The sequence below is a fragment of the Ranitomeya variabilis genome, chromosome 1 (assembly GCF_051348905.1).
Source record: "Ranitomeya variabilis isolate aRanVar5 chromosome 1, aRanVar5.hap1, whole genome shotgun sequence".
Taxonomy (NCBI): domain Eukaryota; kingdom Metazoa; phylum Chordata; class Amphibia; order Anura; family Dendrobatidae; genus Ranitomeya; species Ranitomeya variabilis.
In genome coordinates, this window is record NC_135232.1 from 303,955,107 (window position 1) to 304,099,285 (window position 144,179).

Sequence of the window (144,179 nt, forward strand, 5' to 3'; positions counted from 1 at the left end):
AGATTGTGAGCCCTCGCGGGCAGGGTCCTCTCTCCTCCTGTACCAGTTGTGACTTGTATTGTTCAAGATTATTGTACCTGTTTTTATTATGTATACCCCTCCTCACATGTAAAGCGCCATGGAATGAATGGCGCTATAATAAAAAATAATATAAATAATCTATTTATAGTGAACTTTAAAGATTCTTGATCAATTCTCTTTTCTGGCTTAAGCCATTCTTTCTGAAGATTCTTTAGAATTGGATGGCCAGGGAAATTTTCTCCTTGTTTTTAGCAAAAAAAAAGACTCGTAATTTATTTGGCTTATTTTCAGAATGTTTATGAGACTCAGCCATACTTTTAACAATTTTTAAGAGGCTTAGAGCTCATTTATTATACAAAAGGTATAGATTGTGCATGGATAAAGAGTCAGAATCAATTGAAATGTCACCCTCAGTGATCAGAAATGCTGGAGCTGATCTCAGTTTGTGGTGAAATAACCTGGCGAGATTTTTCAATTTTACTGAAAGCCCCAGTAAAGAACTGAAAAGTATCTGGAACTTGTTATTTAAACCAATGGAAAGAAGAGGCTGCTTCAGACTAGAGAGAAGGAGAAGCTTCTGTGGCCAAGCAATTAGAACATGTGTTATGCACATAATCCTCAGATAATGACTGCTAACAGAAAGAACAGTTTATTTCTAGTCTTTATAGCCTCTTTCCTAGAACTGGACATCTGTAACATAGAAGAGACACATTAAGAAACCAGTCCTACTGCTTAAGTAAAGCACCGCCTCCTAAGGGGTACAAACTACCTTAAATAAGAGATGGTTCTTCTGAAAGAGTCAGATTTCTTTAAATAGACCTCCCAATTAACCCTGCGCATGTGCAAGGCAGATTGTAAGACGTGGAAGAGAGAGGAAGCAAGGAAAACATCTACTACCGGGTGTATCTACGTCCTGGATTCACTGGATGAAATGGGTAACTATTTTAATGCACACAATGTATACTTAGTACTAATGGCTAACAGAAGGGTTGATAAGAAAAAACAAACTGTTAGAGTGGAACTTTAAGGCTATGTTCACACTGTCAGTATTTCACATCAGTATTTGTAAACCAAAACCAGAAGAGGAACAATCAGAGGAAAAGTTAGAATAGAAACATGTCACCACTTCTGCATTTTTGGCTCACTCCTGGCTCTGGCTTACAAATACTGATAGGAGTGAATGTGGCCTAAAAGTATTGGTCACTTCAACAAATGTATTATTTTATTAAAAGTATCAGGGACATGATTTTGTGGCACATACCCTAATGTTATTATATTTGTATGTGCAGACTGAGTCTTTTTGCTGAGTTTTTTGATGAACTTAATGAGGAGCTTCTGCTAAAAAAACAGCAATTCATTAACAAAATAAATATGAAGATACCCTTAGGCTATGTCTCCACGTTAAGGCTACGCGGCGGTATCGCCGCAGCGGCGAAGCCGCTCGGCGCTAAGCCCCGCCCCCTTAATGGGACGCGATGGTGCCGGATGTGTACAGTACACATCCGGGATCATCGCACCCCTCGCCATAGGGCCCTGTGATATGCCTTGCGGGGACGCTGCGTCCCCGCAAGGTGTACGGACATGCTGCGTTCTGAAAAGACGCGCAGCATGTCCGGAGTCGCAGGGCCGCCGCGTGTGGGTTTCCACGCATAGTGGAGACGGGATTTCATAAAATCCCCTCCACTATGCTGGAACATCTGGACGCTGCTTGTTTGACGCTGCAGCGTCAAACAAGCAGCGTTTACTGACCGTGGAAACATACCCTTTGGGTATGTGCACACGTTGCAGATTTTGCCGCGGATCCGCAGCAGATTGGCCGCTGCAGATTCGCAGCAGTTTTCCATGCGTTTACAGTACCATGTAAACCTATGGAAAACAAAATCCGCAGTGCACATGCTACGGAAAAAAAGTGCGGAAACGCAGCGTTGTTTATTTCGCAGCATGTCAATTCTTTGTGCGGATTACACCGGCTCCATAATAGGAATCCGCAGGTGAAATCCACACAAAAACCGCCAAAAAAACTGCAGTAATTCCGCAGGAAATCCGCAGTGCGGATTTACCAAAATCAGTCAGGAAAAATCTGCAGAGTAATCCGCCGCATGTGCACGTAGCCTTACAGGTTCTCTTGCATTTGTTAGTGCACACTGCACAGAGCTTCTGTTTTCCAATCAGGCTGCTGTTGGATAAGCATGTGTTCAAGCCGTGTCCACAGTCTCCTCCAATTAAATAACGCTGCAAATGCGAAAGCTGTGTTTCAATTGGAAGAATCTGATGGACAGGTCTGGTCACTTGCTCCACCAGCAGCAGCTGTTTTGTGGACAGGAGAGCTGTTCAGTCTGAGACTGGCTGCAGTAGTACGACCAGGAGAATCTACATTACCTACAAACTAGTAAATGCCACAAAACTATGTTGCTAACCTATTTGTTAAAATAAAGAGAATAACCACTTAAAATTATTAGGTTCCCTTTAGACAGCCGTAACAAAGGTGTTTTGTTTTCACAAACACAATACCCAGATCTTATGCAATGACCTTATATGCAGTAATTATGCACCGTCTTTACTCATAATCTCAGTAATTTTCACAACTTTGTGCACTGGAATCGTAAGTTACTCACCCTTTCATCAGACTCAATTTTAGCACATGGTTTGCTCACCATTTCATTTAATTGTCCAAAGTGCGTACTGTGTTGCCATTCAGTACAATTCAAGCTGTCAGGCCATGTGCACACGCTGCGGATTCCATTGCGGAGTTTTCCGCAGCCGTTTTGATAAATCCGCAGTGCAAAACCGCTCTCATACATGGGGCAGAGACTGATGGTGTAGGCTGAGATTTTTCCAGACATAAAGTTAGTGCGAAAAATCCTTTATGCCATCATTGACTACTGTTGGTCTGTGAGCTATCAACCAAAACTGTGGTCGTCGGGTAATAAAGTATGTTATTGTATTTTATGCTACCTTGTATGATTGAACTTCCATCTCGCCAGTTAACCCCAGTCAAGAAAAGTCCACTTTTGACAAAAACAGATTTTATTTTAAAAATAAAACATCTTTGAAACTCCTGCATTGATTAGGGATGGCAACCATTTATAAATTTATGGACAGTCCACAAAAGCTGTGTTTTTTTTTTTTTGTTTTTTTTTATTCTTTCCTTTGAAGTGCAAAAACCTCTGACTGTTGGGACATATACGGTATGTCGAAAAATTATTCTAAAGGCCATGGACATCTTTTACATGAGAAAATATTTGTTTTTTACATATGCTACTGGTTACCCCTCGTCATCTCATAGATCAGCAAAACTTATGCACTTATTTCCTTTTCTTTTTTTTTTTCTTCATGCATTCCTGCTTTTCAATAGTCTATGTGCCTTTTTCTGGGACTGTTTTTACTTTAGATACTTTCTGCCCTACCTACGTTGTAGAGGTGTGTATGCAACCCTCTCTACTGCTATCTTAACAGAAAGTATTTTCGTTTTTGTTTTTTGCTCCCCTTCTTCCCAGAGCCATAACTTTTTATTTTATTTTTACTCAATATGGCTATGTGAGGGCTTGTTTTCTGCTGGACGAGTTGTACTTTTAAACAACACCATTGCTTTTAACATATAGTGTACTGGAAAAAGGGAAACAATTGCGCTATTTTCCGATACCCATAGTTTCCATTTTTCATGATCTCGGGTTGGGTGAGGGCTTATTTTTTGCGTGCCGAGCTGACGTTTTTCATGATACCATTTTGGTGCAGATACGATCTTTTGATCACCCATTATTGCATTTTAATGCAATATTGCAGTGACCAAAAACGTATTTCTGGCGTTTTTTGTTTTTTTTCCTCAGTACGCTATTTAGTGATCGGGTTAATTCTCTTTTTTTTTTTTTTTTATATTGATTGGGCGATTCTGAACGTGGCAATACCAAATATGTGTATGTTTGATTTTTCTTATTGTTTTATTTTGAATGGGGCAAAAGGGGGTGATTTGAACTTTAATATTTTTTTTTAATATTTTTAAAAACCTTCATTTTTTCATGGGAGACTAGAAGCTGCCTTAAACCGATCGGTTCTGTCACATACAGGCGATGATCAGATCGCCTGTATCTAGCAGAATTGCTCACTTGCTATTAGTGCCGACCACCGGGTAGCGCTCATAGCAATCCGGCAGTGACAACCAGAGACCTCTGGTTGTCATGCCAACCCATCAGCAACCCGTCATGGGACACGTGCACCGATGGTTGGGATTTCTGGCGTGCTTGCTGGAAGCACGTGTTAAATGCCGCTGACAGAGTTTATTCGGACTCCCATGACAGCACCACGAGAGAGGGGATCCGCCCCTTTAGGAACAGGAAACCCACAGATACAAAAGGGCGGCACCTCTCCCATGCATCAGTTGGTTTCCTGTTCCTAACGGGACGGGATCCTGCAGATTTCAAAAGGATCCCAGGCCGGCCGGCCGACTCAGGTAGCGAGGGGGTCTCCTACCTCGGCCGGTGCGGGGTTCCTGGTAGATGTTGCAATGGTCCTGGCAGGGCTGCATGTGGCGACATTCCAGCAGGGAGCAGCCACCGGTGGTGTCCTGTCTCCGGGCCAGCGCCGGGTGAGTATGTCCCCTGGGTCTCCTCCTTCTGTGGTGGCTGGGGTCTCAGGTATGCGGCGGTGCTCGGGGGCGCCATCCGGGAGTGATGCGGCTCTGTCCGGCGTCCTCGCCGCTCTGTGCGCCGATACTGAAGCGCTGGGAGCCCGGGTGACGCCGGGGGAGGAGTCGGCGGTCACTTCCGGGTTTCCGGGGTCCTGCGCATGCGCAGTGAATCCAAGATGGCGGCGCCCACCGGTAATAGCGTCGCCGGCGTTCTGAGCCCCAGGGCTTGCCGCCTGCACCAGGGGGAGGCCGAAAGAAGTAATCAGGGGAGCGCTAGGCACAGCTGCTGACCGGAGGAGGGGTTATAAAAGGAACTCCGGATCGTGATCCCTTGCTTCTGGCCTCATATGGTGAAGATGGAGGACGAGCACGTGCAGTTGCTGCAAGAGGTGTCCCAGAAGCCCAAAGGGAAGGATCGCGACAGGAGGAGTAGTGAGTCTGGCCACAAAAGCACCTCCAGACAGGGGTCTGGAGCATCAGCCAGTGGAAATCCCCCTCGTATTCCGGTATTTTTTCTTTGGGCAGCGCTGGTAAGTGATCTTCGTGAAAGTTCACCCAGTGACACGATTCCCCTCATATGTTCCATTATAGGGGAAGAAATGTGCCGGGAAGGCGAAACACAGGGAATGTGGCATCTGCGGGGTTCCCCTACTTGATTCGTGCCCTAAAAAATTATGTGGGCCCTGTATCCAGCAGACGGTGAGGTCTCAGGAAAGGGGTGAGGGGGAGAGCATTATATCTACAGGGATTAGATTGCTTTACTTACCCCCCTCAGGTAGCGGAGGAATCCCTTACTATGACCACCAGCTTGAAGGAAATGATCAGGATGGAGGTCAGACAATCCTTAAAGGATCTTTCTCAAGGAGGAAGCTCTAAGTCCAAAGCTCCGTTACTCTCCGATTCTTCAGTGGAAGAGGATAAGGAGGAAGTTTTTTCCGGTTCAGCTGCGTCATCCTCTTCCTCGGATGAGGACACCGCCCGCTTCTGTCTACCCCTTGAACGAGTGGATAAGCTGGTTAAGGCGGTCAGAGGAACGATGGGCATAACGGAACCGAGACCCCAACTTTCCAAGGAGGAAATTATGTTCAGTGGGTTGGAGCAGAAAAAACGGAGAGTCTTCCCGCTCAATGAGAAAATCCAGGATCTCATCAATAAAGAATGGAAAAAACCTGAAAGAAAGGGTTCCTTACCTCCAGCGCAGAAGCGCAGATATCCATTCGATGATCCTGCAGTCACCAACTGGGAAAAAGCCCCTAAGTTGGACGCGGCAATAGCCAAAGTGGCAAAACGGGCCTCTCTCCCTTTTGAGGACATGGGGACCCTTAAGGACCCCCTTGATAGAAAAGCGGACACCTTTCTAAAAAGTACCTGGGAGATGGCGGCCGGTTCTTTAAGGCCTGCGGTGGCTTCAACCTGTACAGCCAGATCAATGATGGTCTGGTTGGAACAGTTAGAGACTCAGTTAAAAGAAGGTGCATCAAGGGATTCTATTTTGACTGCCTTACCACTGATCCAAGAAGCGGCTGCTTTCTTATCAGATGCATCTATTGACTCCGTCAAAATGGCTGCTAGAGCAGCAGGTCTCTCGAATGCGGCCAGGAGGGCTCTTTGGCTGAAATGTTGGCCAGGCGATATACAATCAAGGTCAAAACTCTGCATCATTCCTTGTAAAGGGGAGTACCTATTCGGGCCCACCTTAGACGAACTCCTAGAGAAGGCGGGAGATGACAAAAAGAAGTTCCCCAATCTGCTGGGGTCCTACCGTCGTCCCTTTAATAAAAGAAGGTTCGGTCGCGGAGGGAAGCGTACCTTTTCACCTTCAAGGGATCGGTCTAGGTGGGATGACAGACGTAGACGAGGTACGGGATATATGTTCCGTCGTTCCTCAAAAGAAAGGAAGAAGGAGGACAAATGACTAGGAGCCCCGGTGGGGGGTAGACTTTTACATTTTGGTTCAGAATGGTCAGAGATCACGAATAGTATCTGGGTGCAAGATACTATTTCTCGGGGTCTTACTCTTGAGTTCTGCCATACCCCACGGGATAAGTTTATGTTGACTCCATTGCGTTCTAATCCCCTAGAGCAATCTGCTCTGGAAGAAGAGGTGTGGTCTCTCTGTTCAAAAAATGTCCTTACACAGGTTCCAGAGGCTGATAGAGGGAAAGGTTTCTATTCTCCCTTGTTTCTTATTCAGAAGCCCGACAACACGTATAGAACCATCATAAATCTCAGACATCTTAACAGTTATTTGATTAAACATACCTTTAAAATGGAGTCCATCAGCTCGACAATAAAGATACTGTTCAAAAACTGCTTTATGGTGGTAGTCGATTTAAAGGATGCCTATTACCACGTACCTATTCATGTGGATTTCCAGCAGTTTTTGAGGGTAGCAGTGTTAATGGGAGGAGTTGTTTATCATTTTCAGTACAGGGCTCTTCCTTTCGGTATAACATCAGCCCCTAGAGTATTCACAAAAATAGTGGCGGAAGTGATGGCTCACTTGCGAGAATCTAATGTCCTTATTGTCCCATACCTTGATGATTTCCTCATAGTAGGTAACTCTGTAGAACACTGTTTGTCCCAACTGGAGCTAACTAGAGTTAAGTTAGAACGCCTGGGCTGGATAATTAATTTTGAAAAATCTCGGTTACAGCCTCAAAAAATTCAGAAGTTTCTGGGCCTATTACTAGATTCAACTACACAACAGTGTTATCTTCCAGAAAATAAATTAACTCAGATTCAGCATCAAGTTCTAAAAGCAGTTAATACACCCTCTATGACCCTGCGGCAAGCTATGTCCCTGTTGGGGTCCCTCACATCGTGCATTCCAGCGGTAAGGTGGGCACACTTTCACACTAGATCCCTCCAAAAAGAGATTTTGGTTAAGGATAGGATCTTGAGGGGTGTATTAGAGGAAAAAATAACGCTTGAACCAGCGACTCTCAAATCCCTAAATTGGTGGCTGGATAGGGATAACTTGTCAGCAGGCGTTCCCTGGATGATAGATGTGTCCCGGGTTGTGACTACGGATGCCAGCTCCTCAGGTTGGGGGGCTCACATGAATGACATTGTAGTGCAAGGCCAATGGGAGCCATACTCAACGTCCTCTTCCAATCAGAGAGAATTATTAGCAATCGAGTTGTCGGTTAAAAACCTCCTCATGTATCTACAGGGCCACCACGTCAGGATCCTCTCAGACAACCGGGTGGCAGTCTCCTATATAAATCATCAAGGAGGGACACGCTCCGAGGCTCTGATGCAGATCACAGATCGTCTCCTCCGGGTGGCAGAAGAGAATTTACAATCTTTCACTGCTCTGCACATCACAGGAAAAGACAACATAAAAGCGGACTTTCTCAGCCGCAATGTCCTAAAGCAAGGAGAATGGTCTCTAAATGGAGACATCTTCAGACAGATTGTCCGGTTGTGGGGTCGACCGGTGGTGGACCTATTCGCCACAAGGGAGAACAAAAAAGTAAAAAACTTTTGTTCCTTAAATCCCAGGGAAAATCCACTGGCAGTGGACGCATTCCTCATAAAATGGGATTTTTCTCTGGCCTACGCCTTCCCGCCACTGAACCTGCTACCTCTAGTGGTGAGGAAAGTCAGAGAAGATCGGGCGAGACTCATTCTGATTGCTCCCTTTTGGCCCAGGAGAACCTGGTTTTCATGGCTCAGGATGATGTCAGTGGGCGATCCCTGGGTACTCCCAGACATCCCAAATTTGCTTTCCCAGGGGCCGATACTCCATCCACAAGTAAAGGGACTTCATTTGACGGCTTGGAGTTTGAGCGGTCATTGTTAGAAAATAAAGGCTTCTCTCCTAAATTAGTCGATACCCTTTTAAGAAGTAGAAAGCCGATAACAACAAGAATCTACTCCAGAACCTGGAGAAAGTTCTTAACTTCCTCAAAATTTAATATTAATGATGGTGTACCAATACGTCAAATATTGGAATTTTTGCAAAGAGGGTTAGAGTTAAAACTCTCCACAAGCACATTAAGGGTACAAGTTTCAGCACTTGGAGCCCTGTTCTCATGTAACATTGCGGGTAACTACTGGGTGTCGAGGTTCATTAAGGCGGTCGGCAGAATTAGACCACCGTATAGAAACAAAATGGTACCATGGGATTTAAATCTGGTCCTTTCTTCTTTGACAAAACCCCCTTTTGAGCCGTTGAATGAAGCCTCAGTCAGGATGTTATCTCTCAAAACAGCTTTCCTAGTAGCTATAACATCAGCTCGCAGGATAGGAGACATCCAGGCACTCTCTAGACTTCCCCCGTATACAGAATTTCTTCAGGATAGAGTTATCCTTAGACCGGACCCTGCCTACTTACCAAAAGTAGTATCCCAGTTTCACAGATCGCAGGAGATAGTTTTACCTTCGTTTATCCCTAATCCTTCTAACCCTAAAGAAAGTGAGCTCCATACCTTAGATGTCAGGAGATGCCTTCTTCAATATATCTCGGTCACTAATGATTGGAAGAAGGATAATGCACTATTCCTGTCCTACCAAGGTCCAAGGAAAGGGGCTAGAGCATCTAAATACATATTAGCGAAATGGATTAGGGAGGCTATCTCTCTCGCTTACACGACAGGTGGGGGTCCAGCTCCGCAGAATCTGAGGGCACATTCCACCCGAGCCATGGCGTCATCCTGGGCAGAGAGGTCTGGAGTGTCGGTCGACCAGATATGTAAGGCGGCCACATGGTCATCCCCTTCCACCTTTTTCAAACACTATAGATTGGACTTGGGGTTCTCCTCAGATCTCACCTTCGGGTTAAGGGTGCTGCAGGCTGTGGTCCCTCCCTAAAAATGGCTTACATCTCTGTAAATCTCTCGTGGTGCTGTCATGGGAGTCCGAATAAAGCATTAAGCTACTTACGGGTAGCGGCGTTTTTCGGAGGCCCATGACAGCACCCTTAGTTCCCTCCCTTTTCACGTGGGGTTGCACATCCTGGGTTTATAATCAACCAAATCACTGGCCAACAGTGAAAATGTTTCTGAAATGAAAATAGCTGGTTTGTAATAATTTTAGCATCCTAAAAACGAATATGTTACTTAAAAATCATTATTAGCTCTTGTTGCTGAGATACAGGTCATTTAAGATTATTATGCAGGAAAATAGGGAAATTTTGAATTTTCAACAAATGTGTATTGGTAAACCTGATTACAGACCTGTTGAACCAATGTCAGCCATTTTATTCATTGTGTCTGCATAGTTTGTACTAATTGAAGTCTCTTTCTCTTGTTGCAGTAATTTTGTGGAGAGAATTTACACTTTGAAAATGCCTCGTAAATGTGCAAATATTGTTAACAATTTTTGTTACGTGTGTGGTTATGTGACATTTGCCAACCAAAGAAGACCAATTACTCCACTTGTGAAGACTGCTTACCATCATTACTTTGCTTATACGTGGCACTTAAATACGTGGCACTTATACGTGGCACTTAAATACGTGGCACTTATATACGTTGCATTTTGAGACCTATAATTTTTCCACATTTTGGTCCACAGAGTCATGTGAGGTCTTGTTTTTTGCGGGACGAGTTGACGTTTTTATTGGTAACATTTTCGGACACGTGACCATTTTTTATCACTTTTTATTCCGATTTTTGTGAGGCAGAATAACCAAAAACCAGCTATTCATGAATTTCTTTATACCGTTCTGCGTTTGGTAAAATTGATAAAGCAGTTTTATTCGTCGGGTCAGTACGATTACAGCGATACCTCATTTATATCATTTTTTAATGTTTTGGCGCTTTTATACGATAAAAACTATTTTATAGAAAAAATAATTATTTTGGCATCGCTTTATTCTGAGGACTATAACTTTTTTATTTTTTTGCTGATGATGCTGTATGGCGGCTCGTTTTTTGCGGGACAAGATGACGTTTTCAGCGGTACCATGGTTATTTATATCCATCTTTTTGATCGCGTGTTATTCCACTTTTTGTTCGGCGGTATGGTAATAAAGCGTTGTTTTTTGCCTCGTTTTTTTGTTTTTTTTCTTACGGTGTTTACTGAAGGGGTTAACTAGTGGGACAGTTTTATAGGTTGGGTCGTTACGGACGCGGCGATACTAAATATGTGTACTGTACTGTGCAATTTATACTCTTGTAATGAATTCTTATCGCTACCTACAGCACATACTTCCATGGCGTGTATCTAAAAAACGAGAGCTAATTAAACAATTCTGTGGGTATATTTGAGTTTCTCGACCCAAAATTAGTAATATTTGCCTATTTTCATCAAAGAAACATAAAAAAAGTTGTTTTTTGTTGGCCTGTGAATTTAAAGAAGGAATGTTATCTTCTCACGTGTATTACTTTTATTAAAAGTCATTGTGTTTAATTGTATGCAATTTTGTGTTTGCTTGTCATTAACTGCGGTTAGTCCTCTCAGGCTCTGTAATCCAACTGATGCATGGGAGAGGTGCCGCCCTTTTGTATCTGTGGGTTTCCTGTTCCTAAAGGGGCGGATCCCCTCTCTCGTGGTGCTGTCATGGGCCTCCGAAAAACGCCGCTACCCGTAAGTAGCTTAATGCTTTGACAACGGCATTTAACTAGTTAACAGCCGCGGGTGGATCGCGATTCCATCCGCGGCTGTTAGTCACATGTCAGCTGTTCAAAATGGCTGACATGTGCTGGAAGAGATGTGGGCTCAGTGCTGGAGCTCACATCAAAGAGAGTGAGACCCACATTGGCGTACTATTAGGCCCAATGTCGGAAAGGGGTTAAAGTGCTCATTCAGACATAAGTGGAAAAAAATCACCAATTTTCATTAGTGATTGGTCAATGCTTCAGTTTTTCCAATAAGGGTATGTTTCCATGGTCAGTAAACGCTGCGGATTGGGCGCTGCGTACAGCCGCAGCGTCCAGATGTTACAGCATAGTGGATGGGATTTTATGAAATCCCATCTCCACTATACATGCATCGGCACCCGCCCTGTGTATACGCACATGCGGCGCGTCTTTCTAGACTGCAGCATGTCAATTTATCTTGTGGAGATGCTCCATCTCCGCAAGATGCATATCACAGTCCAATGTATAGGATGCGCTGATTCCGCATAGTTCAATGAACACATGCGGAATCACCGCTCGTACAAAAGCCGTCAGCGGACATGTGTTGCATCCAAAGCGCTGCCAATACTCACCATGGAAACATACCCTTAGAGTTTCAGCACTGTTTTCCACATAAACTTTTTTTTCTCATGTTTCTATCAAACAAACATGAAAATCAGACAGTACTAAAATGCAACTAGGATGTCCCAGACCCATGCACTTGCATTGGAGGTGTTTGATTTGTGAATAGGATCAAAAACGGACAAGTTTCCAATCAATCTGCAAAAATCTAGGTCAGGTGAACAGTCACACTGACAGGGTTAGTAAAAACCTGTTTCCCTTTAACTCCAGGACAGCTTCATTAATTTTGAGGTCTTGGTGATTCAAGGCCATTATGTTGGGGACGTAAACTTGGGACATGAAGGAGTAATCTCTATGAAGGGGACGGGTATTTGTCTGTAAAATATTTGGCTGTGTCTGTAATTTTTAGTGGTCCCCCCAAAAAAATGGTTAAAGAGGTAGCAACCTTGGTGCTGATAACAATCAATGTGAGGAAACAAAGTGACATGTGAATGATTATGCATTGGCTAATAACTTTATTTTGCCTTTCTGGAGGAAGGCAAACACAACAGAATATAAAGAGAGTCTGTAATCTATTTTTTTTTTTTTTTTTTTTAATGTAAAAGGGGCTGAACAGCACTTCTTATTTCCGTATAGGGGGTGTCCGATAGGCATTGTGAACATGTTCTATGTCTTAACATCTGTCCCACCTGCTATTCAGCATCTTCTCTCAATGCCATTGAGGAAATGAAAGGTGCTGCACAACTTTTTTAAGCATGGCTTAAGTTGGCACCATTAACTGTAGTTAGCATTCTGCAAGGATGGACATACTGCCAAAATTACTGATTTTGTTCAATACAGTGAACTGGAGTGTAAAAGGATCAGGTTTCAGGGATGCACCACACAAAATACCCTGTAATGTTTTGGAGGCATACTGGGTTTGAATGTATGACCAACAAAAACGTTTTTGAATAGAAATGAATAAGAAGATTCTTTAGATTGGTGGTTTCTGAGTGCTTTTTCAGGTGTTCCTCAAGGAAAACATGCTAAAAAAAAAACTCCTGAAAAAACATAATGTTAACTTTCCCCCCGGCACCAAAGCACAGCTTACAAGTAATAAACTGCTGTGGTAAAATGCTTTTGATAGTTATTTTGGAGCAGTTCCTCTTCACAAAAATAATTGAAAGACCCTTTCTATTTATTTCTAGTGTAAAACCACATTGCTGGTCACATGTTCGGACTTCTGAGTGTTTTTTTCTGCTTCACGTTTTGAAAACTTGTCAATAGTATCAGCGTTTTTTTTATGCCAGAAATATTATTCCAGTCCTTGACTGGAGTTGCATTTCTGCCAAGGCCTCTTAATGAATTTGGTATCCTACTCCAAAATGCCCCTCATTAAGGTCATGTACACACATCCAGTATTTGGTCAGTATTTTACATCATTATTTCTGAGCCAATACCAGGAGAGGAACAATCAGAGGAAAAGTATACGGCTATGTTCACTAGTTGCGTTTTTACTGCAGTTTTTTTTCTGCCAGCAAACCTGCTTTCTTGCAGTAAAGAAGCTGTGTTTTTATCAGATACATTTGTCTCTTGTGCCTGCTGATAAAGTTTGGTGCCCCCCCAAAAAACCATAAGGGTACGTGCCCATGATCAGGAATTGATGCGGGTTTCGCGCTGCGTATTTATGCAAAATCAAACCTGCAGCGGCCAGATGTTACAGCATAATGGATGGGATTTCTAGAAATACCATGTCCACTATTTTGTGTGTGTATGCACCTGCGGATCACCCGTGGAGACTGACATGTGGCGCGTCTTTCAGGACTTCAGCGTGTGAACTTCTCTTGAAGAAACGCTAGTCTCCGCAACAGAAATTGAATCAATAGAATTGTCCTGAATGCGGTAAATCTGCATGGTTCAGTGAACACACCTGCGTTCAATAGACGGCAGCACTTTGGGCACAGCAAACATACTGTCCAAAGCGCTGCTACTTCCAGATCGAAGGCACACAGCCTGATGGATCTTCCAGAGTTTTCTCCACCAAAAAATGTAGCCAAGCCTGACACCTGCGTTTTTGAACTTACTCGCTGATTTCTATGGGTTCAAACACACTGCAAAAACGCTGAAGTGACATGCTTCAGTTTTAAAAAATGCGCCAGTTTTCCAATTCAGTCAGGAAAAAAACAGTGTGTGTACATGCAAAAATGCAATGTGTGAACATAGCCTGATAGGAACACATCATGTCTGCATTTTTCATCCTCTCCTGGTTTTGGCGTACAAATGCTGACCAAATACTAAATGTGTGAACGTGGCCTAAGGCTGGCTGTGTACGTCATTCTCCACAAGGCCACGTTCACGCAAGTATTTAGTGAGTTTTTCACCTCAGTGTTTGTACCATTCCTGATATTGGCTTACCAGAGGAAAAGTATAATAGAAACACGTCACCTCTTCTGTATTCATCACCCACTCCTGGTTTTGGCTTACAAATACTGAGGTAAAAAACTGACCAAATACTGAATGTGTGAATGTGGCCTAATTTGGGGCCAATTAGTTTTTCCAGTGCAAGAACAGGCTCCAATTTGGAATATTTTGGAGGTTTTTCTTTTCCTGAAGCATTTTTTTTTTTTTTTTTACAATCTTTATATCTTCTGAAGCATTTTTTTTTGTACGGTTTTATTTTTATGAACAGCGAAAGTGGATTTAACATTGAAATGAATAGTTGCAGTGTTTGAAGCGATGTTTGAGGTGAATCCACTCCGACTCCTAGAAGACCCCATGAAGCCTGCCTTTTCAGGGCATCATAGCTGGCACTGTTTTGGCGCATTTTGGTGTAGATGTGACACAAGGTCTGTAAAGGTTAGGGCCAAGTATTTATATAGTTTACATTTGCAGGCTTCTTTCAAAGTCTTAAATGCGAGACACTAGAATTTGTCCAATGAAACCATTTGCTTTACATTTAGAAGAGGCAGTTGTGTAGGACCCTTGTTAGATTTTCCAATGCCAATTGCAGACATCGGCTCAACCAGCTATAGGGCTTGTTCACACGATCCTTTTTTTGCTGCGGATCCGCAGCCGTTTTCCATGCAGGGTACAGTACAATGTTACCCTATGGAAAACAAAATCCGCTGTGCCCACTATCCTTTTTTTCCCAGGCAAATCCGCGCGGATTTGCCTGCAGAAAAAAAGAAGTACCATGTCTATTCTTTCTGCGGATTCTGCTCCTGTTTTCAACATGCACCAATAGGAAAGTGCTGTTGAAAACCCGCAGAGGAATCCGCAGAAGAAACAGTCGGAAAATCAGCAGTGCTGTTTTGCACTGCGGATTTTCCAAATCAGGACCTGAAAAAAAAAAGGATCAAAAGAAGGATCGTGTGAACATAGCCATATAGTCATTGCTAGCTGTGATATAACGTAAATACGCCACCAGTAACCACACCGGCATAACAACCGGGGACTATATTGCGTTACCTCCCCAAAGGACGGTTCACCGCGCGGAGGATAACTGCAATATAGTGCCGGCTATGGTTGCGCCCGTCCGTGTGTTCCAGGCTTGTGATTGGCTGGTCGCACTGCCTGTTTGAAGCGGCGGGAGGGGGAGTTGTGCGAGCTGCGTTTCCGGCTACGGGGAGCACTCGGTGCGATAGAGAGGGAGGAGGAAGAATACGGGGAGAGCCGAGCCTGAGCCCTGAAGCCCCGCATCCACAGGCCGCCACCTTCCCATAGTACGGCACCGGAGTGCAGGCGGCGCCTCACCGGAGTGCTCCTAGGACGTCAGACTGCTAGGTGAGGCGCAAGGATGCTGCTGCATGTGCGGGGCTGCAGTGCTGTGTGCGCTCCCGGCTCAGCGGATCAATCAATGGGAACGACTTGTCCAATGATTGGAGTAATGACGCGGCGGGGAACCTGCAGCAATGCGGGAGCCAGAGGTCCAGCCGCACGGAGCCCATAGATCACAATGGGCGATCAGATTGTCAGCAGTGTCTATTTCTGTGCTCGCCACTTGCCCCTGGTGTCCTACTTGCATCCTAATGAATGGGGGGCTCTGATGTGTGACTATTATGTTGGCATTAATGAGCCCTTTCATCACTAGCTGCAGGGCATCTGGGCATCGCCATACAATGGTCTGTATGATGAGGATTTTCCATGTGTTCCAGCACGTACGTAGTGACTCCACACCGCTGCTTTTCTTGCCTCTGTGGGACTTTGATCCAGGTTGGCTAGTAATGGGTGTAGTCTTGGATGGGGCCAATATCTCCTCAGGATGGAGGTGTAGATGCACTGGGTGTGTTATATGGATCAGTGGTTAACCCTATTGCAGATTAGTAATTGTTCAAAGGGTGCGGGTGTCTGGGAGGGTGTGGGTGACACAGAAATGGGCTACAGGCAGTATCTCATGTTATGGGTTTATAAGGGAGAATAGCAGGCATGGAGGCTAGGGGTGTCAGATACCGCCCACCCAAAAGATGAGCCTGTGCTTGTACCGTATAACGCAGCAGTGACTGTGCCCATATCCGTGCCACTCGTGTGATCGTGGCCTTTGAGCAGTTCTGTACAGCTGTAAATACTTGCCCTTGTTTAGGATAAAATATATTTATTTACTTTCCATCTATTTATTGTAGTTGCGGTATATTTTACAACATAACAGTTCAGCACTCCAATAATAGTGGTTTATGGCCTCACTCTTCATTTATGTAGGTTACTGAAAGGGCTAGTCCATCTTTATGTGGGAATGACTGTTCATTTGGGGGATTGCCGCCTTCTGCGTATTATTCTGTTGTCTAGGTATACATTCTGTGATTGTTCTTGGTTCAAGACATGGCCATAAGTAGCCATACATATTGGATAAATGTGGCCAAAAAGCACCACTTTTCATTGTGCATGTCTCCCTACTCTTTCCCAGCATTTCATTATGCGCCTATTTTTGTCCTAAGGGGAGATCAGCTCCACAGAGGTGTCCAGCAGTGGTCTATTCCTTGCTGAGAACACATGCACGCTCAACTGTCTGTGTTGTGCGGCCACATTAACCCCTTCATGACAGCCCTTTTTCATTTTTGCGTTTTTGTTTTTCGCTCCCCTTCTTTCCAGAGCCATAACTTTTTTTTTTATTTTTCCGTTAATATGGCCAAGTGAGGCCTTGTTTTTTGCGGGACGAGTTGTACTTTTGAAAGACACCATTGGTTTTACCATGTCTTGTACTAGAAAACGGGAAAAAAATTCCAAATGTGGTGAAATTGCAAAAAAAATGCATTCCCACACTTGTTTTTTGTTTGGCTTTCTTGCAAGGTTCACTAAATGCTAAAACTGACCTGCCATTATGATTCTTCTGGGCATTATGAGTTCATAGACACCTAACATGTCTAGGTTATTTTTTATCTAAGTGGTGAAAAAAAAAATCCGAACTTTGCTTAAAAAAAAATATATATATTGCGCAATTTTCCGATACCTGTAGCGTCTCCATTTTTCAGGATCTGAGGTCAGGTGAGGGCTTATTTTTTGCGTGCCAAGCTGACGTTTTTAATGATACCATTTTAGTGCAGATACTTTCTTTTGATCGCCCGTTATTGCATTTTAATGCAATGTCGCAGCAACCAAAAAGCGTAATTCTGCCGTTTTGAATTTTTTTCTCACTACGCCGTTTAGCGAACAGGTTAATCCTTTTTTTTATTGATAGATCGGGCGATTCTGAATGCGGCGATACCGTATATACTCGAGTATAAGCCGACCCCCCCTAATTTTGCCACAAAAAACTGGGAAAACTTATTGACTCGAGTATAAGCCTAGGGTGGAAAATGCAGCAGCTACCGGTGAATTTCAAAAATAAAAATAGATGCTCCATACCGTTCATTATTGCCCCATAGCTGTACCATAGAAAGCTGTGCCATATAGTGCTGTGCACCGTTCATTATTGCCCCATAGCTGTACCATAGAAAGCTGTGCCATATAGTGCTCTGCACCGTTCATTATTGCCCCATAGCTGTACCATATAGTGCTCTGCACCGTTCATTATTGCCCCATAGCTGTGCCATATAGTGCTCTGCACCGTTCATTATTGCCCCATAGCTGTGCCATATAGTGCTCTGCACCGTTCATTATTGCCCCATAGCTGTGCCATATAGTGCTCTGCACCGTTCATTATTGCCCCATAGCTGTGCCATATAGTGCTCTGCACCGTTCATTATTGCCCCATAGCTGTGCCATATAGTGCTCTGCACCGTTCATTATTGCCCCATAGCTGTGCCATATAGTGCTTTGCACCGTTCATTATTGTCCCATAGCTGTGCCATATAGTGCTCTGCACCGTTCATTATTGCCCCATAGCTGTGCCATATAGTGCTCTGCACCGTTCATTATTGCCCCATAGATGTACCATAGAAAGCTGTGCCATTGCTGCTGCTGCAATAAAAAAAAAGACATACTCCCCTCTCTTGCTTGCAGCTCCTCAGCGTCCCGTCCCGGCGTCTCTCTGCACTGACTGATCAGGAGCAGGCGGCGCGCACACTATATGCGTCATCGCGCCCGTTGACCTGCACAGTCAGTGCGGAGAGACGCCGGGAAGATGGAGCGGCGCTCGGCGTGTGGAACGCGGACAGGTGAATATGTAATACTTACCTGCTCCCGGCGTCCCGCTCCTTCCCCCGGACAGCTGGTCTTCGGTGCCGCAGCCTCTTCCTCTATCAGCGGTCACCGTTACCGCTCATTAGAGAAATGAATATGCGGCTCCACCCCTATGGGAGTGGAGTCCATATTCACTTCTCTAATGAGCGGTCCCACGTGACCGCTGAACAGGGGACGAGCTGCGGCACCTGGAGACCGTGGGACAGCGCCAGGAGCCCCGGAAGCAGGTGAGTATGCCTCAGCGCCCTCTCCCCCTCACCCGCCGACCCTGCCGCCGACCGTGACTCGAGTATAAGCCGAGAGGGGCACTTTCAGCCCAAAAATTTGGGCTGAAAATCTCGGCTTATACTCGAGTATATACGGTATGTGTATATTTGATTTATTTATTTTTTTAATTGTTTTATTTTGAATGTGGCGAAAGGGGGGTTATAAAATATATATATATATATATATATATATAAATATATATATATATATATATATATATATATATATATATATATATATATATATATATATATATATATATATATATATATTTATATATTTTTCATATTTTTTAAAACACTTTTTTTTACTTTTGCCATGCTTCAATAGTCTCCATGGGAGGCTAGAAGCTGGCACAACTCAATCGGCTCAGCTACATAGAGGAGATGCTCAGATCACTCCTATGTAGCTGAATTAATGCACTGCTATGAGCGCCGACCATAGGGTGGCGCTCACAGCAATCCGGCATAAACAACCGTAGAGGTCTCAAGGAGACCTCTGGTTGTCATGCTGACACATTGCTGACCCCCGATCACTTGACGGGGGTCAGTGATGCGCGCATTTCCAGCCTGATGGCCGGAAGTGCTAGTTAAATGCCGCTGTCAGCGTTTAACTGGTTAATAGCGGCGGGTGGATCGCTATTCCACTCGCCGCTATTGCGCACACACATGTCAGCTGTACAAAACAGCTGACATGTCACAGCTTTGATGTGGGCTCCGCGCCGGAGCCCACATCAAAGGGGGGGACACGACATGCTCTGTACTAGTACGGCGCATGTCGTGAAGGGGTTAAGATATATACTTGTGCCCATATGGGCACATGTCTGCTGTGTGTCAGACATTTCTCCAAATAGCATGCAAGTTTTGAATGGTTGTCAGCACCCTTCCCCCACACACAGCTCTGACCGACAACAAAGAGATCCTGTGCTTGACAGAAGACTTCCTCAGCTCTATATAGTTATTTAGCGGAATGAACGAAGCCCACCCATAAAGGCTTTCCCATTCAGAATGTATCAATGCTTTTTCATTTCTAGTGAATTCAGTTTTTTACTTCTGTGCATGCTCTTCTTTCCTGCTTCCTCTCTGAGGGATGTGTTTTCCTGAGATCTGTTAGAATATGCAGAGAATACCTAAAATCGTTCCTCGCCATTGGAGATAGTCACACGAGCTGCTAAAATCCTCAATAGACTGGTACTGCATACTATAGAAAGAACACATTTCTTCCAATTTTACAAGGAAGTTCTTATTTCTGTAGAGCAAATTCTAAGTTGATTTGACATGACCCAGATAATGTAATTTCCAAAGCTATCTGTAGATGCTACTTAACTCTCAATTGATCCTTCCAGTAATGTAATTTCTATGGGGAAACTTGGGTCAAACTTGCCAGAGCCTATTGTTTCCATGGTATCTGGCATCCATTCCTTCCAGCTGCTCTTAGGGGAGTATGACCTGATATGTGCATCCTGAGTCTCCGACCATTGGGCAGTGTGCGCACTAAGCGGACCAGATATAGCATCCAGAAATGATGCACAGGAAAGCAGACTGCATACACGTATTCACTGAGCCTGAAATGTGTGCAGGGCATTTGTTACCCTGAGCCAGTTCTTCTGCTCCCTTTATTCTGACTCCTTGTTCGAAGCATTTTCTGTAAGTCCACCTAGTACTCTTCCGGCAAAAAAAACAAAACTACAGTGTCTGATTCCGCTCTCTTATTTTATGGAGAGCTATTCAGTTGTACTGCTGAAAATCTATCTATCTCTAGCTCTCTATCTCATGCTTGGTAACGCATTGGTTTTATCTCCAGTGTTGGTGTTGGTTTTTCTCCCTTTTTTCACAGTAAGTATGACTACATGTACTTAATGACCATAACATTTCTGAGGTCTCATTTAGACAATTAAAATGTAGATTTATTTTAGCATCTTTATTATGGCTGCAAGTCTTCCAACCTGAAAAAACAGGGTTATGGATCCATATGATGCTGTTAGCTGGGGCAATAAAAACACAATCCACACCACTTGTGCCTGTAGCAGTTGAGTTGCTAAATTGTGGAGCTCGTCCGATAGTAAGGGATTTGGTTTGGAAAAACTGATCTTGGAAATGGGGATGAAGTGTACTCTCTATTGGTGATAGTAAACCACTTTTGCATACTCACTCCATTGAAGGCCTTATCCCCAATCTTCCCATGTCTGTGTTTTGTCTGCACACATAAAGGCAGGTTTTCATTATTTGTGTCCTACGTATCTGTTTTTTTTTTTTTTTAAACACCTCGGCCAACTATACACATGAGCTGGATATAGCACACATGTTCATTTGGCAGCGATCACTTCTGACTTCTCCATAAATGTGAGCACACCGAGAGGTCGAGAGGAGAAAGCTGCTGCCACACAACCCTTGCATTGAAATTCCTACTGTTTGATCTTTTCTTTCCCCAACAACATTAAATCTGACTGGTTCTGCCAACTTTCACCTAATGAGTGTGGAGTCTTCTAGTCCAATTCCTGAGTGCCATATTTCATGGTCCATCTATGGATGGCAATGCCCAGACTGGCCGAAGGTATCCTGGCTGCAACCTGCAGCTAGTCAGTCCACTTATTGCAGTCTGTGAAATGTCACCTGCTGTATTCACACTTGTGGGGTTATTGTGAAAACCGTGATTTCACAGATTGACTGGGGATCTCCTGATCTGAACATTGAAGCCTCATGTATACCTATGAGGCTGTCATGTTCAGGTCAGGAGACTTGCAGTCAGTCTAAAGGTACCTTCACATTAAGCGACTTCGCAACGAGAACGACAGCGATCCGTGACGTTGCAGCGTCCTGGATAGCGATATCATTGTGTTTGACACGCAGCAGCGATCTGGATCCTGCTGTGATATCGCTGGTCGTTGCTGAAAGTTCAGAACTTTATTTGGTCGTCAGATCGGCGTGTATCGTCGTGTTTGACACCAAAAGCAACGATGCCAGCAATGTTTTACAATGGTAACCAGGGTAAATATAGGGTTACTAAGCGCAGGGCCGCGCTTAGTAACCCGATATTTACCCTGGTTACCATTGTAAAAGTAAAAAAACAAACAGTACATACTCACCTTCTGCTGTCTGTCACACATCCCCCGCCGTCCGCTTCCCCCACTGACTGAGCGCCGGCCGTAAAGTAAAAGCAGAACACAGCGGTGACATCACCGCTGTGCTGTGCCTTATGGCCGGCAATCAGTCAGTGCAGGAAGCAGACGGCGGGGGGATGTGTGACAGACAGCAGAAGGTGAGTATGTACTGTTTGTTTTTTTACAATTACGATGGTAACCAGGGTAAACATCGGGTTACTAAGCGCGGCCCTGCGCTTAGTAACCCGATGTTTACCCTGGTTACCCGGGGACCTCGGCATCGTTGGTCGCTGGAGAGCGGTCTGTGTGACAGCTCCCCAGCGATCAAACAGCGACGCTGCAGCGATCGGCATCGTCGATACCGCTGCAGCGTCGCTTAGTGTGAAGGTACCTTAAATCGTGGTTTGAGCTTGGAGCATGACACACGGATGTGTGAATACTGATTTAGTGAGAGATAATACTGTATGCTTGAGATTCGAGGAAGTTGTTGTTGTCAAGACTTCACAGATCAGTACAATAACTATAGTTCCCCCCCACCCCCCCCCACACACACAAAAGACTTAGGGTACTGTCACACTCTGCAACTTTTCAACGATCACGACCAGCGATATGACCTGGCCGTGATCGTTGGAAAGTCGTTGTGTGGTCGCTGGAGAGCTGTCACACAGACCGCTCTCCAGCGACCAACGATGCCGAGGTCCCGGGTAACCAGGGTAAACATCGGGTTACTAAGCGCAGGGCCACGCTTAGTAACCCGATGTTTACCGTGGTTACCAGCGTAAAAGTAAAAAAAAAAAAAAAAACGTACATACTCACATTCCGGTGTCCTTCAGGTCCCTTGCCGTCTGCTTCCCGCACTGACTGAGTGCCGCCGTAAAGTGAAAGCAGATCACAGCGGTGACGTCGCTGCTGTGATCTGCTCTCACTTTCCGGCCGGCAGTCAGTCAGCGGGAAGCAGACGGCAAGGGACCTGAAGGACACCGGAATGTGAGTATGTAGGGTTTTTTTTTTGTTTGTTTTTTTTTTACTTTTACGCTGGTAACCACGGTAAACATCGGGTTACTAAGCGCGGCCCTGCGCTTAGTAACCCGATGTTTACCCTGGTTACAAGCGAACGCATCGCTGGATCGCTGTCACACACAACGATCCAGCGATGACAGCGGGAGATCCAGCGACGACAGCGGGAGATCCAGCGACGAAATAAAGTTTCAAACGATCTGCTACGACGTACGATTCTCAGCAGGGTCCCTGATCGCAGTAGCGTGTCAGACACTGCGATATCGTATGGATATCACTGGAACGTCACGGATCGTACCGTCGAAGCGACCAAAGTGCCACTGTGTGACAGTACCCTAAGGGTATGTGCACACGTTTCGGATTTGACGCTGCGGATCTGCAGCAGTTTTCCTTGCGTTGTACAGTATCATGTAAACCTATGGAAAACCAAATTCACAGTGCACATGCTGCAGAAAATACTGCACTGAAACACTGCGGTTTATTTTCCGTAGCATGTCAATTTTTTGTTTTTGTGCGGATTCTGCAGTGTTTTACACCTCCTCCATAATTGGAATCCGCAGGTGTAAAAATGCATGTGAAAACCGCACAAAAACCACGGTTAAAACGCAGGGCGTTTTTTACCTGCGGATTTTTCTGAATCTGCGCTGAGAAATCTGCACACGCACAACGTGTGCACATACCCTAAAACACTGTCAGCTGAACCCACTGATATTAACGGGTCCGGCTGAAGGTTTAATGAGGGGTGTCATTCAGGGTGGATTGATTTAAATCACGCCGATTTAAATCATGATTTAAATCACGATTTAAATCAAAAGATTTTTTTCTATTTAAATCGGATCGATTTAAATCATGATTTTAATCATGATTTAAATCACTGATTTAAATCAAAAGGTTTTTTTAATATAAATCACGATTAAAATGAGAAGTGAGAGCAGTGCGCATGTGCGCCCATAGTTACACGGACGAAACTAGGGGCAACGATCTAACGCCAGGGTGAGGGGGGGACCCCAAAGTAAGTAAAAATCTTTTTTGTTTTACTATATGGCAATAGGTAGGTGTTTAAAAGCAGCATGTCTTAATTGTATAAACTATTAATAGCCTCCACATTTTGTTCATACTGCCCCTTTAATTCCACACTTCTAGCTTGGTTTCACTTTTGGTTTAGTTTCTTTTTCCATTCAGTTGACATGCCCAAACTTGTTAGATAGTCAGCATCCTACAGAAACCTCTGGAAGAGCATGGCATTGTGAATGTTACACATATACAGCCTTTATTCTACTGAGTTAAACAACTCAGCTTTATCTCATGATGGAAGAACCTTTGGATGGTAAAATATTTTCCTCAAAAAGCAGTTTATTGAAAAAAATCCGATTTAAATCAAAAAAATCCGATTTAAATCAAAAAAATCCGATTTAAATCAAAAAAATCCGATTTTTTTTTTTTTGATTTTTTTTAAAAAAACATTGATTTTTATCCACCCTGGTGTCATTAGTGAATGTCCGACATTGTACTGTCAATTGCATTGTCCTCCCAGAGATGAGCTGCTGGCTGATCTCAGCTTTACCTTTCTCATAAAGCACACAGGAGAGTGTTGCTGATTGAGTGCTACTGTGTATGGGGCCATCACAGTAGCCATGAGATGGCTGTTGGCTGAATGGGGCTCAAAGGGACCGGGACTCTGTCGGCATCGAACGACTGTTCAAATCAAGTACAGGCGTTTGGCTCCTCTGTGCATCACCAATAATTTACAATACATTTTCCCACCTACTTGTTACCCTTTCTTTCCACACTCCCTCTTTGATAGCTCTGGCTTCATAGAGGCAGAGATAGAAGTAAACCAAGGATGTGGGAAGGTGTATTTAAATGATTGGCCCCACTGTGAAGAACAGAGTGCTTGTGCTTGGTTTGAACAGTCATTCTGTGCTGACAGACCCATTAATATAAGCAGTTGGGCTAGTAATGTGTTCCTTTTATGGCTTATTTTTCAGGATCAGATGTGACCATTCAAGTCTGAGTTAGAAAAAAATCAACTTATGGAAGCCACCCAATTGTGGTCTGCTTTTCAGATATCTATCTTTTTTTTTTTTTTTAAATTGTGCCACACCGTAAATCACTGATGGCACACTGACACCGGTACTGGTTTTTGCCCTACCGGTATAATAGAGACTTGTAAAGGGGGCTTAAAACTGTTGGATAATTCGGGTATGTTCCGATGTCGTGTTTTCAGAACTTTCTACCACAGAAAATACTCTTAACATGCAAAATAAAGCCATGTTCACGTGTAAGTTCACACTAGGTGTGTTTTTTTAATTTATTTTTTTTGTTTCTGCAGCAAAACCTGATCCCTTGGCAGGAAGAAAGCTGCAGAAAAAAGCTTTTTTGCTGCGGTTTTGGCTTGCTAGATTTCTTATGCATGCTGATAAAGTTTAGTATTGGAAAAAAAAGTGCTATTCTATAGAATCAGGTTTTGGCACAAAAAAATGCAGCAAATCCTGATGCCTGCGTTTTTGGTGCGTTTTTTTTTTTTCTTCACCACCCATTCTTTGCAATGGGTGAAGAAAAACACTGAAAGTGCAAAAAAACATGCAAAGCCCAAAATCCTCATGGCAAAAAAAAAAACCAAGCTGTATACATGAAATTTCTGTAATCAGACTTTGGTAGTGTAAAACACAGCTGAAAATCTGCATATAAAAAAGCTGCAAAAACGCAATGTGTGAACTTAGCCGACTACATTTTTTTTACAAGCTCTATTCAGTTGTGGGAGCCATTGCAGAGATCTGTCTAAGGCCGGTTTCACACGTCAGTGATTCCGGTACGTGAGGTGACAGTTTCCTCACGTACCGGAGACACTGACACACGTAGACCCATAAAAATCAATGCATCTGTGCAGATGTCATTGATTTTTTGCGGACCGTGCCTCCGTGTGCCAAACACGGAGACATGTCAGTGTTCGTGGGAGCGCACGTTTTACACGGACCCAATAGAGTCAATGGGTCTGCGTAAAACACAGACCTCACACGGACATTCTCCGTCTGGGGTCCGTGTGCGTGCAGGAGACAGCGCTACAGTAAGCGCTGTCCCCCCCACATGGTGCTGAAGCCGGTATTCATATCTTCCCTGTAGCAGCGTTTGCTGTAGAGAAAATATGAAGAATAGTGTTAAAAATAAAGATCCATGTGTCCGCCGCCCCCCCACCCCCTGTGCGCCCCCCCCCCCGCTGGTCAGAAAATACTTACCCGCCTCCCTCGCTCCTTCCTGGTCTGGCCGCGGCTTCTCCTGCATGCGGTCACGTGGGGCCGATCATTTACAATCATGAATAGTCGGCTCCGCCCCTATGGGAGGTGGAGCCACATATTCATGACTGTAAATGATCGGCCCCACGTGACCGCCTGCAGGAGAAGCCGCGGCCAGACCAGGAAGCAGCGAGGGAGCGGGTAAGTATTTTCTGACCAGCGGGGGGGCGCACAGGGGGTGGGGGGGCGGCGGACACCTAAATCTTTATTTTTAACACTATTCTTCATATTTTCTCTGCAGCAAACGCTACTGCAGAGAGGATATGAATCGCAGCTTCAGCACCATGCAGAGTGGGTACCACACGCTCCGTGTGGTACCCACTCGCCATACGGGCGGCACACGTGTGCCGCACGTATGGCCTCCGTGAGTTCCCAGGCACACGGACACGGATAACTCCGGTACCGATTTATTCCGGTACCGGAATTATCTGGACGTGTGGGACAGCCCTCATAGATCGGTTTACCTGTCTGCTGAGATTTATCCAGCTTTCCCGTAAGACTATTTAGTTCCTGTAACAAGACTGTGTGCTATTTGCTGACACCACACATAGTCCACTTGTAAAGACCTGTGTTGCTCCGTGCCGGCATGGCACTGCATCCCTGGTTCTCCTCATTATCAGTCACATTGCTTTTTTTGTACAGTCCCTTAAGTGAGTCATTATTCTGGTTTTTATTATTTTTGTCTTATTTCATAGCAATGACATGCTGTAATCTTGAAGGCTTTGGGAGACATAGAACTTTTGCATAGTAAAGTCAGCCTTGCCCTTTTACTCAAATTAGAGCTGAATGCATGCATCCAGAGACCTTGATGATCGCTACGCGGGATTTACTGTAGTGTAAACATGATTCGTGCTGGAACAATTATAACGACTGGTGGAATTTTAGCCATGGAAAATACTGGTATTCTGACAGTCATCTGCTTCCAATCCTGTCATTTGCTGGCTGAGTGAACCCAAGGTGGGTGGGATTCTTAAGACCGCACCAGAGCCAAGAGTCTCACATGTCTAATATGTGGATGTTTTGATGTGGAAGGGTGTCGCACCTGCCTCTTGTCGTCTGAGCAAAAGCATTTACAATGACGTCTGCCCCACCTAAACTACTTCTTGAGGAAGACTATATTTAAACACATTTTTAATTATTTCTTTTTAATGCTTTAAATGGGTTCAGTCACCAAATTTCACAATACAAACTATAAACATTTTTTTAATAATCACTTGGGCCTAGTTCACATTTGTACAGCGCTTTACGCTGAGCACTTATCCAGATTTAACTAGAAACCTTAATTTAAAAAATGTGATCTCAAGGAGTCTGTATGATGGGGCAGACAGTCACCTTTCTCTCGTTTTGGCTTCTGTTCTGGGGTTGGTCTTTTCCTTGCTGCTGAGATCTGACACTGCTCAGTACAAGCTGCCACGTTCAGACTGGGTGAAGATTGAATACACTTGGATTCATGGGATATTTCATTCTATAGCTGGATGCATAAAATGCTCATCTTAACCTTTAATTAGTTTTGTGGTGTCCATTTTACCCCAAGTGAGTTTTTTGTTGTCCTATTTCTGTACATATGGAAGGTAGGTAACGGGAAACACTGCCTCCTCTCTGATTTCTGTATTTACTGTGTAGAGAAAAAGCAGAGCTGAGTTGTGTCATTAGAAAGACTTCCAGATCTCCTCTCACAGCAGTCAGTGTGGGGGGAGGATCAAGGCTGACAGCACTGAGATTTGAGATCTGGAAGTGTTTGTAGTGATGCATAACTCAGCTCTGCTGTATTTCTGCATAGTACCTGCAGAGGTCAGTGAGGAGAAGAGGGAAGAAAATAACACACCCTTCATGAGGTCTGCTTAGGATTGTTCAACCTCATTCTATTCTATGGAATAAGTATATGCTCCTAGAGACAAATCTCTGGTAACGACCAGTTGAACGTTAACATTACTCATTACCTAGACATTACAGGCTAACCTCTCAACAGAGAGGAGAAATGAAACAATAAAAACTGTTTTGCTCATTAATGCAGCCTGTATTCAAACTGATGAAAGATCCTCTGATGACATTTTTTTTATATATATAGTGTCTTTAATTGAATTTTTTTATCCTGTTCCATTTTTTTTTTTTACCAATTTCTTCAGGAACAGCATAATTGTTTCAAACATTACAGAGAGAATCTGCTTCAGCACCTACATAACAGTGCTGATGTTTATCACTGTTCTTGTGTGAATCTTAGGGTGCGTGTCCACTGTCCAGATTACATCCGGATTAGCTGTGGATTGAACGCTGCGTACAACCGCAGCGTCCAGATGTTACAGCATAGTGGAGGGTATTTTATGAAATCCCGTCTCCACTATGCGTGCTAACACGCACCTGGCGGCCCTTTGTTTCCGGACATGCGGCGCGTCTTCTTAGAATCACAGGGCCCTATGATTGGGGTGTGGATATTCCGGATGTGCGGAATCACCGCGCGTTCAGAAGGGGGCGGCGCTTTGGGCGGAGCGAGTTTTCCGCTCTGTCCAAAGCGCCGGCAATCCGGAATGTGGAACCTTTACCCTTTCAGTTTTTACTTGGTGGAATTGGTAGAATAAAACTCATTGGCCAGATGCTATTCTTCTTGTTGTGTGCATATGCCAAGGTCATCGGGAAGTGAGAAGCAGGGTTAGTGGTGACATAACACAGAATCCACCATTCATATGTGATCAGCTGGGTATATAGGTAACACACCTGTCATCCTGTCTATGGTGATAATGAACCAATTGATAACTTCCTGAAAGGACAGGAAGCTGGTATATAAGAAAATAGCCCAGCGGCCAGTGTAAATATTGCAAGACTTTTTTTTTTTTTTTTTTTTTTCTTTTCTGTAACGATATTGATATGAGAAAACATTGCCAAAGCCTTAGATTTGACATGAACAACCTGATTTCAACAATGGGTCATTTCGTTATGCTTTCCCTTTTAAAGACATCATGTATTCAAGCATCTCTATTGTGGCACACAGCGACGTGCGGTTCAGCACTATGGAGTTGCCATATTTGAGATATTCTCTCATAGAAGAAATCAGAGATTACTGCATACAGAAATGATCGGCATAAGCAGTGTCGGGTTTCATCTTTCGTTGTGGTTTGGTTGATGTCTTGAAGTCAATACTGATTTCTTTGTTGCAGATTTTGATGCATGTGGTTAATTGTACATTTTTTTTTTTTTTTTTAATAAGCAAATATGTATGTATGTCTTTATTTTGTCATGAATCCTTATACCAATATTAGAGGAGATGAATGGGCTGATGCTTTCTTTTGTGTGGAGCCGGTTTACTGGTTGCCCTGGGTTTTAACTCTTTAGTGACGAGGCCAAACTTTTGAATTCTGACCAGTGTCCCTTTATGTGGTAATAACTCTGGACTGCTTCAACAAATCCCAATGATTTTGAGTTTTTTTTTCGTGGCACATTGTAATTTATGATGTTATATTTAGGTCGATATGTTTTGTGTTTATTTATGAAAAATATCAGAAATTTGACAGAAATGTGAGAAAATTTTCAAACTTTGAATGATTATCCCTTTAATCCAGATAGTCACACCACAGAAAAACATTAATATATAACATTTCCCACAGGCGTGCTTTTACATCAGCACTATTTGTAAAATGTTGTTATATTTTGTTAGCATTTTAGGAGGTTTAAAATTGTAGCAGTAATTTTTTCATTTTTTTTTTTTTTCAAGGACATTTACAAAATTAATATTTTTGAAGGACCTATTCGGGTTTGAAGTGACTTTTGGGGGTCCTATATATTGGAAACCCCCCAAAAGTGATACTATTTTAAAAGCGGCACCACCCTAACATATTGAAAACCTCTGTCAGGTTGTTTATTAACCCTTCAGGTGCTGTTCAGGAATGAATGCAAGGTGACATGACAGAAATGAAAAAGTGTATTTTTACCATCTAAATGCCTCTAACTTCTGAACAAGCCGCTGTAGCCGTCAGACTCTGAGGTCCTTTTTTGGCCATGAATTGCCATGGCTAACATCAGGGCCACACAATCATGATCTCAGGGTGCCAATGGGGTTAAAGAAGAAGCCCCCACGCTCTTTTAACCATTTATATGATGTAGTCACTATTGACAGCAGCATCTAAGGGGTTAAACAGATTTACACGTTGCAAACACTGATCGTGGCTGATGCAGCAAATTATCAGCTATAGTGTACAGCCGACAGCTGCTGGATTGTCACCTGTATGGGGATGCTAATCTCTCTCAGGTCAGTACAAAGACGTATTGGTAGTCATTAAGGGGTTAAGTAAATATCTTTAAATTTAACACTGAGATACTTTTCAGAAGATTTACCCTTTGCCCTCTACAGGTATGTCTGAAACATTCTTGTACCCTGTTGACATAGCAAGTGTAACATCATAGTGTTCTGTATAAGCATACTTGGCTTGTACTGTCCTGACTTGTCCAAGTATGCTGTCTGGATGCATGTGAAATACACTTTTGGAATTGAAAAATAGGAATATCCAGCTTGTCAAAAAAAAATAAAAAAGGCAATGACATTTGAAGGTAACTTTTTACAGTAAAGTTAAATCGTATCGGAAGTTTCTTAACCCTTTAACGACTGCCGATACGCCTTTTAACGGTGGCAGTTAAGGCTACTTATTCCTCGGCGACGCTTTTTGCCGAGGAGACACGTCACCCACATGAAGCAAGCAGGAGGACGCGTATCGTAAGAAGATAGGAGGCGCCGGACCGAAGACCAGCGACGTCCATTGGACCGCCCCGCAGGTGAGTATAATAGTTATTTTTCTTTTACAGCTCAAATCGGGGGGCTTATATACACCATTATAGAGTGTTGTATATAAGCCCTGAAAGGTGATGGCCGTATCTTTTTGGCCAAACCTGGTGACAGGTTCACCTTAAAGAACAACCATGAGATGGATTTCATCAACCAAGGTATAATTTTAATCAGTATAAAGGCGCCGACCTGATGCTGTGTGTAGCTTACTGTGCACGATCCTGCTGACAGGTTCCCTTTTAGGCTATGTACACACTTGCGGATTTTGTTGCGGATCCACAGCATTTTTTCCTTGCAGATTTGCACCAAATCCGCAAAGGGTAGCTCAAGCAATGTTAATCAATGGGAATCCAGAATTAGTGTGCACATGCTGTGGAAAATTCCACACTGATTCTCCACGTTTTTATTTCCGCAGCATGTCAATTCTTTTTGCGGATCTGCAGCGTTTCTGCACCCATTGACTTACATTGAGTCAGTTAAATCCACAGCTAAACTGCAGGTGTAAAAAGGTCTGTGGATTTGTGTGCCAAAAATGCTGCGGGAATGAGGAAGAGTGTGTGGGCAGGGACTGTGTGAGCGGATAATATGTGCGGGTCTGTCTGTGTGTGTGTGTGTGTGTGTAGCCAGGCATCGTCTGATGGGACTACTACCCAATCCGGCTATGTCTGCTGTCACATATAACAGTGACCGCTTGAGCCGATGATGGGATAGTAGTCTCATCATCTGGCGACTGTGTTCAATTGTAAAACAAAAAAAACACATTCATATTCAACATTCATTCAAACACCTAATCTCCAACGCCCGTATCTCCTGCAACAAAAATAAAATAATAAACCAATATATACTCCCTGTCCGCCGTAGTCCATTTAATAACGAGTGTCCCACGATCTCACGTGTAGAACAGTCACATCGGGAGATGTGACCGCTCTACACGGCTCCGGTGATACAGGAGGTGATATCTCCCGTAGTGTATCACTGGACCACCGTGAGTTCACCGGAGTTGGTGCTATCGCTTGCGGCACCGCTGCTTGAGAAAATTCTCACACAGCGGTGGTGTGAGATCACGAACTCCGGTGAACTCTGTGATGCACTGCAGGAGCGATTACCTCTGGTCAGTGTATCGCCGGAGGCCGGGTAGAGCAGTCAAATCTCCCGATGTGACTGTTCTACACGTGAGATCGTCGTGGGACACTCAGTAAATGGACTATGGCAGACAGGGAGTATTTGTGTGGTTCATTTATATTTCAGGAGATTGAGGGAGTCGGGCATTTGGCGATGCAGTAAGTATGGTAAATTAAGATCAATAAAGAAGTCTGTGTGATTATTTCAAATAAAGGACTTAATTCTTGCTGTGTCTTTATTTACCATATAATTATAGGATTCGTAATGGATAGGGCTCTTATTGATGCTTCTCCAATACTAATCTGTGGGCTTGATGTCACCTGACAATACAAAGTTGATATCAGCCCCACAGATATTACCTGACTTGCCACCGCTACAGGGCAAGTAGGAAGAGCGAGGCTAAGTGCCAGAATTGGTGCATCTATAAGATGCACCATTTCTGGGGTGGCTAATCGCTGATGGTTTTTAGTCTTGGGGGGTGCCAATATACATGGCCCCTTCCCAGGCTATTAATATCAGCCCACAGCTGTCTGCCTAGCCTTTGCTGGTTCGTTTTTATAGGGGTACCCCATGTCAGTTGTTTTTTTCTGGGGGTTCCCCTGTAAACTAGCCAGTAAAGGCTAAGCAAACATATGTGAGCTGATAATAGCTTGGGAACCTTTATGGCTATTGGCTCTTTGCCAGAATATTAACATCAGCCCTCAGCCGTTGTTTTCCCTATGCTGGATATGAAAATTACGCGGGAGTCCACGCAATTTAATTTTAAAAAAAAAATTAAATTAAAGATTGCATTTCACGCAAATTTTGTCTTTTATTTAACTCTTTATGTACTGTTTTATTAATGAGGGTATATATTTTATTTTATTTGAACATGGTATGTAATGATATTATGGTCTTCAATGGAGAATGTAAAGAGAGGTTGGACAAGGAATTGACATAACAAATCTTTTTTTTTTTTTTTTTTTAAATATATCTTTATTTAGCTTGCAAATCCGCAGACAAATCTGCATGAAAATCCACATCAAATCCGCAACAAATAACGCACAGAATTTCAACTGCGTTTTCTGCCAAGAGAGGCAGAATGCATGCAGAATTTTACAAAAGCAAATCTGCAACGTGCGCACATACCCTTAAGGCTTGGAAACAAGTCTCAGCCTTGTGGAAAGTTAAGCTATGTGCAAATTTGAAGATAAATCGATATTTATTGTAGATGCTGAGCAATAGTGAAATACTCAGCAATGATATGTGGGCAGCATGGTAAGGATGCCATGGTTCTGTATGAATCTATAACCCCAATGCACTTTTTGCTTTTCATCTCCCAACCTATCCTTCAATGCACTGACAGCTGGTGGCTATTGTTCTAACTTGATATTTTTCCACTGAATTTGAAGGAAATGTCAAAACATGAAAATTGCTCAAAGCAGTTTTTACAGCAACTGCTTAATATATAATGTTCAAGCTCAGAAGATTTCTCCAGAAGTGATCTTTCCACCATGCTGTCCTCGCCAGAGCAAACTACAAGCATGTTCATCTTTGACTGGTTTTCAGAGTCTTGATCTTTGATCAGTGTTGTGAAGGCCATCTGCCAGAAAGGGAAGAAGACTGCAGGTTCAACCATTAGCAGCTCCATATATTGCAAAGTGCTAAAGCAAAGGAAGCATGGCATGAAATGCTAATTTTCCCCTTGTAATGCCCCCATCTTTACAAAATATTTAGTCACTTCCCTATCTTAAATCCACATCCTCTGCTGTTCCCGAAAGGAAATGTATCGTGAAGTTCGTATCACTCCAATATAATTACCAAACACAATCCAACTTCTGTGTTATATCATACGACATTGCCTCTTTTTCCACAAATATACATATGCTTAAAATCCAGTGGAATTCTTTAGAGGATCAAACATGGCCAGCCTTGATTTCAAGACCTCACAAATAAGCCTTCAGTTGATATGTCACAATGTAAAGATAAAGGAAGTTTTTGACAGGGTTTAAAGGGGATCAAAATTATGCAAAGTATTCATCATACAAAGGGAAATATATTTGAACATGGAATCTCAATACCTGTGCAGTAATTTAAATAGAATAAAAAAGGAAATATACATTTTTGCATACAGAAACAAATATTTGCACCAGACACTACCAGATACCTGTAATGCCCTATTGAAATGCCCAATACTGATACTACCTGAGGAGGTTGGTACCCTAAGGAGGCGAGATATAGCGCCCCCTCTCGACTGTGGCTCTCACTAACTTGCACAAATGTTGCCCCCTCATTATACCTGATTTATACAGGCAAGCAGTGAAATAAGGGAACAAATAGACATTGATAGTTCCTACTATTGAAAGATTATATGTAATCAAACTCCTACAGATATCGTCATACCCCTAAGGCCTCTTTCACACTTCTGTATTTCAGCTCCCGTCGAGATACGTCGATTTTTGAGAATGCAGGACCCTGCATTTTCTCATAGACTTGTATTAGCGACTGATTGTGACGGTACCTTTAGGTTCAAGATCCTTATCTCTATTCCGCTTGCATTGTGTGTACATGTATTATAACCCACCAATGAGCTACGATATGAGGGAAAAAGCTGTAATGGATTAGGGACAAATTAAAAATGTCACATCCCATAAACTTAACAGGGAGCAATGCACAATACTATGTAAGAGACTTGGTTTTGAACCCACAAACCCATTTAACTGTTTCAACTAGGTCAAAGATCTTAATATTTTGGGACACATTCTTAAATGGAGGCTTTTTTTTTTTTTTTTCCTTTCAGTACCATAATTGGGAAATGTCATCGACTGGGACTATTGAACGACGACCTTGAATTATCAGGCACTTCTTGAAAAAGGGAGGGGTCAAGGGTCTATTTACTGGTCTCAAGAGGTGGAGCACTTGACCAGATCTTCCTCTACTAGTTTTATAAACCGCAATCCTCAATGTATTTCCAACCTACCTGTGGAAGAGTCTTTGGTGCTGACTGATTGATTGATTGATTGATTGACTTTGACTTGTTTTTTTTTTTTTGTTTTTTTTTCTTCATTCAAGTGGGAGGGCAATCTTGTCCTGTTAGACCACTCAAAATATCTGATGTCGCTATTTCCTAGATGACCCCCAACATGTATAAGAACCTTCTTCCGACTGACCCAACATCTGTGTGTACTAGGAACCTTGTGGATATTTTGGACACGGCCAAAGAGAAACAGCTAATTTCTAATATAAATTCACCAAAAACACCAACTATTCCCACTATCTTTCTTTATCATAGATCTGCAAGGGCCTCACGAAACAAAATATTGCATCCCTTTGTCACCTCACTCTCATCGTATGTCCTAGATGCATCACATCTGCTTACGTTATTGGAGGGAGTTACTATAGAGGAGAGTACAGTTTTGGCATCCATTGATGTGGAGGCCCTCTATAGTAGTATCCCACACAAACCAGAACTTTTGGTGGTTTAACACTTCTTGAAAACCAGTGCAGTGGGATGTTTTGAACATAATACATTTTTCGGTAAACTCCTCCTCTATAGTCTGACACATTGCTTCTTTTTCGGTGGGACGTAATTCCACTAGCTCATGCGTACAGCAATTGGGAATACCTGTTCGAAGACATACACAAATTTATTCCTGGGCTGGTGGATGAAACTGTGGTCTTTGGGGAGGAGGGTATGTTGTGACATCTGTTTGTCAGCCTCTGGGCCACATACATGGACGATATCCTGTTATCTGGCCCAGAGTCTGGCTTTTTCCCTCAACATCAATGCATTGGGTCTGAGATTCACTTTTGAATGTCATAGACAGAGTATTACATTTTTAGACCTAGCCATTATGAGGGAGAAGGATGGTAATATTGGAAATCCATAGAATAGCCTTTTAAAATGGGATAGTCACCACTCGCTGCCCCTCAAAAAGGGAAAACCCAAAGGCCAGTTTCTCCACCTCAGAAAGAACTGCTCAAAAAGTGTTCAAAATGCAAGCTGATGACCTCTATTGGAGATTGAGACGGGCTATCCACACCAGGTCCTTGATGCATCCTATTCCTTTGCTCTGAATAAAGGACTGTCCTTTCCAACCAAAAAGAAAAATGGGATACTAACATCACTAGAATGATCTGGACATATGACAATCAAGCAGATGGGGTGGAATCGCCTTTCTCTCACTGTGCTAAATTTGCTCCAGACTGCAGTTTAGCAGGTGTGAATTGGGGCATGGTCGCATATACCATACATTTATCTTACCAGCAGATGTGCCGTTTCCACTCAATAGTATTTTCTGAAGTATTTTGACCTCATGTGAATCAAAACCACATGGTATTTAGTGCTTATTGTTTTGTTTTTTTCTTTTGCTTTTTCCATGGTTTTACCCAGTTTGCCACTTCAATGAGGGAAAACCACAGCATTAAAAAGCATGTGAAAACTTTCATATGAAATGATGACATGCATTTTTTTTCTGGTCCGCCACTACATTAGAGTATATACTCTTGGCTTTTTCTACAGATTGAATGTATACTTGTGGACGTCTCCAAAGCAGTGGGCACAATCCTAGCATTAGTAAAGTTAAATGTAATGCACTGATTATTTTGATTTAGAACACATTCTAGAATAGTTTAGCATTAATGAAAATAAATATAGCAATGTGTATGATTCTCAGATAAAAGGTTTTCCTTTTATTGTAACAAGTCCCAGAGCCACTGACGACTAAAAGGCTTCTCTTGTAAAATATTAAGATTTGTGAGTCCTCAGTGGTTGATTCCTTTTTAATGGTTAACTGTAAAGATGGTAACAAATTGCAATCTTCGAGACCACTCTCTTCTTGTGTTCACCCTAGAGAAAGCAGCGTCATGCTATAAACTGAACCTGGACATAAAAGGGGAATGATTTCCCGGAGTGGATTACTGATTTTGTGTGGGTACTGAGTGGCTGTTACCGAAGATGGTAATCTTTCAAAGAACAGTGTGTGGCTGAAACCTATTTTTGGGTTTAGAAATGTGTTTGAATGTTAATCATCTTGTACATATAACAAACTGCTGTGTTCCTTTGGCATTTTATAGTATCCTATGGTGCTGGAGAATAATGTAGCTGAAAACTGCTTTTCAGGAGATGCAGCAGTGTGGTATCCCTTTCTCAAGCATGTAAATATGTTGCAAATATCCCAAGCCAGGAATGCTCACCAGACCGAACAGTGCTTTAGTTATGTGGCTATCTGGACAGCATGGACTCTTGAGGAATAATTTTTCATAATCCTCTGCTGTCCTGCTTTTTTTTTTTTTTGTCTTCCTTCCATTGTCTTTACTAATTAGAATAGTATCTCCATAATGGCTGACACAATTGATCAATTATCTGATGTGATAACGAATGATAAACATAAGCGTTTGTTTCTTTCTGGCAGTGTAGAGGTTACTCTTTGCTTGCATCTATGCGGTTGAACTGTTGCCAGCCCTAATTGGCTGTGTACCAGTGGCAGACGCTTCCTTTATTCTTTTCTTGAAGTCTCTGCAGATCTGATGTCACTACTGCTCGGTCATAGAAAGAACAGTGTCTAGAAATGCTAGATGTTTGCAATACATTTACGTTTGGTTTCCTATAAAATATTGCACCCTAGCTTAAGACGGCTCTATGGAAATATAATACACCTAGAACTCTCTGCCTACGCTCCTGATTTGTGGCGATTTCTGATTTTTCTTCTCTTGCTTGGATAAAATTCCCTTTGTGTACTAGGAATTAAGGTTACACTGTTTCCCAATCTGCGGTTATGCTATGATTTAGAGCAAATCCTACTGTAGTGTGTATGGCTACAAAGACACTAGAAGACATGGCCTAGATTCACCAAAGATTTTACACCCCCAAAAAAGTGGCATAAAAGCTTTGAAAAGTAGCAAAATTTTGTCACAATTTGAAGTCGTGCCAACATTTTGTACCTTTTAATATTTTCCCAACTCAGATGAAATGGTCAGAGCTGGCAAGGGGGCATGACGGGGGAAGTGGATCCATGGCAAGTTGTGGAGAGCCCTACCTCAGAAATCTCACTGCAGTCCCTGACTGGAATAAGACTTATTGGATGTTGCACGGTGCATGCCACTTGTGAGACACCCCAGATTCATGAAGGGGCATGCAGAGCTTCATGAATCAGGAGCGCCTGACACCACCCCACGCTCTCTCATCAAGATTGGTGAGAAAACTGCAGATTTTTGATGAATTGGGGCTAAAGGCTTGACACATCAAGACCTGTGGTGTTCTCCCCAGCCTTGATGAGGAGATGGTATAAAGTCATACTCTCCTGATCCATGAAGAGGGGTATGGCTCCTCATGATCTCGGAGAGCTGGACGAGTGACGTACACCTTTGCATGTGCCTCATCACAAATCCTACTCCAGCCCCCACATGAGTAAGATTTGTGATGTAGTGAACGCTGTAGCTTGATGAATTTGAAGAGCCGTGGTCACCACAACTCTGCTCACTGTCTGAGTTGGCGCCAAAACGTTGCATAATCTTAGTGCAGTGGCCCATTACGCCAGTATTATGCAATGTTTTTAAAACCAGATCAGCAAGGGACCCATATAAAAACCAAAGTAATGGGCCCAACTCACATATCATATATTTTTTTTTTTTGAAGATGTAATCCATCAAAGCTACTCAACACTGCAGTCGTATCCTTGACATAGGAAGGCAGCATCGTCACCAGTGGTTTTAGAAAAAAAATCTATAATCTGACAAGCGGTTTCACATATTTACTCATTCCCTGACATGAAAGGCCTACCCGGGGATCAATGGGGTCTTTGTGCACTTTTGGAATCAAATAAAACGTTGGTAAACGTGGCTTTGCCTGGAGTATTGTATCCATACTTTTTTGGGGGATAATGTTTTCTTCATATGCTTTGACTATTATGTCCACAAGCTCCTGCTGGAAGGCTGTTACAGGGTTGAAAGTGAGTTCTTTAATGCCCTATCCTTCTGTTTATTGACAGGGAATTTTGGGTTACAAGGTGAGACCTACCCACAGGCCGCCCCAAAGCACAAACCTGTTCCTCATCATAAAGCCTGTCTATGCTTCAAGGCGGCCTGTGGACATGTCTTTCCTTGGTTTCTCTAGCTTTAAAGCAGGAAGATAAGACTCTACCTACAGTCCCACCCCGAACCACGAGCATTTCATTAACGGAAAACGTCTAACACTGATTACACAAGAATCACAAGTTGGATTTCTTTATCCCAAATATCATTTTCATCAGTGTAACCGCACCAACCTGACAGTGTCTGTAGTGTCCTTAGCGAAATCCTGCTGACAAGTTCGCTTTAAAGAAGGTTTTAGTTAATCAGCGCATCTCATGTTTGCAGCTGTTATTCGGCTTCACGTGAAATAAGCTGTTTGGGGCACCTTAAAGGGGTTGTCCCATAGACATCATATATTGCCAATCCACAGGATGGATGAAAATGTCTGATAGGTCTTTGACCCCTGCCAATATAAAGAGTGGAGGTCCCAAAATCCTCTGTTATGTTCACTGTATGCAGGAATGGTGGTGACAATTGCCCACTGCTTCTCCATTCATACAGCGGACTTTGGACCACTATTTTTTGGGATAAATGGAGGATTGTTAGCAGTTGAATTCCCAGCAGTCGTAAACGTATGATGATCGATGTTTCTAGGACAAACCTGTTGGCGATTAGGAGCTTTCTTGATCTTTGAACCCGTTTTTTTCCCCTTAATCTTTAGTTTTGGAATTGCTTTAATCCTGCCTTTTCACTTCCTAAATCCATACTTGGAAAAGTAATATTTTTCCTTTTCATATACTCTGAATTTTAAAGGTACAGGCTTACTGGCCCATGTATGTGTACAGGTTTAGCGACACATATATGTATCTACAGTAATGAGTAATATTTTATTTTACCTGATTAGCAGAGCATCCAGAATTATAAAAAATACAATAGGTGGATAAAAAAAAAAAAAAAATCGAGTGAATTTCTCGCCCAGAAAAGTCCACAAATGCTCACTGTTCACATGACTGTAATTTAGAGTTCTGCTAACTTGCTGTCAACGAGAAGGGTGGCAGCAGCTGACAGGAGACATTGACTGGAAATTTTTAATTTGAGTAATCGCCTACTTTAATGATGGAGCTGTTACTGCTTCAACCTCACCCAAAGGTTACTCAAATTTAGCTTTGTAACTCTTTGCCTTGCAGGTAAGCTTTCATAGAACACCGTGCTTACTTTAATGAGCCATGTTAGAATTGGTAGTACAGTGTACAAGATGACAGATAAACAATTTGTACTCCAAAAACACCGGCCAATCCCCAAGTTGTGTATGCATTGTATATATACTGACATCATTATTTCCCTTTTTTGTCCGTTTACAGAAGCGATGAGGCGTGTGGTTCGACAAAGTAAATTCCGGCATGTCTTTGGGCAGGCTGTGAAGAACGATCAGTGCTACGATGACATCAGAGTTTCCCGTGTTACCTGGGATAGCTCCTTCTGTGCTGTTAACCCCAAATTCGTTGCCATAATAATAGAAGCCAGCGGTGGTGGAGCTTTCCTGGTGCTGCCATTACAAAAGGTAATTTAAAGGAACTTTTTGCGTTTCCAATTTGTAGCTGTGTTTTTTCACCCTAGGATGCATGCTTGTTGCTTCCAATTTGAGTTATATGCTTACAGTAAGTGATATCAGAACTTATTTTAGGCCAAATTGTCTTAACAGAAAATCTAGTAACAAAAACAAATAGGTGATTAATATTACATCACCGCTTGTCTGTTGTGCCGCCACCAATTCCAAAATACGATCAGAGGACTATTGAACATTAAAAGTTTTTGTGACTATAATGGCACTTTTGAACTAGTGATGGCACATGAGTTCTGATGTGTACGTGGAAGCAGGTCTAACAATCATACCAGTCTTTTTTACTTGTATTTAAATTAAGACCTGCATGCTCTTTAGATGGATGTCGGCTGAATAATCGTTTGAGTGACCTCTATCTGTTCCGACTCCTCCATGCACAGGAATCCTTGGTCCCCCCATATACACTAGGGTCTCAAACTGCATTCCTCTAGGGCCGCAAACCATGCGTGTTTTCAAGATTTCCTTCTCATTGCACAAGGTGCTGTAATCATTATGTGTGCAGGTGGTAAAATGATCACCTGTGCAATACCAGGAAATCCGGAAAACATGACCTGTTTGTGGCCCTTGAGGAATGCAGTTTGAGACCTCTGCACTAGACTATCGCCAGATTCTGGCGGGTTTGGTGGCCTTCAGTCTGTGTATGATCTTTACAGTTGCAGCATTCGGGCTACTAGCCCATGTGGTCATCTGTGGAGAAGATGCATTTAGTTGTTTTTCTTGGTTTATACAGTTTCTTTTTATATGAACAGAAGAACCTTCATACGCCTTAACGAGAAATCTTTTATTTTGGCTGGATTGGCTTAATAGTGCGCTTGTCTTAAACTCCTGCACATAAACTTTGAAGACCTCACCTTTTGTGTGCTTTGATGTGTGTAACCTTGTCTGACAATGAGCTTCTTTGTTTGGCAGGATGGGTTTATTTCCCCTTACCAAAATGTCAGCATTCTTGCACTTATTTCTATTGTAAAATGACTTGTTTATACGTACAGTGTTTTTTGAGCCTTTTTAAATGACTGTTCAAACAAAGCATATATGCTCTGTGGACCTTTTTTACCTGGCCAAGCATTTCAGTACACCTTTCCGCCTACTTGTTTTCCATTTATCTCTGCCTACTCCCTCTTCCTTGATTGACTTCCATGGCTTTACAAGAGTCGGATAAGGCTATGTGCCCACGTTGCAGAATGTATGCAGAATTTTCCTCATCAATACCAGACTCCCCTGTCAGGAAATCCGCTTGTGTTTTTCAAGCATTGTTTTTTTTTTTTTGTTTGTTTGTTTTTTTTCATACGTCCAAATACAATTCTATAGCAGCAAAATTGTAGCTTTTCCGCAAAATTAATGAGCATGTTGCGTTTCCGCAGCGGGAAAAAACGCAGCATGGGCACAACAATTGCGGACTGCCATAAAATGGGATGCTTTATGTAAGCGTCTTTTAAGCGTTTCCGCAGCGGAAAAACATGGAATAAACTATTTAAAAGTGCAACGTCGGAAGGTAAGAAAAAAAAAAAATATATATATAATATATATATCTATATCTATCATGTGTTGTGTAAGCGTACTGATTTTTGGGAGACCTTCACAGTGCATGGGCAGAAGGTTATGCCTTGACAGCCTCTTCCTGTCTGGGTGCACATGAACTGGAACTAACAGTGTCCAAAAGTGATGCATGTTCGCTGTGCCCGAAGCGCTGCTGTCTATTGGACACAGGTAACTCCGCGTGTGTTCACTGAACTGTGCGTAGACTAGTGTTTCTGCAAGAGAACTTGGCATGCTGCAGTCTTGAAAGATGCACTGCATGTCAGTCTCTGCTGGTGATCCGCAGGCGATAGTGGACACATCGTGGACATGGGATTTCTAGAAATTGCATCCACTATGCTGCCACAGATGAGCACTGCAGTTTGGACGCTGCATAAATACGCAATGCCAAACCCGCAGCAATTACTGATCGAGGGCTCATACCCTTAAACCTCCATTAAAGCTGTCATTGACTTGCCTATTTCTGGAACACATGGGATTTCATGCACCCATAGAATTTAGGTTGTCGTAGTTATGGAATACACTTATGCCAAGGTTTAGATGGGGAGAGAGAGAGAGAGGAGTGATAAGATGAGCCAACCTAGTTTCTAATATTACCCCCCCCCCCTCCCCCCCTTCCCAAATCACACATGTAATCCATAAAACTAAAGAAGTTAGATGATGGCCTTCTGGAGTTGGATCACAAATCAATAATGTGCAGGACGAGCTTTTAGCTCTTTTCCCAGGAGTCCTTTCGATATGGCGTGTAGCACAGGCACATAGCACAGTTGTGCCTCCTGGGCTTGTTGATTCAGCCCTGCCCTGATATTACCACAGCACTGGGAATGTTATCCTCCCTGCTTCCTAGTTGGTGACTTAAAGGTACACCATCACTAAAGTCTGATTCTTAGAAAAGCGGAGTGTGTTGGTATAGTGGCTAATATCGCATATGGCCATACCTGTAAGGGGACGTAGAATAGTGCAGACATTCTGTGCCGTGTCAAAATGATTAGTTACATCTATTTTACATCAATTGCGTGATTATCATCTCCTATAAATTAACATTATTTGCATGTAATCAACTAATGAAAATGTGTTTCATCATTTGTAAAGGGTGAAAAATGGTTACATGCACATACAATTGGTAGCCAATTTGTAGTCCGATTATGTAATTGCAATATAGGTGTTTCCACTTTTTTTTTTTTTTTTTTTCCCCCAATACAGAATGTATTTTCACTAAATGCTCAATCTAAAAATTGCCTACATAAATGAGGGAAATATAAATTCCCTTTTGACTATCAAAGCCGCTGGGTCTCCACAGCCCTTTTTATTGATCCTTGTCCCCTTGCCATCTGCATGTTGCCCCTAGATTTCCTGGAAGGTTATATACGGTAATTGAGTTCTTGCTGTATTGTGTTGGGGTAAAACATTTCCTGCCTCATCTTTATATAGAAAACAGGATATGTGCACGGAAAGGAAAATATAGAAGTGGAATTGCTGGCACAGCAAACTGCCATTGCTATGGCATGTAAGTATAGCTTTGCAGATTCATTGAAAGGAGAACTGCTGATATTCTATCACACACTTTTGTTTTTATTAAATTCTAACTTGGATGTTACAATTTTTGTCATCCTAGCAAAATATTCTGGCACAATAAATCCCTGCTATTCTCAGCAAGAAATACCCTTTCATGTCTTCACATTGCTATAGTACAGATTCTTATAATACTGAGCACATAACCTGTTATTGTATATTGATGTACGCCAGTGAGCCTCTGCTGTTCACAACCGCGCCACAAGTGTCGGACAAAACCGCTGCATAGAGGTTAATTTGGTCTGTAACTTGCGTATTGGCTTGGTCATATAGTGGATCCACCACAGTGCTATGGTTTGGTTTCTATTCTACACTGCTCATAAAGGGAACACTTAAACAACGGAATATAACTCCAAGTAAATCAAACTTTTGTGAAATCAAACTGTCCACTTAGGAAGCAACACTGTTTGACAATCTATTCCGTTTACACAACAGCATGTGAAATTGACAACAGATGGAAATTATTGGCAATTATCAAGACACACTCAATAAAGGAGTGATTCTGCAGGTGGGTACCACAGACCACATCTCAATACCAATGCTTTCTGGTTGATGTTTTGGTCACTTTTGAATGTTGGTTGTGCTTTCACACTCGTGGTAGCAAGAGACGGCCTCTACAACCCACACAAGTGGCTCAGGTAGTGCAGCTCATCCAGGATGGCACATCAATGCGAGCTGTGGCAAGAAGGTTTGCTGTGTCTGTCAGCGTAGTGTCCAGAGGCGCTACCAGGAAACAGGCCAGTACACTAGGACAGAGGTCCCCAACCTTTTTTGCACCAGGGACCGGCTTGAAGCAAGACCAGTTTTCCATGGCCCGGTGGGGGTGGGGCAGGGGCGGGGCTTTGGTCATATGGGGGTGGGGTTATGGAGGGATGGAGCTTAGTGCATACTTATCATATAATTATGACATTTATAATGAGAATGTGATTCAACTTACCATAGGTTCAGAATGAGTGGGAGCACCATGCTTGTTTCCCTGGTGCTCTGCACCATTATTGCCCCATAGCTGTGCCATATAGTGCTCTGCACCATTATTGCCCCATAGCTGTGCCATACAGTGCTCTGCACCGTTTATTATTGCCCCATAGCTGTGCCATACAGTGCTCTGCACCGTTTATTATTGCCCCATAGCTGTGCCATACAGTGCTCTGCACCGTTCATAATTGCCCCATAGCTGTGCCATATAGTGCTCTGCACCGTTCATAATTGCCCCATAGCTGTGCCATATAGTGCTCTGCACCATTATTGCCCCATAGCTGTGCCATACAGTGCTCTGCACCATTATTGCCCCATAGCTGTGCCGTATAGTGCTCTGCACCATTATTGCCCCATAGCTGTGCTATACAGTGCTCTGCACCGTTCATTATTGCCCCATAGCTGTGCCATGTAGTGCTCTGCACCATTCATTATTGCCCCATAGCTGTGCCGTATAGTGCTCTGCACCATTATTGCCCCATAGCTGTGCCATACAGTGCTCTGCACCATTATTGCCCCATAGCTGTGCCATACAGTGCTCTGCACCATTATTGCCCCATAGCTGTGCCATATAGTGCTCTGCACCATTATTGCCCCATAGCTGTGCCATACAGTGCTCTGCACCATTATTGCCCCATAGCTGTGCCATACAGTGCTCTGCACCATTATTGCCCCATAGCTGTGCCATATAGTGCTCTGCACCATTATTGCCCCATAGCTGTGCCATATAGTGCTCTTCACCATTATTGCCCCATAGCTGTGCCATATAGTGCTCTTCACCATTATTGCCCCATAGCTGTGCCATATAGTGCTCTGCACCATTATTGCCCCATAGCTGTGCCATATAGTGCTCTGCACCATTACTGCCCCATAGCTGTGCCATATAGTGCTCTGCACCGTCCATTATTGCCCCATAGCTGTGCTGCTGCTGCAATAAAAATAATAAAACACATACTCACCTCTCTTGCTTGCAGCTCCTCGGCGCCATCTTCCCGGCGTCTCTCTGCACTGACTGATCAGGCAGAGGGCGCCGCGCACACTATATGCGTCATCGCGCCCTCTGACCTGCACAGTCAGTGCGGAGAGACGCTGGGAAGATGGAGACAGCGCCCGGCGTGTGGAACGAGGATAGGTGAATATGCGATACTTACCTGCTCCCGGCGTCCCGCTCGTTCCCCCGGACAGCTGGTCTCCGGGTGCCGCAGCCTCTTCCTCTGTCAGCGGTCACCGGCACCGCTGATTAGAGAAATGAATAGGCGGCTCCGCCCCTATGGGAGGTGGAGCAGCCTATTAATTTCTCTAATGAGCGGTCCCACGTGACCGCTGAACAGGGGGTTGGGGACCTCTGCACTAGGAGACGTGGAGGGGGCCGTAGGAGGGCAACAACTAAGCAGCAGGACCGCTACCTCAGCCTTTGTGCAAGGAGGAACAGGAGGAGCACTGCCAGAGAACTGCAAAATGACCTCCAGCAGGCCACAAATGTGCATGTGTCTGCACAAACTGTTAGAAACGGGCTCCATGAGGATGGTCTGAGTGCCTGATGTCCACAGATGGGGGTTGTGCTCACAGCCCAACACTGTGCAGGACGCTTGGTATTTGCCACAGAACACCAAGATTGGCAAATTCGCCACTGGCGCCCTGTGCTCTTCACAGATGAAAGCAGGTTCACCCTGATTACATGTGTCAGAGGAGTCTGGAGACACCGTGGAGAGTGATCTGCTGCCTGTAACATCCGTCAGCATGACCGGCTTGGCAGTGGTTCAGTATGGTGTGGGGTGGCATTTCTTTGGAGGGCCGCACAGGCCTCCATGTGCTCGCCAGAAGTAGCCTGACTGTCATTAGGTACCGAGATGAGATCCTCAGACCTCTTGTGAGGCCATGTGCTGGGTTCCTCTTAATGCAGGACAATGCCAGACCTCATGTGGCAAGATGAAGGCATTGAAGCTATGGACTGGCCCGCCCGTTCCCCATAATCCGATTGAACACATCTGGGAAATCATGTCTCGCACCATCCACCAACATCACGTTGCACCCCAGACTGTCCTGGAATTGGCGGATGCTTTAGTCCAGGTCTGGGAGGAGATTCCTCAGGAGACCATCCGCCGCCTCATCAGGAGCATGAGCAGGTGTTGTAGGGAGGTCATATAGGCTCGTGGAGGCCACATGCACTACTGAGCATCATTTCCTTGTCTTGAGGCATTTCCTCTGAAGTTGGATCAGCCTGTAACTTCATTTTCCACTTTGATTTTGAGCACCATTCCAACTCCAGACCTCCGTGGGATATTAGTTGTGATTTACGTTGATCATTTTTAGGTTTTATTGTTCTCAACACACTCCAAAATGTAATGAATAAAGATTTACAACTGGAATATTTCATTCAGTGATATCTAGGATGTGGGATTTTAGTGTTCCCTTTTTTTTTTTTTTTTTGAGCAGTGTATATAGGTTGTGCAGGTTCAGAAAGAATGCTGTCTTCTAAAAATGCCAAACTGCCCAAGAATTGTGCCATGTATTGCAGCTCAGGTCCATTGACGTAAATGGGACAGATGTAATGCTTTACACAACCTGTATACAGGTGTCACTACTTTTTTTTTTTTTTTTTTCCCCCAATAAAATTCATTGGCTCTCCTAATCCTTTTCAACTCTTAAAAGGTTATTCCCATGTCAGCCTTTTAGGGCCGTAATTGAAATGACTGCCACCAGAGACATGCATAACTTACATGGAAAGGAATGGGAGTTACAGAAATGCCATAGCAAAGCGAACAATGCTATACACGCAATTCCCTGGTGGTCAAAACTGCCTAGCTCTCCTAAGCTTTCACTGTACCTAATTTTCTATGAATTTTACAGAAATAGTATAGCACAGCTCTGCTGTTATTCTTGCATCATCTCTGATGGCCGACACTTGGAAGCAGTTATTCCCTTCTTGCCCATGAATGACAGAGCTGGTAATAGCCCTTTAAGATAAAGTTGAACAACCTTTTATGTTCTGATGGGTCAAATTTGAAGGAGTGAAATAATCCTAAAGTGTATTACAGCTTAGAATATTATTAGCACATCAACTAATTATGCCATAAATGTCAGATGTTGGTTGCATTGCCAGGTCTCCCAGTTATAGGGAGAAGAGGGTCCCTCTCTACACTGCTACTCCAGAAGAGGCCACACAATCTCACCACTGCGAGACAACCACTGTTCCACTTCTCCCACAATGAAGATAGTGGCGCATGGCCAGCTGGTGTGCCCCACCGGAGTTGGAACAACCCCTCCTATTCTGCCATTATATATAGCTACACAGGGGCCTAGTCCCAAAACATGCCTCTATCTATCACGTAGAAGATTTTCGAGCAGCCACAAAGCACAAGTTAAGTGTTTACAATGTGGCCCCTTTGTCCCAGGTTGTGGGGGGACGCCACACTTCATAGAGGCGCCATAGCGGGGCACATGGATGAATCCTGCTGTGTACATGAGTCCTGCAGAAATAATTCAAAGAATGGATTTTAACTATTTGCTTGCTTCTATATTTTTACTCTTTGGAGATTTTCTATTTTGTAGAACAGTGCCACTATATCTCTACCAAGGACTGCAGCCTGACCGTGCCCCATTATGTGCTTACTAGCTCCTGCTTTCCTAGTTGCCATCTGTTTTCATTACTAGTTTATTTAGGGATGTACAGTGTGTAATCAAGTGCAATTCAAACGGGAAACAAGAAAACCTTGGATCCATGTAACTTTGTGATTCCTACTCCACATTTCAATCCTAGTGTGGCTACAGAAAATGCATGACAAGATTCCTATTCTACAGTGCTAGAAAAGCAGAGTGCCTTTACCATGTTTCCCTGGAGGTAAAGAGTTAACAAAGCATGCTGCTGTGTGGATGCCTACAATGCACACACCCTGCTGTCATCATGGCAGGAGACAATTCAGCCAATGAGCAAGCTGTGCAGGAAGCAGGGATTGTCAGGGTTCAAATCATCCATGGCCTTATATGGTAACATTTACTGTGTGGGCTCAGGGAGTGCTGGAGAGCTGGGCTGGGAGGAGGCAGCACTGGGAGCAGCCCTGCCTCTGTCATCACTGCTCTGCATAGCTGATCAGTCCCATGTAGGAAGTGCATGCTGCTCTGATCCCTGGCCTTCTAAGCACTGGTTATTTACAGCTTACTGTCGCACACTGTTGGCTTATTTGTACATTAAGGTTAATGCAACATTGCCATTTCCCCACCTTTTCTGTCCTTTCTCTTTGACAAACAGGGATCCTGTGTTCTACTTATCCACCGCTCATGAAAGCAGTGAAATTACACAAATGTCATAATCTCTTTACAGAAATGTTATAATTGGGTGTAATAGTGCATTTATGTGATTCTTTAATTTGCGGTTAAACATTCATTAACTCTTCATGTTAATACCTTGATGTATTTCCACTAAATATTACTATCTAATATATAAAGGTGTGTGTGTGTATGTGTGTATGTCCGGGATTGGCATCTGCACCGTCGCAGCTACAGCCACAAAATTTTGCACAGCCACACGTCTGGACCCCGAGAGCGTCATAGGCTATGTTGTGAGGTGAAATTTTAACCCCTGCGCATTCCAATTCGCCAAACAATTTTGCCCCTATCTACATAATAGGGGGAAAAGTGTTGGAGGCAAATTGACAGCTGCCAGATGTGAACAAGGGGGACTTAAAGAATGCGAGCGATGGCGCCAACGAGTATATACCGTACAGTTGCTAAGGTGGGGCCCCGACATGGAATACTCGCCACACATGGGGATATGAACACACACACAAAATGCGCCACACACTACCACATGCTTGAACACGTATACCACCCTCCGCACACATTTCACCACACATACACCAACCTCGCCACATAAGTCGAAACTCAAAAGTCGCCACTCAAAACTCACCACGCGCAAAATTCGCCACATGCAAAACTAGGCTCACACAAAACTCGCCACACGTGCAAAACTCACCTCATGGAAAACTCCCCACACGCAAAACTTGAACATGCGGCAAAATTGCCACATGCACAAAAGTTGCAACACATGCAAAAGTTGCCTCACACAAAACTTGCACATACTCAAAACGCACCACACATAAAACTCACCACGTGCAAAACACGCGAAAACAAGAGCTGCTTCCTCAAGGGCCAATGAACTTTCTGAGCAGAGGGAAGTGAGGCTTGCAGATAAGAGAAGAGCTATTTCTCCCACCAGGGCACAGGAAATGGTTGGAGATTTGAAACATGCTGCCTTTTGTTACCAGTCAGACAAACTATCAGCATAATCATAAAGTTCAGATAGGAAAAATGGATGTGGTCTGCATGTACTGCAGTGCCCTGAAATGGAAAGATGAACCTCCAGGTTTATACTGTGCAAATGGCAAGATAAATCTTCCACCTCTCCTGTCCCCCACCAGATCCCCTAAAGTTTCTGATGACAGGTGCCAGTACAATATCAAAGCATTTCTTGGACAACATCAGGAAGTACAACTCCTTCCAAATGTCATCATTTGGTGCAACAAAAGAACTGTTTACAACAGGATTTTTATACCGACATTTAAAGTTCAAGGACAGGTTTACCACTCAGTTGGCTCAACCACTGGACAGATCACCTTCCCAATCAACTTTTGTTGCATTGTGACTTCAATTAAGGAGTTGAAAGCAAAGGTTTTTCCAAACATTCAACTCCACTTCAAAAATTCTGTCTGGCTGTGTGAAAGGGCTATTCTAGCTCCCAAAAATGACAGCGTCAACAACGCTGTCAATCTTCAAATTCTAAATCTCCTTCCAGGTGTGTGCACAACCTACAAGTCAGTGGATACAGTATTAGACCCTGCTCAAGCATTATTTTATCCAACGGAGATCCTCAATTCCTTGGAGCCACAAGGACTTCCTCCTCACAACATCTTTCTAAAACCTGGAGCACCTATTCTGCTATTCAGAAATTTGGATCCACCAAAACTGTGTAATGGAACAAGACTCTTGATTAAGAACCTGTTTCCACATGTAATTGAGGCAACTATTTAGACAGGATGTGCCACAAAGATGTTTTCATTCCAACAATTGCTCTCATTCCATCTAATTTGCCTTTTGATTTTAAACGCCTCCAGTTTCCTGTTCGACTGTCATTTGCTATGTCCATCAACAAGGCTCAGGGACAGTCCTCGAAAGTAGTTGGAATCGATTTACAATCTCCAAGCTTTTCTCATGGTCAACTTTCTGTGGCCTGTTCAAGAGTTGGAACAGCCAAAAATCTGTTCGTCTTTGCACCTGAAGGAAAAACTAAGAATGTCGTTTATCAAAAGGCTCTCGAATAAGTAGTAGAAGATTACTTCACATTACTTGGCCAATTTAGTTAAATCTGTGTGGAATATCTCTGGTGTTGAAATATATGTTGTGAAATGCTTCTATTAAGCTGGGTTCACATTACGTTTACAGCAGCCCATTCAACACATACGGTAACGGGCTGCTGTAAACGCAAGTGCCGGTATGGCAGCACGCTAGCGCAGATAGAGCATCTGCCAGTGACGGACCTGGAAACGCTGTAGCCCGCGTCTCAGGGTCCATCACTCAATGACGGCACATCCCTAGCGCACGACAGAGTCAATGGCGGTGTTAAACAGACTACGTTACACCGTTGTGTAACGTAGTCCGTCTAACGGACGCCAAAACGTAATGTGAACCCAGCCTTAGCTTAGTTTTTGCCTTTTAATTACATTTCTATCTATTTGTTTTGTGTTTTTTTTGTGCAGAATAAATTTTTGTTAACACATTCTATTTTGCTAACAGCAGTTATTAACCCGGGCGAAGCCAGGTACTACAGCTAGTTTTATGTAAATGTGATAACATGTAGAAACAGCGCCGCCCTTGTCCATGACTTCTGGTATTAGCAACTCAGCCATAATAGTTGTGATCCTCTTTGTCTTGTGACCTGGTTTAAGGTAATTCTGAATAGATATAGATATATATATATATATAATGTATATGTATAGCATCGTGATTACTCGCTAATCCCTCCCCCTGCACGGTAGCTCTGCCCCCCCGCCCCATTACCACACACAATCCCGCCCCCCCACCCCATTACCACACACAATCCCGCCCCCCCACCCCATTACCACACACAATCCCGCCCCACCACATTACCACACACAATCCCGCCCCCCCACCACATTACCACACGTTAATTTACCACATAGGTAAGCGCTATTGAATGTTGTCATTATTTACTTTAGTTTAATCACCAGCAGCGTTAATTAGATAGCAATGAGAGTGCCGAGCGTTAGCTGGCTGGAAACACCTAGTGTATACATATAGGTATAGTGAAGATCTTAAAGGGCCACTGTCACCCCCTCCAGCCGTTATAAACTAAAAGAGCCACCTTGTGCAGCAGTAATGCTGCAGTCTAACAAGGTGGCTTTTTTAGTTTTTGATTCAGTTATTCCCCCAGCTCAGACTCTCCCCCAGCTCCTCCGCCTTCCAGCGTTATTTGCGGCTGCTTCATTTCAAACGCTGGCAAGGAAACCTGTATATTACGGCAACGCTGGAAGGCGGGGGACCGGGGGAGCGTCTGAACAGCGCAGTGCGCATGCCCAGGAACCCCAGCCCCGCACTGTGCATAATGAATAACACAGTGCGGGGCGGGGATTCAGCAACAGGGTTGCCGCACTGCCCGCACAGGCGCAGTCGGCACCCTGGATCTGACCTATGACGGACAATGAAGACTGCGCCTGCCCCAGGCAGGCACGCACAGCGCAGGCGCCGGATTTAAGAAGAAACAGCTCTCAGGGGGCGGCGACCACATCCCCAGAAGAGAAGAGTGACGGCCGTTGGGAGATTCACCGAGGAAGCTTCGGACCGCCTCCAGGTCTAAGGACAGGTTATTTTGTACAAATTTTAAAACGCTTTATTGAGGGAATAACTGAATCAAAAACTAAAAGAGCCACCTTGTTAGACTGCAGCATTACTGCTGCACAAGGTGGCTCTTTTAGTTTATAACGGCTGGAGGGGGGTGACAGTGGCCCTTTAATAGACCATCCAAATTGTTAAAGGGCTTGTCTAAGTTAATGAAAAAACTGCCCAGATGAAGCAATACTGCTGATACAAGATGTACTCTCTCATCTAGATTCTCTCTGCTGGTCTTTTGTTTACTTTTGCCGTAGCCATATACCCCATGTAACCGCTGAAGCCAATCACTTACATTAGCGATGTACAGCCTATGAGTGAGGCCAGTGATAGGCTGCCACAGTCAAAGCCTGTACTCTTAAGTCACCACTGCAGCCCATAGAAACAAAATAGCACAGAAGATTAAATGTGTGTATATATGCCCAGTTTCCTAATCTTAGCAATATTACTGCCTTTGGGCAACTTTTTTAACTTTGGCAACCCCTTAGAAAAGTTGGTATCCCAATTTATACAAAAATTCTGTCCTTTCTTTCATTGACATTTACAAGGTTTTTTTTTACTATTTGTAGTAAAACATGTTTTACATTTTTTTTTTTTTTTGTTTATTGCACTGCTGGAGTGGTGCTTTTAAATATAAATCCACTGCCCCCTGTCTCTCACTCACCTGCCGCCGCCTCCTTTCAGCGTCTGTCTCTGTCGAAAAGTGACCTGCCGGCAGTTCTAGTGTTTCATGGAGCACGCCGGAGGTCACTTCACAAAACATCTGAGTTCTTCGTTTTGGCTCTCGTAGACTTGCATTGAGCTCTTGTCTGTCAGACGTTCCGGGCACAAGATGACACTGTGGGACCGGTGCGGTTGTCGGTAAAAGGTAAAGCTGCCTTAATGTGAGTATAAGAACAGGGGCAGGGGGCTTACATTTAAAGTGCCATTCCAGCGTTGAAAAACAACAATACTGGAGTGGTGCTTTAAGTGAATAAAAAAAAAAAAAAAAAAATTGTTCTTACGTTGCAAATTTCAACCCATAACGTAAATTGTGTGTGTGTGTGTGTATATATACCAGATAGATAGATATACTGTGCTTCTCACAAAATTAGAATATCATCAAAAAGTTATTTCCGTTCTTCAATACAAAAAGTAAAACTCATATTTTATACTAGCTGTACTACCCGGCTTCGCCCGGGTTAATGACTGCTGTTAGCAAAATAGAATGTGTTAACAAAAATTTATTCTGCACGCAAAAACCACAAAACAAATAGATAGAAATGTAATTATTAAAAGGCAAAAACTAAGCTAATAGAAGCATTTCACAACATATATTAGCTTTGTTATACTGAGAATGTCTTTGTTGCCTATATTAACCAATCAGAGCTCAGATTAATTAACAAAAATAGCAAAATAGAAGCTTAGCTGTGATTGGTTGCTATTGGCAGCCTGATAAATCCCCAGCCAACAGGAAGCCCTCCCCCCTGGCAGTATATATTAGCTCACACATACACATAATAGACAGGTCATGTGACTGACAGCTGCCGTATTTCCTATATGGTACATTTGTTGCTCTTGTAGTTATCTTGTCAGCTTATTAAATCAGATTTTTATTTTTGAAGGATAATACCAGACTTGTGTGTGTTTTAGGGCGAGTTTCATGTGTCAAGTTGTGTGTGTTGAGTTGCATGTGGCGACATGCATGTAGCGACTTTTGTGAGATGAGTTTTGTGTGGTGACATGCGTGTAGCAACATTTTGTGTGTCGAGTTGCATGTGACAGGTTAGTGTAGCAAGTTGTGTGCAGCAAGACTTGTGCACGGCGAGTTTTGCGCGTGGCGAGTTTTGAGTGGTGACTTTTGTGTTTCGACTTTTATGTGGCGAGGTTGGTGTGTGTGTGTGGTGAAATGTGTGCTCAGGGTCGTATATGTGTTCAAGCACGTGGTAGTGTGTGGCGCATTTTGTGTTTGTGTTCATATCCCCGTGTGTGGTGAGTATCCCATGTCGGGGCCCCACCTTAGCAACTGTACGGTATATACTCTTTGGCGCCATCGCTCTCATTCTTTAAGTCCCCATTGTTCACATCTGGCAGCTGTCAATTTTCCTCCAACACTTTTCCCTTCACTTTTTCCCCATTATGTAGATAGGGGCAAAATTGTTTGGTGAATTGGAACGCGCGGGGTTAAAATTTCACCTCACAACATAGCCTATGACGCTCTCGGGGTCCAGACGTGTGACTGTGCAAAATTTTGTGGCTGTAGCTGCGACGGTGCAGATGCCAATCCTGGACATACACACATACATACATACATACACACATTCAGCTTTATATATTAGATATACCTGTATGTAATCTCCTGTATATAGTATATACCTGTGTGTCATCTCACCTATATATAGTATATACCTGTATGTCATCTCCTCCTATACATAGCATATACCTGTATGTCATCTCCTCCTGTATGTAGTATGTACATGTATGTCATCTCCTCTATATAGTATATACCTGTGTCATCTCTCCTGTATATAGTATATACCTGTGTGTCATCTCCCCTGTAAATAGTATATACCTGTGTGTCATCTCCTCCTGTATATAGTATATATCTGTATGTCATCTCCTCCTGTATTAGCCCTCGTTCACACGTTATTTGGTCAGTATTTTTACCACAGTATTTGTAAGCTAAATTGGCAGCCTGATAAATCCCCAGCCAACAGTAAGCCCACCCCCTGGCAGTATATATTAGCTCACATATACACATAATAGACTGGTCATGTGACTGACAGCTGCCGGATTCCTATATGGTACATTTGTTGCTCTTGTAGTTTGTCTGCTTATTAATCAGATTTTTATTTTTGAAGGATAATACCAGACTTGTGTGTGTTTTAGGGCGAGTTTCGTGTGTCAAGTTGTGTGTGTTGAGTTGCGCGTGGCGACATGCATGTAGCGACTTTGTGTCGAGTTGCATGTGACAGGTTAGTGTAGCAAGTTGTGTGCAGCAAGTTTTGCGCATGGCGAGTTTTGCGCGTGGCGAGTTTTGTGTGGTGCTTTTTGAGTATGTGCAAGTTTTGTGTGAGGCAACTTTTGCATGTGTTGCAACTTTTGTGCATGTGGCAATTTTTCTGCGTGTGCAAGTTTTGCGTGTGGCGAGTTTTCCATGAGGTGAGTTTTGCACGTGTGGCGAGTTTTGCATGTGGAGAGTTTTGCGCGTGGCGAGTTTTGAGCGGCGACTTTTGTGTTTCGACTTTTATGTGGCGAGGTTGGTGTATGTGTGGTGAAATGTGTGCTGAGGGTGATATATGTGTTCGAGCACGTGGTAGTGTGTGGCGCATTTTGTGTGTGTGTTCATATCCCCGTGGTGGTGTGGTGATTATCCCATGTCGGGGCCCCACCTTAGCAACTGTACAGTATATACTCTTTGGCGCCATCGCTCTCATTCTTTAAGTCCCCCTTGTTCACATCTGGCAGCTGTTAGTTTGCCTCCAACACTTTTCCTTTCATTTTTTCCCCATTATGTAGATAGGGGCAAAATTGTTTGGTGAATTGGAACGCGCGGGGTTAAAATTTCACCTCACAACATAGCCTATGACGCTCTCGGGGTCCAGACGTGTGACTGTGCAAAATTTTGTGGCTGTAGCTGCAACGGTTCAGATGCCAATCCCATACATACATACATACATACATACACACACACACACACACACACACACACACACACACACACACACACACACACACACACACACACACACACACACACACACACACACACACACACACACACACACACACACATTCAGCTTTATATGTTAGATAGTTATTACAATCAGAGTGATGGATTTCAAGTGTTTATTTCTGTTAATACGATACACTTTATTGATCCCGGGGGGAAATTACGGTATTACAGCAGTACATAAAATATTAGGGCACAAATCTTGCACAGGTATACCAACATTGCATAACAAATAAATGTGGGTAGTTCAGGTATATGTCACTGTTAATTGACATTAGTACACCTGCAATCAGTCACTGTTAATTAAAGAACCTCACAAAATGCAGTCCAAAAATCCCATAAAAAGTGAAAATGTATTAAATATTCAGTAACTATCTGGTGATGATGCAGTGAGAGGTCCAGAGTCCACCCCGACGCGTGTTTCGGAGCACTGGGCTCCTTCCTCAGGGAGCCCAGTGCTCCGAAACACGCGTCGGGGTGGACTCTGGACCTCACTGCATCATCACCAGGTAGTTACATGCTTACATGGGTGTTTTTGGCCATGATGTTTGATACGGTTATCGATGATTATGGGGATACTGCTCCTGGTTTGTATATGGCCATGGGCCCTTTACATTAATGGTAGTATAAGTGTTGCAGTGATGTGGACATGAGTCCTTTGGTTTATTGTTTCTACAATGCCATTCTCACATGCCACTCTCACATCAGCTATTGACACGGTTGCCCCTCTCGTCCATGGCAGAGTGCGACGTATCAATAGACAACTTTGGCACAATAACACCACCAAAAAGCTCCGTCAAGTGTCCAGGGTTGCAGAGCGGCGTTGGAAGAAAACACACTCGCAAGATGACTTCACTGTATTCAAACAAGCAACACTCGCTTTTAAATCTGCACTCACCTCTGCTAAACAGGCCTACTTCACAACCCTCGTATCCTCCCTATCCTACAACCCCAAACAGTTATTCAAAACCTTTAACTCCCTCCACTGCCCCCTCCAACCTCCCTCATCTCTGCTGAGGACTTAGCCACACACTTTAAAAATAAGATCGACCAGACAAGGCAAGTCTTTATTGTTCAACCACCACAACCCCTTTGTATACCAGACCAATGCCCAAACCCCATAACCTCCCTCTCCAAGATCACTGAAGGGGGGCTTAACTGTCTCCTCTCCAAATCGCACCTCACCACCTGTGCGCTCGACCCCATCCCATGCCACCTCCTCCCCAACCTCACCACCACACTTATCCCATCTCTAACCCACCTCTTCAACCTATCACTAACTTCTGGCACCTTCCCCTCTGCGTTCAAACATGCCACTATCACGCCTATCCTTAAAAAGCCAACCCTCGATCCAACTGCTATGTCCAGCTATCGCCCAATATCGCTGCTCCCATTCGCTTCCAAACTTCTGGAGCAGCACGTCCATGCGGAACTCTCCTCCTACCTCTCATCTAACATGTTGTTCGACAATCTACAATCTGGTTTCCGCCCCCATCACTCAACTGAGACTGCCCTGACCAAAATCACTAACGACCTACTTACCGCCAAAGCTATTGGACAATACTCTGTACTCCTCCTCCTAGACCTGTCCTCTGCTTTCGACAGTTGACCACTGCTTCCTACTACAGATCCTCTCCTCCTTTGGCATCAAAGACCTCGCCCTATCCTGGATCGCCTCGTACCTTTCCAACCGCACATTCAGCGTTTCCCACTCCCACACTACCTCCTCATCCCGCCCTCCCCCAAGGCTCTGTTCTAGGACCCCTACTCTTCTCAATCTATACACTTGGCTTGGGACAACTCATAAAGTCCCATGGATTCCAGTACCACCTTTATGCTGATGACACTCAGATCTACCTCTCTGGCCCAGACGTCACCGCTCTGCTGTCCAGAATCCCAGAGTGCCTATCAGCCATATCCTCCTTCTCCTCTCGCTTCCTCAAACTCAATGTGGACAAATCTGAACTCATCATCTTTCCTCCATCCCACAGATCTTCCTTACCTGACCTATCTATCGCAATCAATGACATCATGCTTTCCCCCGTACCGGAAGTCCGCTGCCTCGGAGTAACCTTCGACTCTGCCCTGTCCTTCAAACCGCACATCCAAGCTCTTTCCACCTCCTGTCGCCTCCAGCTCAAAAATATCTCCAGAATCCGTCCTTTCCTCAACCGTCAATCTACAAAAATGCTTGTGCATGCCCTCATCATCTCCCGCCTTGACTACTGCAACATCCTTTTCTGCGGCCTCCCTGCTAACACCCTTGCACCTCTCCAGTCCATTCTTAACTCTGCTGCCCGACTAATTCATCTCTCTCCTCACTACTCCTCCGCTTCCCCCCTCTGCAAATCTCTTCACTGGCTCCCATTCCCTTCCCTCAGCGTATCCAGTTCAAATTACTAATACTGACCTACAAAGCCATCCATAACCTGTCCCCTCCATATATCTCTGAACTAATCTCCCGATATCTTCCCTCACGTAATCTCCGGTCCTCCCAAGACCTCCTTCTCTCCTCCACACTTATTCGCTCCTCATCCAATTGCCTCCAAGACTTCTCCCGAATATCCCCCATCCTCTGGAACTCTCTGCCCCAACACGTCCGACTATCAACCACATTCGGATCCTTCAGACGGAACCTGAAAACTCATCTCTTCAGGAAAGCCTACAGCCTGCACTGACCCCGCTGCCTCCTCATCACTACAGAAGCTACCGCCTCACCAACACCGGAGCTCCTGCAACCCCCAACCTACTGTCTCCTTCCCCATAATCCTGTAGAATGTAAGCCCGCAAGGGCAGGGTCCTCGCCCCTCTGTATCAGTCAGTCATTGTTATTTTGTTTACTGTAAGTGATATCTGTAACTTGTATGTAACCCCTTCTCATGTACAGCACCATGGACTCAATGGTGCTATATAAATAAATAAATAATAATAATAATATTGTACCACCATATGGTGCTTCATCTGTTTCCCTCTGTTATCCAGTTACCTGTTCTTTATTATATTATCTCATTTTAATGAATATTTAATAAATTTCCACTTTTTATGGGATTTTTGAACTGTCTTTTGTGAGGTTCTTTAATTTGCATTGTTGGCAGTTTCCCGAACTGATGTCCTGATATATATTCATGCGAGAGATTTTTGTACAAAGATTGTGGTATTTTCATTGGTGCATGGAGAATGTGTTTAACAACTCTGTTATTAATCAGTCACTGTTGTCTACCACCCTTAGGAAATTATTATACATCACCATAGCAGTAGGTACAAACGATTTCCTGAATTTCTCCTTCTTACACCTTAGTAGGATTAGGCGGCGGTTGAATGTGCTCTTCTGCTTCAAGAACCGCTCGTATTGTGGGTGTGTATTATTGATAGTTATAGCCCTACACTTTTTCTGAATTTTATCCTCCAAAACCTGCTCAAGAGTCCAGATGGAGGCCAACAGCCGCGCTTGCCTTCTTGATAAGTTTGAGCTTATTAGCGTCAGATACTCGCACACTACTGGCCCATCATATGATAGCAAAAAAGATGGGCTTGCCACAATGGACTGGTAGAACATTTCCAGCATTTTACTGCACATACTGAACTATCTGAGCTTCCAAAGAAAGTACAGTCTGCTCATTCCCTTCTTGTAAACCTTTTCTGTATGACCCCTTCAATCGAGTTTACTGTGAAGGTGAACCCCCTAATATTTGAAGCTCTCAATAATCTCAATCTCTTGGCCAGCAATATTGATCAGTAAGTAACCCTCCTTTTTCCTTCTATAACTCACCACCAACTCCTTAGTTTTCTTTCCATTTAGTTCTAGACAGTCCGACACCAATCCACAAAGTCAGAAACCACCCTAATGTTGATGATTATGGCTTACAGCCAATGAAAACCCAAAAGTCATTATCTCAGTAAATTAGAATACTTTATAAAACCAGCTTGAAAAAATTTTAATAACCGAAATGTTGGCCTTCTGAAATGTATGTTCAGTAAATGCACTCAATACTTGGGGCTCCTGTTGCATCAATTACTGCATCAGTGCGGCGTAGCATGGAGGCGATCAGCCTGTGGCACTGCTGAGGTGTTAATGGAAGCCCACGTTGGTTTGATGGCAGCCTTCAGCTCATCTGCATTGTTGGGTCTGGTGTCTCATCTTCCTCTTGACAATACCCCATAGAGTCTCTATGGGGTTAGGGTCAGGCGAGTTTGCTGGCCAATCAAGCACAGTGATACTGTTGTTTTTAAACCAGGTATTGGTACTTTTAGCAGTGTGGAAAGGTGCCAAGTCCAGCTGGAGAATGAAATTTCCATCTCCAAAAAGCTTGTCAGCAGAGGGAAGCATGAAGTGCTCAGACATTTCCCGGTAGACGGCCGTGCTGACTTTTATTGATAAAACACAGTGGACCTACACCAGCAGACATTGCTCCCCAAACCATCACTGATTGTGGAAGCTTCACACTAGACCTCAAGCAGCTTGGATTGTGTGCCTCTCCACTCTTCATCCAGACTCTGGGAACTTGATTTCCAAATGAAATGCAAAATTTACTTTCCTTGTGGAGTGTCAGTGACTTGATTTTGGACATCTATCAAGTCAGCAGTCTTCCCCATGATTGTGGAGCCTACTGAAACAGAGTAAGGGAGGATTTTAAACGCTTAGGAAGCCTTTGCAGGTTCTTTTTAATTATTCTAATTTACTGAGATTGACTTTTGGGTTTTCATTGGCTGCAAGCCATAAACCTCAACATTTACCAGAAATAAACACTTGAAATACTGTTTGTAATGACTCTATATAACACTCTGTAATGACACTATATAATGAGTTTCACTTTCTGTATTGAAGAACTGAAATTTACTTTTTGGTGATTTTCCTAATTTTGTGAGAAGCACCTGTATTTGCACACAGATGTTTAAAATGCTAGGTTTCTGTGATGTAATCATACCAAGAAGAATAGTTACAGATTTCTTTTCATTTTTAATATCATCCATTATTGCACTGAAAGGTGAAATTCCTCGTCAACTCTTAATCGGAGGCCTGAAGGTTGGTTTTGTTGCAAAATTGGCTGATAATTGGAACTGTTCAGAATTTCCTTCTCTCTGATTAAAGCCCAAGCTCCAGCTGTCAAAAACAGCCCTAAAGCATAATGCTGCCTCAGTTATGCTTCACTGGGTGTGATGTTGTTTTGGTGATGGCAAGTGTTGGTCTTGCGCGAAACATACCTTTTGGAATTATGTCCAAAAAATTCAACCTTTGTCTCATCAGACCATAACAAATTTTCCCATGTTTTTGGCAGACTTTATGTAGGTTTTAGCAAAATTGTTGGGTTTCAATATTATTCTTAGTAAGAACATTCTTTCGTTTTGCTACCCTACCCCACAGAGCAGACTTATGAAGAATATGGGAGATGGTTGTCACAACCAGTACACAATCAGTTCTTGCCAGAAATTCCTGCAGCTCTATTACTGTTCCAGTAGGTCTTTTGGCAGTGTCACTTACCAATTTTCTTCTGCTCTTTATCTTCTCTTCAGGGACGTCCAGTTCTACGTAGTCTTTGTCGTACCAAATTTAAGCCACTTCTCTATGACCACCTTACAGACAGCTTTCTATGGTATATCGAATTCCATTGACCTTTTTTCTTTCCTCCTGGTTGAAAACTTTCAACAATGAAATCACTTTGCTGTTTTGTAAGCTATTTACGAGATATGGCTTTTGCTGCAAAATACAATTAAGATAATGTCACACTCTTATATTATAGTGTGTGTAATAATAATTCAGCTCAGTGGCAAACAAAAATCTAGAAAAAATAACCTTTTTTTTTTTTGCAGTTTCATTAATGCAGCCATATTTCTTGCCACCTTGGGACTAACTTCTCAGGTTCTGTTGGTAATATTGTCACTTGTTCTTGTCTTTCTCTGAGAAGCTGAACTAGAGAACAATATGGCTGCACTTCCTGTTGTCACTTTTACAAAACTACTTCTACCATACACATTTACTTGTCTGTAGCCTCAACAGCTTGCCTGTGATTACATACGGTTTCATTCTCTTAAAGCATTCAGTTATGGTATGTACAACCCCTTTTAAAAAATGGTCTTGCTGGATCAGGTCCTGAAGTCACATTTCTGAATTGCTGATGTATATATGAAAAATATTTAGATTTGAGAGTCCTCAGTGGTTTATACCTTTTAATGGCTAACTGAAAAGATGGTAACAAATTGCAAGTTTTCAAGACTACACAGGTCTCTTCAGCAGGCAAAGACGAAGGGTACCGTCACACAGTGCCATTTTCATCGCTACGATGGCACGATCCGTGACGTCGCAGCGTCGTATGATTATCGCTCCAGCGTCGTAGACTGCGGTCACACTTTGCAATCACGGTGCTGGAGCGATGCCGAAGTCCCCGGTAACCAGGGTAAACATCGGGTTACTAAGCGCAGGGCCGCGCTTAGTAACCCGATGTTTACCCTGGTTACCAGCGTAAACGTAAAAAAAACAAACAGTACATACTTACATTCCGGTGTCTGTCCCCCGGCGTTCTGCTTCTCTCCACTGTGTAAGCACCATAGCCGGAAAGCAGAGCGGTGACGTCACCGCTGTGCTCGCTTTCCGGCTGGCCGGCGCTCACAGTGCAGAGAAGCTGAGACGCCGGAGGACAGACACCGGAATGTGAGTATGTACTGTTTTTTTTTTTTTTTACGTTTACGCTGGTAACCAGGGTAAACATCGGGGTACTAAGCGCGGCCCTGCGCTTAGTTACCCGATGTTTACCCTGGTTACAAGCGAACACATCGCTGGATCGCTGTCACACACAACGATCCAGCGATGTCAGCGGGAGATCAAGCGACGAAAGAAAGTTCCAAACGATCTGCTACGACGTACGATTCTCAGCAGGGTCCCTGATCGCTGCTGCGTGTCAGACACTGCGATATCGTAACGATATCGCTAGAACGTCACGAATCGTACCGTCGTAGCGATGAAAATGGCACTGTGTGACGGTACCCTAAAAGAAATTCACATATTTATGCACAACATAGCACAGAAAAAACAAACAAAAAACAAACATGGATAAGATAGGTGACATGAAGCCGAATTACCATGAGTGATAAACAGTTATGTCCATAAATATTGAGCCAGTTCTTAGATAAGGAATGTTTTATGGTCCTCTGATTGGGGTCTGGTTCTGTTGTGATGACCCCACATGGTCTGAGGGGCAAGTTCCTTAGTTGATGTAAAAATACATAAATCCATGCGACACATTCATTCCTGCAGTGAGACTGTCAAAGGTCGTCATCATCAGTTCAATTCTGCTTCATGTCACCTATCTTATCCATGGTTTTTTTTTTTTTTGTGTGCGATTTTGTGCATAAATGTGATTCTTCAGAATTTCTTTGTCTTTGCCTGATGAAGAGACCTGTGTAGTCTCGAAAGCTTGCAACTTGTTACCTTTTAATGGCTAACTGAAAAGATGGTATCAACCACTGAGGACTCTCAATTCTAAATATTTTTCTATCTACTGGCTAACACGGTACCAAGATATATATCTTCCTGATGTGTGTATATATGGTCTTTTTCCCCACTTGCAGAACATAAATGTGAAGCCTTGCTGTGAGAAACCTGCGTGGGTGACTTTTGCCTAATACAAGCTGCACAGCACATGTTATATACCAGGCTGGTTTCCAAGCTTCAGAGAGTCTCCAGGACAAGAACTTTAAAAAAAAAAAATGTAGGCACAGATATTGAAATAAGCAAGTGTCTATGCCAGTAAAGTACTATGCTCAAGGGAGTTTCTGGAGCCCATGTTATTTCTGCAGGAATGCTTTTGGCATCCTTTTTAGTTAATGACTGGCAAAAGTAATTTACTCGCCTTTTCTGATTATAAAACAAATAACATTGCGTAGCTTCAGCTTTATTTGGTACTCCCTGTTCTTTCCTTTTTTAAATTTGGCAAATGATCCATACTATCTGTGTCCAGCAGTATTGAAAAGACATCTGGCTTCTTACTATAATTTGATGTTTGCAAGGAGGCAATTTTCTGGTTTCATTCCTTCTTAAACAATGGAATTTACATTGGCCAGAACATGACTGCTCAGTGGGCTCATCTCAAATGGTTCTGCATGTCCCGTGCCCGGTTACGTTAGCTGAAAGGTATTACCCTAATGGGAATACACAATGTAGTAATGGTTGTCTCATGACTGTTCTTGTGTCTGGCTTGCTTGCCTTGTTGATGTGGAAGCCTGAAAGGTTCAGTGCTAGTGATGAGCCAGTGTGCTCGTCACTACTCGCTCGAGCAAGTGTGCTCAGAATGCTCGTTACTTGTGGAGTTTTATTTTTTTTGTTTGTTTAATGTTTGAGTGGGAGTTTGAGTCCCCGCCCCGCATTTTTGGTGCTTTTTAGACAGCCATTGAACATGTGGGGATTGCCTGCCAGTTACTGCAATGCCGTAGCCGTCTTGGTTGTGACATTACTGTGATTGGCTTGACGCTATGCTCGTCACACTGTACTCCAGAAACAAGTAAACAACTCTAGTCACTAGTGCAGCCACTCTTGGAATACTGTATACAGGTTTAAGCTCCAGTATATAAAGATGACACAGCTGAACTAGAGCAGGTGCTGGGAATGGGTGAACTGCAGTATCAAAAACAGGTTATTAAACTTGGGATTGTAATGGTATGTTCACCAAAGTTCAGAGAGGATGCCTTTATCGATAAATATATTGCATGTTATGGGTGCTAGATTCTGTGATGGGCCTTTTGATCCAGGGAACGAACTACGGTAGTCTGATTTCTGTATGTGGAGTGAGGAAGGAATTTTTCCATTAAAGGGAAACTGTCAGGTCCCCCATGCCATCCAATTCAGCAGCATTCAGCTAGTTGTGATTAAACTCCGTCCCTCCCTAACCAGTCCTGTATAAAATTCTGTGAAATAAATGCTTTAATAAAGTATTTATAACCCTCGCCTTTCCTATGCTAATGAGGGCTTTGACCAGTTGATGTGGCGTTAGTTCCCCAGACTAGCCGGCCCTCTTCATGTTATCTTGCCCTTGTGGGCGTGATGACATAATTTCCACAAGCGGCGTCATCGCCAGCTACTGCAAGTCTGCGCACATGCACAGCTCATTCCAACTGCGTCTCTGAATCCAGGAGTACTCTTCCCGGCCTCAGAGACGCGCACTGCACATGTCCAGAAGATGGCTTCCGGTCATGTGTAGTGTACCCGGCTTCAGAGATGTAGTGTCGCTGCCGGAATGAGCAGTGAGCGTGCTAAGATTTGCATGAGCTGGCGATGATGATGCTCTTGCAAATTATCATGCCCCTGTGGGGCCGACTAGTCTGGGGAACTAATGCCCCATCGACTAGTCAAAGCTCTCACTAGCATAGTTCAGTGGGAGGTTATAAATTCTGTTTTAAAACATTTATTTAATTGAATTATATTACACAGGGCTGGTTAGGGTAGGAGTTTAATCACACCTAGCTGAATGCTGCTGGATTGGAGGGCACAGGGGAACTGTCCGGTTCCCTTTTTAATGTATGAACATCTGCCTCATGAGGTTTTTGCCTTTGGATCAACATGTTCAGTTGTAGGTTGAACTCAATGGACTTGTCATCCAAGAAGTTGTTTATTCTACTTCCCTGTTTTTATATTTATTGTTTATAGTCTTCAGCTGGTAATTACAAATGGATAATCTTAAGGATGAAAAGAGATGGCGTCGCTCCCAGAAACATAATACATTCATGACTAAAAACAAGTATTCTCATCTCTTACAAGTGCTCTGCTCACTTTGTGGAGTTGTGCAAAGACATGGGCACACCACCTCTAATCCAGCATTTTGTAAAATTTCTTGTCTGAGGCAGCTCCTTTTTATCCATATGGTAACAATAGAGATTAAGGAAAAAACATGAGTAGTTGGTGCCATCTGGTAAGACCATGGGAAAATTTGACCGCACACTTCAAGAGTGTATTGGTCTCCACTCGTTAATAGTCTACGGTTTACCCAGCCGCTGTATGTGTTAGAGTTGGAGACTGCACATAACATGATGGCAGCAATGACTGTTACTTTCATTACTGACCTTTCAGCATTTGACCTTTCCAGTCTTCACTTCTATCTGTATAATGTCTGATGATAATGGTGGATATTTAGAATCTGGTTATTAAAAATGATGTAATGATCCACACTGATAGGAAAACGACAAACTGTTCATTTAGACAGGCTGATAATCTGCAAATAGCATCCCTATATCTGCCTGTCTGAAAAGGCTGACCATTAACCATAGGATGAAATTATTTATATGCTAGCTTAAAAATCATTTATCTTGGCAGCACATTGTCCTGTATAAACTGGACATTTGCTGCTGCGAACATGTTCTTGATCACTGATCAATATGTGTTTACTATCGTTCTGTGAGCATGGAACTGCAGACGGCCGGTCTAAACAGGCCATTGAACGACCATGTGGCTGTAAAACAAACTCCAATCTAAATGGGCCCTAAATTTACATGGGTCTTGTGCGTGGAAATGTTGGCATTTTTTCCAAAACCAAATCTTCAGGTTCCAGTTTTTAGTTTTGCTGTGCAGGTTTGGACATGGAAGGAGTGATTTTTTTTTTTTTTTTGTGGGCAGATATAATTACTGTGTACATTTCTTCTTGCCTGTGTACCAGGGCTGTGGAGTGGGTAAGCCAAACCTCTGACTCCTCAGTTTCCCTGATTCCTGACTCCCCAGCACTGGTCACTACTGAGCATGTGCATAAAGTGCAGCACAGATTCATCTCCACTAAAAGCCGAGATCCTTGGAACAGGACAGACATTTCATAACTTTCCCAAATAATTATTTAAAAAATAAAACCTACTGTATTGAACTACTGTACCCAAATTATTATATACTTTAGGAGTCAGTCCATCTTATACCGATTCCACAAAAATTTACTTAGACTCCACAGCCCTGCTATGTATAGTTGACATCTGTCCATTTCAAAGTCAACCTTTGGTTAGGGGTCCTGGTGGACCTGCCATATGCTCCTCAAGTTTAGGGAGATGTTGCATACAGGTTTTTTTATTTTATTTATTTAAAGGGAAGGTGCCATCAAAAAAATTTTTTTCCCAGCAATTGAAAAATTGTAAAGAATTAATGTTTACATTTTCTTAAAAAATATTTTCATTTGTTTATAATTTAGTAAAATATGAAAAATAATTTTAAAAGGTTTGGCATTTCCACTTTTAAACACTAGGGGGAGCAGCTACTGAAATTTGACAAAAACCTAGTGTACAACTAGCTCACATTACTGCACTGCAGTAATTATGGGCGGAGTCTGCTGACCTGTGTGATGTCACTCCTCTCCTTCCATGTGTTTGCTAAGGGATAAGAGAGGATGAGATTCAGGAACCCAGTGAGCAGCCATTTTGTTGGTGACTGCAGAGTAAGGCTGCCGTCACACTAGCAGTATTTGGTCAGTATTTTACATCAGTATTTGTAAGCCAAAACCAGGAGTGGAACAATAAGAGGAAAAGTATAACAGAAACATATGCACCACTTCTGCATTTATCACCCACTCCTGGTTTTGGCTTACAAATACTGATGTAAAATACTGACCAAATACTGCTAGTGTGACCGCAGCCTTATACTGACAAGTAGACAGTCACCGAGGATGGCAGGCAGCAAGGATTCTGGGAGATATGTGGTGGAGGGAGCAGGGTGACAGCAGCACAGAGTATTTCAGGAGAGCAGTGTGCTGGTCTGTGGGGGGCACCCTGTTCAGTGCGCGGAGCAGCCAGGGATTTACATAGAACGCTGTCTTTTATACACATGGATGGACCGTCTGCTCCACAGAAATCCAGGAAACATTTCTGCGGATTGATGGCCTGTTCTGATCCAGACATTGCATGCAAAGACCCCATTCCCCTCTACAGATACTGTCTTCTCCATCCTGTCCTGGCGATGTGTGAAAGTGAGACGACAGGCGAAGTACGGGGTGACGCTGGGAAGGAAATGTAGCCATATAGTAACGATAAAAATGAGACCCCTCTCTTCAGCTGCCTCACCAGCCCTGACTGCACCTAACTGGAGGTCATGCTGCCCCCTCAATTACCCCAGACCCGCGTGCAGGTGCTCAACCAGAACCACCATAGAATGGGTCCCCTTTCTGAATAGAATACTGCCATACAGATAACACATAATACCGCCATATAGATCACACATAAAACCACCATATAATTCTCACATAATACTGCCACATAGATAGATCACACATAATCCCACAATATACACTCACCGGCCACTTTATTAGGTACACCATGCTAGTAACGGGTTGGACCCCTTTTGCCTTCAGAACTGCCTCAATTCTTCGTGGCATAGATTCAACAAGGTGCTGGAAGCATTCCTCAGAGATTTTGGTCCATATTGACATGATGGCATCACACAGTTGCCGCAGATTTGTCGGCTGCACATCCCAAAGATGCTCCATACAAGGCAGGATGGATCCATGCTTTCATGTTGTTTACGCCAAATTCTGACCCTACCATCCGAATGTCGCAGCAGAAATCGAGACTCATCAGACCAAGCAACGTTTTTCCAATCTTCTACTGTCCAATTTCGATGAGCTTGTACAAATTGTAGCCTCAGTTTCCTGTTCTTAGCTGAAAGGAGTGGTACCCGGTGTGGTCTTCTGCTGCTGTAGCCCATCTGCCTCAAAGTTCGACGCACTGTGCGTTCAGAGAAGCTCTTAGGCCTACCTTGGTTGTAACGGGTGTCGATTTGAGTTACTGTTGCCTTTCTATCAGCTCGAACCAGTCTGCCCATTCTCCTCTGACCTCTGGCATCAACAAGGCATTTCCGCCCACAGAACTGCCGCTCACTGGATTTTTTTTCTTTTTCGGACCATTCTCTGTAAACCCTAGAGATGGTTGTGCGTGAAAATCCCAGTAGATCAGCAGTTTCTGAAATACTCAGACCAGCCCTTCTGGCACCAACAACCATGCCGCGTTCAAAGGCACTCAAATCACCTTTCTTCCCCATACTGATGCTCGGTTTGAACTGCAGGAGATTGTCTTGACCATGTCTACATGCCTAAATGCACTGAGTTGCCGCCATGTGATTGGCTGATTAGAAATTAAGTGTTAACAAGAAGTTGGACAGGTGTACCTAATAAAGTGGCCAGTGAGTGTAGTTCTCATATAATCCCGTCATATAGTTCTTATATTATTGCACCATACTGATCAAACATAATACAACCATACATATCACATATAATACTGTCATATAGATCACACATAATGCCATCATACAGGTCACACATAATAATTAGCGGCATCAAGTCTGGTCTATATGGCAGTGCTATGTTAAAAATATACATTATATGGTGGCATCATGTGTGATCTATATGGCAGTTTTATGTAATAAATGTATCCAGCAATATTATGTTTGATCTATATGGCAGCATTATGTAAAAAATATATATGGCAACATTACGTACGGTCCATATTACAGTATTATGTAATAGATATATCTGGCGGCACTATGTATGACCTATATGGCAGTACTATGTAATAAATATATGTGGAGGTATAATGTGTGGTCTTTATGAGTATTATGTTATAAAATATATATATGGCGGCATTATGTATGACCTATATGGCAGTATTATGTAATAAATATATATGGTGGTATATTTATTATGCAAAGGCAGGAAAGTTGTGAGCTATGCCCTTCTGTGACCCCCACAATTATTATATTTATTTATTTTTATTTTTTTTTTTGGGGGGGGGGGGGCAACTAGACCATATGCTTTGTCGCCCTATGATTTGTATGTACGCCCTTGGTGACGATCCTCACAGCTTGTCCTGAAAGACACGAGGCTTGCGGTGTCAGTGAGATTGAGGTGGGTTTCAGGGAGCACGAGATGGGTGTCGGGGAGTATGGGGTGGGTATCAGGGGGCATGGGGTGGGTGTCAGGGGGGCATGGGGTGAGTGTCAGGGAGTATGGGGTGGGTGTCAGGGGGCATGGGGTGAGTGTCAGTGAGCTTAGTGTGGGTGTCAGGGCCCAGCCACAGTCTTTCCTCTTCTGCTCCCTGGATCACTAGTCTCAGACTGCTGCCACCTGCCCTCTGCTCTGGAATGTATAGTAGGAAGATCAGGCAGGAGACCTGAGGAGCTGCAGGACTACGACACTTAGGAGCTCAGTCCTGGCATGCTGGGACTTGTAGTGACACAGCAGCTAGAGCTTGCTGAGTGTCATCACCCCCTGGGGTCTGCTTCCTTGTGCCAACCATAGCCCAAGTGTTAGAACAATATTATTGTGCCAACCATAGCCCACCTCTTTACACTGTGCAGACCTTTCACCTGATCCATAGGTGAAGCCCCCAGACTGCTGCCTGCCTGCACACTGATCTTCCTGCACCATGCACAGCAGGCAGCGAAGGGTTAACCATTACTGGCCAGCCTGGGTGCCGCCCCTTGTAACCACCCAGGGATCGGCTGCAGAGAGTTGCTCTATTTTTAGAAACACGGACTCCAGGCTGCACCTACAGTCACTGTGTGAGTGTGATGAGGTGCAACACATCCAGGCTCCAGCCACAAATCAGTGCTGCACAGAGAAGCAGCAGCCATAACGCTCCATATACAGGGAGACACGCTGATGCTGCTGGGGGATTTCTGGCCCCTGGACTGAGGGAGGAAGCTTTCAGCAAGACAGTGCAGGTCGGCAGTGATGGCAGCCTGTACTGTAATACTAATTACAGGCTGCGATCACTGCTAGCACTGCAGATACTTACCCTGGACCCTCGCTCCCAGCAGCTTCTCCCCAACATCTTCGGTCATCGCAGCCCACAGCAAACAAAATGGCCGCGATCTCCTCTCACAGCTGTGACGTAGCAGCTCAGTGGGCGTGGCCAAGTCACAGCTGTGAGGCAGGAGATGGGGTCGGAGTCCGACTGCAGGCTCCTATGTACATGGCTGCCGTAAGTGAGGAGTGCAAGTGTCGTGCCCAGACACTTACACCCACACTAATGAAAATGGCGGCCTCCAGTGGCCAAAGTAAAAGGGAATAAATAAAAAAGTATGAAAGTAGTACATTTAGTTTTGTATTAAAAATAATTGATTATATAATCAATAATTATTAATACAAAAATTAAAATCACGGCACCCTCCCTTTAACTACCGGTATATTTGAATACATATGATTGGCATAGTCCCTGATTCATCCAACCTTACACTCCACATTTCTGGTGTAAAAAGTTTTGAAAAGTCTCTTAAATTTTTAGCTCAGCCCGAGCTTGCTCTAAATATTTGCGGCTTATGTCGTTCTTGCGTCATTTTCGCTCACCTACAAAATGGGCAGACCTGGGAGCATGGCAACTCCTACTCGTTCATGTCAAGCAGCAGTGTTCCTTATGCCACAGATCTTACTCCAGCCACCTGCTGCTGTAAGGTTTGTCAGACGCTCCTGATTCATTAAGTGGCATGCTCCTTTTAATGAATCTGAAGCATCTGACTTCAGCACACACCTCATGAAGGGTCTCGATGAATCAAATCCAAAGTGTGTAAACCTGGCTTTGACTTATCAGAGTGACCACAAACTAAGGCTGCCGTCACACTAGCAGTATTTGGTCAGTATTTTCCATCAGTATTTGTAAGCCAAAACCAGGAGTGGGTGATAAATACAGAAGTGGTGCATATGTTTCTATTATACTTTTCCTCTAATTGTTCCACTCCTGGTTTTGGCTTACAAATACTGATGTAAAATACTGACCAAATACTGCTAGTGTGACGGCAGCCTAAAAGTGATAATAAAAAATGGCAAATCATGTACACTGATTGACTTTAAGGCTATGTGCACATGTTCAGGGTTTCTTGCAGAAATTTCCTGAGCAAAACAGGACATTTTCTGCAAGAAATCCGCATGCATTTTTTTGTGCATTTTTACAGTGTTTTTAGTGCTTTTTTTTATTTTTGCATATTTTTCCAGAGGTTCCCAATGCAATAGTGGGAAATCCGCAAAATTAATGAACATGCTGCATTTTTTGCCACGATACGTTTTTTTTTTGTGGAAAAAAACGCATCATGTGCACAAAAATTGCGGAATGCATTCTAAATGATGGGATGCATAATGTATGCGTTTTTTTTCACGTTTTTATAGCGAAAAAATGCAAAAAATCTGCAACGTGTGCACACAGCCTTAATATGGATCACACAGTTGACATTTTTTACTTTGGTCTGCTCGTGTAAACTGGCATTCAAACATCTGCTGATCTGTAAAAGGTTACCTATCGGCGGCGTTATTGTGCCACTGGTCTTTCCATGGAAGCAGAACCTTACTCAGTGCCTAAGTCTTAAAGGTCCTGTCTTTTATTTATTTTTAGCTGATCTACAGCTACTGTGTTTTAATGCAAATACCAACTCTGGCCACCAGCTAGTTGGTGAGTAGCCATTCACTGACTCCTAGTAGTGTTTTTCCCCTTTTTAAATTTGCTTTTATATGTAAGTCTTATCGTGGTCTAACATGTGTTTCCTTTTTTCTAGAGTGGAAGAATTGACAAGTCGTACCCTACAGTGTGCGGTCACACAGGACCAGTGCTGGACATTGACTGGTGTCCTCATAATGACAATGTTATTGCAAGTGGCTCTGAAGATTGCACGGTCATGGTAAATAGAAGATATGTTGTAATTTCCCTCTATCCTAAATTAATGGATCTAAGTAAACATTTTGGAGAAAGCGGCTCTGAATGTTTTGGTACTAAATCATAAATGTTTTGTCTTTTGTTAATACGAATGTTCAGTATACAGTACTGTTCAAAAGTTTTGGGAACCGTATGGAAAAATTGCTGTGAAGAATACTTAAAAATAAATTAAACACTCCTATTGTTTTTTTTTTTTTCAGGTAATAAGAGTGTTATCACCGTTTACCTTAACTCCTTTCTGACATTAAATGTAATAATCCGTCCATGTGCCTTGGGCCTATTTAACCAGGGACGGTTTATTATGTCCATGTACTCACCCGCGCACACGGGAGGTGTGTGGGGGTGATCGCTGCCGGGAGCAGCTGATTCTGACAGCTGACACTCGGCACTAAGTGGGGGCTTCCACGTTACTGGTAGCACAAAGACTGGAAAAGCGAAATGGCTCCTCACCCGCCAAAAGAAATTCAGCAAATTCTCCGCTCCCAAATTCAAATGCCCCCTCCCTTCTGAACCTCAGTGTACCTAAACCACATATTACGTCCTGTTTGGCATTTCTGAAGTGATGAGAGCCCGCCTAACTTACGGGTGCATGCCTCCAGAAGCACGGGTTGGGCATAACGTACTGGTCACTACAGTGGCAGTTTGCATTTTTCTCTCTGCAACATTCATTGCTGCTTGTTTCTGGAAAATACCTATGGAGTAAAAATTGTCACTACACCTGCAGATAAATTCCCCAAGAGGTGTAGTTTTCCAAATGGGGTCACTTGAGGGGGGATTCTGCTCTTCTAGCAATTAGGGACTCTGTATATGGAGTATGCAAACTGTTCTAGGAAAATCTGCTCTCCAGGAGGCAAATAGCGCTTCGTTCCTCCCGAATCTCTCCGTAAGGCTAAGTAGTGCTGTGCAGCCACATATGGAGTATTGCCACGTTCAGTAGAAATTGTGGGACTAATTTTGGTGCCATTTTTACCCACTTCTTGTGTGAAAATGTAAAATCTTTGGCTAAAGCAAAATTTTGGTGGTAGTAATGTAGTTATATTGTCTTCACTGTGGCGCAAGTTTACGAGCCACAGGATGTCCATTTCTGTTGCAGAGACACTAGTCTCCACAATAGAAATTTCCACTATAGAATGTATTAGATGTAGTAAATCTGTATTGTTCAGTGAACACAGGATTTACCTGCGTGATTAGAACGCAGCGCTTTGGACGCAGTGATGATACGTCCAAAGTACTGCTGCTTCCTGATCGTGGAAACGCAGCATAAAAAGGTTGGCCACTGCTAGAAGAACCCCTTCTTGATCTAATTGTTTGGCCCCGATAAAATAAAAAAAAGTATACTCGTCTACCCTGGCGGCGCCATTCCAGCTCCAATACCGCAAGTTCCGACGCCGGCATGGGAGGCGAATATTTTTTTATTTTAACAGGGACAAGCGTTTAGGTCAAGAGGGCTACTACTACTAGGACAAGCCCTTTTGAGCTTTTTTTGTGTTTGTTTTTTTGACCTTCAACTTTTAGGTTCTGTACTCAAAATTGTCAGATTTGATCTGTTAAGTTAATACTGACAGCTGTCACATTTTTATCAACAAAAGAATCCTTCACAGAAAATCAGTTAGCTGATGAATTTGATTTTAACACCTTAGTGGCATAACATACAGTTGCGTCATATGCTGGCTCCCTGACTTTGATGTGGGCTCAGGTTCTGAGCCCGCATCTTTCCCAGCTGATAATGGCTGTGATATTCATTCATCATCTGCCTTTAACAGCTGCATGTGGAGCTTCACCCGCGGTTGTTAACCTTTTAAATGCTGCTGTCAATCTCTTACAGGCGTATTTACAGCGCATCGGCAGGGGATGCATCATTCCACAAGTCGATCTGTGCCCATGTGATACGTTCTCAGGGCACTGATGAGTTGCCCTGAGAGCCGGGGATCTGCTTAAAATCCCTGTGCCTGTTATGATGGTACTCCTGTGAGATTATGTATTTTGCTATCTACAGCAGTACTGTGGTATTGCTGTACATAGCACAAGCAATCAGATGATTGTTCGTTCAAGTCCCCTAAGGGGACTAACACATGGAGTGCAAAGTGAAGCAAAAAAATTAAATTCACCCTCCTTTGCTCCATTCAAAATAAAGAAATAAAAGTCTGATCTATGAAAATATAAAATTAATGCTATCTGTAAACTGCATAATGAAAACAAAAATCGAAATACCAAAATGGATTTTTCTTTTTTTATTTGGGACGCCACGACACTGCAATAAAATGCTATAAAAGGCGATAAAAAGATCATATCTACCCCAAAATAGTATCCATAATAAAATCTCCACTCAAGGCCCTGTAAAATAAGTAGTCACACAGCCCCATTGACCAAAAATTACAAACGTTACTAGGAAGATGGTGAGACAAGCAAAAAAAGAATTTTATTAACAAAAAAAACTGCTTGTTATATATATATATATATATATATATATATATATATATATATATATATATATATATATATATATATATATATATATATATATATATATATATATATATATACCCCAGTCCTAAGCCCCCTCCTCTTCTCCATATATAAGGCCCCTACCAGGCAGACCATCAGTAGATTTGGTTTGGTTTCCAGCAGCATTTCAATCCTGATGACACCCAACTAATACCTCTTCACTTGACTTCACCACCACCTATAATACAAAATACCAAGGATTGTCTGTGTGCTGTATCTAACATCATGTCCTTTCTCTATTGGGAACTGAACCTCTCCAAAGATTTTTATTGTGTTTAATATACTCAGCCATCGCAGCCTTCCCCGGCTTTCAGCACGTGTCTAGTCCTTTTCTCACTTAATGTGACATCTATTGCAACTCACCAGATCACATTGTTGTCTGTGAGCCAGAAGTCCCTTTTGCAGTGTAAGCCCAGTCTCATTCTGATTCCCCATAGACTTATGTTGTAAAAGCAACTTTTACATAGACCCCAGTGTTTTTCGGCGAGTGAGAAATGGACCAGAGCAGTGGAAAACTTTTTAGTTTCAATAATTTTTATTTTCAATAACATAGCAATTGAACAACAGTTTCCCTTACAAGGGAGTTCAATAGGCTTAAAGCTGAACAAGGTGGCAAAACCATACATATATTAACTCAAATTCGAAAATACAAATATGACAAGACAAGGACATGGGGAGACATAAAAGAGGGAAAGTGGGGAGGGAGATGAGATACTGCACTTTATTTCATGGTAAGCTATAGTATATTTACCAGACAAGGTTGTACTATGTTCCGTTTTATGAGATCCGCCTCCCACCTCCCCGCACCCCACCCCACGCCGGCTCAACCCCAGTGTTACAGAATCTCTCACGGAACAATAGAGACTCAAATAGATAAAGTCAAGGTTTGTTCAAGATTTAAGTTCGTGTTAAAATCCATCCACGGTTTCCAAATTTGGTAAAAGGCCTCCCATAGATCTTCCCTAGTCGCATGTATACGTTCATATAAAAGGATTGAATTCATTTTATCTCTAACTGCCTGGACAGAGAGAAACGGCGACCTCCAGTTGGTAGCTATATGTAGCTTAGCGGCCATAAGCAGCTGGGTTATCAGTCTGTGAAATTTGTTAGTAAACCCCGGGTATTTGGCTCCCAAGAGGAAAGTGGCCGGGTCAGGTTGTATTGTCCCGCCGTACATTTTTCCAATTATTACTCCTACTTCTTGCCACATAGCCGAGGCTATCGGGCATTCCCACCAAATATGTTTCATATCTCCCACTGCGCCACATCCTCTAAAGCATTTATCTGAAATGTTGGGGTATATAGTGTGAAGTCTACTTGGAACTTGGTATGTTCTGTGTAGGACCTTAATGGATGTCTCTGCCAGGGAGGCTTGATGACTGCCCCTGGAAACTGTGTCACAGCATCGTCTCCAATTTTCCAAAGACAATTGGATACCCAGATCTTCCTCCCACTGTGTCATGTAATGTAATTTGTCAACTCCATGTGCCGCATTGAGGGATCCGTATAGCAGAGAAATAGTTCCCCTTCCCAGTGGGTCATCCATGCATCCCTGTTCAAAGTCAGTCGCGCGAAAAGGGATTTTCCGTTGCAGGAACTGTTCCGCAAAATGGAAAACTTGATAGATACGAAAGGTTTCGCTAATGGGAGGATTGTATTTATGGAGGAATTCGTGTCTGGATAAAATTATATTAAAGGGTGAGCATAGGTGCTTTAGAGTAGTAATTCCGTTAACTGTGGAAAACTTTTTAAAGTTGAATTCTATTGAAATCAGAAAACTCATTTAAAGAATTTCAATCAAATGTAAAATTGTCCATTTTGTCACTTAGGTATGGCAGATCCCAGACAGTGGCCTCACCATTCCGCTAACTGATCCTGTGGTAGTGTTGGAAGGACATTCCAAGCGGGTAGGCATTGTGACATGGCATCCGACAGCCCGAAATGTGCTGCTCAGTGCAGGTATGTTTGACATAGGCTCCATTTATGAACATAGGGAAATTCATTAGTGATGATCAAGTATACTCGTTACTCGGGTTTCTCCGCGCACGTTCGGGTGTTCGAGTATTTTGGGCGTGCTCAGAGATTATGTTTGAGTCGCCGCAGCTGCATGATTTGCGGCTGCTAGACAGGCTGAATACATGTGGGGATTCCATAACAAACAGGCAACCCCCACATGTATTCAGGCTGTCTAGCAGCCACAAATCATGCAGCTGTGGCAACTCAAACATAGTCTGCGAGCACGCCCAAAATACTCGAACACCTGAGCATGCTCGGAAAACCGAGTACAGAGTACACTCGCTCATCACTAAAATTTGACTCCCTGCCTACAGATTCTTAGTATGCTAAGCTGTGGCCACTGAGCCTACAACATACACCTCTGCTTTGTCTGTAAATGGCCATACTGTGGTGCACACATTAGCCATATTGTGAAGAGCAGTGGTCACTTTTAAAAGGGAGTTTCCAAATTAAATGTATCTAGTTATATATATATTTTTTTTTTTACTTATTCCAGTTCTACAATATCTGGGAAATCTATATTTACTAGTTAAATAATCCATCTATTCACTTTAGGGGTCCAAGGTGGAAGTCAAAGCAATGAAATAATCTTCATCTGTCGTCTGATCACTAAAGCCTGTTCCTTTAGGCACACTTTTTTTTTTTTCTCTGTTGGGTACATTCTATTTTGCCTTTTTAAGCACAGAGCTGTTCTTGTCCATAAGGAGTTTTGTTTTGTTTCCAGGAACTCTGCTTAGATGCAGTGGTAAAGCTTGCATTTTGGCAGTTTCATAGAGTTCTGAGCATACCAGTGCTGTCCTCAATTGCTGTTTTTGGTGGCATTGAAAACCCAATATACTATGACATTGTGCCTCCTAGTGGTAGATTATCCTTACATTTTACAGATACATTTTCAAAAGATACAGAAACACATGAACGCTTAACAAAATGTGACAGCTCCAACATGATTAAATACTTTTTCTAAATTTTTGTATGAGTGAGTGTATATAGGATGATATATATAGGAAATCCATGCTCTGAGACCTCTAACAGGGCTTGTAATTTTGTTACCAGGTTGTGACAATGTCATTATTATATGGAATGTGGGCACTGGGGAGGCACTCTCCTCTCTAGAAGATATGCACTACGACATGATCTACAGTGCCAGCTGGAACCGAAATGGCAGCCTCATTTGCACGACCTCCAAGGACAAGAAGCTGCGTGTTATTGACCCACGCAAAATGGAATTGGTAGCGGTATGTATTAAGACGGGTAGCCATGGGAGAAATCTGACTAATTTTGGTGTTCTAATTTTGTATATGTATTAATGTTTGACCAAAGACCCTATTAAAAAATGAGGCCCTATTCTGTGTGAGGTTCCACAACCTAAAGAAGGGTGGTGTCCCCCAGTCTTTCCTGGCACTAAGACTAGTTTCCTGATTATCTCAACATGTAACAGGCTGCTGAATTATTTTTTTTATGTAGCCTAAAAGATCTTTGTTTTCGGTGTAAACAGGACTCGGACTGCTGAGAACTATAGCCGCCTATGTGCTCTGAGCGATCTGGTATAGATGGTTCAGTGTGCATCATTTACTTTGGTCTGCCTGCATAAATGGGCACTCAAACAAACGCTTATCAGTAAAAGTTTACCAGTTGGCGGTCGTAATATGCCACCAGTCGGTCTGTGTAAACTGACCTGAAGTCAGTGTCATAGCCTTGAATACTTGTCCTTCTGCTCCATGTATCTCTTCCTGTCCACAATCTTGTCCTGTTGCCTTAGCTTTGCACCTCTCAGGTGTGTTTTTTTAGAGTGACTATTGGGAGTCTCATAGACGTACAATAGTCTGTTTGCAATTAAAAGGAGATGGAGGTATAGATACAAGTTTACTTACTATTTACGTTCCATTTCTGAAAATTGAAACTATTTTGGACAAGCTGTACTGTATTTCGCTATCTGTAAAATGTTACATCCGCTTTTCTTGCTTTGATAATGATTTGATTTCTTTGTTTTTGTTGCCACCTTTCCTAGGAGAAAGATAAAGCACACGAAGGAGCTCGGCCCATGAGGGCAATCTTTTTAGCTGATGGCAGCATTTTTACAACTGGGTTCAGCCGTATGAGTGAGCGCCAATTAGCATTGTGGAATCCGGTATGTGTTACATAGGTTTCAGCAGTGCTTTCCCATGACAGACAGATATTTACTGATAAGTCAGGTAGTTTTTTACTTGAATACAGCAGTGGTGGGCAAAATATTATGCTTACATGTTTCATTTTCTATTTTGAACTTTTAGTAAATTGCATTGCTTAACAGTCTTATAATGCTCCACTGTTAGCACACAGCATTATGCTGCTACTCTCATGTCTGGTATATATGCACTAGTTTATTTAATGATTTATTTTTTCCCTTAGATTATTTCACCCTTCAGCAACTCTGACTTCTGCAATTACGGAAGATTACCACATTTAAGGACCAATGATTTTTACAAACTTTTTTTCCCTCCCTTCCATCCAAGTGCCATAATTTTATATTTTTCCATCAGCATAAATGTTTGTTGGTTAGGGACATGAGGTGACCCAAAAAGACCATGTGTATGTCTAGATTTTAATCTTTTACAGATGAAACAATATCAAATGTTTTAATTTGTCGTCTATTTTTAATTGGGGGGATAATTTTAATTTACAATTTGTTTAAATTTACTATTCACGTCATATGTCGTATCCCTGACTTTGATGCGTGCTCGGAGGCTGTGCCCGCATCTTTCCCCACACATGACAGCTGATTTAATAATCTGTCATGTGCCTTTAACAGCAGTAGAGTGGTACTCCACCTACAGCTGTTGACCTGTTATATCCCACTGTCAATCTCTGCCAGTGGGATTTAACACATGCCGTCGGTGTGCGCTTCATTCAACCAGCCCTTCAGAGTGCCTGTGAAAGGATCACGGGGCACCGATGGGTTGTAATGACAGCCGTAGGTCTGACGAAGACCCAAGTGCCTGTCGTTACGATACTCTCGTGAACGATGACCTGTGGCCTACGTTCATAGTGTGTGTCTCTCTCCCTCTCTCCCCCCAATCCTGAATATTGGAAAATGGTGACAAAAGCTTTTGTTCAAATTTCAGAGGTTTTTTTTTTCATCACTTAGATAAAAAAGAACCTATACATGTTTGGTATCTCCGTACTCGTACTGAGCTGGAGAATCGTATTGCCCGGTCAGATTTGCTATATAGTCAACATGGTAAATAAAACAATTGGGAATTGTTTTGTTTTTTGCAATTTCTCCGCAGTTGGAATTTTTCATTCTCTTCAGTACACTATATGGTAAACTCAATGGTGCCATTTAAAAGTAAAACTCGTCCCTAAAAAAAATTTGCCCTCACATGGCTATATTGACGGAAATATAAAAATGATGGCTCTTGGAAGAAGGAGGAAAAACAAAAACAGAAAATGGCCTCTGAGGTGAAAAGTGAGGGACTTGAAACTGCAATTGTTTGATCGCTTACACTGTATACTGCAATACCAGAATATTGCTGTATATAATGTACATTTCATTCTCCTATGGAGCTCTGAAGATTAGGCCATTAATTAGCCATGTTTGCTTGTTTCCTGTTACTTATGGAGCTGTTGGGTTTTTGGAATTTCTATCCCAGTATTGTAGCTCCCAAACTACATTGGGACTTATTATCTACAAGTTTGCTGGTTACTTTCTCTTTCAATAAAACTGCAGTCAGACAAAAATAATGAGATTTCTAAAAGCTGAGGCAAACAACCAGTTGGATTCCTTCTGTAATTTCCCAGGAACCCTGTGAAATGTCAACGCTTAGTGATGCATTGCTGTGGGCAGTCTCCTCTTTTTCTTTGCACCACTTTTGCTAAATCTCCCCCAAAATGTTCTAAATTGTGGTATTGGTACTTGGATGTGCTCTGCAATGTTACTGAAATCTCACAGAAGAATGAATATTAAAACTTGCTTCACTGGCAGGTAGTGTTTGCACAGTGCAAAATGAAAGTCTTTGGAGGTAGGTTGTGAGCCATGTTTTCTGCATGAGAAGGCTACATAGAGGTTATATGTGCTGCATCCTAGTGGCAGGAAAGTGAGCATGGCTCCAGCTCATGTGATTATCCTCCTAGATTCTGCTCAGCTTTAACTTTTACTAATGACTCTTCACCTGTATACGTTTCACTTTTTTGTGTTTATGAAGTGGTTAACAGTGTGTTGTGATATTAACGGTGCATTGGTTGGAAAACAAAACTTTAAATGTGGCTTTTTAGTTGTTTTTAGTAATTTTTTTTTTTGTCTTTTTTATATATGCAGAAAAGTATGGATGAGCCTATTGCACTACATGAAATGGATACAAGCAATGGAGTCCTGCTACCGTTTTATGACCCCGACACTAGCATCATTTACTTGTGTGGCAAGGTGAGATTGTGCAGCTGATCTCCGTTGAAGTGAATGGAGAGAATTCCAGTGATATGCACCAAACTGGAGATCCATTACAGTGTCACCCACTTGTATACATATTTCAAAGGGTGCATTGTAACTGACTCTAGATCATGCCGCTCTCAGATTAGGTAGCAGAAACCTGGGGACAGATTCCCTTTTAAGTAGATTTATAAATACTGTAACAGATACACTGATTTCAGTGATGTATCACTTTTGGACTGCTTGCTTTAGTTTTGATGAAATGTGTATTTTATCAACAGATTATTACTAGAGGGCAAGTAAACGTACTGCCCAGGTAGTTCTCCATATTCACGAGCTTTCTATAACCCTGCCCTCGCCACTGATTGGCAGCTTTATGCCTCTGCACAGTGTACACAGAAAGCTGCCAATCAGTGGTTTTAGCGGGATTATACAGAGCACTTCATTAAGAGATATAGTGGGATTGCAGCAAAGAAAACAGTGATTTTTTTATTTTTTATTTTTTTTAAATAAAAAATATAGCCTGCAGCCCAGTCTTTACTCCTATTTTATATTATTCTCAGATGGGGTAGCAAAAACCTGGGGATTAGTTCGCTTTAAGTTGTCGCGGTCCTCACTCTTGCACAGCATATTTCAATATTTAGGATAAGGGCTTTCCTGCCTATCAATAACTATACTTCACCTATTTGGGAAGCTACTTCAAACTCTCCCTAACTTGCCATTACTTTGATTGTGGGGAGGTCTGTTCTCTGGGACTTACCCCGATAATGAAGGGGATGACGCACTGCATTGACTTCTCACTATTCGGAACAGCGCTGAGCTGTAGAAGCTAATTGTAGGGGGAAATCCGCGCAGCACAGAGGATTTTACAACAGTGCAGAGTCCTCTTCAATCTTAGATTGTGGTCCTGAGGTCAGACCTCTATTTTTGACTAATGGCCTACTTCTAGGATATACCATCACTTAATAACATGGCCGAATATAATGTGGAATACTTCTGTATTTAGTCTTGTGCTACCTTGTTAAAAAAAATAACATTTGATGCTAGATATACACTTTTCTGAAATCTTAAAACCCAAGCTTTTCTGTGGAAAGTTGAGAAGTTTATCCTTGAGCATCAAATGCAATTTGTAATATGCACCAACATCAGGGGTGTGAGCCTAGCGACTACAGATAAGCCCGAGTAAGCAAGGGTGCTGGTAAAATCTTGCTGCCTTTTCACCCTTGTGCCTAAAAAGGCATCGGTTTAATGATTGTATATTTTTAATGTACTTTATGCCCAACATAAGTAGACGTTGTGTACCATGTTTGTTTTTGTTTTTTTATTTTCAGTGACCATTGGTACTTAGTCTATTAGCTGAAAACACAGCTTTATTAGACTGTATAATAAAGTTGTTGCGCAAGTCCTTTTTTTTTTTTTTTCTTTCTTTCTTTCTTTTTGTTTCCCCCCTGCCACAGGCACCAAGATATGCTCCTGCACACCAAGTAAGACAGTTGTTGCTGCCGCAGCAGTCCATTGCCTGGCATGTATCGTGCACATGTACGGTACATGTTGGTTGTTGGATGGCTGCCTTAGCTATTGTCCCATCCAGTGCACAGCTGCATGTTTTGACGCCCGATATAGAAATATAGGGGACTTCTTAGTCCCTTCAAAGCTCCACGGCATTTGTTCGAAGAGCGAGAATGCAATTAATATGTAACAGAAGCCAGAATGCTTGTTATACACTGTAGACGCTTGAGACCTAAGGCAATGTTCATTTATTGGGGTCTAAATTTAAGATTTAGTTCTGATTGAATCTGCCAAGCTTTCATTCGCGATGTAAGCGAGGTGCTTTTTTAATGTTAAGTGCAAAAGTGCAGTTTATATGTGAAGATTGTGTAAAAAAAAAAAAAAAAAAAAAAAAAAGCAAAGCAAACAAAACTCCACAATAATTGAAAATGTTCAAGGGTTGCTCCTTTTCTTTTACTTTGACCTATTCTATGAAATCACCAATATTCGATTGGAAAGGGTTTGACAACCAGCATTCCCACCGATGAGCTGTTTTCAGTGAAGGTGTGATGTTGGCAGTTGCGGAGCTGAACAGCACACCTCCGTCAGCAATGTAGTGGGCGCAGCCAGGTACTGATTAATTTGAATAAGGCTAGGTTCACATTGCGTTAGTGGGTGATCGCTAACGGACAGCGTTGCACGGCGAAAATGTCGCAATTAACGCCGTGCAACAGGTCCGTTAGCGCACCCATTGACAGCAATGTTGTTTCTGCCTGAAGCGCATCGCTAGCGCGTGCCTTTTTCGGCTCGCGCTAGCGATGTGCCGTTCTTTTGTGGCGCGCCTTGGACGCTGCTTGCAGCGTCCGCAGCGCGCCCGAGGTCCGTTCCCCACTCTCGCAGATCGGGTATCTGCGAGAGCGGGGACGTTAACGCGACCCCTACAAATACATTGCGTTAGCGCAATCCGCTAGCGCTAAACGGATTGCCCTAACGCAATGTGAACCTAGCCTAAGGGTGGAAGTAATTGCCGGCCAAAACATTGCTGACAGAGCTGTACTGTTCAGCTCCACAACTGCCCTAAAGCCCCCGTCACACTAAGCGAGGTCGCTGCTGAGTCACAAGTTTTGTGACGCAACAGCGACCTCAGTAGCGATCTCGCTATGTTTGACACGTACCAGCGACCAGGCCCCTGCTATGAGATCGCTGGTCGTGTTGGAATGGCCTGGACCTTTTTTTGATCGTTGAGGTCCCGCTGGGTAGCACACATCGCTGTGTTGGACACCTTACCAATGACCTCGTTGACTACAACGTCACACAGGACGTCCCTCATCGAGGTCTGAATCGTCGTAATAGCTGCCATGTGACAGGGTCACAACAACCAACGACATCGTTGTACAGGTCGCTACAGGTCGCCGCATCGCTGCTGCGTCGTTGGGAAGATCTCACTGTTTGACATCTCACCAGCGACCACATAGCGACGCAGCAACGATCCCTGACAGGTCGTATCATTGTCGGGATCGCTTTAGCGTCGCTAAGTGTGACGGGGCCTTTAGGCTTGCGCTGAGAACAGCTGATCTGTGCAGTTGCTGGGTGTGAGACCCCCATCAATCTGATATTGTTGATCTAGCCGTAGGATCGGCCATCAATATAAAAGTACGGTAGTTCAGCAGCCCTTCAGACAAATTAAAAATCTGATTTATACATTTTTTTGAAACATACCAACATTTTCTTAGACGACATTTGGCACATTGTTACAGGCCAGTACAATAGTCAATGCATTTAAATTCAAAATTGTATCACCGTGTAAAGATTTTGTGAAAAATGTCTAAAAATTAATGTTTATGCAGCAAAGCATGACCCAAGCCTGAGACACAGCGCATTGTAAAAATGGGCAAACTGCTCATCTTAAAACTGTCAGCATTCACATATTCACAAAATCATCAAAACTGAAGAAACCAAAAATCTCTCTGATCCAGATACTACTAAACAAATGAGTCCTGAAGTCTGTAAATTGTGTAGGAATTGCTTAGATGTGCATCTGTTTTCTACTTTAAAAAAAAAAATGGACACCAGAGCTACTAAAATATTAGGAAATTTATTGAAAAATATATTCTAAAAATTCTGTTCACACAACAATAACAATTATAAATAATGGACGCAATGAAAATAATACTAATAATTTAGTGAGAAAATATTGGAAAAAGGGACCTTTTTAATTAACACTATTTACATATTTGATTTCTACTTTTGCATAGCAAAGTAAAAACTATTGGATTGTTATCTCTCTATTCACTGCAGATTCTTTACTGAGTGAGAAACTGAGATCTCCAAATTCTTTTCCCCATTTATTGGCATGCTTTAACCTTCTCCATCTTTCAATAACAGGGCGACAGCAGTATTCGATATTTTGAGATCACGGATGAATCGCCTTATGTTCACTACCTCAACACTTTCAGCAGCAAAGAACCGCAGAGAGGAATGGGGTACATGCCAAAGCGAGGACTTGATGTGAACAAGTGTGAAATTGCCAGGTACTGAGATATTGACAAAACATTACATGACTTGATCTTTTCTGTACCTTGCAGTGTCAGTGCAGGTATTGTGACAGTAGTATATATTCTGTACACTTTTTCACATGTTCAGTATGATACTTTTTGAATCCATAATGGCAAGATCAAGTTATGCCATGTACTTTGGGTTCATGTGTTCTGTTCACATGTCCAGTTGACAAAAATGGAAACCAAATTATCCAGTACAGAAGGGGTGAAGAACCTCAGGCCCCCAGAGTGTTTAAGGCCAACAATGACCTTATCTCACACCCCCCACCCCCCAGGCAATTTTCCAGGGACCACAGTTCTCTGGCCAGCAGCTGCATTTTGACGCCCGCTGGCCCCTTTTATTTTTTTCATACTTTACTAGCATGTTCTCACATCCCACACTAGAAGACAGCAGAGGCAGCACCTCCTGTCTATACTGAAGCCCCCCCTCGTGTCTCCGGTGTGGTGTCCATACCGCAGCCCCTCGCGTCTCCTGTGTGGTGTCCATACCGCAGCCCCACGCGTCTCCGGTGTGGTGTCCATACCGCAGCCCCACGCGTCTCCTGTGTGGTGTCCATACCGCAGCCCCACGCGTCTCCGGTGTGGTGTCCATACCGCAGCCCCACGCGTCTCCGGTGTGGTGTCCATACCGCAGCCCCACGCGTCTCCGGTGTGGTGTCCATACCGCAGCCCCACGCGTCTCCGGTGTGGTGTCCATACCGCAGCCCCACGCGTCTCCGGCGGGGTGTCTTTTGTAGATCTCCCAGTGCTCGAGTTCTATAAATGTAACTTGAACAGTGATGGATTTCTCACTGTGAGGAGTCATGCAGTGTAATATGCATCTGTGTTCCATATGACTTGCTGCTGCGAAATCTTTACAAAACATATCACAAGCAGTGCCCCCTCCTGTGATAAGCAGCTCACTTGTCAATAAACTATGTACATAGAGAGCCTATTTTGGGAGAAGTTCGCTTTCTCAGCCCTGCTACATCGCACATCTAGAAAACCTGTTACAAAATGAAGGTACTTGATGATGCACAAATTGGCCAATTAGTGTGAGCTCTACAGCCAGCGACATGGTGTACCCCTTTGTTGGGACTTTAAACCTAAGATGATGCATTTCCTGGGCTAAAAGTACAATTATATGGGCAGGTAGGATCAAGCGCTATTTAAAACAGCCTTAGGCTGATGGGTGTAGTGTTCAGTCTGAAGACCTGTACTACAAATATCAAACAAATGACCAACAGGACAGATTCCCTTTTAATAATTTTGGATGCCGTCTTGTTTACAACAGGTTCCTAAAACTCTGTATTTCAAAGGTATGTAATGTGACCAAACCGTATTATATAAATAACAGACTAAGTTTCTAGAGTTGTATCCTGAAGAAAATGTTAACTTACTAGCTGCTGAAAAGCTTGTGGTAAGCAGGGCTTTTTTTTTTTCCTTTAAGGTTTTACAAACTTCATGAGAGGAAATGTGAGCCAATTATCATGACTGTTCCCAGGAAGGTGAGTTCATTAAAGTCCAATTATTTTTAGTTGTAAGAATCTTTACGGCAGGGATCTGGGTTCATTGTATATCCATAGAGACGTGTCTGAATTTGATGTATTATTGCTAGTGCTTTGAAGGGGTTATCTAGGACTTTTTTTCTCATGAGGCTAAATCTGACAGGCAGGTAGTTGGCTACTATCTGCCTGTCATTGGCTAAGGACGATTACAAACCGCTCTTGCTGGCGATTCTGCTGCTTCAAGTTATCTTCCACGCTGATCTGTGTATGGGGTGTGACTGCTGATGTCATGCTGATTGATAGCTGGCTCTACACATATAAGGTAGCAGGGAGCTGGTTATCAATGACCATGACTTCGGGAGTCCTACCCCGTCAACAGAGCAGAAGAGAAGCTGCTACTATGTCAACATGAGGTCACCTGCAGGACCGTTATGAGCCGGCAGAGATGGTTGCCAGGCACCACAGGCAGGTATTTGGCAACTACCTGCTTGTAAGTTCTTTGTACCATAGAAAAAAAAAATGAAATGGTCCTATATAACCCCATTAAAGGAATTTGCAGAATACTGGTACAAGTGTCATCATGTCCCAACACATTTGTTAAAGGGAACCTGTCACCCCCAAAATCGATGGTGAGGTAAGCTCATCGGCATCAGGGGCTTATCTACAGCATTCTGAGATAAGATGAGAAAAAGACATTAGATTATACTCACCCAGGGGCGGTCCCGCTCCGATGGGCGTCTCAGGTCCAGTACAGCGCCTCCCATCTTCATTCCATGACGTCCTCTTCTGGTCTTCATGCTCCGGATCAGGTGTACTTTGTCTGCCCTGTTGAGGGCAGAGCAAAGTACTGCAGTGCGCAGGCGCCGGAAAGGACAGAGAGGCAACAGGGCAGACAGAGTACGCCTGAGCCGGAGCCGCGGCGTGAAGACCAGAAGAGGACGTCATGGAATGAAGATAGGCGCCGGAGCGGACCTGAGACACCGACCGGACCGCAGCGGGACCACCCCTGGGTGAGTATAATATAACCTCTTTTTCTCCTCTTTCAGGTAACATCGGGGGCTTATCTACAGCATTACAGAATGCTGTAGATAAGCCCCTGATGATGGTGAGCTTACCTCATCATCAATTTTGGGGGTGACAGGTTCCCTTTAAAATAAAGATGAATTGCAAAACTATTAATGAATAATATGATACTAAAATAGGTCAGTATCTAAGAATATCCCAGCGAGAACCTGACACTTGCGTGACAATTAACATAATGTTGTGATATATACTTGGGCAACCCTAAGGAAATCCTAAATATGACTTGTTTGTAATACTTCAGAACCAGAGCAGAGAAATCCTGTATTTAAGGGCGCAGTCAGACAGCCGTGTGACACGGACAACAATCGCATTGCAATGCTCGGGCTGGCCGTCTTCTCGGACAGCTGCATAGAAATACATGCTGTCACACTCTGGTTAGGAGAGCAGATGCTATTGTTGTCCGTGTTATATGGCGGTCGGACTGCACCATAAAGGTGTTGTCCAGACCAAACAAAACTTTCCTCAAGGTGCTGGATATGTAAAACATAAACACATTCATACTCTCCTACTGACTAGCACATGGACTCTGCGCTGTAGTCTGCACAGAGCCAATGAATGGTGGTTTATGATACAATGAAAACATAAACTAAAGACAAAACGCCTAAAATTAATACGCAGGTTCACAAATGCTGTGGATAACAAACATACATACACGGTGTGTCAACCAAGTATCTTGTTCATTAATTGTAGTGTGCGAAGTTTTTTTTTTTTTTTTTTCTCCACCAAAAAGAATATGCCATCGAGTCACAACAAGCTGTAGCTCATGGACGATCCCTACATCTTTTAATATGCCCCTGTGCCACCCTGACCTCAAACGAAGAGGTTTTAATTCTTAAGAGACTGCACACTGTCTTTTTTTGAGGATTGTAAAACGACTTGCTGTGCATATGCTCTATCCTTTGTAATTTTTGTTAACTTCCAAGAAGCAGTTAAGTGACTAGTCCATTCTTCTACCGGATGCTAGAAATAAGTAAAATATGGAATTAAGGGGGTAAAAATCCCTGCCAGGGAGGCTGTCATGAAAGGCGTCCAAAAAGACCCCAAAGAATTTGCTTTTGACTTAATGCCGACAGTTTTTTGTTTTTTGTTTTTTTTTTTTAAGTCTTGTGCCTCAAAAATTGTGGGTACGTTTGGGCTTTTGTGTAACCCCTTAGACTTGTTCATTGCAATCCTTCCTGTAAGACAATATGTAGACAGTACGGAATATTGTGCGGGTTCTACACAAGAAATTAAAGCACATTCCATGTGAAGCCTGTGCCATACAGTGATGTGTAAATCATTCCAAATTTACCAATACACTTTTTAGGAAGGACTCTTTTTGGGGTGAGTTTATTTGATTTATTTTTGCTCTAATACGAGGATGCTTTATACTGGGAATGACTTGAGTGAAAAATTTCCACTTAAGATACCGTGCAACAGATTCACCTATGGGCGCATACACTTTTAATGAAAAACACTTTGACTAAATGGCTTACTTTTTGTACTCCTAAGCTTCAGGAATCCTTTTACATGTTGTGTTTTGGTTTTTTTTCCCCCCTTCTAGTCTGATCTTTTCCAGGATGACTTATACCCAGATACTGCCGGCCCAGAAGCCCCCATTGAAGCAGAAGAGTGGTTTGATGGGAAAAATGCTGATCCAGTTTTAATATCCCTAAAAGATGGGTACATGCCAAGCAAGAATCGAGATTTGAATGTGGTGAAGAAAAATATTTTGGGAAGCAAGCCACTAGCGCAAAAGAAGTCTGAGCCATCCAGCACCCCCAAACCAGCATCACAACCGTCTATTCCTGTAAGTAAATAATAATAATAATTAAAATAAAAAAGTGCTTATATTCCGGAGTTTAGTTTGGTCTGTGGTGTCTGTTTTAGCCACCACATAAAAGGTGTTTGTGACCTTTTTCTAGGGCGGGTGGTTACTTCAGACATTCAGTTAGACTTATGTATTACATTTGAAGCAGACATTAACCATTTGCCCATGCCAATTAGAAGTAATTTGTCATTGGGCTCAACCCTCATAAGCAGTCTATATAGGCATGAAGGTCATAGGAAGTTGAATAAAATGGAACGTTATCTGCAATCCAATATTTTATTCCCGAGAAATCCATGTTTTTCTTATATGTAAATGAGCTTAGATCTCACCAACAATTGGCCTCCAGAGTATATTTTTAAATCCTCTCTAGAGGCAGAATCTTGAAGAGATCTGTGTCTCATAACTTTTAACAGCTAACTTACATACAAGAAAAAAAGTGGATTTGTCTGGCACAAGAATTCGGATTGCAGATATCGAGGGATTATGCTCGGCTTCCTCTGACCTACATGCCCATATATATAGATGGCTTGGGGGGGTGATCCTACTAACCGATCCCCCTTTAATCAGGCCACAGTTATGATTTTCTGTAGGTGCTCTGAAAAATGAAGTGTTCAGTTTTGTTGCCATGAGCAACTATTCTACTTTTGTTCGTTCGTATTGAAACCTTTGTTGCTGTTTATTTATATGTGCATTAAAAAGTCTTTACTTAAAGGTTTATTTTCATCTTAACAATTATCACCTTTTCACATGATATGTGATAAATTGCTGATTGCCGGGTTCCCCACTGATCCTGAAAATAGGACTCTGAAATGCCTAAAATAGAGCGCAGCTCCAGTTTATAGACTATTACATTGCCGGGTATAGTGGATTGCCAGGAACTGCTATCAGGGCCTCAATTGTTGAGATTAGTGGCGGTTTCTATCTGTAAAGCCCCCACAAAACAGAAAGTTATCACTTAAGGTACCTTCACACGAAACGACTTTGTAACGATATCGCTAGCGATCCGTGACGTTGCAGCGTCCTCGCTAGCGATATCGTTTAGTTTGACACGCAGCAGCGACCAGGATCCTGCTGTGATGTCGCTGGTCGCTGAATAAAGTCCAGAACTTTATTTGGTCGTCCGATCGCCATGTATCGTTGTTTGAAAGCAAAAGCAACGATACCAGCGATGTTTTACACTGGTAACCAGGGTAAACATCGAGTTACCAAGCGCAGGGCCGCGCTTAGTAACCCGATGTTTACCCTGGTTACCAGCGTAAAATAAAAAAAAACAAACAGTACATACTCACCTGCGCGTCCCCCAGCGTCTGCTTCCCACACTGACTGAGCGCCGGCCCTAAAGTGAAAGTGAAAGCACAGCGGTGACGTCACCGCTGTGCTGTTAGGGCCGGAGCTCAGTCAGTGTCAGGAAGCAGACGCTGGGGGACGCGCAGGTGAGTATGTACTGTTTGTTTTTTTTACTTTTACGCTGGTAACCAGGGTAAACATCGGGTTACTAAGCGCGGCCCTGCGCTTACTAACCCGATGTTTACCCTGGTTACCCGGGGACCTCGGCATCGTTGGTCGCTGGAGAGCGGTCTGTGTGACAGCTCCCCAGCGATCAAACAGCGACGCTGCAGCGATCGGCATCGTTGTCGCTATCGCTGCAGCGTCGCTTCGTGTGAAGGTACCTTTATACTGTGAGCATATACAAACTATTTCACCAATCCAGAGGTTAAATGATAAAGCCCTTTAGAGTTGGCCATAACTAGAGATTATCCCCCTAAGGGCTGGTCGAGTTTTAGTTCTGGTGTTCGTATTTTTTTCCTTCCCCTTCATAGGCAAGCCATAATTTTTTCATTTTTCCTTCCACATAGCCATATGAGGGCTTGTTTTTTGCAGGAGGAATTGTTCTTTTGAATATCATTCATTTGCCGTATAAGGTACTGAAAAATGGAGAATAAATTCCATGTGAGGAGTAAAAGTGTGTGGGGGGGGGGAATAGTTTTTTTTTTTTGTTTGTTTGTTTTTTTATGGATTTTTGTTAAATAACATGGAGATATTATGCAGGTCAGTAAGATTACGGCAATACCAAACTTGCAGGTTTTCTTATTTTTTTTTTCTTTCACTAATGAAATGTAAAAATTTGTAAACTGGAAAGAAAAATTGCTGGTATAGCCATTTTCCTTGCTCAGTCTATGGCACTGGGTGAGGGATTGTTTTTTGCGGGGTGACATCACTTTTTACATTGGTTAGGTTTTATGGATATGTTTTGATGTAGTCTTGTAGTTGCCAAAAGAACTGCAATTCTGCCAATTCGATCTCTTTAGATCTTTATTTTTAAATGGAGATTATTAGAATTTTTTTTTTTTTTGTTAACCTTTTTTCTTTTATACTTTTTTAATTGTATTTTGCAGTCCCCTTAGGGGACTTGAACCTATGATCATCTGATCGCCTGTACTAGATCCAGCAATACTGTAGTATTAGTGTATTTATCATTAAAACCCTGTTTCCTAGGAGCACCGTCATGATGGGCACATGGATCTTTAGCAGGTCTCAATCAGGGCAGGGGTGGAATTAAAATCGCACCCCTCCCCTCCCCCCATAGGCCGTACACTGTAAATGTCGCAGTCAGAGAATGACAGCGATAACTGCTGAAAGGCTGTAAAACAGATTAAGTTGATGTCTTTAACCCCTTAATCCCGTATGACGTACTATCCCGTCAAGGTGACCTGGGACTTAATTCCCGGTGACGGGATAGTACGTCATACGCGATCGGCCGCGCTCACGGGGGGAGCGCGGCCGAGTGTCAGCTGCCTATCGCAGCTGACATCCGGCACTATGTGCCAGGAGCGGTCACGGACCGCCCCCGGCACATTAACCCCCGGCACACCGCGATCAAACATGATCGCAGTGTACCGGCGGTATAAGGAAGCATCGCGCAGGGAGGGGGCTCCCTGCGGGCTTCCCTGAGACCCCCGGAGCAACGCGATGTGATCACGTTGCTCTGAGGGTCTCCTACCTTCTTCCTCCCTGCAGGTCCCGGATCCAAGATGGCCGCGGCATCCGGGTCCTGCAGGGAGAAAGGTGGCTTACCGAGCGCCTGCTCAGAGCAGACGCTGGTAAGCCTGCACCGATGTAAGTGAGATCGGTGATCTGATAAAGTGCAGTGCACACTATCAGATCATCGATCTGTGATGTCCCCCCTGGGACAAAGTAAAAAAGTAAAAAAAAAAAATTTCCACATGTGTAAAAAAAAAAAAAATCCTAAATAAATAATAAAAAAAATATATATATATTATTTCTCCTACGCCTCATTGGGGGACACAGGACCATGGGTGTTATGCTGCTGCCACTAGGAGGACACTAAGTAGACAGAAAGATTAACTCCTCCTCTGCAGCATACACCCCTTCACTGGATACAATTTGAACCAGTTCTTGCTTAGTGTCTTAGGAGGCACTTGGGTCTTTTTTCCAGACCCCAACTTTGTTTTAATTTTTGATTTTTTAATTTTCTGTAAATTTTTAATTTTTTATTTAACGGAGTGAAGGGGGCGACGGGTCCTTTTTTTCATAAGGTCCGCTCTCCCCCGAACCATCAACAGGCGAGCACGGCGAGTATACCTCCCCGTCCCTCTCCTGCGACGTATGGCGCACGAATAAGGTTTGCGCCAGGGCAACGGTTCCTTTTTTGGTTCCGATTTCCCCCCAACCCCCTCCAGGACCTTGCATTACAGCGATGTAATCTGGGTATGCAGTCCGGAGGGGATGTTGTGCCGCAGCCCCCCTCTGCTACAGCAGCACATCAGGGGCCTCTCCATCCCCATCCAGGGTGCATGGATTGAGATGACATCCTCACAGCAGCGCCCTGCAGACCTGTGAGATCCGGGAACAATAGCGGCCGTAAGTACCTTCAGGGGGCTCCCCCCTGCTCCCCCTCAGCGGCAGCGATGCGCTCCGGGTCCCCAGGGAGAGGCACCGCCGACCGGGGGTCGGTGGTGCTCGGCGGCGCTCCGTCGCGGCCGCCGCCGCACATCGTCGGCAGGCCTCATAAATTTAGTCCCCGGCTTCTCCAGCCGGAGTAGGCCGCAAGGGACAAATCCACTCCCACGGCCGTAGCTCCGCCCCCTTCATCGGCGCTTCTCGTCTGGGACGAGAGGCGCCCTCCTAATCTCGGGGGCCATATTTCCTCTCTCTCTGCACGGAGCCCACGCTTCTCAAGCGCTCCAAGGAGAACTCCTGGAAAGAACCGCCATATTCTCTCTCTGGGGACACAGACAGGACCGTGGGTAAGCTGCTCCAAGAAAGCTTAACCCTTTCTCTGCAATACTGCCCGCTCTGTTCTTAAGGCACTATGTCTCAATCCAAGGAGACAAAAAAGGGTAACAAGAAGCACACAGTATTTTTCACTGTATGTGCCACCTGCAATGCGGCCCTGCCCCGAGCCCACACTAGTCCTTTGTGTGCAGATTGCGTCTCACCCTCTGTGCAGCCGCTCCTTGCCGACGCCGGTACCGTCACCGATGCCGCAGCCGTCGACCCGGTAGGGCCTAGCCCCCCTGAGTGGGCAACCTCTCTGTCACGATCTGTGGCTTCCCTAGCCAGGGCAATTGACTCCCTCCGGGGCCCCCCTCCAGGTCGGACCGTGGAGGATTCAGACGACGGTATGGATTCTTCTACCAGTAGGGGGCGTACCCGTTCACTTTCTACCCGGGGTCCCAGAAAACGTGTTCACGTTTCATCCCCTGACCAAGAGCTAGCGGGCCCTTCAGTACCTGCAAGCGCTGCTTCCAGGTCCCCTTCCCCAAACTCGGATGACTCTGAATATGAGTCCGACATCTCCTACGTTCAGGACCCCCCCTCCTCCCAAGAGTCCCTTGACTCTCTCATTGAGGCGGTAAACAAGACCCTGAAGGTGACTGAGGACTCTGCTTCAGAGCCCGAACATGTGGTGTCTTTCAAAAAGACTAAACGTGTTAAAAATGTTTTTGTTACTCACCCTCACTTTAAGGAGATTGTACAAAAACATAGGGATCGCCCAGATAAACGCTTCATTGGACAAAAGTACATCGAGGCCAAATACCCTTTTTCTCGGGAATTAGTCAAGGACTGGCTGCAGTCTCCCTCGGTGGACCCTGCTGTGTCACACCTCGCGTCCAAGACCATCCTGTCTCTTTCGGACGGTTCTTCCGTTAAGAATCCCTCCGATCGCCAGATTGATTATCTGGCTCGTTCCGCCTTCGAGGCCTCAGGAGCGTCTCTCTTCCCATCTTTCGCCGCCTCTTGGGTGGCTAAGGCTATGGTCTCTTGGACCGAGACTCTTTCCTCTAACATCCAAGCCAGTGATTTACCTCCAGAAGCCAGCATCCTGGTTAACCAGATAGCGCAGGCCGGAGACTTCATAGTCAACGCCTCTATGGACGCAGCCAATTGCGCTGCACAGGCAGCCGCCAATGCAATTTCCATCAGGAGAGCCCTGTGGCTCAGGGATTGGCGAGCAGATTCGGCTTCTAAACGTTCTCTAACAGCCCTGCCTTACCAGGCTGGTCGGCTATTTGGAGAAAAATTGGATCAAATGATCTCGGATGCTACCGGAGGGAAGAGTAAATTTCTTCCCCAGCAAAAGCCTACCCGGCCCTTTCGGTACCAGCAGCAACCTCCATTTCGGCCTTTTCGGTCCAATACCAACTGGTCTTCTACATCCTCTACCCCCGCATCAGGTAGAGGTTCGCGCGGTGGCAGAGGCACCCAGGTCTCTTACAGACCTAATCGTAACTGGAGACCCAGACCTAAACCTCCCGGGCCTAAGGGATCCGCATCCCATGGATCCTCCGCCCAATGACTCCTTGCATTATCCGGTGGACTCCAACAAAGTAGGCGGACGCCTACTCTTGTTCCGTCAGGCCTGGCTCTCAGTCGTTTCCGACGAGTGGGTCAGAGAACTGGTGTCCACCGGATACAAAATAGAATTTTCCTCCCTCCCCCCTACACGTTTCTTCCAGTCTTGCCCTCAAAGGTCAAAGGCCACAGCGTTTCACCAGGCAATACGGGCACTACTAAGGGACGGAGTCATCATTCCGGTCCCCCTAGAACAAAGATTCAAGGGTTTCTATTCAAATCTGTTCGTGGTCCCAAAGAAGGACGGATCACTACGTCCGATCCTAGACCTGAAACTACTAAACAGATTTATAAAAATCTGACACTTCAGGATGGAGTCCCTCCGTTCTGTGGTCGCGTCTATGGAAAAGGGAGAATTCCTGGCATCCATAGACATCAAGGACGCCTACCTGCACATACCGATCTTCCCTCCGCATCAGCAGTTCCTTCGTTTCGCTTTTTGCGGGGAGCACTTTCAATTCGTGGCCTTGCCCTTCGGTCTCGCCACCGCTCCCAGAGTTTTCACGAAGGTCATGGCGGCTGCCATGGCCATTCTTCATTCCAGGGGAGTGGTGGTAATTCCGTACTTGGACGACCTATTGATAAAAGGTCCTTCCTACCCAGCGTGCGAAGAGTCCGTCGCTCTTACGGTGGATACTCTTTGTCGCCTGGGGTGGAAGATAAATTTCAAAAAAATCTTCTCCAATTCCGGCTCAACAAATCTCCTTCCTGGGGATGATACTGGACACTTTCCGCGGTTTGGTCATACTCCCTCAAGACAAGGTTTTGGCCTTGCAGCAGGGAGCCCAGCGTCTTTCTCGTCCAGTATCCCACTCCATTCGCGCCAGCATGCGAGTTCTCGGGCAGATGGTAGCGACCATGGAAGCGGTCCCATTTGCGCAGTTTCACCTCCGTCCCCTGCAGCATGCGCTACTGTCGGCTTGGGACGGCAACCCGTCCTCTCTCGACCGGCGATTCATCCTGTCCCCTCGGGTCAGGAAGGCTCTCAGGTGGTGGACGCTGAAGTCCTCCCTAACCCAGGGAAGGTCCTTTCTCCCAGTACGGTGGCTGGTGGTGACCACCGATGCCAGTCTCATAGGCTGGGGAGCGGTTTTCAACCAGCACACAGCCCAGGGGCGGTGGTCCATTCAGGAGTCTCGTCTCGCCATCAATATCCTCGAGATTCGAGCTATCAGGCTGGCATTGTTTCACTTTCACCGACTTCTGGCAGGTCATCCAGTCAGAATACAGTCCGACAATGCCACGGCCGTGGCATATATCAACCGTCAGGGCGGAACTCGCAGCAAAACGGCCATGCTCGAGGTGTCTCACATCCTCCATTGGGCGGAGTCGAACCATTCGCCCATTTCGGCGATCCACATTCCAGGTGTGGAAAATTGGGCGGCGGACTTCCTCAGCCGCCAGGGCATCGCTTCCGGAGAGTGGTCCCTCCACCCGGAGGTCTTCCAGCAGATTTGCCATCGCTGGGGGACCCCGGATGTGGACCTCATGGCTTCCAGGATGAACAACAAGGTCCCTCAGTTCCTTGCTCGGTCCCTCGACCCACGGGCCCTCGGGGTAGACGCCCTGGTCCTACCTTGGTGTCAATTCCGTCTCCCGTACATTTTTCCCCCTCTTCCCCTGCTACCGAGGGTCATCAAAAAGATCAGGGCGGAGGGGGTACCGGTGATTCTCGTCGCGCCAGACTGGCCGCGTCGGGCATGGTACGCCGAACTGGTTCAGTTGGTGGCCGACGTCCCCTGGCGTCTTCCAGATCGCGTGGATCTCCTTTCACAGGGCCCAATTTACCACCAGAACTCAAGGGCCCTGTCTTTGACGGCCTGGCCGTTGAGTCCTGGATTCTAGGTCAAGCGGGGTTTTCTCCCACGGTGTCCTCCACCATGATCAGAGCTAGGAAACCTGTTTCCATGCGTAGTTACCACCGTACCTGGCGACTTTTTTTCTCATGGTGCGATGCACAGGGACGATCTCCTCTAGTATTTTCTATTCCTTCCATACTGGAGTTTCTTCAATCCGGACTAGAGTCGGGACTTGCCCTTAGCTCCCTAAAGGGCCAGGTTTCGGCATTGTCAGTCCTTTTCCAGCGGAAGATTGCCAATAGGTTGCCGGTGAAAACCTTCTTCCAGGGAGTTTCCCGTGTGGCGCCTCCCTACAAGTCACCTTTGGATCCGTGGGATCTCAACTTGGTTCTCGGAGCCCTTCAGGAGAATCCCTTCGAACCGCTACAGGACGTTTCCTTGACCTTCCTTTCTTGGAAGGTAGTCTTCCTAGTAGCCGTCACGTCCATCAGAAGGGTTTCGGAGTTGGCTGCGCTCTCCTGCCGCCCTCCTTTTCTCATTTTTCATCCGGACAAGGCGGTATTGAGGACCTCTCCCACCTTTTTGCCCAAGGTCGTCTCCTCTTTCCACCTCAATGAGGAGATTGTTCTACCTTCGTTCTGCCCGGCTCCTGTTCATCGCATCGAAAAGGCTCTACACACTCTTGATGTGGTGAGGGCTCTTCGTCGGTACGTCTCAAGAACGGCTCCCTTCCGCACGTCAGACGTCCTGTTCGTACTTCCAGAGGGGCCCAGGAGGGGTTCTCCTGCTTCAAAGGCCACTCTGGCAAAATGGATTCGGTCAGCCATTCAAGAAGCCTATCGTGTCAAAGGTGTTCCCATTCCAGCTGGGATCAAGGCTCATTCTACTCGGTCGGTGGGCGCCTCGTGGGCCATTCGGCACCAGGCGTCAGCACAGCAGGTCTGCAAGGCTGCGACGTGGTCCAGTTTGCACACTTTTACCAAGCATTACCACATTCATTCCATCTCTTCTGCAGACGCTGCCCTTGGCAGGCGCATTCTGCAAGCGGCAGTTCCTTAAGCCGTAAGCCAGTGGTACATGGGGTTTTAGCATATTGCTCCCCACCCAGGGACTGCTTTTGTACGTCCCATGGTCCTGTGTCCCCCAATGAGGCGTAGGAGAAAAGGAGATTTTTGTTTACTTACCGTAAAATCTTTTTCTCCGAGCCACTCATTGGGGGACACAGCACCCACCCTGTTAGCCTGTTTTGGCTTGTTGTTACTTCTTTGGTTTTGACATAGTTGTCTTTGTTCATGCTCCTACTGCTTTACTACCGAACTGGTTCAAATTGTATCCAGTGAAGGGGTGTATGCTGCAGAGGAGGAGTTAATCTTTCTGTCTACTTAGTGTCCTCCTAGTGGCAGCAGCATAACACCCATGGTCCTGTGTCCCCCAATGAGTGGCTCGGAGAAAAAGATTTTACGGTAAGTAAACAAAAATCTCCTTTCCCATAAATACATTTCTTTATCTAAATAAAAAAACAAAACAATAGTACACATATTTAGTATTGCCGCGTCCGTAACGACCCAACCTATAAAACTGCCCCACTAGTTAACCCCTTCAGTAAACACCGTAAGAGAAAAAAAAAAAAAACGAGGCAAAAAACAACGCTTTATTACCATACCGCCGAACAAAAAGAGGAATAACACGCGATCAAAAAGACTGATATAAATAATCATGGTACCGCTGAAAACGTCATCTTGTCCCGCAAAAAACGAGCCGCCATATAGCATCATCAGCAAAAAAATAAAAAAGTTATAGTCCTGAGAATAAAGCGATACCAAAATAATTATTTTTTCTATAAAATAGTTTTTATCGTATAAAAGCGCCAAAACATAAAAAAATGATATAAATAAGGTATCGCTGTAATCGTACTGACCCGTCGAATAAAACTGCTTTATCAATTTTACCAAACGCGGAACGGTATAAACGCCTCTCCCAAAAGAAATTCATGAATAGCAGGTTTTTGGTCATTCTGCCTCACAAAAATCGGAATAAAAAGTGATCAAAAACGGTCACGTGTCCGAAAATGTTACCAATAACGTCAACTCGTCCCGCAAAAAACAAGACCTCACATGACTCTGTGGAGCAAAATGTGGAAAAATTATAGGTCTCAAAATGTGGAGACGCAAAAACTTTTTTGCTATAAAAAGCGTCGCTGGTTTCACACTTGCGTTTTTGTCTGCAGCGTTTTTTGCACAAAAAAACACATGCGTTTTTTCCCTATATTTAACATTGAAAACGCATGCGTTTTTTTGTACGCGTTTGGTCGCGTTTTCAAACGCATGCGTTTTTTTCTGCATGTGTTCATTTTCAGAAATACAGCCTGCAGTATTTTCTTGCGTTTTTAAGCACATGCGTTTGCGTTAAAAACGCATGCGTTTTTATCGAAAAAAAACAGAAAACACACTGAAAAGCCACCCACCACCATCAAGGTGATAAAGGGATCCAAACCCTAACCCTAACTCTACCCCTAACCTCACCCCTAACCGTTTAATGAACATTTTCTGACAGTCATAGTGCCACATATTTCAGTGCCACGTATTTCAGTGCCACGTATTTCAGTGCCACGTATTTCAGTGCCACGCATTTCAGTGCCACGCATTTCAGTGCCACGCATTTCAGTGCCACGTATTTCAGTGCCACGTATTTCAGTGCCACGTATTTCAGTGCCACGTATTTCAGTGCCACGTATTTCAGTGCCACGTATTTCAGTGCCACGTATTTCAGTGCCACGTATTTCAGTGCCACGTATTTCAGTGCCACGTATTTCAGTGCCACGTATTTCAGTGCCACGTATTTCAGTGCCACGTATTTCAGTGCCACGTATTTCAGTGCCACGTATTTCAGTCACATTTAGGGGTAGGGTTAGGGTTAGGGCTGGGGCTAAAGTTAGGGTTGGGGCTAAAGTTAGGGTTTGGAATACATTTACGGTTTGGATTAGGGTTGGGATTAGAATTATGGGTGTGTCAGGGCTAGGGGTGTGGTTAGGGTTACCGTTGGGATTAGGGCTAGGGGTCTGTTTGGATTAGGGTTTCAGGTAGAATTGGGAAGTTTCCACTGTCCAGGCACATCAGGGGCTCTCCAAACGGGACATGGCGTCCAATCTCAATTCCAGCCAATTCTGCGTTGAAAAAGTAAAACAGTGCTCCTTCCCTTCCGAGCTCTCCCGTGCGCCCAAAAAGGGGTTTACCCCAACATATGGGTTATCAGCGTACTCGGGACAAATTGAACAACAACTTCTGGGGTCCAAGTTCTCTTGTTATCCTTGGGAAAATAAAAATTTGGGGGGCTAAAAATCATTTTTGTGGGAAAAAAAAGATGTTTTATTTTCACGGCTCTGCGTTATAAACTGTAGTGAAACACTTGGGGGTTCAAAGTTCTCACAACACATCTAGATAAGTTCCTTGGGGGGTCTAGTTTCCAATATGGGGTCACTTGTGGTGGGTTTGTACTGTTTGGGTACATCAGGGGCTCTGCAAATGCAACGTGACGCCTGCAGACCAATCCATTTAAGTCTGCATTCCAAATGGCGCTCCTTCCCTTCCGAGCTCTGTCATGCGCCCAAACAGTGGTTCCCCCCCACATATGGGGTATCAGCGTACTCAGGACAAATTGGAAAACAAATTTTGGGGTCCAATTTATTCTGTTACCCTTGTAAAAATACAAAGCTGGGGGCTAAAAAATCATTTTTGAGAAAAAAAAAAAAAATTATTTTCACGGCTCTGCGTTATAATCTGTAGTGAAACACTTGGGGGTTCAAAGCTCTCAAAACACATCTAGATAAGTTCCTTAGGGGGTCTACTTTCCAAAATGGTGTCACTTGTGGGGGGTTTCAATGTTTAGGCACATCAGGGGCTCTCCAAACACAACATGGCGTCCCATCTCAATTCCAGTCAATTTTGCATTGAAAAGTCAAATGGCGCTCCTTCCCTTCCAAGCTCTGCCATGCGCCCAAACAATGGTTTACACCCACATATGGGGTATCAGCGTACTCAGGACAAATTGCACAACATTTTTTGGGGTCCAATTTCTTCTCTTACCCTTGGGAAAATAAAAAATTGGGGGCGAAAAGATCATTTTTGTGAAAAAATATGATTTTTTATTTTTACGGCTCTGCATTATAAACTTCTGTGAAGCACTTGGTGGGTCAAAGTGCTCACCACACATCTAGATAAGTTCCTTAGGGGGTCTACTTTCCAAAATGGTGTCACTTGTAGGGGGTTTCAATGTTTAGGCACATCAGGGGCTCTCCAAATGCAACATGGCGTCCCATCTCAATTCCAGTCAATTTTGCATTGAAAAGTCAAATGGCGCTCCTTTCCTTCCGAGCTCTGCCATGCGCCCAAACAGTGGTTTACCCCCACATATGGGGTATCAGCGTACTCAGGACAAATTGTACAACAACTTTGGGAGTCCATTTTCTCCTGTTACCCTTGGTAAAATAAAACAAATTGGAGCTGAAATAAATTTTGAGTGAAAAAAAGTTAAATGTTCATTTTTATTTAAACATTCCAAAAATTCCTGTGAAACACCTGAAGGGTTAATAAACTTCTTGAATGTGGTTTTGAGCACCTTGAGGGGTGCAGTTTTTAGAATGGTGTCACACTTGGGTATTTTCTATCATATAGACCCCTCAAAATGACTTCAAATGAGATGTGGTCCCTAAAAAAAAAATGGTGTTGTAAAAATGAGAAATTGCTGGTCAACTTTTAACCCTTATAACTCCGTCACAAAAAAAAATTTTTTGGTTCCAAAATTGTACTGATGTAAAGTAGACATGTGGGAAATGTTACTTATTAAGTATTTTGTGTGACATATGTCTGTGATTTAAGGGCATAAAAATTCAAAGTTGGAAAATTGCGAAATTGTCAGAATCGCCAAGATCCGTCAAAGCGTTCCAGAGTTATAGCCTCATAAAGGGACAGTGGTCAGAATTGTAAAAATTGGCCCGGTCATTAACGTGCAAACCACCCTCGGGGCTTAAGGGGTTAAAGAACAGTAAAATGGATTGCTTCACTAATCACCATTTTAAATATTCTGTTAGATTTCAGTGCACGGGCTGGACTGTGCACTAGGTCTTCCCCTGTGTCTGTGATTCCCAATCTTCCATCTGCCTCGGGTCTGTGAATGACCGGCCTCCTCTGTTTGAAATCAGTGACCTGTCATTCAAAGACCGGAGGCAGTCAGAGAAGCTGGAAATCTCAGACAGGGAGGCAAAGACCCAGTGCACAGTCCAGCCCCTATGCACTGAAATGTAATTGGCAGAAAACTTAAAATGCTGATTAACTTACCGACATGTGATGTACTGGTATGTCATGTGCCTGCTCCCTGACTAGACCCAGCTCATATATCTGTCTCTAATAGCCACCTGTGGAGCAGAGCTCTGCCCACGGCTGGTAACCTCTGACAGTAACACATACAGCATGCCAGCAGGGGAGCACATCATTCTATGCGCCCATCAGTGCATTGTCACGTGAACAGAAAAGTCTGATCTATTAAAATATAAAATACATTAATCCAATCGGTAAACAGCGTAACAAGAGAAAAAAAATCAAAACACTAGAATTGCATGGCGATCAAAACCTTACAATTAGCCCAAAGTGATATGAATAAAAACATTGGCTTAACACCTTAACGTCCAATGGTTGACACAGCCCGTCATGTCCTTGTGTCCGTTCCCGCTCCATGCCGTGCTATGTCCATCATGCATTTAAACTCACTGGTGGTAAACGCAGTGGCATCTCCGTGACGACATCTATCAGTACTGTACAGTACTATCTGTACTGTACAGCCACATATGGGGTATTTCTGCATTTAGCAGAAATTGTGGGACTAACTTTGGTGCCATTTTTACCACGTGAAAATGTAAAATCTGAGGCTAAAACTAAGTTTTTGTGGTAAAAATGTAATTTTTTTCTTCACTGCCCAATGGTATATAATTCTGTGACATACCCATGGTGTCAATATGATCACTGCACCCCTAGATGAATTCATTGAGCGATTTAGTTTGTAAAATGGGGTCAGTTGTGTGGGATTCTGCTCTTCTAGCACCTCAGGGACTCTCACAGTCGGTCATGGCACCCTCAAACCATATTAGTAAAATCTCCACAATAATATGGCTCTCCTTCCCTTTTGAGCTTTGCACTGTGCCTCAAAAGTAGTTCCCAATTACATGCAGGGTGCACTCAGGAAAAAAAAATGGACCTCTCAGTTTATTGTGCCATTTTTTTTCTATTAGCTCTTATAAAGATTAAACATTTGGGGCTAAGACAACATTTTAGTGGAAGAAATGTAATTATTCATTCTTCACCACCCAATAATATAAATTTCTGTGACACACCTGTGGTGTCAATATGATCACTGCATCCTTAGATGAATTCATTAAGATATGTAGTTTGTAAAATGACATTACTTATGGGGCTCTGCCAATGTGACATGGCAACCTCTAACCATTCCAGCAAAATTTGAACTCCAATATAGCGCTTCTACGTTTGAGCTTTGCACTGTGCCTCAAGTGTAGTTTTCACCCACACATGGGATATTGGCACACTCAGGAGAAATAGTACAAATGTTGGGATCCGTTTTCTCCAGTTAAGGTACCGTCACACTAAGCAACGTCGCCAGCGATCTGTGACGTTGCAGCGTCCTAGGGAGCGATATCGCTGTATTTGACACGCAGCAACGATCAGAATCCCGCTGTGAAATTGCTGGTCGCTGCTAGAAGGTCTGCACATTATTTGGTCGCTAGGTCGCCGTGTATCGCCGTGTTTGACAGCAAAAGCAACCATACCAGCGATATTTTACACTGGTAACCAGGGTAAACATCGGGTTACTAAGCGCAGGGCCGCGCTTAGTAACCCGATGTTTACCCTGGTTACCAGCGTAAAATGTAAAAAAACAAACAGTACATGCTCACCTGCGCGTCCCCCAGCCTCTGCTTCCTGACTCTTACTGATCGCCGGCCCTAAACTGAAAGTGAAAGCACAGCGGTGACGTCACCGCTGTGCTGTTAGGGCCGGAGCTCAGTCAGCGTCAGGAAGCAGAGGCTGGGGGACGCGCTGGTGAGTATGTACTGTTTGTTTTTTTAACTTTTACGCTGGTAACCAGGGTAAACATCGGGTTACTAAGCGCGGCCCTGCGCTTAGCAACCCGATGTTTACCCTGGTTACCCGGGGGCCTCGGCATCGTTGGTCGCTGGAGAGCGGTCTGTGTGACAGCTCTCCAGCGACCAAACAGCGACGCTGCAGCGATCGGCATCGTTGTCGCTATCGCTGCAGCGTCGCTTCGTGTGAAGGTACCTTTACCCTTGAGAAAAGAAATTTAAGGCTAAATGAAAACAATTTGCGGGAACAATGATAGAGAGATATTGTTTTTTTTTGTTTTTTTCAAAAATAGAACAAATTGTATACAATTAATAAAGAATAAAATCCTACAAAGATGTTGTGTAATAAAGACAAAGTAATATATATTTAAGTTAGATTTTGTAATTTATAATAAACTAGCTGAAGAGCCCGGCGTTGCCTGGGCATAGTAAATATCTGTGGTTAGTTATAGCACATCACTTATCTTATTTTCCCATCACACCTCTCATTTTCTCCCTCACACTTCTCATTTTCTCCCTCACACCTCTCATTTTCCCCTTCACTCCTCTTATTTTCCCCTTCACTCCTCTTATTTTCCCCCTCACTCCTCTCATTCCCCACTAACACTTGTCATTTCGACCTCACATCTGTCATATTCCGATCACTCCACTATTTTCCCTCACTCTCATTTTGCACTCACACCTTTTCATTTTCACCTCACACCTCTCATTTTCCCCTCCGTATATACATGTTTGTCATCTCCCTTATATATAGTATACGCCTGTATGTCATCTCCTGTATATAGTATATACCTGTCATCTCCCCTGTATATAGTGTATACCTGCATGTCATCTCCCCTGTAAATAGTATATACCTGCTGTATGTGTATCTCCTGTATATTGTATATACCTATGTGTCATCTCCTGTATATAGTATATACCTGTATGTGATCTCTTCTGTATATAGTATATACCTGTATGTCTTCTCTTCCTATATATAGTACAGGGGTCAGGAACCTTTTTGGCTAAGAGAGCCGTAAACGCCACATATTTTGAAATATAATTCCGCGAGAGCCGTACAATATGTTTAAAGGGCCATTGACAGATCAATCGCTCCAATGTTCACTTAGTACAGCAAGGAATGCTCCTCCCTACTGTATAAAGCCACAACTGGACTGAAACAATGGTAATTAGCAGTAAAAAAAATTAAATAAATAACTTACATTGTGAGCTTGCGATGCATGACATCAGTCCAGCAGTCTGGCTTCTTCTTTTTCCTGCGCATGACTGGAAGCTGGCATTCTTCCCACCTGATGTTGAGAGAATGCCAGCTTTGAGGCATTCGCAGAAGAAAGAAGCTGGAATGTTGGACATGTCACACAACGCATTGTCAGTTATGTCAATTATCTATTTTATTATTTTACAGCGAATTATTGTTTAGGTCCAGCGGTGGCTTATTGCAGCAGAGAGGAACACTCCTTTGTGTACTAAGTGACCGCAGTGTATATATACAGGACAGGAGGAGTGGTACTGTACAGTGTATATATACAGGAGGAGTGGTACTGTGCAGTGTATATATACAGGAGGAGTGGTACTGTGCAGTGTATATATACAGGACAGGAGGAGTGGTACTGTACAGTGTATATATACAGGAGGAGTGGTACTGTGAAGTGTATATATACAGGAGGAGTGGTACTGTACAGTGTATATATACAGGAGGAGTGGTACTATGCAGTGTGTGTATATATATATATATATATATATATATATATATATATATATATATATATATATATATAGGACAGGAGGTGTGGTACTGTACAGTGTGTATATATACAGGAGGAGTGGTACTGTGAAGTGTATATATACAGGAGGAGTGGTACTGTACAGTGTATATATACAGGAGGAGTGGTACTATGCAGTGTGTGTATATATCTAATATATAAAGCTGAATGTGTGTGTGTGTGTATGTATGTATGTATGTATGTATGTCCGGGATTGGCATCTGAACCGTAGCAGCTACAGCCACAAAATTTTGCACAGTCACACGTCTGGACCCCGAGAGCGTCATAGGCTATGTTGTGAGGTGAAATTTTAACCCCGCGCTTTCCAATTCACCAAACAATTTTGCCCCTATCTACATAATGGGGAAAAAGTGAAAGGAAAAGTGTTGGAGGCGTCGCAGCTACAGGCACAAAATTTTGCACAGTCACACGTCTGGACCCTGAGAGCGTCAAAGCTATATTGTGAGGTGAAATTTTAACCCCGCGCTTTCCAAGTCACCAAACAATTTTGCCCCTATCTACATAATGGGGAAAAAATGAAAGGAAAAGTGTTGGAGGCAAATTAACAGCTGCCAGATGTGAACAAGGGGGACTTAAAGAATGACAGCGATGGCACCAAAGAGTATATACTGTACAGTTGCTAAGGTGGGGCCCCAACATGGGATAATCACACCACCACGGGGATATGAACACACACACAAAATGCGCCACACACTACCACGTGCTCGAACACATATACCACCCTCAGTGCACATTTCACCACACATACACCAACCTCGCCACATAAAAGTAGAAACACAAAAGTCGCCGCTCAAAACTCGCCACGCGCAAAACTCTCCACATGCAAAACTCGCCACACGTGCAAAACTCGCCACACGCAAAACTTGCACACGCAGAAAAATTGCCACACGCAGAAAAATTGCCACATGCACAAAAGTTGCAACACATGCAAAAGTTGCCTCACACAAAACTTGCACATACTCAAAAGGCACCACACATAAAACTCGCCACGCGCAAAACTCGCCATGCGCAAAACTTGCTGCACACAACTTGCTACACTAACCTGTCACATGCAACTCGACACACAAAAAGTTGCTACACGCATGTCGCCACACAAAACTCATCTCACAAAAGTCCCTACATGCATGTCGCCACACGCAACTCAACACACACAACTTGACACACGAAACTCGCCCTAAAACACACACAAGTCTGGTATCCTTCAAAAATAAAAATCTGATTAATAAGCAGACAAACTACAAGAGCAACAAATGTACCATATAGGAATCCGGCAGCTGTCAGTCACATGACCAGTCTATTATGTGTATGTGTGAGCTAATATATACTGCCAGGGGGTGGGCTTACTGTTGGCTGGGGATTTATCAGGCTGCCATTTTAGCTTACAAATACTGAGGTAAAAATACTGACCAAATAAAGTGTGAACGAGGGCTAATACAGGAGGAGATGGCATACAGCTATATACTATATACAGGAGATGACACACAGGTATATACTATTTACAGGGGAGATGACACACAGGTATATACTATATACAGGAGGAGATGACACACAGATATATACTATATACAGGAGAGATGACACACAGGTATATACTATATAGAGGAGGAGATGACATACAGGTACATACTACATACAGGAGGAGATGACATACAGGTATATACTATATACAGGAGGAGATGACACACAGGTATATACTATATACAGGAGCAGATTACCTACAGGTATATAGTATATACAGGAGGAGATGACACAGGTATATGCTATGTATAGGAGGAGATGACATACAGGTATATACTATATACAGGAGATGACACACAGATATATACTATATATAGGTGAGATGACACACAGGTATATACTATATACAGGAGATTACATACAGGTATATCTAATATATAAAGCTGAATGTGTGTATGTATGTATGTGTGTATGTCCGGGATTGGCATCTGTACCGTCGCAGCTACAGCCACAAAATTTTGCACAGTCACACGTCTGGACCCCGAGAGCGTCATAGGCTATGTTGTGAGGTGAAATTTTAACCCCGCGCGTTCCAATTCACCAAACAATTTTGCTCCTATCTACATAATGGGGAAAAAGTGAAGGGAAAAGTGTTGGAGGAAAATTGACAGCTGCCAGATGTGAACAATGAGGACTTAAAGAATGAGAGCGATGGCGACAAAGAGTATATACCGTACAGTTGCTAAGGTGGGGCCCCGACATGGGATACTCACCACACACGGGGATATGAACACAAACACAAAATGCGCCACACACTACCACGTGCTTGAACACATATACCACCCTCAGCACACATTTCACCACACACACACACCAACCTCGCCACATAAAAGTCGAAACACAAAAGTCACCACTCAAAACTCGCTACATGCAAAACTCGCCATATGCAAAACTAGGCTCACGCAAAACTCGCCACACGTGCAAAACTCACCTCATGGAAAACTCACCTCATGCAAAACTTGCACACACAGAAAAATTGCCACATGTACAAAAGTTGCACCACATGCAAAAGTTGCCTCACACAAAACTTGCACATACTCAAAATGCACCACACATAAAACTCGCCACGCGCAAAACTCGCCATGCACAAATCTTGCTGCACACAACTTGCTACACTAACCTGTCACATGCAACTCAACACACAAAATGTTGCTACACGCATGTCGCCACACAAAACTCATCTCACAAAAGTCGCTACATGCATGTCGCCACACGCAACTCAACACACACAACTTGACACATAAAACTCGCCCTAAAACACACACAAGTCTGGTATTGTCCTTCAAAAATAAAAATCTGATTAATAAGCAAACTACAAGAGCAACAAATGTACCATATAGGAAATACGGCAGCTGTCAGTCACATGACCTGTCTATTATGTGTATGTGTGAGCTAATATATACTGCCAGGGGGGAGGGCTTCCTGTTGGCTGGGGATTTATCAGGCTGCCAATAGCAACCAATCACAGCTCAGCTTCTATTTTGCTACAGTTAATTAACCTGAGCTCTGATTGGTTAATATAGGCAACAAAGACATTCTCAGTATAACAAAGCTAATATATGTTGTGAAATGCTTCTATTTGCTTAGTTTTTGCCTTTTAATAATTACATTTCTATCTATTTGTTTTGTGGTTTTTGTGTGCAGAATACATTTTTGTTAACACATTCTATTTTGCTAACAGCAGTCATTAACCCGGGCGAAGCCGGGTAGTACAGCTAGTATATATATATATATATATATATATATATATATATATATATATATATATATATATATATATATATATATATATATATATATATATATATATATATATAGGACAGGAGGTGTGGTACTGTACAGTGTGTATATATACAGGAGGAGTGGTACTGTGCAGTGTATATACTTCAACAGCTGCCCAGGCCCCCAGCACCTGTCCTGTATATATATTATATACACTGTATCTATACAGGCTGTGCTGGGGGCCTGGGCTGGGCGGCTGCTGTAGTATATATATATATATCTATGTCAGCTGTAGCCGCCCAGCCCATGGCCGCCCCAGGTCACCCAGTCCCAGACTGTCAGAACATACAGCGATATAGCATGGCACTCACTCAGGTGCTGGTAGGAGCTCCGTCTCCTCCATAAGTTCAGCAGTGCAGCAGCAAGGAGATTCAGAGCAGGAGAACTCTCCGCCCACAATGTCACGCTGGCTGTGTCCTTAATTAACCCCTATGTGTGCCTGGCCCTGCACTGACAGTGAGAAGATGCTTGTGCCAGCGCAAATTGAAAGGGTAGAAAGGGTTAAAGCAGCCAGATGGCTCTATGACTGTGTGAGTGGGCCCCCCTGTCTGCGAGCCAGATACGGCCATCAAAAGAGCCATATCTGGCTCGCGAGCCATAGGTTCCCGACCCCTGATATAGTATATACCTGTATGTCCTCTCCTGTATATAGTATATACCTGCTGTATGTCATCTCCTGTATATAGTATATACGTGTGTCATCTCCTCCTGTATATAGTATATACCTGTGAGTCATCTTCTCCTGTATATAGTATATACCTGTGTGTCATCTCCCCTGTATATAGTATGTACCTGTATGTCATCTCCTCCTGTATTAGACCTCGTTCACACATTATTTGGTCAGTATTTTTACCTCAGTATTTGTATGCTAAATTGGCAGCCTGATAAATCTCCAGCCTACAGGAAGCCCTCCCCCCTGGCAGTATATATTAGCTCACACACAAACATAATAGACAGGTCATGTGACTGACAGCTGCCGTATTTCCTATATGGTACATTTGTTGCTCTTGTAGTTTGTCTGCTTATTAATCAGATTTTTATTTTTGAAGGATAATACCAACCTTGTGTGTGTTTTAGGGCGAGTTTCATGTGTTACGTTGTGTGTGTTGAGTTGCGTGTGGCGACATGCGTGTAGAGACTTTCGTGAGATGAGTTTTGTGTGGCGACATGCGTGTAGCAACTTTTTGTGTGGCGAGTTGCATGTGACATGTTAGTGTAGCAAGTTGTGTGTAGCAAGTTGTGTGCAGCAAGTTTTGCGTGTGGCGAGTTTTATGTGTGGTGTGTTTTGAGTATGTGCAAGTTTTGTGTGAGGCAACTTTTGCATGTGTAGCAACTTTTGTGCATGTGGCAATTTTTCCGCGTGTGCAAGTTTTGCGTGTGGCGAGTTTTCTATGAGCTGAGTTTTGCATGTGGCGATTTTTGCTTGTGGCGAGTTTTGAGCGGTGACTTTTGTGTTTCGACTTTTATGTGGCGAGGTTGGTGTATGTGTGGTGAAATGTGTGCTGAGGGTGGTATATGTGTTCAAGCACATGGTGGTGTGTGGCGCATTTTGTGTGTGTGTTCATATCCCCATGTGTGGTGAGTATCCCATGTCAGGGGCCACACCTTAGCAACTGTACGGTATATACTCTTTGGCGCCATTGCTCTCATTCTTTAAGTCCCCCTTGTTCACATCTGGCAGCTGTCAATTTGCCTCCAACACTTTTCCTTTCACTTTTTCCCCATTATGTAGATGGGGGCAAAATTGTTTGGTGAATTGGAACGCGCGGGGTTAAAATTTCACCTCACAACATAGCCTATGACGCTCTCGGGGTCCAGATGTGTGACTGTGCAAAATTTTGTGACTGTAGCTGCGACGGTGCAGATGCCAATCCCGGACACACACACACACACACACACACACACACACACACACACACACACACACACACACACACACACACACACACACACACACACACACACACACACTCGCACCCACACCTTTATATATTAGATAATCCAATACTAATAGATAGCTGAAAATAGTGGAGCACATTTGATGAACGCTTCCAATATAAAAACCAAATGGACCAAAATAATATATGTATATGTGTGTATATGGTATATGATATGTGTGTGTATATGTATATATATGTGTATATATATGTATGTCTAGCTATATATATCTTCTTGGCTCTGTTATAAACCTCTTTAAAGCACCAAGGGGTTCAAGTGGGGATTTCCACTGTTTAGGCACGTCAGGGACCCTCCAAACGTGGCATGGCGTCCGCTCTCAATTCCAGCCAATTATGTTTTCAAAAAGTTAAACCTTACTCCTTCCCTTCTGAGCCCTGCCGTGCTCCCAAACAGTGGTTTTCCTCCACACGTGCAGTGTAATAACTCTTCTGGCATCACGGCATGGCCTCTCGTCTCTCACACTATCTTACCCACTGCTCCAGGCCATGATGTGGTTTCTGTTTCATGCCAGCTGCATATTCTGTGTCTCTTCTCTCTGCATGCTTCCTGGCTGTGTGTATAGGGGGGCGGCGCCTGAACTCTCTGGTTCTTATAGGAATCAGGTGCATCTGTCTAATCTGTTCCTGACCAATTACGAAGAGGCCTCCAGTATATAGTGCAGCTCCACCCAGTGGTCTGGCCCCGTGCAATGTGTTAGCTCAGTTTGTGCTTAGCTTCTGAGTTTGCCAGGCCTTGCTCTGTGTTACTCCCTCTCTAGAGACTTTTCTCCTTGCCTTGGTCTTGTTTTCCGCCCTCCAGGAGGCAGAATATCCTGGTCCTTGTTTCTTGTCTTGTCCCATTTCCTTGTCTGAACTTGGTCTTATCTCTGTCTCCTTGTCTGTGGCTTCCTTCCCTGCTGTGTCTTTCCTCGTGTTCTCAGTCTGCTTACACTCCGCACTCTTGCGGCTCTGCCTGCTCTGTTCCTTTGTGGCTTTACCTCTGCTCCGCTCTCCTGCGGTTCTGCTCCTTTCTACTCTGCTTATCTTCTGCTGCAGTAATCTCTTGCTGCAGTTCCTCTCCGCACTCCTGCAGTTCTGCTCCTTTCTACTCTGCTTATCTTCTGCTGCAGTAATCTCTTGCTGCAGTTCCTCTCCGCACTCCTGCAGTTCTGCTCCTTTCTACTCTGCTTATCTTCGGCAGCTGCAGTAATCTCTTGCTGCAGCTCCTCTCCACATTCCTTGTGGCTCCGCTCTGCTTAGCTTTTATTACTGCGCTATCTCTTGCTGCTCTACCGCTCCTATCCGCAGCCTTGCGATTCTCTTCCAGTCTGAACAGGTCTCAGCCTGTTCCTTCTTTCTCCTTTCCTTCTGGCTTGTTTCCGTACCTGCATCTCCTGTGTGAACAGGTCCCAACATACTGTTCCTTCATACCTCATTCCTTTCTGCTTGTCTCCTTTCCTGCACCTCCTGTGTGAACAGGTCCCTACCTGTTCCTCCATACTACATATCCGTACCTGCACCTCCTGCGTGAACAGGTCCCTACCTGTTCCTTCATACACCACATCAACCAGTCCTGTGTTCTCTGCCGTGCCTTCCAATCCAGTGTTCCTGCCAGTCCTGCTGTTCCTGCCGTGCCTTCCAGTCCTGTGTTTCTGCCGTCCTAGCCAGTCCTGTGTTTCCTGCCGTGCCTTCCAGTCCCGTGTTTCCTGCCTGATTCCTGCAGCAATCCTGGTGTTCCTGTCTCCCAAGTGGGATCAGCAGCCACAGCCAGACACCACCCTGGAGTAGCACCTGGCAGCTGCCTGCTGCACAAGCCTGACCTCACCATCAGAGGCTCCAGTGAAAACCCAGGCAGCTGTCATAGTCACGCCCCTTCCAGGGTAGTCTGGTTTGTGGCACAGTGGGGTCACAAACCCTCCGAGCTCACGCCCACCAGTCAGGGCGGGAGCGTGACATGCAGTATCTTCACAACAATTGTTTTAGGTCGATTTTTCTGCTGTTACCCTTATTAAAATGTAAAATTTGGGTCTAAAAGATGATTTTTTTTTGTGTGTTGAAAAAATGTGTTTTCTAATTTTTATGACTCTACTTTATAAACTTATGTGAAGCACCCGGGAGTTTAAGGTGCTCAGACATCTAGACAAGTTCCTCGAGGGATCTAGTTTCCAAAATTGGGGTATGTGTGTGTACTGTTTAGGCACATCAATGGCTCTCCAAACGCGACCTGGCATCCATTCTCGATGGCAGCTAATTTTACATTCAGAAAATCAAACACGACTCCTTTCCTTTCTGAGCCCTGCCGTACACCCAAACAGTGGTATTCTCCCACATATGGTGTATCTGTGTACTCAGGAGAAATTGCACAAATATTTGGGTTCATTTTTTTTTTTCTTGATACCCTTCTGAAAAATAAAAAAAAAATTGTGTCCTTGGTAAATTTTCTGTGGAAAAAAAATAAAAATCGCTGCTCAACTTTTAACCCTTATAACTTCTTAGCAAAAAAAGAAGTTTCAAAAATTGTTCTGATGTAAAGTAGACTTGTGGGAAATATTGATTAACTATTTTGTGTGATACTGATTTTAAGTGCATAAAAATTAAAAGTTTGAAAATTGAGAAAAGAACAGAAATTTGGCAAAAATTTTGAAAATTCTCATAAACAAACGTAAGTCATATAGAAGAAATGTTACCACTATCATGAAATACAGAATGTCACAAAAATAAAATCTCTGAATCAGTGGCAACCGTTGAAGCATTCCAGACTTATTACTTCATAAAGTGGCACTGGTCAGAATTAAACATTTCAGCCTGGTCATTAACCTACAAAGTGGACCAGTCCTTAAGAGGTTAAGGTGAAAAAAATCAAGCCCACGCGCTTTTTTTTTTTATTTATTTTTTTGTGCAAATTTAGGAATTTTTTTTTTTTTTTACCACTTAAAGCAAAAAGCGGCTTGTTTGGTACCTTTGTAATTGTACTGAACGCAAGAAAAAAAATGCGTGATTTGTGCTGTTTTTTTTCTATTTTGCCACATTTCATTTTTTTTCTTCTCCTCTATCTATAATCTGGTACCTTACATGACTGAAGTTTTGCCTGGTACCACCCCAAACATAACCTTCTATTCAGTATTTTCTCATTTTGTATCAAATTCATAAAGTAAACATACAAAACGAACATTAACATTTTTGACCGTATATTTCATTGTTATATAGTGGTCTGATTAAAAAGTTTAATTTTCTCCTTTGTCACCATTGTTGTTTTCAGGCAAATGATGGAAAGTTGGATGAGGTGATGAGAGAACTGCGTTCAATGAAAGACCTCATCAGAGCCCAGGGTGAACGTATCTCCAAATTAGAAGATGTAATCGCCAATCTCACCAACAATGACACGTCTGAAGAATAAAATTAGCAAAACGATGTCTTAGCTGAGCTGGAGGTGCCCACTGCCAGATCACATTCCACACCCATCACTCTCCTCCGGGTCCTAGCAATGATAGCATTCCAGCACAGACTGTGTCCATCATTCCCATCCAAACACGGACATTCCACCTGCTCCCCTTCCACCAGGTGCCTCAACACGTGTGCCATTTCAGAAGTTTAGATAGCTGCCAGTTACTGAACTTCTGAAGTGTCACAAACTGTCGATATCCTAATCTTTATGTGGGCCTCATTGAAAAGGGGAAAGGCATTATAAAACAAGCCTCTGCTTAAAACCAAGAAACTTTTTGTTGATTAAAAGCCAAGATTTTTACCCTCATCTTTCAAGTGTTACATGACGATATTTCCTGTTTCCAAGATCAGTATATATATATTTTTTTATTTTTAAATTCTAGTTCTGATTGGAGTTTTCTGGATAGGGAAGGGTATATGGAAGAGATGGACCTATGCCACATTTTTTTTTTTTCTTGCCAAAAAAAACCTTGTTAAATATATTACAACCATGCATCTTATAGTATTTTTATTTTTAATGTAAAGGAGGAAACACTGTGTTACTGTCTGGAATCGCGAGAAAATAATTACCCATAAAAGCTTCATGAGTTTTATATAAATCTTTTTGCTATTGCGTGCAGTAAAATTTATTTTGCGTGTACATCAGAAGAGAAGAATTACACTTGAGAAGGGAATGGCTTAGCTGTAGCCTTTTTTCATATACTGTCATTTTTTTGTTTTTGTATTGTTTCTAAAGGTGTCAGTATTATATCTAGAAAGTGGAAATATAGTATTACAGTAAAACAAAACTCAGCCCTCGGAAGTGTTTGATGACCAGCTTAGTGGTAGTGTCTTACCAATCCAGTGACCAGATATTCACGTTTACAAAGGGGAAGGCTTTAAGTCTTTTAACATGATAAATTCTGTTCAAAGAAGACCCGTTTAGTTAAAGTTGTGTGTGTTTTTTGGGTTTATTTCTTGCCAAGCTGGAAAGTGAAAAGCGAAAATCTTGGCTGTGAGTTCTATTAACTCTGTGTACTTTGACCATCCTTGATTTCGTCAGCAGCCTTGATTTCGTCAGCAGCCTCGCTTTGCTGTCAGCATCTGAGAAGCTGCTGTGCCATTTTTCATATAAATTTAATCAGATTTTAAAAGGGAAAGTTTAGTATCTTATGTAAGGGATTTTTCTTTAGATTTACAGATGTTCAGCTGATTAAAAAGAAAAAGTAGGTGATGAGAGGAAGAGTTTGGCAGAAGCCTTATAGACACTGCAACTTTGAGCAGAATGAGATAACATAAATTGCCAACATGACTACATGCCATACTGCTTCATAGCCTTTAGCGTCATGGTTCGTTCTAAAGTTTCTTACAGGTTTGGGTTTTCTTTGCTGACATTAGTAGTGAATTGTATGTATCTGGAGGAGATAGCAATTTTCATCCATGTTTTTAACTAGAAGTACTCTGGAAAGCTCAGAAGCCAAAAATGAAGAGCTAAGCTATTTTACCTGTAGAGGTTATTGCATAGAGAATGAATTTGTAAGAAATACAGGGTATGGTAGTTGAAGATAAAGATAGCTTGGTAACTGCGGGCTGTACTGTTATGGTTTCTTTTTATAAATATATAAATAACCAAATTTTGTGTTGTAAACTACTTTCCAGTGCTATGTGCCATAGACCTGTTCCATGGTCTCCTTGGTCAACACTTCTGGCAATATACCTTGAAATCTTTTTTTTTTTTTTTTTTTTTTTTTTTTTCTTTAGTGGGCCTTTCCAGTGTGATGATGTATTTTCCATATGTCAAAATGAAAGAGTACTGCCTCACAACTTGAATTGCTGGAAAATTCCTTTTAATGACTGAGCCACTGCTAGGAGATAGGAACAAACTTGAACCTATCAATTTTGGTGGCGATGGATGATCAGTGTATGGAAGGGCCCTGACTCTGCCATGATGACAGATGCTAAATTTAAAAATGCCCAATTCCTTGTACTCGCTGGAGATAAGTAGTGACCCGAAGTGTCTTTGACAGTGGCATTGACTTACTCCCATCTCTTTCAAAACACATACGGTATACGCATGGCTGAGCCAAGTCTGTATGGTGGGGTTGGGGGAGGGGAGGTTAGTTATCTAAAGGGTATGGAACCTTTTAGGCCCTTAATATTTAAGAATGCAGGTTTGTCCAAGATTTTTTCCGATCTATAGCTCCAGTAAGCTGACGATCTATCAACTGTGGGTGATAGTGTTTGGTCTATTTGCTTGTGAAAAAAAATGTATGAATAAAGTGTTCTTTCTTAATGCCTCAGCGCCTAAATACAACAAGTACAGTATTGGGCAAAAGATTGAGATTACTAAAGTTTTTTGGTAAGTGCCTGTCATATTTGATAAGCTAATTTGTCATCATTCACAGATTTAGTAAATCACCACCTATACATTTTCTGACCCATATGCTATCTCACTGTACTTATTTCTGCAGTACCTACTCACATTCCAGAACACCCATATTCAGTCGTGAAGACATACATAAAAAAAAAAGAATGTAAGGAAAAAAAAAACTGTTCAAGACATTCTATAAATTCATAAATAGTGAGTTTACACTGCATGATTATCATGTAGTCTAAACAGGGTGACAATAAACCGATGAGCAGAGAAAACACTTATTCGTCAGGTGAAATGATCTTTGGTGTGCCGAAAGAGATCACTTTTCTTCCAAGTTTGCATAATGAACATAAATCTGCACTGCCAGAGGTCCAATAAACGATGGGAAGCAAAGATTGTTTAGATGCGGTTTTCATTTGTCAATGTCTTTCAACTTCATACTACTTCATCAGTGCTTTGTGGCTTGTCCTTATGAATACTTGGAAGCCCTGTGACAAATGATCCGCATCCAAAAAATGTTGGTTTCCCATTGTATATTGAACCTCTAGCAGCGAGGATACATATCCACTTTTCCTCCACGTTTGCATCTTCTCACTTATGATGGATCTGTAGCTGCCTATTTCAACAAGCTAATACAGGGGTTGTGACTGTAACTATCCCATCAGGTGTGCAAATCCTGTTTTTGCTATTTCTTTTTAAACTGGATAAGACCTGATTGCACTCAGTCGTTCCAGGTTTTAATTGTCAAACAGATCATCATTCTTTGCAGTGCATTGTCCTGTGTAACCTGCACTGCAAGTAGAATGACACAATGATAACACTGGGGAACACGATTTTTTAAGAGGTCAGACAACTGTTCTTAATTAATTTTTGGATGCTGAATCCAGAAATGATCTCAGTTTTTCTCTATGACGTCAAGTTTTTGAACTATAGGATTTTTGTCTTTTCAAAACTATGTAAACTACTGTACCTAAAGTGTTTTGTTTTTTTTAAATAGTACAAATATGAACAAAAAATGAAATATATAAGAAATAGGCATGACAAAGTTGTGACTACTCTTACAAGTTGCCACGTAGCTCTATATGAGTCGAATTGTAATCAGAGAACAAGTCTTATTACAGATATCAGTGCAATTGTGCTTCTCTGGCAGGTAAGTTGTGTAGGAAAAACTTGACGTGCTAGAAAAAAACTGACTACATTTTTGGAATCGGCATGCCAATTTTAGTATAAATCAGCTCAAAAACCTAACTCAACAGAATTTTTTTTTCAAATTGTTCCCCTGTGTAATCTATTACTAATCGTTCAGTGCACTTCTGAAGCTGGTGCTGCCTCTAAACAAGCTTTTAAATGATGCAAGAATGTTTTTTTTTTTCTCTTTATTGCGTTATATATTAACCTAATAATTTTTCCACGTTCTACCAGTTTTTCTTATCTGAAAGCCCATGATGATGTTGTGCTAGTATATTAAAATACAAGGTATAGACACAATCCAGCCCTGTGTGCACATTGAGGGTATTTACATCTTAATTTAAGTGACAGTTTAAGAATTACAGCTCTTTAATATGTAGCTGACTGGTTTTCAAGGGACGAAAAGTTATTGGATGCTCTTAACTGGCTGCATGAACTATTCCCTCATTAATCCATCGATTAAGCAGGTAGAAGGTCTGGAGCTGTTTCCAGGTGTGACATTTACATTTGGAAGCGGTTACTGTGAACTTGCAACATGCAGTCAAAGTCGTTCTCAATGGAAGAGAAACGGACCATTAGGCTGAAAGAAAAAAAAAATCCATCAGATAGCCAGCAGAAATGTTAGAAGTGGTCAAATCAACAGTTTGGTACATTCTGCAAATAAAGAACGCACTGGTGAGCTTGGGAATTCAAAAAGGCCTGGACATCCATAAAAGAAAACATTGGTGAATCTTTCATCTTTCTTTCACGAAAAACCCCTTCACAACACCCACCCAAGTGAAGACCTCTCTACTCTCTTCAGTGTCAAAGTCTACCACAAAGAGAAGAGTTCAGGAGAGAAAATGGAATGTTCACCATTAATTCAGCTTTAAAAATAAGGCCAGATTAGTTGTTGCAAAAAAAAAAACCAAAACCTAAAGAAGCCAGACCAGTTCTGGAAAAGCATTCTATGGACAGATGAAACAAAGATCAACCTGTACCAGAATGATGGAAAGAAGAAAGTATGAGGAAGGCATGGAACGGCTCATGATCCATAACACACCACATCCTCTGTGAAACATGGTGGAGGCAGTGTGATGGCATTGGCATGCATGACTTCCAATGGCACTGGGTCACTAGTTTTTATGGATGTGACTGAAGACAAGCAGCCAGGTGAATTATCAAGTGTTACAGTGCAATACTTTCTGCTCAGATTCAACCGAATGTAGCAAGGTTGATAGTCCACCTGTACTGTGAAACGCTGTCCAAAGAAACAAAACATACTGCGAACGCAACCCAGGAGTTTGTCACTCCAGATTTCAACACCATCAAGCATGCATTTCACATGCTTAAGACAAAATGTAAGGCATAAAGACCCACAAACCAGCAACAACTGAAGTCTGCTCCAGTAAAGGCCTAGCAAAGCATAAAAAAGGAGTAAACCCAGCGTTTGCATGAAATCTGGAAATCATGGATGTCAGCAGTCATTGCTTGCAAAGTACACTGCTCAAAAATTATAAGGAACACTAAAATATCACGTCCTAGCTATCACTGAATGAAATATTCCAGTTGCAGATCATTGATGGAATGCGCTGAGAACAATAAAACATAATTTTGATTGACATTGATCATTTTTAATATCACATGGATGTCTGGATTAGGAATGATACTGAAAATCGAAGTGGAAAATCAAAATACAGGCTGATTTCAACTTCAGTGGAATGCCTCAAGACAAGGAAATAATGCTCAGTAGTGTGTGTTTGGCCTCCAAGTGCCTGTATGACCACCCTACCTGCCTGGACATGGTTCTAATGAAGCAGCGACTGTTCTCCTGAGGTATCGCCTCCCAGACCTGGAATAAAGCATCTGTCAACTCCTGGACAGTCTGTGGTGCAACATGCCATTGGTGGATGGAATGAGACGTGATGTCCCAGATGTGCTCGATTGCATTCAGGTCTGGGTAATGGGCGGGCCAGTCCATAGCATCCTTCATCATGCAGGAACTGCTGACACACTTAAGCCACCTGAAGCCTAGCATTTGTCATGCATCAGAAGATACCCAGGGCTCACTGAACCAGCATATGATCTCACAATGGGTCTGAGGATTTCATCCTGGTACCTAATGGTAGTCAGGGTACCTCTGGCGAGCACATGGAGGGCTGTGCGGTTCTCCAAAGAAATGCCCCCCCCACACCATTACTGACCCACTTCCAAGCTGGTCATGCTGGAGGTTGTTGCAGGCAGCAGAACGTCCTCCACGGCATCTCCAGACTTAGTCACGTCTGTCACAGAGCAGGATCACACTGAGCACATCCGTGAAGAGCACAGGGTGCCAGTGTTGAATCTGCCATTCTTTGTGTTCTCTGCAAATGCCTGCACGCATTGGGTTGTAAGCGCAACACCCACTTGTGGACATTGGGCCCTCATACCACCCTCATGGAGTCGGTTTCTGGCAGTTTGAGCAGACACATGAATGTTAGTGGCCTGCTGGGAGTCATTTTGCATGGCTCTGCCATTCTTCCTGTCCCTCCTTGCACTAAGGATGAGGTCGCTGTCCTGTTACTGGGTTGATGCCCTTCTTTGGCCCCTTCCATGTCTCTGAGTGTACTGTCCTGTCTCCTGGTATCTGCTCCTCTGGACACTGCGCTGACAGAAACAGCTACAGTGGGTTGTAGACACTGCCTCATAATACTGTACAGCAGAAGTGTCAAACTGCATTCCTCGAGGGCCGCCAACAGGTCATGTTTTCAGGATTTCCTTAGCATTCCACAAGGTGCTGGAATCATTCTGTGCAGGTGATTAAATTATCACCTGTGCAATACAAGGAAATCCTGAAAACATGACCTGTTGGCGGCCCTTGAGGAATGCAGTTTGACACCTCTGCTGTACAGTACCTCTAGGGGTGAGAGCAATGACAAAATGCAAAACAGCCAAAAAGGATGAGAACAGAGAAATGGTCTGTGGTCACCCCCTGGAGCACCACTCCTTCCATAGGGGTTGTCTTGCTAATTGCCAATCATTTCTACCTCTTGTCTGTTCCATTAGCACAAGAGCAGGAGAAATTGATTCACAATCCGTGTTGCTTCATAAATGGATAGGTTGATGTCAAAGAACTGATTGACTTGAAGTTACATTATGTTTAAGTGTTCCCTTTATTTTTTTGAGCAGTGTATTAAAAATAAACATTTTTATTTATGGTAACGTTAACTTGTCCAATTACTTTTGAGTCACTAATATGAGGCTTTGTAGAAAAATGGTCGCAATTCCTAAACAGTATATTTTTGTTCAACTCCTTATATTTAAACCTGAACGGCTGCACTTCATTGTATCTTTTTTTTTTTTTTTTTGGCATGCAGAGCCCAAATCATGAAGGTTCGGCCACTGCCAAATATTTCTGGACTTTAAATGTGTGTATGTGTATATGAGAGATTATAATTTTAAATTTTTCAGTCACAACCATTATGAAAGGCTTGGACATTTAAACGATTTCACTATTTACGTCACTTTATTAGTACATTTTGTCAGTCCAATGTCTTCTATTAAACATAGGTGGCTCTCCTCCACCCAACAAACCAGGTTCATCAGAGATTTAAGAAGTTCTCCAGTTTTGATATACTCAAGTGATCACCTGTTAGTGAAGATCAGAGAGAACTTGGACTCAACATTTAACTCTTTAAACATAGTGGAACTTTTGGTCCATGCAGAGGAAAACGCAGCTTGTACCACTTTACTCCAATTCTCCCACATTTCCTATACTTATCAGTAGGTCATGATAATGAAATCTGCTAAAAAATCTAAATTGGTAAAACGCAAGTGCATGCTTACCCGGAATTCAGCCACCCCTTCAGTAGTCATAGATTATATTTTTCAACTATTAACACTCTTATTATCTCTAATAATTGACAAAAGGGCCCAGGGAGCCAGAAAAGCTTTAAACGTTGGGACTTTCTGAATAAAGCTCTTTCTACACTGGATTATGATGTCATCCTCAGATGTCCAAAGACTTGGTGAGGAACACTCGTGTACCTTTGTCAATTAGTGAAGACTCCTATTGAATGTGATTATTCAAGGTCATGGTCCATCTGCTGCATTTAGTAGTAACCACAAACTGAAGATACCAGCTAGTACAAATGGAAATAAACCTTTACAATCTAAAAGATTTGTGGCTACCTGAGCACTGAGGTCACTTTAATTTTTCATATCACTACTGTTTTCCGAGTTTTTTTTTTATGCAAATTCTCAAATCTGTCATATACATCAGAAATAAGTAATTAATAATAATTTTTTATTTACCGTATGTAGCGCCAACATATTCTGCAGCACTTTACATTATAGAGGGGACTTGTACAGACAATAGACATTACAGCATAACAATAAACAGATCAAAACAGATACCAGTAGGAATGAGGGCCCTGCTCACAAGCTTACAATCTATGAGGAAAAACACGAGACACGAGAGATGGATGGTAACGATTGCTTTAGTTGTTCGGACCAGCTATAGTGAAAGAATTGCGTGCTCATGAAAAGCTGCATGAACCAGTTAACAGCCTAAATATATAACAGTACAGACACAGAGGCAAATGCATAAAGCATATGAGAACATGATGCAAGGAACCTGATTATGGTTTAAATTTTTTGAATGGGCCACACAGGGACAGTGAGGTTAATGCGTTGAGGCGGTAGGCCAGTCTGAACAAATGCGTTTTTAGGGCACGCTTAAAACTGTGGGGAATAGGGGATTAATTGTATTAACCTGGGTAGTGCATTCCAAAGAATCGGCGCAGCACGTGTAAAGTCTTGGAGACTGGAGTGGTAGGTTCTGATTATTGAGGATGCTAACCTCAGGTCATTAGCAAAACGGAGAGCACGGGTAGGGTGGTAGGCTGAGATCAGGGAGAAGATGTAGGGTGGTGCTGAGCCATGGAGCGCTTTGTGGATAAGGGTAATAAGTTTGTACTGGATTCTGGAGTAGATGAGTAACCAGTGTAATGACTGGCACAAGGTAGAGGCATCGGAATAACGGTTGATGAGAAATCTGATCCTGGCTGCAGCATTGAGGACAGATTGGCGCGGGGGGAGTTTGGTAAGAGGGAGGCTGATTAGTAGAGAGTTACAATAGTCCAGACGAGAATGAATAAGAGAGACCATAAGAGTTACTGCAGAGTCGAAAGTAAGAAAAGGGCGAATTTTAGAAATGTTTTTGAGATGCAGATAACCAGAGCGAGCCAGTGATTGCATGTGGCGGTGAATGAACGCTCGGAATCAAGTATGACCCCCAAGTCAGGGGGCATGTTGCTTGGGAGTAATGGTGAAACCACACATGGAGATGGCAATGTCAGGCAAAGGTAGGTTAGTAGAGGGAGAAAGGAGGAGTTCAGTTTTTGACAGGTTCAGTTTCATATAGGAGGACATGATGTTGCAGACAGCGGTAAAACAATCACTGGTGTTTTCTAAAAAGGCAGGGGTGATATCAGGAGCAGAAGTGTATAATTGGGTGTCATCAGCATAGAGATGGTACTGGAACCCAAATCTGCTGATTGTCCAATAGGGGCAGTATACAAAGAGAAGAGGAGGGGGCCTAGGACTGATCCTTGAGGAACCCCAACAGTAAGGGGAAGGTGAGAGGAGGAACCAGCAAAAGATACATTGAAAGAGCGGTCGGTGAGATATGAGGAGAACCAGGAGAGAACGGTGTCCTTAAGGCCGGCCTCACACTGGGCGTAAGACAATACGCCACGTATTATACGTCCAAACTACGGCCGTAATACGGAGAATTGTTCCCAAAATATTGATCCGTAGTCAGGGTGTGTCAGCGTATTTTGCGCATGGCATCCTCCGTATGTAATCCGTATGGCATCCGTACTGCGAGATTTTCGCGCAGGCTTGCAAAACCGACATCTAATGGATTTATGTGCTCAAATGTTCGGGAAAACATATATATATATATATATATATATATATATATATATATATATATATATATATATACATACTGTATATATGTCATTGAGACACATATATATATATTCTGTATTTAGATTTCATTCAGCGCGATATCTGTGAAAAGCCGGTAATTCAATTGCCGGCTTCTCATTTCTCCTGCACAAACCCGACAGGATATGAGACATGGTTTACATACAGTAAACCATCTCATATCCCCCTTTTTTTGCATATTCCACACTACTAATGTTAGTAGTGTGTATGTGCAAAATTTCAGCGCTGTAGCTGCTGAAATAAAGGGTTAAATTGCGGAAAAAATTGGCGTGGGCTCCCGCGCAATTTTCTCCGCCAGAGTGGTAAAGCCAGTGACTGAGGGCAGATATTAATAGCCAGGAGAGGGTCCATGGTTATTGGCCCCCCCCCCGTGGCTACAAACATCTGCCCCCAGCCACCCCAGAAAAGGCACATCTGGAAGATGCGCCTATTCTGGCACTTGGCCACTCTCTTCCCACTCCCTGTAGCGGTGGGATATGGGGTAATGAAGGGTTAATGCCACCTTGCTATTGGAAGGTGACATTAAGCCAGATTAATAATGGAGAGGCGTCAATTATGACACCTATGCATTATTAATCCAATTGTTGGAAAGGGTTAAAAAACACACACACATGATTTAAAAGTAGTTTAATGAAATAAACACAGCGGTTGTTGTAATAATTTATTGTTCTCTCAATCCATCAGGAACACCCTCGCTTGGAAAAATAATAAACGCACAAGATACATACCTTCTGGTGAACCGTCTCGTCCCACGAGGTAATCCATGATCTGAAGGGGTTAACTAATATTACAGGCAGGAGCCCTGCTAAATGCAGCTGTGCTCCGTGCCTGTAATCCCCGGCGAATGAATGAAATGTAGGTCATTGACCTACATTTCCTTCAGTCGCGGTGATGCGCCCCCTGGTGGATGTCCTCATATGACCTGGAGCGTGGGAAAAAGTTCCCAGGCTGCAGTTCATGAGAATATCCACCAGAGGGCGCCTCACCGCGACTCAATGTAAGTACAGATCCTGCTTTCCTTTCAGCACCCGGGGATTACAGGCACGAGCGAGTGGTTTATCGCACACTCAGCTCGTGCCTGTAATATTAGTTAACCCCTTCAGATGGATTACCTCGTTGGACGTGATCTGACATCAGAAGGTATGTATCTTGTGCGTTTATTATTTTGCCAAGCGAGGGTGTTCCTGATGGATTGCGAGAACAATAAATTATTACAACAACCGCTGTGTTTATTTCATTAAAATCCTTTTTAATCATGTGTGTGTGTGTGTGTGTGTTTTTTAACCCTTTCCTACAATTGGATTAATAATGGATAGGTGACATAATTGACGCCTCTCCATTATTAATCTGGCTTAATGTCACCTTCCAATAGCAAGGTGGCATTAACCCTTCATTACCCCATATCCCACCGCTACAGGGAGTGGGAAGAGAGTGGCCAAGTGCCAGAATAGGCGCATCTTCCATCTTCCTTTTCTGGGGTGGCTGGGGGCAGATGTTTGTAGCCACGGGGGGCCAATAACCATGGACCCTCTCCTGGCTATTAATATCTGCCCTCAGTCACTGGCTTTACCACTCTGGCGGAGAAAATTGCGCGGGAGCCCACGCCAATTTTTTCCGCCATTTAACCCTTTATTTTAGCAGCTACAGCGCACAAATTTTGCACATACACACTACTAACATTAGTAGTGTGGAATATGCAAAAAAAATGGGGATATGAGATGGTTTACTGTATGAAAACCATGTCTCATATCATGTCGGGTTTGTGCAGGAGAAATGAAAAGCCGGCAATTGAATTACCGACTTTTCACTAACACCGCTGCGTATTTCTTGCAGGTCACACTGCTGGTCCGTGTGGAATCTGTATTTTTCTCGCCCCCATAGACTTTCATTGGCGTATTATTTGCGCAATACGCTGACAAACGCAGCATGCTGCGATTTTGTACGGCCGTAGAAAGCCGTATAATACTGAACCGTAATATACGGCTGATAGGAGCAGACCCATTGAGAATAATTGTGCCCTATGTAATGCGAGTTTTACGGACGTAGTTTCTGCGCTCTTACGTCCGTAAAACTCGCCAGTGTGACGCCGGCCTAAAGCCGATTTAGCAGAGCATAGTGAGGAGGAGCTCGTGATCCACAGTGTCGAATGCTGCAGAGAGATCCAAAATTAGCATGGAGTAGTGACCATTAGATTTAGCTGTTAGTAGATCATTAGAGACTTTAGGGAGAGCAATTTCAGTAGAGTGTAAAGAGCGGAAGCCAGATTGAAGAGGGTCGAGAAGAGAGTTATCTGAGAGATAGCGGATAAGATGGGAGTGGAACAGGCGTTCGAGGAGTTTAGAGATGAAGGTAAAATTAGAGACAGGCCCATAGTTAGCGGCACAGTTTTGGTCGAGGGATTGATGTATACCCTCAGCTGCCCCACTCTCGCTCAATGTAGTTAAAGTCCTTTATGTAAACTGGTTAACTGAACATTTTAGGGTACGTGCACTGCCCACAATACGTAAACGCTGCAGATTGGATGCCGCATACTTGTGCAGCATCCAACCCGCAGCGTCCAGATGTTACAGTTTACTGGATTAGATTTTAAGAAATCCCATGCCCACTATGCGTCCAGAGATGCCCGCTGTTCACCTGCGGAGACAGACATGAGGCATGTCCCTCTAGACTGCAGCATGTTTATTTTGCCTTTACAATGTATTTGACACAGTGAATCCGCACGGTTCAGTGAACACATCCGGATTCACCTGCGTTTTAATAGACTGCAGCGGACATGCGCTGCATCCAAAGTGCTGCCAATTCTTGATCGTCTGCACATTACCCTTCGAATGACCTACTGCCTGTTTTTGTTGCAGAATGCTGTGAAAGCTTGTTACTATCCTGAACTTAGCTTTAAATATAGTAAAGGGTCACATTATTTAAAGCACCACTTCCAGGAATTTTTTTTTTTTTTTTATTTTATTTTATATCTCTGGAGTGGTGCTTTAAATATAAGTCCTTTGCCCCCCGGTCATATATGCTGGTGTCTTCAGTTTTTCAGCACTGCACCGATCCGCTCCGGTCCTGTGACACCGTCTTGTGGGCACAGCTTCTGTCTGGCCGAAAGTCAGAAGATATGTTACAAGCTCGTTTTGCAATTCTATGAAAGCCAAAATAAGGCTATAAGACATACAATATTCGGACTAACGAGTTCACATACAATGTGCCTGTCAGGCGCCTGCTGGAAAAATACCTATAATATCTAATGTTTGCAATTTCAGTGCTCTAAAAGTGATCAGTGACCTTCATAGGGATGTAATAAAAGACTACACATTATCAGTTGCAAAAAAAAACATTTACTTAACATAAAACTAATAACTATGAAATACAAACTTTTCAAAACTCCCGCCAAATAGTCCCCAGTTCGACTCTCTCAAAAAAATGTACAAAGAAAATTTTTGAACACAAACTTAATTTTAAGGTACCTTAAGTACTATTAAAAACATATTCAATCAGAAGTAGATGCTGAGGTTTCCCCAGAAAAGTCACACTTGCAGAGCAAATAGCAAGAATTACACACCATTTTTGCATGTGTTCTATGACATTTCTATGAAATATCCTGACATTTTGTGCTATACATTCATAAAACAAGCTAAATAAACTATTGTGATGAATAAAAACATAAAATACCAACCTTACTGAATGTGACGTATTCACATACAATGAGCCTGAGAGATCTGTGCAGCTATATCCTCTCCCCTGAAGCTCTGAAATCCAACTGTGATATCAGGTTTCACAGACCTTCAAGAGACAGGAGACTACCTGGAGGGAGGGGCTTTCCTCACAATCTGGTGAGGAAGGAGAAATGAAAGTAAAAGAGAAGCGCCTGTCAGATCAGTTGTATGTGACGGAGGGTTAAAAAGAAACCTCTGTGCAGCTCCATGAAACACTTATCCGGTCACTTTTCACTGGAGACCAACTGGAGTGAAGCTGGAAAACGGAAGCAAATGCTGGAAAGGCGGTAGCAGGTGAGTATGAGATGGGGCATGGGAGTTACATTTAAAGCACCACTCCAGCGGTGCAATAAAAATATATATGCTGGTGTAATGCTATAAAGAGCATCTGTCACCAGGTTTTTGACAGCTGAGAGCAGTATAATGTAGAGCGACTTTTAATTCCAACGATGTATCACTTTACTTGGGTGCCGCAGTTGTGATATACTCAGTTTTTTTTTGGATGTAACACAGCTCAGAAAGCTAACCCTGCCCACGCCAGTTTTCTGGGTACGGTATTTTCCATATTGACAATAAGCTGATAATCAGTGCCTGGGGTGTGGTTGGACCTCTTGGCATTGGGAGTTAGCAGTGATAATCTCCTGCTGATAAAACACTCATTGCATTGAAACACCAGCACACTGCCTAATAAGTGACATTTTGCTGAAATCTGTCTCTGTCCCTACCTCATTCTTCCTTCAGACTACATAGCTAAAACCTATTGACCGATTCATCAGGAGATATCTCACAGTTGAAATCAGTTTCTTTTTATCTTTAAAAAAAAACAAAAAAAAAAACCAAAGCATACAAAATACATTTCATTTCACACTGGAAACGGACTATTTTAGACTCTTCCTGTTCTTTCAGGAAATTCCGCATTCAAGTTTGCAGCAATAGACTAAAGAAGACTTTACTTTTTTTTTGTATTGAAACATGTAATGAGCGTGTGCAAATGTCATTGTGAAAGCGGTGGCAGAAGTTGAGCTATAAAAGATTAAGGGTATGTCACACATTGCAGATTTGGTGCGTTTTTGTCACCTTTTTTTTTACGTGTATTTGTAACGAAACCTTAAGTAAAACCCGGAGCCAGCAAAGTGAATGAGAGACCTGAAGCGTTGTGCACATGTTGAATATTTTTGATTTGGTGCAAAAATAATCTGCAGCATGTCAATTCTCTGTGCGTTTTTGCCCTGAGTTTTTCACCATTGACTTCACTCAAATCAATCAACAACGCACGTTTTTTGCAGCTGCTTTTTTCCTGCCAAGAGATGCAGAAATTTTACTCAACGTGTGCACATACTTGGTGGTAAACAATGGCTCAGGAGGACAGTGAAAAAATTGCAAAGATGTATAAAAAAAATTGAAAAGTAACAGGAAAAACCTAATTTTAAAAATAAGTCATCTTTGTGTTGTGCCTTCTTCAAGACCTATAAATAAATCATTTTTATGTACTGTTCTTGTAGTCCCTAAAGAGGCATAGTAGATAGGGGTTCAGTTCGGGAGTTGGGGGTTTTGAAACTTTTTAGTGGGCCCATAACGAGGTAACCATGTTTACAACTACAGTAGCGTACCCTATTGGTGGGATTAGAACTAAGCAGATGACCAAGTTGCTATTGAAAATAGTTCGCCATATGAAGACCAGCATAGATATTACAGACATTGTGACCATATAGTGCTAGATACCAGTCCTGCAGATCATATAGATTACAGTACAGTGACTAAAGGCCCCGTCACACATAGCGATTTACCAACGATCACGACCAGCGATACGACCTGGCCGTGATCGTTGGTAAGTCGCTGTGTGGTCGCTGGGGAGCTGTCACACAGACAGCTCTCTCCAGCGACCAACGATCAGGGGAACGACTTCGGCATCGTTGAAACTGTCTTCAACTATGCCGAAGTCCCCCTGCAGCACCCGGGTAACCAGGGTAAACATCGGGTTACTAAGCGCAGGGCCGCGCTTAGTAACCCGATGTTTACCCTGGTTACCAAAAAAAACAAACAGTACATACTCACCATCTGATGTCCGTCAGGTCCCTTGCTGTCTGCTTCCCGCTCTGACTGAGTGCCGCCGTACAGTGAGAGCAGAGCGCAGCGGTGACGTCACCGCTGTGCTGTACTTTCACTTTCACTTTGCGGCGCTCAGTCAGTGTGGGAAGCAGACGGCAAGGGACCTGACGGACATCAGATGGTGAGTATGTACTGTTTGGTTTTTTTTACATTTACGCTGGTAACCAGGGTAAACATCGGGTTACTAAGCGCGGCCCTGCGCTTAGTAACCCGATGTTTACCCTGGTTACCAGTGAAGACATCGCTGGATCGGTGTCACACACACCGATTCAGCGATGTCAGCGGGACCTCAATGACCAAAAAACGGCCCAGGCCATTCCGACACGACCAGCGATCTCGCAGCAGGGGCCTGGTCGCTGGTACGTGTCACACATAGCGAGATCGCTACTGAGGTCGCTGTTGCGTCACAAAACTTGTGACTCAGCAGCGATCTCGCTAGCGATCTCGCTATGTGAGACGGGGCCTTTACAGGTGAAGTTCTTTCTGATTGAGTTGTTCACTTTTCCATCTGACTTAGAACGGCATGACGACTTATTCCAGCCTTGACTCGGTTGTAGAGTGTACAAGAAAGAAGTATTTGACTTCTCAAATTTGAAGTGCTGTCCCCTTCTACTCTCAACCTGCACAAACTTCTCATCCTGTCCCTATTGTTAGACCTGCTGTGTGGAGCAAAACAGTGCTCCTCTTAGTGCCCCACATAATTATGTCCACCACTCTGCTTAGAAAGCTCAATGTCATTTGTGCTTTATAGATGGTAATATTGCCTAACCACTCTCTATTATCCCCTTAGTCGTCCCAACACTATATCCCCAACCAGGGCACACACAGGATATCAAGTTGCTCCACCTGGGACCTGCCATGTTTCCCTCCTTTACCACAGCTGAACTGTATCTTTGCGCTGTGGGCGGACCCCTCTGAGTCAGGGACACAGGGCTAGAGTCCCTACATTAGGCCGGGATCACACATACGCGAGATACGTACAGCCGAGTTTCGCAGGTGAAAACCCAGCTCTGGTGCCGGCACTCCGGAGCGGAGCATGCAGCCGCACAACAATATATGGAGCTGCACGCTCTGTTCCGGAGTGCCGGCACCAGAGCTTGGTTTTCACCTGCGAGACTCGGCCGTATCCTCGCGTATGTATGATCCCGGCCTTAGGCATAAAAAATGAGGTTTCAGCTAGTTAAAAAACTGGTCTTTTTATCCAAAGTAAATAAAATATTTTTTTTTCTTTCCCTGCAGCAACTTGGAGTACTTAGCAAGAAATTACTGTCCTTTTTAATAAAAAATATAAAATATATTTATTGCCTTAAGGGCACACTAGACAATACACTACATATACAATGGTCATATATGTAAATACAGGTGAACTACAAAAGATAAGAAGATGAATGTCAATTACTAGGTTGGATGATTGACGATGTGTGCTGGACCCCATGGGGCATGTTCTGCCAGTTGGTTCCGGTTCCTCCCAGCATGTTACTTGACGTGGCTCCCCCTTTAGAAGTGAACAGGAAGCATGAGACAGAGAGAGAGCAAATGGCCTTACACAAACCTTTATCTCCTTGGTTGGTTACACCCTTTTTTTCAGTCACCCATGTCAGTACCACAAGAGAGGGGATCCACCCTTCAAGGACAGGAAACCTTCAATATAAAAAAGGCGGTGCCTCTCTCAGCATCAGTTGGTTTCCTGTCCTTGATGGGGAACACTCAGTAAAAAGACGGCAGTGAAAAGAGAAGAAAAGATGTAGAAGAGAAAAAACAGATTCCCAGCCCTGGGTCAGTTGGGGTCTGGCAGAGCAATGTCTCTGCTGTGGCCGGCACCAGAGGGAGCTGGAAGCGCCGTGAGGTCCCACAGGGGTGCCCTCCCCGAGCGGCCACGCACACCTGGCATAGCGCAGGACGTGGGGTGGTGGGGAAAAAACCTCAGACCTGGGCTGGCAGGTGGGGCTTTGGCTCTGCTGCGGCGACATCCGGTGAGGCGGGAGGCAGCACCGAGGTCCCAGCGGGTGTCCTCCCTGAGCGTGTGTGAGCGGGGCACCAACGTTCGACTCAGACCAGTGTGCATCATCCTGCCCGGATGACGCGCTCTTGCAACATGTGACTTCTGGAGGCGGGCACAGGAAGCAGCTCTGCCAGACGACGGTCCCCACACAGAACAGGCTATGTAAGGGGGTTGACCACCAGCAGCCAGGTGCTGGTGTGAGTATGGTGGCACAGTGTTGTGAACTATACTTCTTGGCTCCCTCTTGTGGTCACTAGTGTTTTGGCACTTGGATTGTCTTTTACCAGGTTGGTACTCACCTGCTTCGTTAGGCCTGGGGTGTTGCTATTTAAACTTCCTGGATTCTCAGTCCAGTGCCTGGCATCGTTGTAATCAGTTCATTTCTGTTTGCTCCTGTCTTCAGGTCCTGGTTCTTTGCAACATAAGCTAAGTCCTGCTTCCTTATTTTTTGTTATTTTGCTTTGTTCATATTTTTGTCCAGCTTGTACAAAATGTGATTCCTGATATTGCTGGAAGCTCTAGGGGGCTGATATTCTTCCCCCTCACCGTTAGTTGGTTTGGGGGTTCTTGGATATTCAGCGTGGATATTTTGCAGGGTTTTTTGCTGACCATATAAGTCATCTTACTATTTTCTGCTATTAGTCAGTGGGCCTCTCTTTGCTAAAATCTAGTTCATTCTTACGTTTGTCTTTTCTTCTTACCTCACCGTTATTATTTGTTGGGGGCTTGTATTACTTTGGGGTCTTTTCTCTGGAGGCAAGAGAGGTCTTATTTTCCCTGATAGGGTTAGTTAGTTCTCCGGCTGGCGCGAGACGTCTAGGATCAACGTAGGCACGTTCCCCGGCTACTGTTAGTGTTTGTGCTAGGATCAGGTATATGGTCAGCCTAGTTACCACGTCCCTATGAGCTGGTATTTATGTTTGCAGACTTTTGCTGTAATCTGAGATCCTTGCCATTGGGATCATAACAGCACAGGTGCCGCAGGAGCATCCATCACTGCTGCAGCAGAAGAAGAAGGAAAAGGACAAGTGGCACCAGTCTCAACCCCACAGGAGGCAGGCACCCCTGCAGCCACATGCAGGTCGACAGGAAGCAGCATGGGAGGTGGTTCAGGCAGTGTGCGAGGCACCGCAGAGTCCAGTCGTCACAGCTCCAGTAGGGTGGAGGAATCCACAGTCTCCAGAGGAGACCTTTCTGGTGTGGTCCAGCCTACCCATCTGGTACCCTTTAAAACTTCTGAGTGGTGAGTGATCTTCGAGAAAGTTCAGCGTTTTAATGGCCCCTTTTTTTCCCTCCCTCAGTCTCTCTCTACTTTTATTTCAGGGAGGGAGATAGGAGGTCCTTAGGAAGTGTACGGAGAAAACAAACCTTAGGAAGTGTCCCCTCTGTGGGCAGGGGCTTGCTAGAACACAGTCAAAGAAGTAATGTCAGACATATATAGAATATACTATTTTAGAGAGTCCCCTAATTTTGCTTCCAGTCTAAGGTCTTTAATTAGGTTGGAAGTACAGAAATCCGTAAGATCACTGTCCCGTCCACTGTCCACTGTCAGAGGAAAAGGGTCCGTATGAATCAGGACTAAGTTCTACTTCATCCGACAGTGACACAGAGCTGCACATACCGTAGCTGAGAGATGGATACATTTATAAAATCCATAATGTCATGTCGGACGCTGTTCAGACCAGGTCGTCCGACAGACAGCGGTAATTCCGCTTTTGACCACTATTTGCTCATTGGCGTCTGCTGGATTTTGTCTGGCTGTTCCGGGGTTAATTTGCCTAGTCCTCGGATTGGAAGCTGGGCCATTCCCATGGCCTTTAAATAGTTCTCCTGTTCATTGGGCGTCGCCGATTATAGCTTCTGTCTTGTGCGTTGTTATCTCGGTCTGGAGTGGAGAGCTGGTTGTTGGAGATTCGTTGCTGTGTATTTTCCTCTGTCTTATTTACTCCTTCCTATATTTGTATTTATTTTGCCCTGCACATTTATAGTGTATTCCTGAGTGACTGCGGCATGGTGTATATTTTCCTTTATCCTTGTCTGTGCTAACTGTGGGTATTGGTGTATTACCTCTTCACTAGGTGGTGGGCGGAGGTTTCAGCCTAGGGTTAAAACAGGAGTCAGGGTGAGGTTCGAGGCCTGGACATGCACACCTTCAATGTAAACTCCAGGTAGAGGGTCAGTCAGGATTTCCCTAGTCTGAGGGAAACTGCAGGGACCCGGGTTTTTAGCTCTCGCTCACCTAGTCTCCCCATGACATTATAATCGGCCCAACAAAAAAAAAAAAAAGGGGTTTCTCTTTTTTTTTGCGTTGTCATGGATCCCATGACTTCCATAACCCGCCAGTTGGAGGTGCTGTCCCTACAGGTCACTGAGTTGAGGGGGGCAGTGCAGCAACAGGGACTAGCAGTATCTAATGTGCAGGCTGGAGCGACAGGAAGAGTTGCTGAGCCTAAATTTCCTTTGCCTGAAAGATTTACTGGGGAACGCAGTAAATTTGTTTCTTTTCGTGAAGCTTGCAAACTATATTTCCGCATGCGCCCGATCTCCTCGGGTAATGAGGCTCAGCGTGTGGGCCTGGTGTTGTCATTGTTAAGCGGGGATCCCCAAGCATGGGCGTTTTCTTTGCCATCTGATTCTGTTGCATTTGACTCTGTGGAGGTTTTTTTTTCTTCTCTTGGGAAAATCTACGATGAACCTGACAGAATGGCTCTAGCAGAATCTAAGATACGCACTATTCGCCAGGGGGAGCGAGTTGCTGAGGATTACTGTTCTGAATTTCGTCGCTGGGCGATCGATACACAATGGAATGATCCAGCATTGCGGAGTCAGTTTATACATGCGATTTCTGGAAGGGTTAAAAAAGCCCTTCTGATGTCCGAGACTCCTGCTTCTCTAGATTCCGCTATGAGTCTGGTTGTCCGCATTGATCGTCGTTTGCGTCAGGGGGAGCATGATACGCCACCTGTGGGAGAAGGTTTAGGTTCACGTGAGGTTGCTGCAGGTGAGCCCACGGAATCTATGCAAATCGCAGAGGTGTCACACGTCAAGCGTCAAGCCCCTGAGCTCAGGAAGCAGGGAGCCTGTTTTTACTGTGGTAAAACTGGTCATTTTATTAATATCTGTCCTCTGCTGTCTAAGAAAAACACAACGGCGAAAAACTTCTAAGCTCAGAGGGTGTGGAGGAGACCAATCTGAGCTTATGTATATCCTCCATGGTGGTTTCTCAATGCATGCTCCCAGCTAAGGTTTTTATTGCTGGCAGTGAGCTGCCAATTACTGTTTTTGTGGATAGTGGTTCAGCCACAAATCTCATTGATGAGGAGTTTGCGCGCACAGCAGGTTTTAGGATTGAAAAACTGTCTCATCCTATTCGCGTGGTCACCATCAATGCTGCTCCTCTCTCTCAGGGGGAGATTACTGAATTTGTGGCTGAGGTGAAACTCCACATAGGAGTTCTACATTCCGAGCGGGTTACATGTAAGGTGCTCAGGAATCTTCCTGCTCAGGTGGTTTTGGGTTTTCCTTTGTTGTCTAGGCACAACCCGGTAATTGACTGGAAAACTCAGGACATAATGCGGTGGAGCGAGTTCTGCCAGGAGAATTGCCTGGCCACATGTGTGGCTGCGGTGACTTCAAGCGTTCCGGAGTCACTTCTGGATTTTGTGGATGTGTTCTCTGAGAAGGGTTGTTCAGAGTTGCCGCCACATCGTCCTTATGACTGTTCTATCAGGTTTAAACCAGGGGCCAAATTGCCTAAAGCAAGGATGTTTAACATCTCTGGTCCGGAGAGATAAGCGTTAAAAGATTACATTGCTGAAAGCTTGAGCAAAGGGCACATCAGGCCGTCATCCTCACCAGTGGCAGCAAGGTTCTTCTTCGTGAAGAAGAAAGATGGCGGATTACGCCCGTGTTTGGATTTCAGGGAATTGAACCAGATTACGGTTCGTGATCCATACCCGATGCCACTAATACCAGATTTGTTCAACCAGGTGGCAGGTGCTAAGTGGTTTACCAAGCTTGACCTCAGGGGGGCGTACGACCTCATAAGAGTCCGTCAAGGTGATGAGTGGAAGACAGCTTTTAATACCCCTGAGGGTCATTTTGAAAATTTGGTGATGCCGTTTGGGTTGACTAACGCACCTGCAGTGTTCCAACATTTCATCAATGATGTGTTCTCGCATGTTTTGGGGAAATTCGTTATTGTGTATCTAGATGACATCCTCATATATTCTTGCGACCGTGATGCTCATTTAGATCATGCCAGGCAGGTGTTACAGCTTCTCAGAGAGAATAAGCTGTATGCTAAACTTGAGAAATGTGTATTTTCTGTTCAAGAGTTGCCTTTCTTGGGTTATATTGTGTCTGCTTCTGGGTTTAAAATGGACGCCGCTAAGGTGCAGGCGGTGCTGCATTGGGAACGTCCTGATAACCTGAAAGCACTTCAGCGGTTCCTTAGGTTTTCTAACTACTATAGGAAATTTATCAAGGATTTTTCCATCATTGCTAAACCGCTAACTGACATGACTAAAAAGGGTACCAATTTCTCCGTTTGGCCTGAGGCTGCTGTGCGCGCATTTGAATTTCTTAAGAACAGTTTTGTTTCAGCCCCCATTCTTGTGCAGCCAGACGTATCTAAACCCTTTGTTGTGGAAGTCGATGCATCTGAGGCTGGTGTGGCGGCGGTACTATCTCAAGGCTCATCTTTGAGTGGTTTACGTCCGTGCGCCTATTTCTCCAAGAAACTGTCGTCCGCCGAACGTAACTACGATATCGGCAACAGGGAGTTGTTGGCAATTAAGTTGGCCTTTGAGGAATGGTGACACTTCTTGGAGGGGTCGGTACATCAGGTTACTGTTATTACCGATCATAAGAATCTGCTGTATTTGGAGTCAGCCAAGCGTCTGTCCCCCAGGCAGGCTCGCTGGGCATTGTTTTTCACGCGGTTCAATTTTGTGGTCACGTACAGACCGGGGTCTAAAAACACTAAGGCGGATGCTCTGTCCAGGTGTTTTCCGGGGGGAGAACCTCGGGAGGATCCAGTACCCATCCTCCAAAAGGGTGTTGTGGTTTCGGCTCACTACCGAGGTTGAGGCTGAGATTGCCGAGGCTCAGGAGGAGGTACCATCTGAGCTTCCCGTCAACAAATCTTTTGTACCGCTTCATCTCCGCCTAAAGGTTTTGGTGGAGCATCATGATGCTGTCCTGGCTGGCCACCCTGGGGTTAGAGGTACCTTGGAGTTGGTGTCACGTCGGTTTTGGTGGCCCAAGATCCGACAGGACGTGGTCTCATACGTCTCAGCTTGTACCACGTGCGCTAGGGCTAAGACGCCTCGCTCCCGTCCTGTTGGCACACTACTTCCTCTTGAGGTACCTAGTAAGCCTTGGACGGAAATCTCCATGGATTTCATCACTGATTTGCCCTCATCAGCTGGGAACACGGTCATATTGGTGATTGTTGATCGGTTTTCTAAAATGTCGCACTTTGTGTCTTTGCCTTCGTTGCCTAACGCTAAGACTCTGGCTCAGGTATTTGTGCAGGAGGTGGTCAGACTTCATGGGGTTCCGTCTGACATCGTGTCTGATAGAGGGTCTCAGTTTGTGGCAAAATTTTGGAGAGCATTTTGCTCACGGCTGGGGATCAAGTTATCTCATTCTTCGGCGTTTCATCCTCAGTCAAATGGTCAGACTGAGCGTATGAACCAAAATTTGGAACAGTACTTACGCTGCTTTGTCTCTGATAACCAGGAGGAGTGGTCTACCTTTCTTCCTTTGGCTGAGTTTGCCATCAATAATCACTGCCAGGAGTCATTTGGGGAGTCTCCGTTTTTTTGTGTTTACGGGCTACATCCTCAATTTTGTACCTTGAGTCAGAGGGGCTCTTCCGCCGTTCCGGAGGAGGACCAGTTGGGGACACAATTGTCATCAGTCTGGAGGAGAGTTAAGCAGCGCCTGTTGAGTGTTGGTGCTAGGTACAAACGTGTGGCTGACAGTAGGCGTGTGCCAGGTCCGGACCTGAGTGTGGATGACTGGGTGTGGTTATCCACAAAAAACATAAGACTCAAAATACCGTCCCTTAAATTGGGTCCACGCTTTATTGGTCCATTTAGGGTCACCGCCATCATTAACCCAGTAGCGTACCGATTGGAGCTCCCTACGGTGTATAAGATACACAACGTGTTCCACAGGTCTCTTCTAAAGAAGGTGGTGGGTTCTGTGGACGCGGCGCCTATGCCAGCTCCAGTCTTGGTGGATGGTAATTTGGAGTTTGAAGTCTCCAAGGTGGTTGACTCTCGTGTAGTGCGTCGCACTTTACAGTACTTGGTACACTGGCGTGGTTATGGGCCTGAGGAGAGGTCCTGGGTACCAGCCTCGGACATTCATGCGGATCGGCTGGTCAGGTTTTTTCATCGTCGCCATTTAGACAAGCCGGGTCCTATAAGCCGTGAGGGCCCTGGGGTCCCTCGTAGAAGGCGGGGTACTGTCATGTCGGACGCTGTTCAGACCGGGTCGTCCGACAGACAGCGGTAATTCCGCTTTTGACCACTATTTGCTCATTGCGTCTGCTGGATTTTGTCTGGCTGTTCCGGGGTTAATTTGCCTAGTCCTCGGATTGGAAGCTGGGCCATTCCCATGGCCTTTAAATAGTTCTCCTGTTCATTGGGCGTCGCCGATTATAGCTTCTGTCTTGTGCGTTGTTATCTCGGTCTGGAGTGGAGAGCTAGTTGTTGGAGATTCGTTGCTGGTGGTGTATTTTCCTCTGTCTTATTTACTCCTTCCTATATTTGTATTTATTTTGCCCTGCACATTTATAGTGTATTCCTGAGTGACTGCGGCGTGGTGCATATTTTCCTTTATCCTTGTCTGTGCTAACTGTGGGTATTGGAATATTACCTCTTCACTGGGTGGAGGGCGGAGGTATCAGCCTAGGGTTAAAACAGGAGTCAGGGTGAGGTTCGAGGCCTGGACATGCACACCTTCAGTGTAAACTCCAGGTAGAGGGTCAGTCAGGATTTCCCTAGTCTGAGGGAAACTGCAGGGGCCCGGGTTTTTAGCTCTCGCTCACCTAGTCTCCCCGTGACACATAAGGTCTACTATGGGTCTCGTAGACTAAAAGTCAAAACAGTTCAGGACATGATGTTTTGGGACCTTGAACATGAATGAGAAAGTGCAGAACTTCATTAAAAGGGAATGGGAGAAGCTGGAGAGAAGTGGCCCGTTTCCAGCTTCCTTTAAATGAAAATACCCTTTTGAAGAGAAGGCTACTACATCTTGGGATAAGGCCCTTAGACTGGATATAGTCATTTCCAAACCCTCCAGAAAATTCTCCCTGCCTTTTTAAAGATCTAGGTTCACTAAAAGACCCGTTGGACAGGAAGACTGATAGCTTCCTTTAGAACAACATGGTAGGCCTAAGACAAGAAATAGCAGCGATCTGCGCAGCCAGGTCCCTAAGGGTCTGGTTAGATAACTTCGAGGATCAACTGGAGCAGAAGGTACCAAGGGATTACATACTTCCCTTGTTCCCAACCATAAAAGGGGAAGTGGTGTTCTTTGCAGACACATCAGTGGACTCTGCTAGGTTGGCAGCTAGATCTGCTGCCCTGGCTAACGCAGGTCGTAGAGTGCTCTGGCTAAAGTTTTGGCTGGGAGACATGCAAGCGAAGGTCAAGTTATGTACCCTCCCCTGTTAGGACAAATTCTTATTCGGGCCAGCCTTGGATAATATCTTAGCAAGTGCCGGGAACAGCAAGAAGGGGTTCACAAGAGGCCCCTTTCCATGTTTCAGATGGTCCTTTTGGAAAAGACAGTTCAGCCGCAAGAAGCCATCCAGGGAATTGTGATAAGAGGAAAGACCAATCACGAAGAGGTATAGGCTTCCTCTTTAGCAGTCCCTCGTGAGAAACCAAAAATTCTCTCAATGACGTGGCTCCTCAGTTGGGAGGAAGACTCTCCCTTCCTCCCAGCCTGAGAAAAGATTTCTTCCAATGCCTGGACCCTTTGCTGTATAGGGTCAGGCCTAAAACTGAAGTTTCATACCTACCCACGCAATATATATATATATAGAGAGAGAGAGAGACTCCTCCTCAGCCATCCCGACACAAACAACTAGCACTAGAAAATGAGATCATAGCTCTACTAGAAAGTCACATATTGGAAGAGGTTCCACCAGAAGAAATAAAGAAGGGGTTCTATTCCCCTATATTCCTGATATAAAAAAAGATTCTTCATTCAGGACAATAATAAATCTAAAGGTCTTAAACAAATTCCTGATTATTCCTTCGTTCAAGATAGTTAGTAAGAACGGCAGTGAAGTTTGTCTACTCTGGCACTTATATGGCAGTCCTGGACCTCAAAGATGCCTATCATGTACCAGTACATGCGCAATACCAAAATTCCTCAAAGTAGCAGTGCGGATACAAGGAGAGGTCAAACACTTCCAATACATGGCTCTTCCCTTTGGACTGGCAATAGCTTCTCGGATCTTAACAAAAATAGCATGCGAAGTTACAGCTCACCTCCGGGAAAAGGACATAGTAGTGCCATATCTCGATGACTTCCTAATCGTGGGGGACTCGATCCGTCAATGTCAGAAACAAGTCAGGACTGTGAGCCCTCCTTGGAAATCTTGGAGTGGCACTTTAAGCTCACAAACCCAGACTACAGCCATTAAGGTCACAGGATTTCCTGGGTCTTATACTCAGAGAAACAAGAATGCCATCTCCTGAAGGAGAAGGAAGAAATAAATTGTAAACCTCATCTCATCAGCAGTGATAAATCCAGTAATGTCCCTGAGAAAGGTGATGCCCCTGCTGGGTTCTCTAACCGCCTGTATCCCAGTGGTTAAGTTGGCCTAGTTTCATACACGGGAATTGCAGTGGTGTGTCCTGGAAAATGAAGTAGTTTTGCAGGGACAGTTGGAGGGCAAGCTGACTCTTCCTGGGGCAGTGGTTCACTCTCTCCTTTGGTGGCTAAGAATAAAATCTGCACAGAGAGGGGTACCCTGGGTAAACCATATATCCAGGGTGGTTACTATGGATGCCAGCCCCAGGGGATGGGGAGCCCACCTAATTACCATCTAGTGCCGGGAAATTGAATGGAGGAGAGGTTAGCTTCCTCAAACAGCTGGGAGCTTTTGGCGGTTGAGTGAGCACTAAACAAACTGTTACCTTTTCTGCAGGTTTACCATGTGAGGGTGCTCTCAGACAACCGCGTTACAGTAGCCTATGTAAACTGCCAGAGGGGGGTACTCGCTCTCGATTACTAATGTTAATCTCAAATCAGATATTTATAACAGCAGAAGAGCACTTCCTCTTATTATGGGACCTGCATATCCGAGGAAAGGAAAAAATTGCAAGGCAGACTTTAAGCTGCATGCAGTTAGGTCAGGAGGGTGGTCACTAAAGAAAGCATTGTTCAATCAGATTGTGGACATGTGGGGTCTCCCACAGATAGATCTTTTTGCCTCCAGGGTGAACAGCAAGGTCAGGAAATTCTGCTCTCTAAACCCAGGAGAGAACCCTCACATGATGGATGCCTTCAGATTTAATTGGCCTGTCGGGCTACTCTATGCGTTTCCCCCGTCTGTCTCTTCTCGTCAGTCTTAAAAATCAGGGAGGATGAAGCAAGGGTTATCCTCATAGCTCCCTTTTGGCCAAAGAGACTATGGCTCTTTTGGCGGAGAGCAATGTCAGTCTCTGATCCATGGGTTCTGCCAGAAGACCTGGATCTTCAGTCCCAGGGATGTTTTCATCACCCCCCAAGTGTCCGGGCTGCATTTAGCAGCCTGGAACTGGAGAGGTTGATTCTAGAAAAGAAGGGGTTTTCCTCCAGATTAGTTTCTACCCTACTTAGCAGTAGAAAACCAGTAACTTAAAGAATCTATGGAAGAACCTGAGAAACGTTTTCTTGTCCTCTACAGATGGCAGATCCAGATGGGAGAGATACGTTCAACATCTATCCTAGAGTTCCTTCAGAAGGGGCTAGAACTCGGTCTTTCAGTCAGCACCCTTAAGGTTCAAGTCTCAGCCCTGGGGACACTGTACAGTTATAATCTAGCAGGTAATAAGTGGGTCTAGATTTATGAAGGCCTGTAGAAGATCTAGATCAATCGTTTCCTGTAGAGCCCCTTCTTGGGACTTGAATCTAGTCTTAACGGCATTGACAGAAAGCCCCTTTCAACCTTTACATTCCGCCTCAGACAAACTCGTCTCGCTAGAAACATCCCTGCTAGTATCCCTAACACTAGCCCACAGAATAAGTTACATCCAGGCGATGTCAGCAGATCCTCCGTTCACTCAGGTGTTCTAGATGATAGGATAGGGTTGAAGTTAGACCCAGGATTTCTCCCTAAAGTAGTTTCAAAATTCCATAGGTCACAGGAGATTGTAATACCATTGTTCTGTTCTAACCCTACGATCCCTAAGGCAGAAAAGTTACATACCTTAGACATCAGATGTTTGCTGCAGTATTTAGCAGACACAGAACCATGGAGGAAACAAAGGGCCCTTTTTGTATCATTCCAGGGATCTAGAAATGGCCTTAAGGTTTCCAAGAGAACCCTAGTGAGATTGGTCAGAGATAACTTATCTTATGTCAGTGCAGGAAAAGCTGTCCCAGAAGGACTGAAGGTCTATTCCACAAGAGCTATGGTGGCATCCTTGGCAGACAAGGTGGATGTCTTCATCGACCAGATGTGTAAGGCGGCCATGTGGTCCTCTCCATCCACTTTTTATAGGCACTATAGTCTGGATCTGTCTGCTTCCTCTGATCTCACGTTAAGGAGAAGGGTTCTGCAGGCTGTGGTCCATCCCTAATATATGAGTAATTCTCTGTAATTCTCTCGTGGTGCTGTCATGGGTGACTGAAAAACACGTATATTACTTATCGGTAATGTGTTTTTTTCGTAACCCATGACAGCACCCTTATATTCCCTTTCTTTTACTGACTTAATCACTTTCTGATCGGTAGGTTGATCTTTGTTTTATGCACCCTTTTGGTGTTGGTGGAAGTTAAAAAATGAATAGGGATATAGAAGTATAGGTGTGTATATATAGGTGTGTACACTAACCTGGAAGTTCCTTTCGTGCTCTATAAGGCTACGTTCACACTTGCGTAGTGGGGCTATGTGGACAGCTGCGTACTTCCTCCCTGAAGCTCTGCCCACTTCCTCACTACCTCTGGTTAGGTCTGCCTACTTCTGCATGCGTCCTGCGTACCTATATTTAACATTGGGTACGCAGGACATGCGGATGTTTTGACGCGCCCACCGACCACATGGGACCGCAACTTGTT

General features: G+C 43.7%; 1 protein-coding gene and 1 long non-coding RNA gene across 3 annotated transcripts; one reads left to right on the forward strand and one right to left on the reverse strand.

The window, feature by feature from the left end:
- Nucleotides 1–825: 825 nt before the first annotated feature.
- Nucleotides 826–117,821, forward strand: CORO1C (coronin 1C). Of its 2 annotated transcripts, none has more exons than XM_077296176.1 (11): nt 826–956; nt 40,312–40,511; nt 72,758–72,880; nt 77,250–77,379; nt 78,490–78,671; nt 79,445–79,564; nt 81,731–81,835; nt 85,712–85,857; nt 87,314–87,371; nt 89,998–90,243; nt 115,365–117,821. In XM_077296176.1, exons 1-11 carry the CDS (start codon nt 860–862, stop codon nt 115,500–115,502), a joined length of 1,545 nt encoding a protein of 514 aa, XP_077152291.1. In that variant the 5' UTR covers nt 826–859; the 3' UTR covers nt 115,503–117,821. The 2 variants fall into 2 exon arrangements, with proteins under 2 accessions (XP_077152291.1, XP_077152301.1); XM_077296186.1 differs by lacking the exon at nt 826–956 and adding an exon at nt 15,262–15,558.
- Nucleotides 60,743–71,372, reverse strand: LOC143793945 (uncharacterized). The gene is made up of 3 exons (XR_013220345.1): nt 71,011–71,372; nt 61,748–61,963; nt 60,743–60,875 (listed from the first exon to the last, which is right to left on the reverse strand). It is a non-coding gene; the product is annotated as an uncharacterized LOC143793945 (long non-coding RNA).
- Nucleotides 117,822–144,179: the final 26,358 nt, after the last annotated feature.

What these genes read in the sequence shown, in the direction of transcription:
- CORO1C (XM_077296176.1), top strand. Translation starts at nt 860, where the DNA reads ATGTGCAAGGCAGATTGTAAGACGTGGAAGAGAGAGGAAGCAAGGAAA. An exon ending in AAATGTGCTGCTCAGTGCAG is followed by an intron (nt 77,380 to 78,489) that starts GTATGTTTGACA and finishes TTTTGTTACCAG; the next exon opens with GTTGTGACAATGTCATTATT. An exon ending in AACAAGTGTGAAATTGCCAG is followed by an intron (nt 85,858 to 87,313) that starts GTACTGAGATAT and finishes TTTTCCTTTAAG; the next exon opens with GTTTTACAAACTTCATGAGA.